Source organism: Mytilus edulis, chromosome 14 (assembly GCF_963676685.1).
Source record: "Mytilus edulis chromosome 14, xbMytEdul2.2, whole genome shotgun sequence".
In the NCBI taxonomy this organism is placed as follows: Eukaryota; Metazoa; Mollusca; class Bivalvia; order Mytilida; family Mytilidae; genus Mytilus; species Mytilus edulis.
In genome coordinates, this window is record NC_092357.1 from 63,867,811 (window position 1) to 64,011,989 (window position 144,179).

Below are 144,179 nucleotides of genomic sequence, written 5' to 3' on the forward strand. Positions count from 1 at the left end.
CTGTTGATTGCTAAATAAATTCTGTCTATCCATGTGTTCAATTATTCTCTTTCGGATAAGTTTCTCCATAATTTTACATAGAATGCTGGTGAGACTAACTGGACGGTAGTTTGAAGCTGATTTCTTATCTCCCTTCTTAAATAAAGCAGTTATTATAGCGATCTTCCAATCCTCAGGTACCTCCCCATTTACAAATGAGCTGTTGAAAATCATACATAACGGTTTGTCAACAACAGAAGCTAATTCAAATAGTAGTTTTGGATGGACTCTATCTGGTCCTGGTGATTTTGTTATATTCAGATTTAGTAACAATTTTCTCACTTCTTCTTTATTAAATAAATCATCACTTGACTGATGGCTATAATCTACCTTTTCCATTGCCGGCATATTATTGTCATTTTCATTAGTGAACACACTACTAAAAAAATCAGCAAGAACTTCTGCTTTGTCTGAGTCACTACTTGCCACTGTTAATGTGTTGTTCTCTGTTTTATGAAGTTCTGATACACCAGATTTGGATTTCCTTTTCGCGTTAACATATTTCCAAAAGTTTTTACTATTAGTTTTTGCTGTTTCTGCAACTTCTCTTTCCGTGTCCTTTCTCTCTTTTCTTGTTAATTTTTTAACCTTGTTTCTTGCTTTGCAAAATTCCCTATGGCTCTCTTCACTCTTTTTTTCCATATATCTTTCCCAAAGTCTATGTTTACGTCTAACACTACTAAAAGAGGGACGAAAGATACCAAAGGGACAGTCAAACTCATAAATCCAAAACAAACTGAGAGTCTCTTTACTAAGTGTTGTATTACCTTTGGAATTTTTAGGTCGGCTCTTTGGTACATGTTTACTCACAGCCTGGTTGAACTTATCCATGAAAGCTTTGAGCATATCATTTGTATTTTTATGTTCTAGTTCTTTTTCCCAATCTATATTTAGCTCTTGCCGCAAAGCAACGTAGTCTGCTTTATAGTAATTTAATCTTTCTATAGCACATTCTGTGTATTTAAAGTAACACATATAATCATATTTTAAAACGCAATGGTCACTAGCTCCTAAAGGGTCCAAGTGTTCGATATTTGCTATATTATTAAGGTCATTTACTATTATCAAATCTAGTATGGAAGGCTCTTGATTGATCCTAATTCTTGTTGGCTTAGCTACCAAAATTTTTATATATACATCCATATAATAAATTGTCATGTCCTAATAATGGAATCTTGATCCATACACTTTCTTCAAATTCAGAGTCAATATCTACCTCTGTTGCATTGATAGAATTTTTTATATAGACTATAATTCCTCTCTTTGCCTTGCCAGGAAAAAAATTGATGTATAATTCTTTGTTTTAAAACCATATTCATGATAGTACATGTATGGTATGAAAACATGTCAAACATTCTTGGTTTAGTATAGTGACATAACAAATTGCATTACATTTAATCAATAAATAAAAAATATTTGCAGTTTATTCTATTGTTACATGTACATGTATCTTGTCAATTAAGGAATAACAGTACTGTAGTTGAAGAGTTGCCGTGACCTTCAAATCAAAATTGATGGTGGCAACTCTTCAACTACAGTACTGTTCAAATGCTGTTACTCCGATTCTAATGCATTACAAAAAGAAAAAAAATGATAAAACTTGAAAAAATGTTTTAATTTGCCAAATAAAACAAAATCTGTGAAACTTCATGAATGATTTATCATTTTGGCACAAAGACATCATAGCTATACGTGACGTCATACAAATAAAAGCTTACAAACTTGAGGTTCTTACGTTACCTGTACGCTTCAAATTCCGATAAAATTACATTAAAACGGTGAATTCAATGTAGTTGTTGTTTCATTTACTATTATATAGTAGTAATTGAACATTTGTTGATTCATCAATTCAAAATGGCAGGTCCGTCCTTAGTTACGCCTGGTCAACTGTGGATTTGACGGCAACTTTTACATGTTTTAGCCAACGAAAAAAATTGTTACATCCAAATTGCATTAGATTGGCAAATTTACCAGTATTATCACCTGTTAATTGACTTTAATACTGTCTGCAGTCATGTGATTATGAGTACAAGGTTAGTTAAATCCACAGGTGAATGAAGCTGTACATTATCAAAAGTCAAGTAAGGTCAATATTACAACAGTAATAATACAATAGCATTCAGTAAATGCCACTAGGCTAAAAACAGAACAAAGGTGTAAAATGCAGTTTTTGGCTTATAACTCAAAAACCAAAGCATTTAGGGCAAATCTGGCTCAGGGAAATTGTTTATCAGGTGAAGATCTATCTGCCTTGAAATTTTCAGGTGGGTTGGACATTCTGTTGTCAGGTTGCTGCCCCTGAATTGGTAATTTTGAGGAAATTTTGCCGTTTTGGTTATTATTTTGAATACTATTATAGATAGAGATAAACTGTAAACAGCAATAATGTACAGCAAAGTGATACCTTAAAATTAGTCAACATGACCAAAATGGTCAATTGACCCCCTAAGGAGTTATTGTCCTTTATAGTCAACTTTTAACAATTTTCATAAAATTGTAAATTTTTACTACCATTTTCCACTAAAACTACTGGGACAAGTTCATTCTAGATAGAGATAGCAGCAAGAATGTACAGTAAAGTAAGATGTACAAACACATTACCATCACCAAAACACAAAGTTGTCATGAATCCATCTGCGTCCTTTGTTTAAAATTCACATAGACCAAGGTGAGCGACACAGGCTCTTTAGAGCCTCTAGTTTTAACATAAGATTTCTCTATATTTTTCTACAAATGAAATTTATCTTTAATCTTATCCTTGATAGAAAAATGAAATAAAAAAATGGGGTCACCATTCATTTACAATGTACGCTCACAATCTGCCGTTGAAAGAAGCATACATTTTTGTTAATGTACATCCTTTTTTTCTGTTGAACTAATAGGAGAAATAGCACTACATGTACATTTTTTGTAATATCGAAATTAAAAAAGAACTTAATTACAGAAATCACTTAAAGTTTACTATACATTTATTTCCCGTGCCTGAGGGAGATATGAAGATTTGTTCACCCAAGAATATTCATATTTCACGAGGGCTCTGCCCGAGGGAAATATGATTTTTTTAGGGTGAACAAATCTTCATATCTCCCGAGGCCAAGGGAAATGAATGTTTTATTCCACTGCCTAAGCTTTGTATACTATCTGAACTTCAAATATTAGTTTGCATACCGGCATTTTTTCAGACTTATTCGCTTGTTTTTATTACTGAACACAACATACATATATATTGATAAACAGTATGGATAAACATTAATTATTTAATTAGTCTTTTTGTTTTAACGTCTGAAATAAATTTGAACACGATAATGATATTTGCTATTGCTATTTAGAAAATAAGAAGTTCAAGACGTTATGTACATAAACCGCGCATAACGTCGCACGATTTTGTCCCGACATGTCAGAGGGGAATATGATACTCAGAGGTGAATATGAAGTTTTGTTCGACGTCACGTGTCAAAGTTTCAACCAATCAAATGTTGATTTCGCTATCAAAATCAACATGCAGTGGAATAAAATTATTTAGTTTATGTATGGCTTATTTGAAAACAACAATAAAAAATATAGGCACCGATGAGTTAAAAAAGATATTTCAATTTTAATGCCAAAAAATGGCATTATTGAACCAAAGGGAGATACTATAGAGCTTTTTCAATGATATCAACATTTTAAAAGTCACCTGGGGTCTACACAAATTGATTTTGCCACTTTTCCTTATAATTCTGAAGTGCACAAATGTGAGCCCTGATGCTTACATATATATGCATTGATATCAAAGGAATAAGGCTGTGATAACATATATTTTCTGTCTTTTTGTTTTACAATCACCTAAGTCTCTATTTCTTCCTTTCAGACACACTTTCATACACCCTGATGGAAAACAAAGATCTGTACATGTAGATAGTGAGCCAAAAGTTGTACACAAGGCTTGTAAAGGTCTCAAAATAAGGTAAGTATATTAAGTACAGAAAATTCACAAATGTATGTTGATCAATTAACATGCTAAAGACATACCTTTTGTACACTGATAAATAGGAGATTTGTTACCATGGTTACATGTATCATCATGATTATTGCAAAAGAAGTAAAAAATGGTTTCAAGAATTTAAAAGTTTTTTTTTGTCTTACACTTGGATTTATGAATTTCATCACAAAGTTTACAATAATAAAGAGAACAGTGGCAAAGATATAAGATGCTATAAGAATAAGATTGCAAATGAGACAACTATCAACTATGGACAAAAAAAACCAGCAACTATAGGCAGAACATTGTGATTTGTTTTAGTATTTATTTTTTACAGAGATGGAAACATTGTATCTGGAAAGAGAGGAAGAGGAACAAACTGGGCATTAGGTATATATCGCCATGACAGTGCAAGAGTTGTCTCCCACAATCCAATTCCTCTTTGAATAGCTGTACATGTATGTAAAATCTAAAAAATATTTGGTCACATTTATTTGTTTGATATTCGAATAATATCTGACTAAAAACTGCTGCACTGAATTGCACCAAATTTAATTTGCAGAAATTCCTCTGCAGGACATGAAAGCCCACATGTACATCTGCTATCTAATTTTTGGTCTGATTCTTCTCCGGTTGATTCCACTACAAACATGAACTTTGGGATATTTACTTTTATTGCTATTTTACAAAATTTTCCTTTCTCATCTGAGTCCAGTGATATGATGAATTATCACAAGAAACTAAGGAGGCACACAGCCATGCCAGCATGGCTAATGAAATTGACATTGTCATAGATAAAATAGCAATAAACAGATTGGTCATCTCAATTTGATTGTCTTTTTCACTTTTGCTGTACTGGCTCAAGCAAGAAAATAAATCTTGTTGAGATGATCAATGATTATCTATAAATACATGTATTATTTGGGGATGATCAGCAACCCACTTTTTGACTCACCTAGGTTTCCTTGCATGATTTATAGGTTACCATGGACTGAAGAAGAGTGGAGAGGATCACATTCTAGAGGATACTGCCAACCAAGTCAGGAAAGAAATTGAGAGGTAAAAAATATTTTTGTTTGCGGAGAATGTTTTAACATTAGTATTGATATAATTGTTATTTTTATCTTTTTATTCTCATATCTTTATCTGTTGTTAAGAAAACATTAACTTTTAATGATGAATAAATAAAAAGAAATGTAGGTCTTTTTAAAAATGACAGAACCCCAAATATATAGATAAGGATACAAGAATCGGGCCACTGTCCTTCTGAATTCTCCAATGGACAAATACTGAACTGTAACACAAGGTCTAAGTTCATGACTTGATTCAATTTTTAATTAAGGAAATATCCAAGTGTAACATATTTGAGACAATTTAAATTTGTGTTATTTTTCTTCTTGTAAAAGATAAATCCCTTGAGAAAATATGTTGGTTTATTGTATATCATTTTCTTTGCTAAATGATACTAATTCTTGTATTGGTCAAGCAAAATAATCAAAGTAATATTGGTTTACTCTAGAATAAAGAGATGAAGGTATGTGTAACATGTGTAACAAAGGGATACTTAGTACTATAAATTCAAAAACCAACTCATGGTCACCATGCCATTGAAATTACAAAAAAGCCACAAAATAGCAAAAACAATCGGCAAAACTCAACATCTAAAACCAATATCTTATCAACTATTTTCCAAACATCTCAACTTATATTTGCTTTGTATTGTTGATTTCTAAAGAATATTTGAATTAAAAGAATATGCACTAATTTAATGAGCCAACATTCCAATTACACAAACACTAAAATATACATTTGAATGATGAGGTCAGAGCAATGAATGACATATGTTTATAATGAAAGACATTTACGGAAAAGTACAAATACTTTCCTGTTATTTATTTTCTTATTTTTACGGAATGAGGAATAACTAGTGAAATTGCAAGATAAAGCTCACTGCATGCACTGATGATGCCCCCGCTCAAATATTTCGGTAAATAGAAAGTTGTTGAGTGATGAATTTCATTTTTTTTTTTAACAGATGTGACATGTACAGTGGTTGTATTATGATGCACAGTTTAACTGGCGGAACAGGGTCAGGTCAGTTTTAATATAGATATAGGAAGATGTGGTATGAGGGCCAATTAGACAATCCATCTAAGTCACAATTTATAAAAGTAAACAATTAAAGCTCAAGGTACAATCTTTAACCCAGAGCCTTGGCTCACATTGAACAGCAAGCTATAGCGCTAAGGGAGCCAAAAAAAATACTACTGTAAAGCCTTTCAAGTGGAAAAAAAACAACAGCCTAATCTATATAAAAACCAAGAACACTTATGATATACATTAACAAATGACAACTACTGAAATCAGATTCCTGACTAAGGGCAGGTGCAAATTAATTGTTTTAATAGTAAGTATGGGTCTGTACAATAAAAACTTATAGCTCATTTGAATGAAACAAAAAAATTGTTATGTCCCTTGGTCTTTGCATTTTTGTTGAGCCTGCAACTTTTGTTGCAGAAAGCTGGACATAGGGATAGTGATCCAGCGTCTACGGCAGCGGCGGTGTTAGCTCAATTCTTAAAAGGTTAATATTTTAGAAGGTGAAAGACCTGGATGCTTCATACTTTGTATATAGATGCCTCATGTTACGAAGTTTTCGTCGGTCACATGTCAAATGTCCTTGACCTCATTTTCATGGTTCAGTGACCACTTGAAAAAAAAGTTCAGAATTTTTAAAATATTGAATTCTCTCTTATTATAAGTAATAGGATAACTATATTTGGTATGTGCGTACCTTGGAAGGTCCTCATGCCTGTCAGACAGTTTTCACTTGACCTCGACCTCATTTCATGGATCAGTGAACAAGGTTAAGTTTTGGTGGTCAAGTCCATATCTCAGATACTATAAGCAATAGGGCTAGTATATTTGGTGTATGGAAGGACTGTAAGGTATACATGTCCAACTGGCAGGTGTCACCTGACCGTGACCTCATTTTCATGGTTCAGTGGTTATAGTTAAGATTTTGTGTTTTGGTCTGTTTTTTCTCATTTTTTATGCAATAGGTCTACTATATTTGTTGTATGGAATGATTGTAAGGTGAACATGTCTAGCGGGGCAGATATCATCTGACCTTAACCTCATTTTCATGGTTCAGTGGTCAAAGTTGTGTTTTTAAGTTTTGGTCTTTTTATCTAATATTATATTCTAAAGGTCAACTATATTTGGTGTACTATAATATATTATGATCTAAATGTCAGTCCCGCAGGTTTTATTTGACCATGACCTCAATTTCACGGTTCATTGCACAGTGTTAAATTTTTGTGTGTTCTTAAACTTTGAGTAATAGGTCAACTATATTTGTTGTATGGAAGCATTGTTAGCTGTACATGTCTGCCTTGCATGGTTCATCTGACCTTGACCTCATTTTCATGGTTCATTGGTATTTGTTTAGCTATCTTGGTTAATGTTAAGTTTATTTGACAGTTGTAATAAAGCTTCATACTTAGGACTATCAACATAATATCAATGATTAGTAAAGAAGGCGAGACATTTCAGTGTGTGCACTCTTGTTATATTTTTAAGTTTTATCTATGTTCAGATTTATTTTTGGCTGAAACTGGTTTGTAAATTTTCAATCTGCATAAAACATGTAATAAGTTCCTTACCGATGAAGTCCAAGGGGACTTTAGGTTTGCATTGAATACATCTGTCTGTCTTAGGGGACTTCATGTTTGCACAGAATCTGTCCTTCTGTCTGTTTTTCCATTCTTTAGTCTGTCAAATCAGTTTTCCACATTGTTTTCTTTGTGCTTGGGTATATTGATTTGATGTTTAGTATATTGCTTTTTTTGACAAGTTACATATCAAGTTCAGATTTTGATCCAGTCTGAAGGTTTTGTGCAGAGCTACATGTATGGTCCTTGTTATAAATCAGTTTTAAACAAAAATACTCTTGTTCTTAACATAATCTACATGGTCATATAATGAATTTTAGAGTCCAAACTTATAAAAATAAAACGCTTTAGCTACATAATTTCACAACTGTTTTTTTTAAATTTTCATCATTTATTCAATTGATATTTTGATGTTAAATAATTGAGACAAGAGAGACAACCCAAACATATCACAAGGCCTTATAATGTTCCATTTGCTTTGTTTTGGGGATTTGATGAAATTTTAAGCTCAACTGTTAAGAGATCTATATATTTTAGAAAAGAAATTTTCCAATTATTATTACTGTACCATTGGGATCAATATCAAATAGAACCTTACATACATTTGTATACTTTTAGGATTATTATCTTGTCTGTGTGAGGCCACGAACGAGGAATATCCCATGAACCACCTTATTTCCTGTACTGTGAGGATCAGTCCCAAACATAACCTTACATAGACTTTTATATTTTTAGGATAAGGATCTCGTCTTTGTGAGGCCATGAGGGAGGAATATCCCATGAATCATCCTATTTCCTGTACTGTGGAAATCACTTCCAAGTAGAACCTTACATATATTTTTATATTTTTAAGGATTATGATCTTGTCTGTGTGAGGCCATGACGGAGGAATATCACATGAACCATTTGATTTCCTGTATTGTTCAGCATCCTTCCCAAAAAAATCTTTACAAAGACTTTTATATTTTTAGGATTAGGATCTAGTCTGTGTGAGACTGTCAGGCCATGAAAGAGGAATATCCCATGAACCATCTTATTTCCTGTACTGTGCCGCATCATTCTAACAAAAAACATTAATATATTTGTATATTTTTAGGATTAGGATCTCGTCTGTGTCAGGCCATGAGAGAGGAATATCCCATGAACCATCTGATTTCCTGTACTGTTCCGCATCATTTTTACACAGAACCTTAATATATTTGTATATTTTTAGGATTAGGATCTCGTCTGTGTCAGGCCATGAGAGAGGAATATCCCATGAACCACCTGATTTCCTGTACTGTGGCGCCATGTTTGACAGGAGAAAGTCCGTTACAGAACTATAATGCTTTGCTAACACTGTCATACCTTCAAAGGTAAAATAACATGTAATATTTGGGACATTTTATGATAAGCTTAAAAACTTCTAACATAACATGTTTTTGATATGATATTAAAGAAAAATAAAAAACAAGAAAAAAAAGAAAACGAAATCTAGAAATAGATTTGATTTAAGAAATTTCAATTTGAATACACAAAAAAATTGAACAGTTTTTTTGTTTGTTTTTTTTTGGCAGTTTTTTTTTCTGCTACATTTTAATTTATATTTTTTCAAGCTATTCCTAAATATTTTATCAAATTTATAGCCAAAATATGGATATTTGTAATTTGAATGATCTTTTTCAAATACAGTTTTAATTTTGATAAAATATATTTAGAAAGACGATTCTATTTCAGGAATACTGACTGTGTTGTTTTGACTTATAACGATGATGTTCTTGGAAAACTGCAGAGAAAGATGGAGAGTGTTTCTTTTGATGCCATGAACACCTCTATAGCGTCTGCTCTAGGGGGAGTATTCCTGCCCACAGACACCATGACACCAAAAAGGTAAGATTATCTCCCCTTACATAAAGTAACCATGTTTCTTTTGATGACATGAACACCTCTATAGCTTCTGCTCTTGGGGAAGTGTTCCTGCCAACAGATACCATGACACCAAAAAGGTTAGATTATCTCCCCTTACAATTAAAAGTTTTTTTTTTAATATTACTCTTTTACGTAAGAATAATAAAAACAAAACTATAATTTCATGAAGTATACAAATACCTAATGTTAATTTGGTGGTGAACCAAAAACATTGGATTTGTCTGTTTTTAAATTAGAAAAGAATTTGTATAATACTGACATGAAAAATAGTTTGAATTGTCTCCCCTTACTCATAAAATGATTTTTTTATGATACCTTCTTTAAAGATTAAAAAAAAAAAATTTTATGCATAGAGATTTATTTTATTTCACTTTACTTAATACAGTAAAGGGGTCAATATTGCTGCAAGTTTTGTTAATCCAAAATCGATTTTACATATATCCCTTTTGGTCAATCAATTTTTCCCAAATTAAGTTGAAAAGGGGGGGAGGGGGTTCAGTGAAAAAACTATCCTACTTTTTACTTCTGATGTCGTCCCTGACATGATATAACATGTATTTCCTGTAGCATATGATAAAACTGGAAAGCAGAGTTTACAAGCTTAAGAGGAGTTAATCAATGTATGCATTACATTTTTGTATTCTTATTGAAAGTTCATATTTTTTTATTTTTTTAGTGGACCAAGTATTGGTATGGAACCTTGGGAGATGATAAGATCAGTTTGTCCTCTCCCAGCAAACATATTTGTACAGGTCCATCACATAGCTAAGAGGCAAGTTAATTATTACAGTCAAAAATTTACTGTAAATTCAGAAATTAATGAGTGTACTTATTGGTGTGATTCTTGAAGAAGGGAAACAAATACAAGATTATTTGTGTTATTTCAGGATAATCTGCATATAAATAGATATAGGAATATGTGGTGTGAGTGCCAACGAGACAACTCTCCATCCAAATAACAATTTTAAAAAAAGTAAACCATTATAGGTCAATGAAAGGTGTTCAATATGGAGCCTTGGCTTTCATCGAACAACAAGCTATAAAGGGCCTAAAAATTACTAGTGTAAAACCATTCAAACGGGAAAAACAACGGTCTAATCTATATAAAAAAAAAACGAGAAACGAGAAACACATATAAATTACATAAACAAACAACAACTACTGTACATCAGATTCCTGACTTAGGACATGTGCAAACATTTGCAGCGGGATTAAACGTTTTAATGGATCCAAACCTTCTCCCTTTTTCTGAAACAATAGCATCACATCACAGCATAGAAAAACACAGTATATGTATTTGATATCAAAATGTGAATTTTTATAATTACAAATCTCATGCAGTCACGTAATTTGCAGTTATAAATACCTCACAATTAACCCTCACAATATTTTTTGAATTTACAGTATGTACAAGCACCTTCTGGACCTGATAAAACTTATCTGAAAAAATATTAATTTTGAAAGGATGTATGAAATAATTTGCAAAATGGTCTTTATTTGGTACTATGAATTCAGAAATTATTGCATGCTTTTATTATGATTTTAATTTTGTGTTATTGAGAAAAATCATGATTAATTCATGTCAAATATTTCAAAATGCAAGTTTGAATGATTGCAATTATAACTTTGTCGCATTTTTCGCAAAAATAAAAACATCGCAATAATTTCTGAATTTACTTTAGTAGTTTTAGCTTCACATATAGTGGTGCTCCAATTTATAGGAGATGTACAGTACTAATCAAACATTTTTTATTTTTACTATTACAGTAAGCTGTCTTGGGCAGGACTACAGAAACAGATGAGTCAAGGCATTTGACGACATGATAGCAAAGGAAATGTAGTATCATTATATATAATGATTATCAGGGGCACAATTAGGTTTACAGAAAAGATAATAATAGAAAAAAAAGAGGGGAATACAGTAAAATAGGTAGAAAACTGAAAAAGCTGACTATTTGATTGATAGAGCTGCAATTTAAAGAATAGAGAACAAAATATAAAGTGGATGTGAAATGCCTAAGAAAATTACAGAAAAAAAAATGAAGGACATATAAAATAGAAGTTGTGGTATGATTGCTATAAGACAACTCTTCACTAGACCAAATAACACAAAAATTTACAACTTTATGTTACCGTACTGCCTTTTTAACAATGTGCAGGCCCATACCGCATTGTCAGCTTTAAAAGACCCCAAATTCACAAATTATGTGCTGTCTTATGAGACCACTTTTTATTATGTCCCATTTATTGGCATTATGTTTTGGGTCAGTGCGTCCAATCGTCCGTTTGTCAGGCTTCAGGTTAAAGTTTTTGGTCGAGGTAGTTTTTGATGAAGTTGAAGTTCAATCAACTTGAAACTTAGTAAACATGTTCCCTATGATATGATCTTTCTAATTTTAATGCCAAATAAGTGATTTTATCCCATTTTCATGGTCCACTGAACATAGAAAATAATAGTCGGATGGGGCATGCTTGTAGTGGGGACACATTCTTGTTTACTCTCCCTAATGGGAGGTCTCTTAAAACAGATTTAACTGTATATTATTTAATGGATTCAAGAAGAGAGAAATATTCACACATTTTCCTTATACAGTATCAGTTTGGTAGTATAGGGAATGTAGTGATTGCACGAGGCGACAGTACAGAGACATTTTACCCCCAGATGACACAGGGGCTGGAGAAAAAGTTCCGTAAATCTTTCAACACTGTCAGCTGGAATCCCTTCCCTATAGATATTTGGACTGGTATGTGTTAAGAAACATGTTTATATACCATTGACAATTACATTTCGAGAGATATGATTATTTAATTGGGTTGCTATGCCAAGCTCTGCATACTATCCCATAGAAAATATGTCATTCTTTGAACATTTAATTTCGTGGTTCCACTGTACCCACAAAATTAACAAAAATTGGTACCCAACGAATAATAATGAATCCACATTACACTGAAATTTAAGGGTGTCTTTAGAGAGAACACAAAAAGAATAAATGGCAATTCAGAAACTACAAATGTTCTTGTCTTTTTTAAGGGAACCATAAATCTATATGTTGATAAGGTATAATACAAAAACTAATAATTACCAACTGTTCAGGAAAACATAAGATCACAAAAATACTGAACTTAGAGGAAAATCAATTCATAAAGTCCATAATCACATGGCAAAATCAAATAAACTAAACGCATCAAAAATGAATGGACAAAAATTGTCATATTCCTGACTTGGTACAGGCATTTTCAAATGTAGAAAATGGTGGATTAAATCTGGTTTTATAGCGCTAACCCTCTCACTTTGTTGACAGTCTCATCAAATTCCGTTATATTTACATTGATGCGTAAACTAAACAGACACAATAAATATAATAGTCAAAATATGGGTACATCAGTCATCATCGTATAACAATTTTAAAAGGAACAAATTAACAGAACACAAAAACATCTATCTACAAACACATTTAAAAGTATTCAACAAAAATTGGTACCCAACGAATAATAATGAATCCACATTACACTGAAATTTAAGGGTGTCTTTTAAGAGAACACAAAAAGAATAAATGGCAATTCAGTAATTACAAATGTTGGTGACCTTCTGCTGTTGTCTGCTCTATGGTCGGATTGTTGTCTCTTTGGCACATTCCCCATTTCCATTCTCAATTTTATTGTCTTTTTATAGGAAAGCATAAATCTATATGTTGATAAGGTATAAAACAAAAAGTATTAACCAACTGTTCAGGGTTTTTAAGAATGAGAGAAGTACATACATGGAGAAGACGTTACTAAGTTGTAAAACTTGTGTCTAATCCATTTGTCATTTTGAACAATAAAATATGTTTAAACTATGTACATTATGTATCAGTAGAAATTTTATCATATACATGTATCTGCAATAATTTATTGTTTCAGCCAAAACCAACAGTATTGGACCAAAAGACACAGCTTCAATAACAGTAGCATCGAATTCAGAGTCAATAGTAGAATACCTTGAGACTGTCTATGAAAGGTCAAGGGTCAAATTTGCTGCTAAAGCATATCTCCATTGGTACAACAAGTATGGAGTTACCAATGTAAGTAGAATAGTGTTTATAATTTAATTTTCGATGTAGCGCAACATGTCTTCTGATTCTCTAACAGTGTTTTGTCTATCAGCTCATAGACATAATTTTGTCATGTGACCATGACATTGTCAAAGTTTTTTATGATTAACTCTAGATTGAAATAGAATTTAGAATTAAATAAGAAGGAATGTCTGTAACTACGTGGGTTATTCAGTGTGCACCACATTTTTGATAATATTTCTTCATAGACAGAAAAAATATTGCAGTCATTCTTTTAATACACTGCAGCCAGTGATTTTGCTAGCGCTCGTCACTTTCGTATTTTACGAAAGGGTTTTCTCATTGACGAAAGTATTTCAAATCAATTTCGTCACTTTAATTTTGAAAGTGTAAAAAAAAATTCGCAATAAAAACTATAAATCTACCTGTCTTCATGATTTTGACAAGTTTATGACCTCCAGGTAATTAACATTTTCAACAGGTGTTACAAGTTGTGATTACAACTAATCCGCTTATCGCCATCAGATGGGTCACTTATCCGTAATTTATTAATTAACCCCATAATTGAATAACCATCATAATTATTTCCCCAGGAAAATCAGTCAGTCGGCATTTCAACAACCAGGAGTATAATTTCGTCATTTAATAAAAAAATGTAACAACCCGGACAGTTCGCATTTGAATTTCAATATTTCCCAAACTATCACAATCTGAAGTTAGTTTGTCGTAGATTCGTCATTCGAAGGCATTTTCGTCATATTTGATTTAAATTTTCATCAAAAACTTTCAACAATTTCCATTTAAAATAAAGAACTTTCATGTGTTTATTTAAAAAGTTCAAGAGAAATGTTTTAAACAGGTGCTTCCTGTATTGTGTTCTACGCATGCGTGAAAGTATCCCTTTGACTATTTATAGACATTTTAAAAACGTAAAATACGAAATCATTTAGAATCAATTAAACGAGAGAGACAAATATATATCTCTTACTAAAGGAATTTAAATCGAAAAATAATAATTTCCTGATGAATCCGGACTCGTTTTGAATTTATTATCCACGTGTCACTTCCCGTTTTCGTTTCATTTTAAAACCGAAAGTAGTAAACGTGATCTATTGTTGATTTGTTTACAACCTTCTTTCAGTCATTATAATCGTTCCAAAAAGGATATAATACATTTCCAACTTGATAGAAATGATATCCAAATATCGACTTAGACGTTTTATAAGGATAATGATTATGCAGTGAAATAATCATTGCAAATTGATTTCTGCTGTGATTCCTTGTTTAAAAAAAATAGAATCCAACTTTTGTTGTTCAGGAATGACCCCTGGAATAAACTGAAGAGAAATTGTGATTCCATGTCAGAATCTTTCATAATAATAGCCAATACAGTCAAATCATACAATAACTGCCAATCATGCTGGTGCCTCAATCCCTTAAAATCTGACTAAGTCAAAAGATGAAGCTAGTAATATACATCATTGTTCTATTGCTTATACACAAAATAAGGTTGATTTTAATAGCCCGCAAAAGTGACTAAAGCCCTCAAAATCCTAGCTTAAACCCTGCTGCAGCTGTGCTATATTTTTTGTATTTGGGCTGTCAATTCGCATTGTCCGTTTATTCATTTGTCATAGACAATCACTCACCTTATATCAACTTGTTTATGACCTTGACACTGCCTTTTCATAGAGTTTTATTTATGAATTCATTAAAAGTACAGGTTAGCTGACTTTTCGACTTCATATGCTCAAAATTTTAAAAAGTTATGAATTTTTTATTTGGCACAGTTGTAGGATTGCAGCATATACAGAATAACCCGACAATGTCTTGAGCTAAATAAATAGAATAACTAATCAAAGAATTCAAATATAGAAAAAATTCAACCCGTGACCAAACAACATGGAATTTACTCTTGCGCATGAATTAATGTGTTACAGTTATTTGGTCACTCGTTGAATATTTTTCTCTGTTTTCTATGAATTTTTCAATTACTTATTCTATCAATAAAAGTTTATTAATTGTTTATTAATTGTTTCTGTTCAAAGTAAAACTGAGAATCGAAATGGGGAGTATGTCAAAGAGACAACAACCCGACCATACAGCAGACAACAGCCAAGGCCACCAATGGGTCTTCAACTCTGCGAGAAAGTGTTTTTATGATCTCACTTTCACCATGAATGCTTGAAGTCAAATATTTGAAACTCATGAATGATTTAGTATGGAAACAAGTGTTGAGCTATACATGTATAACATAAAGTGACAATAGTGGATTCACACATGTCTATGTATATGATGTTACTCTGTAATCACTAGCAAGTCAACACTAAGGTTGTGACTTGGAACTGGTGCACTAGACTCCAATCTTAATTGACTAGGATTGTTAGCTTCCCTATCGAAGGTCAGTGGTTTTCCCCAGACACTATGGCTTCCTCCGCCAATAAAAAACTGGCCATCACGAAATAGCCCAAAAGCAGTGCTAAAAACGCGTTAAAAATGCAAAAAAACAATTCAAATTCAAATCTTATGTCTAAATAATTAATCAATGGTAACAGATATGCAGCTGATCATTGCATGTCAAGAAAAACAAAGAATAATGATGTAGTTGCTTTTGAAATCATGGTCTGAAATAAAAAACAAAGTGTTTTTAAATTTAACATTCAAAGGTAAAAATATGATATAGCAGAACTGTGTAATTTTTTAATATCTAATTTCTGTCTTTTTCAGGAGGATTTTGAAGAAGCATTTGATGTTGTAGAGGACATTATACAGAATTATAAAAGTGCATTTTCATAAAATATAAAATATAAATGAAATTTATAATTTTTATTTTTTTATGATAATTTAATCAAAACAAATGTGTGTCTTATGTCTTAATGTTAGTTGTTGTTTTTGTTGAGCCTGTGACTTGTGTCGCAGAAAGCTCAACATAGGGAGCGATTCAGAGGCGGTGCCGTTTGCTAACCTCTTAAAAGCTTAATATTTCAGAAGGTAGAGGACCTTGATCCTGCATATTTTGTATATAGATGCCACAAGTTTCCGTCTGTCATGTGTCCATTGTCCCTGACCTAATTTTCATAGTTCAATGATTACTTGAAAAAAAAGGTAAGATTTTTAGTATTCTTAATTTCTCTCTTATTATGAGTAATAGGATAACTATATTTGGTATGTACATACCTTGCAAGGTCCCATGACCCATGCCCTTCAGACAGTTTTCACTTGACCTCAACCTCATTTATGGATCATTGAACAAGGTTAATTTTTCATGGTTATATGGAATAAGTCGGCTATATTTGGTGTATGAAATGATTGTAAGGTGTACATGTCGAACTGGCAGGTGTCATCTGACTTTGACCTCATTTTCATAGTTCAGTGGTTATAGTAATTTTTTTGTGTTTTGGGCTGTATTCCTAATACTGTATGCAATAGGTCTACTATATTTGGTTTATGGAATGATTGTAAGGTGTACATGTCCAACTGGCAGGTGTCATCTGACCTGACCTCATTTTAATGGTTCAATGGTTAAAGTTAAGCTTTTGTGTTTTGGTCTCTTTCTTATACTGTATGCAATAGGTTAACTATATCTGATGTATGAAAATATTTTACGATATACATGTATGTTTGGCATGTTTTATTTTACCTTGACCTAATATTTATGGTTTATTGCTCAATGTTTTTTTTTTTTTTTTTTTTTTTTCTGTTTTTCTAATTCTATTAGCAACAGGTCAACTATGTTTTGGTGTATGGAATGATTGTAAGGTGTATGTCTGTCAGGAAATTATCATCTGACCATGATCTCATTTTCATGGTTCATTGATCAATCTTTATTATATATAAGTCTTCCTGATTCATATAAAAAGTAGATGTGGTATGATTGCCAATGAGACAACTCTCCACAAGAGACTAAAATGACACAAAAATTAACAACTATAGGTCACTGTATGGCCTTCAACAATGAGCAAAGCCCATACCGCACAGTCAGATATAAAAGGCCCGAAGTGACAATGTAAAACAATTCAAAGGAGAAAACTAATGGCCTAACTTATGTACAAAAAATGAACGAAAAACAAATATGTAACACATAAACAAACGACAACCACTGAATTACAGGCTCCTGACTTGGGACAGGCACATACATACAGAATGTGGCAGGGTTAAACATGTTAGCGGGATCCCAACCCTCCCTCTAACCTGGGACAGTGGTGTAACAGTACAACATAAGAACGAACTATAAAAATCAGTTCAAAGAGGCTTAACTTATCAGATGGATAAAAATATTAATACTACAAATACAAGTAGACGTGGCCGGGTACATCCAAACAACAAAAAGACACTAAGTACAGATCTGAGAGTACTCGCAGTTACTGACAGCTAGTTCAAAGCCACTAACAACTAAAAAAAAAAATCATGCATCTAAGACTAAATTATCAATCCGTACACATCCAACATGCAATGGATTGAGTGTAAAGACGCCTTAAACTGTCGGAGAAAAACATGAACTTGTGCAATGCCAAGATACAGGTATCGACAGATTGTAGATCTATGAATGTGTATATGTATATAACAATAATATTTAGTTTGCTTTTAATTTACTGATAACAAAATTAATATTAGTACCAATGAAAATAATATTTAATGATCTAATTACAGTGTTGAATTGGTAACCTTTTCGAATAAGTTTATTTAAAGGATTGATAAGTTTACCAGGATCGTTTCTAAATTTTTGGGCACAGCAAACAGTATTGCTGTAAAAATGAGGAGGTGCAATCCCGTTTGAAATAAGTTTTCTACAGGTACAACCAAATCTGTATATATGTTGAAGAATTTAGTTAAGGTTTTAAGTAATTTGTGGTAACGAAATCCCTGGCTTAATAATTTACCAGTAATACATAGATTGTGTTTTTTTAAATCAAAAACGTCACAACAGACACAGGCATAGCGAACGAGTTGTGAAATATAAACACCATAAGATGGTGCCAAAGAAACATCACCATCCAAAAAGTGAAAATTAACAATAGGGAACGAAAAATCACCCCTTTTGTCGTAAATTTGTAAGTGGTGTTTCTCGTGTAAAACCGAAGTATCTAAAGCTAGGAAAGGACAGTTTTTACTGTTTAAATTTGATTTATTGAAAATAAGTTCCTTTGGATAAATTTCGGCAGTATATTTCAAGAAAATTCGTGATTATTTAACGATAAAATATCATCAAGATAACAGTAAGTGTTGTTGAATTTATCAACTAAATGCAATTTAGACGGGTCATTACTGAGTTTGGTGATAGACTGTGATTCATAACAGTACAAAAACAAGTCTGCTATTAAAGGGGCACAATCAGTGCCCATAGGAATACATACAACCTGTTGATAAACTTTGTTGCAGAAACGTACATAAATATTACCAAGGACAAAAAATTAACAGCTTCAATCATCTCATCACACCTCCAGTAAGTATATCTAGCATATTTACCTTTCTCATTAGAAAAGAAGACTTTAAATGAGTTGCAGCAAATATATTTGCATTCAGATTTACCAAACGACCATTTAATTAAATAGAAAATTTTTTTTTTGATAAGATAGCGTGGAAGTGTAGTGTTAAGAGTAAAAAAAATCAAAACTGTCAACAGAGTCAAAAGGACCATCAAAAGCAAGTAATTTATCTAAAACATCCAAAGATTTTTGTACAATCCAATCTACTATGTTCATATATTTAATTACAATAGTTTCTGATAAGCTTTTTAATAGAAGTTAAGGAACTGGTTCAAAGCACTGAAAGATAAGTTGTAGAACACTTACTAGAGGCCAAGATGAAACGATATTTAAATGTTTTTTGTGTAGTTGAGAAAGCCAATACATATTAAGGACCTTTAAATGTTCAGAAGAAGCCTTTAGCTTTGATGTATTAATGATATGTTTGTTTACTATCTGACTCTCTGTGGAACGCATGCACTTGAATGTATATGAATTTAAAATTTCATTCTTAAGAAAGTCCGTGTATTTACGGCATACCACTACCACATTGTTGGCTGCTTTGTCGGCCGGTACAAACACAAACCACTTTGAAAGTTGTTAAATATTATTCTTAATTTTGAAATAGGCGTTTTATGTACTATTTACTTCAAAATTATTTTCAAAATGTGATATTCTTTTATGTTCCACATTCATACAAGAATCAAGAGATTTATTATCAGATATTCCCCGTTTACACCACGTTTTACAAAACGAGGTAAGATAGTCTTTGGTGACTTGACGAAACTCTTTCAAATCAATTTTAGATGGAGGACAATATTTTGGTCCTTTTTTTTTACCTATCTGTCCTGGACGATCTTGAGGTCCCCTGTAATAACATGTCCATAGGGAACATATCTAAATTACGACGATTCACAGGTTCAAGTTAAGGAAGTGTTATTAAATACATTCATGTCTGATGTTACCGACGTATAATTAAAAATTAAATTTCTGCTGTTTGTTTTGTATGTGTAAGAAATTAAAGGTGGTTCTATGTTATCAAAATAGGGAAGTATAAAGTTTTGAACGGTAGAGTCATTAAATATACTAGATAAGTTGATAAAATCAATACCTCTGCTAATATATTTAATTTTCAGAAAATGACGTTGATGATCTTCAAGTTTATGATTCAGGTTTATAGATCCGCGGGAACAGCCTATAATGGCAAAAAGCTGTAAATATACGCGAATATATATATATTCATATAGTGGGCTAAAGGAAGAGATGGTATCACACTCTTTGATAATGTTGTGTAATGTACTAATGGGTATTTGACCAAGTTTAGATTACCATTGATTTTTAATATATAGATAGAAGATTGCCAAGTGTATACTTTATACGATGTTGATTTCGATTGATACGTTTGCCATGAGACCTATTATTTCGTTGTCTTTTATCAATAATATTTATGATATCAAAAGAAGAAGTAGAAGATAATGTTCCCTTGTCCAAGTATATTGTCATTTAGACCCGGGGATAAGCTGTTTGAATTCGTTTAATCGAAGACAGTTCGATAATTCTGCATAAATCTCCAAATTGTTTAGCGATTGCCCGTCTTGTTTCTGGATCGTTTCGAGCGGTTGAAATCTAATAAATGTTTTTGAAGGGCTCGTCTGAATTTTACCTTATATGATTATGGTTCAATAGTAAATCGCGTGATTTTTTGGTTACATATGTTTCTCCATTTCTCAAGTACTATGAAAATATGAACAAAGAGTTAGTTGTGTTTTGTTTATGGATAATTATATGGTGTACTAGGTTGTATTTATTTATAGGCTTCATCGAATTTAATTAGTTGAAGAGGAACTGACAATTCCATACACCGAAAGAAAGCTTACACATTTTACAGAGGAAACAATTTTAAAAACACTACAAAGACTAGCAAATGCTGAGCACCAAAATAATAAAAAAAAATGGGATGATCTCAGTTGCTAGGAAGGGTTAGGAGATCCTGATCCACAAATTGCACCTGTCACATTGATTTGGAAAGTACAAATTATACCACTAGTCGAACTTAGGTTAAACTTTACTTGATTCTTGACTTACCCAAAGCTTCAGTCGAAGCTCTGTGCTCTTTCCTCCCGTCATTTTGTTGTTGTTAAATTGCACATTTGTTATTCTTGTCTTTCAGTTTTGCTGAATTTGCTTTGTCTATATGTCTTTTGTACTTCTTTGCTACATCTTTGTTTGTTTTTACAGTGTTTAAGATTATATAGAACACTATGTTGACTGATGTTCCCAAATTTGTGACATGTCATACAAGTGAGAGGTTTAGCTAGCTTACCTTCTCTAAGATAAATTGTTGGTTCAAATTGGACAAATCATTACAAATGTGTTGTCTAAAAATACGAAGAGTGTTAGGGAAAATGCCCCTGTTAACTAATCATGACAAAAAGCATATTTTGTTAATTTCATAATGTTGGGTTTTTATTGCAATGGAAAGAAAAACAACGAAAATGCAGTCTGTTGTTATTTATGTTTATTTATATAGGGTTAACAAAAATACACTAGAAAAAAACCGACCGCACAAATGCCATATAGCCGGTCAATGTCGTTAAAACGTTCATTTGTTGTTTACAAATCAATTACACAGATATTATAATAACAAAACAACAACAATATCAAGATGATTGTTTATAACATACTTATCATAACGTGAAATGAAATATGCTTAAATGTTCAAAGCAAATCGACAAACACTCTACACATATGTATTCCAATTCTTAGATAAACATTACATACTAGTAACAATATGTTTGCTGATGACTGCACAATATCCTCTCACTTTAGTAGGAATTACAAATTGATTAGTTATCAACGAACAAATGTTCTATGATAAATATATATTTATAAACTCAAAATATCGAAAAATATTAAGAGCCATTCTCTGTAAGGACCAAAATTAGTGTTCACACCTATGTCACAGATTTTTACCATTCTTTGTACACATACTACATAACTAATATACTTAACAACTATCACTTTAGAAATTGATTTTGGCTTTGTTACTATGGAAATGGCGGCCATTTTGATTTTGGGCTTTTTTTCAATGAAAATTCTAAAAAAAATCCTAAATATAAATGCTTATTTTCCCGTAATCCTGACAATAAATGATGCAGACAATTATCACATCTAAAAGCTGTTACCTTTGCCTTTCTAAAAATACATCACCTATTTGGCTGACAATTGTGTACATATGCTTATTTTCTATTGGAGAAGGGGGTGATTCTGACATCTAAATGAAAACCAAATTTCACCAAAATTCATTGAAGCTTTGACAAAATTTCCGAGATAGTTTATAGAAAATATTGTCAAAATCATAAAGACAAACCCCCCATTTAAAAATTAAAAAAAATTCAGGGATGTGTTTTTTGATTTAAGAAAAAAAAATGTGGATTGAAAACTGAAAAAAATCAACTATGTGTCTATGAATTATCTCCCCTTATGGTTCTTCTTCATTGAAAACATAAAGAAACAACAGGAAGTACAAGGGTTAAGGTTCATCATAACCTTTTGGCTAAAATGGCCGTATTTACACCCCAAATTTTACTCTGAGTACAGCCTAACCAATACACCTGCAGCAGTTTTAAGGGATGGCAGGAACTAGATATATAAATTTTAAATGCATTTTATGTTTCAGAAAATTATAAACTTTTCTAGATTTTGCTATCCATTTTTTTTTCGTTCCTGCAGAAGGTGCAAAAATTAACTAAGTAGTGAAAACGATTGAGAAGCTCCCCTCGTATAATCAATGTTGTGAGTAGTATTGATTTAAATGGACAATAGATGGACAATAAGACACCTGTAAACAATAGGTGATTTAACAGGTTTAAACTGTGTAACTGAGTGGACCGTATCAAATGAAACTCGGGTGTTTGTTTATTTTGCTATCTTCTGCAGACTGGAAAAAAATGCACATCAAAATGCAGGTAAGTTTTTAATTTTCTGAAACGTAGACTTCATATAACTTTTATATATCTAGTTCCGTCCATGCCTTAAAACTTTCCTGGATGTACCAGTTTGTCTGTACTCATAGTAATTTTTGAGGTGTAAACACGGCCATATTTTTCAATTCCTTATGATGAACCTTATTGCCCAAAATAAAGTGCAGACGAAATGCAGACACTGATAAAACCATTATAATGTTGGTAAAAATAAGATATATCAAGGTAGATAGTACTATGGAGTGCATTTTCTCTTCAAAGTTTGTGTTTTGTGATGAACTCATTTGATGAATCTCTTGCCAAACACTGAAACAGTGAAACACAGGCAGTACATACCAAATGTTTGCTATTTTTTCTGAGAATGGTCTTAAACCATCAGTAGCTCTAGATCTATTTCAATTAAATGAAGAAGAAAAAACAATTCAAATTGTGCACGTCGCATGTTATGCCAAAAAAAGTTTTCATCCAGATATTGACCACATCAAGGATTCTGGACTCAAGTCGTTACCTTACAGAACTACCCTTAAACTAGCAAGAAGTGGACCAAAGGAAAAGGATTTTATTCATCTTATTAACTAGACAAGAATGTGAGTAATAAAAATAAAATGAAATTGACATGACATGACCCCCCCTTTAATAATTTGGATTAGTTTATGTAATATTTAGATTTTCATAATTATCATTCATCATTGATTATTTGTTAAACATTCTCAATTACTAAGACAATGCAAACATGTCTTTTAATGAAAAACAGGAGCACTTTCTATGTATTAAATTAGTTTCAAAACAGATATTTAATTTACAATGTACCTCCTTTCATGACTTTCATGAGTGTAAGAATTGGGGTCCTCTAATTTTTATGTATTATTTACTTTTACACATATTTCGATATTTTTAAAACAAATACTTATTCTGTACAATTCTAAAGAAAATGATTTTATAATTAAAATTTGATTTCTTTTTAATGTTTGCCCTTCATTCTGAGATTTATAATCCATATTGTCAGTGGTGGATCCAGAAATTTTCATAAGTGGGGGCCCACTGACTGACCTTAGAGGGGACCCGCTCCAGTCACGCTTCAGTGATTCCCTATATATAAGCAACCAAATTTTTCCCAAAAAGGGGGGGGGGGGCCGGGCCCCCCTTAATCCGCCTCTGATTGTATTACCTTATCATTTTGTTTTCCAGTTATTCTTCTTACTTTTGCATCCCATTATTCTCTATTTTAATTATGATCAATTATGTGTGCTTATTTATCTCCAATTACAAATGAATTATAATGTTCATAATTATTTTTAAATTCAATAAATTGCTTATATTAATTATTCTTTGTTTGGGAAACCCTATAAAGCTTCTTAAATGATGTGTTCATGGTTTAATCTATTATTTTTACAATTTAAGAATTATTTGAAATTGATTTCAAAACAGTACTTTAGCTGTAAAATCGTCAAGTTGTGAATATAAATATTTGATTTGCATTCAATATCAAGCTCCCCACCCCCTGACCCAAGATAAGATGTGAATTCAATATCCCTCCTCCCCATCTCTGAGATTTGATCAGGTTTTTAAAACATCATAAATAAGGAGTATCTTTTAACAATGGTTTGAAGCTGTAAATAACCAGCTTCCCCAAAAAAAATATATTAGAAAAAATATAATGATAGAAAATAGATGAGAACTCTGTTGCAAATCCGTGTATGGTTTAGTACCTTTCACTTTAACATATGAATAATTGGTATGCAATATTACAGCTAATTTCTTAATGCATGTAGAATAAAACTTTAATTAGCTTGCTTGCTTTGTTTGTATATTGTACAATCATAAGGATAACACACAATTAAAATTCAAATATGATATACAGGTCAAACTATGCAAATACTAATTGTTTAAAGATGTCATTCTTATTTATAAAGCTTGTATAAACAATTATACAAACAAAGCAAGCAAGAAAACCAAAGTTTTACTTTGCAAGCATTAGGAAATTAGCTGTAATAAATCTTGAACAGCAATACATGTATAGATTAACACAGAACTTGTTTCAATGTTCAACTGTAGTTTTATAAATAATTATCATTTTTTCCAGCATGTTGTACTTTGTTTCTGAAGAAAATAAGAATAGATGTCAATGATGCAGTACTTGAAGGGGAAATGAGGTAATAATAATATATTGTTTAAAAGTAATCCTTGTATCTTCACAAAAGGTTCATCATGTGTTTAGTAATAATACTATGATATACAGGTACATATTTGTCATACAAAGTCTTCACAAACAAGGATAGAGACTAATTGCTACATTCCCTGAGTCAGGTAGGCTAGAAAAATATATATTAGAGAGTCTTATCCTTTTCACAAATTGCACCTTATTTATTTAACAAATGATACTTAACTGTATCATAATAATGTTTTTTGTCTATGAAAAAATAATCATTTTAACAAAAATTACAAACCTTATTTGCTGTTTATATTGCTGATTCTTATTCTTATTCTCCATTTAAATAAGCTGATCAGAATCAATTTAATTGTTGTGTAAATAATTATTATTCTTACATAATCAAAATTACAAATTTACTTCCACTAAATAGAAAATATTTTGTTAAACTGCTAATGTCTTATATATTTAGAAAGATACAATGAAGGGAATTAATTGCTGTTTAAAATTATATTTTGCAATTTAAATTTTATTACGGGCAAATATTGCAGCTTATTATAGATGCTGTTAGTATTATAGATGCTGTTAGTATTATAGATCCTGTTTGTATTAATTAAAATTTATTTTACAGGTCAAACCAACAAGAAGGAAAGGGAATTTGCCAACATATCCAGAAAAGATGGAAACAGTAGAAGATGTATGTTATCAGATCACATCAACCCACTTTGGTAAGTTTGTTATTCTCCCAAAAAATTTTGGCAAATAATTTATCGCTGTATTTCCCCAAAACAATCCATTTAAGAAGATTCTATTTATACTATAAAATTGAGAAAGGAAATGGTGAATATGTCAAAGCGACAACCACCCGACCATAGAGCAAACAACAGCCGAAAGCAACCAATGGGTCTTCAATGTAGCGAGAATTCCAGCACCCGTAGGTGTCCTTCAGCTGGCCCCTAAAATATGCATAATAGTACAGTGATAAAAAGTAAAAACACAAAAATACTGAACTCCGAGGAAAAATCAAAAAGGAAAATCAAAAATCAAAAGGCAAAATCAAGAGTCCAAACACATCAAACGAATGGATAACAACTGTCATATTCCTGACTTGGTACAGGCATTTTCTAATGTAGAAAATGGTGGATTGAACCTGGTTTTATAGCTAGCTAAACCTCTCACTTGTATGACAGTCGCATCAAATTCCATTACATTGTCAACGATGCATGAACAAAACAAACATACTCAAAGAGTAAAAATGTCAAAAATAGGGGTACAACAGTCAATATTGTGTTATCATCTTAATATCACTACATAAACAACAAATGTAACAAAGAAGCACAAAAAGGCATACATCACATTTAACATTCTCATTTTGCTTTTCTTATACGGCTGAGTTTAACTATGTAATGTCTACCCATAAATGAAAGAAGGTTTTCATTACTGGTGTAAAATTGCGCGTTTGAAATTTGCACAGGTAGACATAAAAATAATTTTGTCGTATGACGGCATACATAAATGCAGACTCACGTAAAGTAGACATAACAAAAACAGACTTAACAGTAAAAAATAATACATAAAATAATGGTGTAGTTCAAAGTATGACGGGATACATAAGTACAGTTTCACGTCAAATACGGCTGAATTTATCTATGTAAAGTCTACCCATAAATGATAGAAGGTTTTCATTACTGGTGTAAAATTGCGCGTTTGAAATTCGCACAGGTAGACATAAAAATAATTTTGTAGTATGACGGCATACATAAATGCAGACTCACGTTAAGTAGATATAACAATAACCAGACTTACAGTAAGAGTAATAATAATAAATAAAAAAATGGTATCACATAATGGTTCAAAGTATGACGGGATACATAAGTACAGTTTCATGTCAAATGTGTATCATAAAAAACAGACTAAGCAGAAAAAGTACTATTATTGAATAAAATAGTTTTGTCATTCTTAGTATGTTAAGATCCTTAAGTAAAAGTAATATCAATAAATGAAATAATTTTGCCGTTCAAAGTATGTGGTTTTACATAACCACAGAGTCACTTCAAATGAATATCTAAAAAAGACATATAAAAGAATACTATAATACATAATTAAGATGATAACAAACGTCAGTACGCAAAATCTATACTTCAACCCCATCTTGTATTATTTGTGAAGTTGATACGGAATATTTATCAACAAGTTCTGGGTATCTTCCGATGAACTTTTTTGAAAAAGGACGAGACGTTCTTTGACATACCCCTGGTTCATCAACTTTCTGCTCAGACACTGGTGACGTTTTACAAAGTCTGAATAGGAGCTGCAAGCTCTTGAATACCTTATAAGTTGGTAATGGACGTCATTATAAACTCCGAATTATACACAAGAAACAAAAATTTAAAATCATACAAGACTAACAAAGGCCAGAGGCTCCTGACTTGGGACAGGCGCAAAATTGCGGCGGGGTTAAACATGTTTATGAGATCTCAACCCTCCCCCTATACCTCTAGCCAATGTAGAAAAGTAAAAGAATAACAATACGCACATTAAAATTCAGTTCAAGAGAAGTCCGAGTCCGATGTCAAAAGATGTAACAAAAGAAAATAAATAAAATGACAATAATACATAAATAACAACAGACTACTAGCAGTTAACTGACATGCCAGCTCCAGACCTCAATTAAACTGATTGAAAGATTATGTCTTCATCATATGAATATCAGGTACAATCCCTCCCGTTAGGGGTTTAGTATCATACTATCATAAAATATATGAGAAGAACATAACCCGTGTCATGCCAACAACTTTTTTTTTTTTAGAAATAAATGTGTTTAGTTCCGATGCAAAGACCCTATCAATGAATCAATGTTAAAGCCAAAATATGCAATCTTTAATGACCTGACAACAGTATCGTAACTATATCCCCTTTTAATAAGTCTATTTAAAGGTTTTGTTAGTTTCTGAAGAGAATACTGACATTTTTGTGCTTTATAAAGAATATTTCCATAAAATTTTGGATGTGAAATACCTGATTGTATCAGATGTCTGCATGTTGAGTTATCTTTACGAATTATTTCCTTATACCGGTGATAAAATTTAGTAAATGTTTTGACCAGTTTGTGATATCGAAAACCCTGGTGTAATAATTTTTCAGTAATACATAAATTTCTCTCGCTAAAATCTAATACGTTGTTACATACACGAGCAAATCGTACAAGTTGAGATATATAAACACCATAAGATGGTGACAAGGGAACGTCACCATCTAAAAATGGATAATTAACAATAGGAAATGAAAAATCGTCTCTTTTATCATAAATTTTTGTATTAACATGATTAAGCTTCCCGTTTATGATATAGATATCAAGATCGAGGAAAGGGCAGTGGTCATTGTTATCATTAGATTTATTTAAAGTAAGTTCTTCAGGATAAATTTCTTTAGTATACATACTGAAGTTGTCATTATTGAGAGCCAATATATCATCCAAATATCTAAAAGTATTGTTAAATTTTTGTATCAAATGTTGTTTTGATGGGTCTTTGCTAATTTTAGTCATAAATTGTATCTCATAACAATACAAAAACAGGTCCGCAATAAGTGGTGCACAGTTAGTACCCATTGGAATTCCAATATCTTGACGATATACGGAATCTCCAAAGCGAACACAAATGTTATCAAGTAAAAATTCAAGCGCATAAATAGTATCAAAGCATGTCCAATTGACATACTTCTTTTGTTTATTGCTACTAAAAAATGATCTAAAAGAATTTGAACATATGTACTCGCATTCCGACTTTTTAAATGCCCAGTAAATTAGGGATGTGAATTTTTTCTAAATAAGAATATGAGGCAAAGTGGTATATAGGGTAGAAAAATCAAAACTTTGAACAGATTCAAAATCACCAATATATGCATACTTCCAACGAGTTTTTGACACTCCAAAAGTAATTAATTCCACTATTTTCAAAGGCCTTATTTGAACAATTTATTATCAGGTTTTTTATTGTACCAAGTGTACTAGTAAGTAAAACAGACAATTTAGTAGTTGAACAATGGCTAGAAGATGAAATAAATCTATATTTGTAAGGTTTTTTGTGCAGCTTCGGAAGCCAGTACATAGTTGGAACTTTTATTGTGTTTGGTTCTGCTTGTAAAGAAGTAGCTAAAAGTTTATGTTTGTTACAGATGTCGTTTTCTGAAAATTAAAAATCAGTTGGAATGTTGGTGAATTCGTGATTTCCTTTTGCAGAACCTCTATATAAAATTTACGTAAAACAATAATGATATTATTAGCAGCTTTATCAGCCGGGACAAACACAAATTCCTTGGCTAGTTCTGTTAGTTTATTTTTGATACGCGAAATAAGGTTTTTATAGTTTTTGTTAAGAGTAAAATGTTCTTTAAAATGTTGTATTCGAATATCAACTATCTTCATTACTGAATTAAAAAAAGAGTCCAAAGATTTTTTGTCAGCTTTTTCCCGTTTTACCCATTTCAAACAGTAGGCACGGAGTGAGTCGTTGATGATAATACGACACTCATTCCAGTTAATAGTTGACGGGGGACGATGTTTAGGTCCTTTACTGAGATTATGAACTATAATTAACTTTGTATATATTTTATGCAATTACTGAGCAATGCTATCTAACATCAAGACAGATTCAGATTCAATATTTTATTTATAGTCTCACTACTTGAAATTCATATACAGTACATACAGAGTATATAAACAATATAAGACAGCCAATATACAAATATAAAACACAAATACCAAGACATCTAATATAAGGGATATTTAACAATTAACAAAATAGTTCAATAACTCATCAGTTGAAAGGTAAAATTTGTCACAATCAGAAGTGCTGACATCCATTATTCCTGAGGTTGTGTAATCATCATGATCTTTGTAATAAATCTTCGACTCTCAATTTTATTCGTTTAAAGAAATTTTATCAATGCAAACTGTTAATGAAAAGGTGTACAGAAAGCAAATGCAAAGTGATTGCATAGAATTGAACCCTGGCAAAAATAGAAATATATTTTTACTGTATTATTTCCAATGAAAATTATCTCTACTAGAGATCAAAGAACATAGAAGTAAACAGTATAGGCCAGCCATGATCACTCAGACATGTCAGAGTCAATATGTTATGTGCCCATAACTGAGTTTTATTGAAGTAAGTTACAAATGTTCCCAAGGTTTTTTTTATCTTTTCAAAACCAGATTTATTTGACAAATTCCTTAGAATTAACAAGGAGAAATAGCAATTCAACATGATCTCATCAGAAACCTTTTATTTTTCATAGTGATGTAACACAGGCAAGATTTTTAGCGAATGAGACAGCAACACTTCTAAAAGTAGCATGGAATTTTTATCACAGGTACTACTAGTATTTAGACAGACAGATTAAAAAGTGTTTTGCCTTGTAAATTAACAACAACAGTTTCTCAATCAATATTTTAAAATTATGTTTAAACGTTTTACTCAACCCTTACACATTTGCTATATATAGGATCGCCTTTTTTTTGGCAAAGAGGGGGGGGGGTATTTATCTAATAAACAATCTTTTGTCCAGTTCCAGTCAAAACATTTGGGAATCTATACTTAATACCAAAATGTTAATGCTTACAAGTGATTATAACACCAATTGGCCAAAATAAGAGCCAAATTTTTCTTTTAATTAGAAATATCTATGCAATAGGGAGAAACATGACTCAGAAACAATACTTTTCTATAACGTTTAATTAATTGCTTATTTCTTGACCCATTTCAATGCAATTTTATTCCTGAATTTCGGGCTTCTTTCATGTGCCGAATCTAAACATGTTTTAAGTTTGGGGCTCTTGGGTCCCTTTTTTAAAAGGGTCCATTGAGGGTCCAAAATTAAACTTTGTTTGATTTTATCAAAAATTGAATTATTGGGGTTCTTTGATATGTCAAATCTAACTGTCTATTTAGATTTTTAATTGTGGGTCACGTTTTCAAATTGATCAACACTAATATAAGGTCCCAAGTGTCTAAAAATAAACTTAGTTTGATTTTATCAAAAATTGAATTCTTGAGGTTAATTGATAAGCCCAATTTAACTGTATATTTCAATTTTTAATTTTGGGTCCCGTTTTCAAATAGGTCTACTTTAAGGTCCAAAGGGTCCAAAATTAAACTAAGTTTGATTTTTACAAACAAATAACTTAAGGGGTTCTTTTACATTCTGAATCTAACCATGTATTGTGATTTTTGGGCCCTGTAATCAAATTTGTCCATATTGAGGTTTAAAAGTTCCAAAACTAAACTTTGTTTAATTTCATCAAACAATTGAATTCCTGGGGTTCTTTGATATGCTTAATCAAACTGTGTATTTAGATTTTTGATTTCGGGTCCCATTTTCAAATTGGTCTACATTAAGTTTCAAAGGGTCCAAAATTAAACTTAGTTTGATTTTAACAAATATTGAATTCTTGGGGTTCTTTGATATGCTGAATCAAGCTGGTTCTAGCTATGCAAATTGGTTAACTTGAGAAGGACTTATCCAAATTTCGTGAAACATAAAATAGTTGTTACTTTTAATGGTCAAAATGATCTGTATACTTTTTGGTAAAAATATGATTAAAACTTTTTGAGTTACAGGACTTTGTAACTAAAACAGGGATGTGTTTTTTTCACATGTCGCACCGTATCTCAAAAATGATTTATGATGATTGCTTAAAACGTACTGTACACACTTCTTAGTTATTTTAATCTAAAGATCTGTTTACTTTTTGGTGATGATTCAAATTGTTTATATTTTAGAGTTATTGAGTTTTCTGGTATAAAAGGTTGTTTTTCCACATGTCGCTCTGTATCTCAGAAAATGTTCATAATTATAGCATAAAACTTACACTTAAGACGAAGGGCGTATCATACACTCATGGCACAGCAGTTTATCGAGTTCATGTCTGACATGTTGATGATCGATATACAAACGGACAACAGTATGCCAATAGTCCTGTAAATGATGTATATAAAGTGCATAAATAATGCACTCAAAAGTTTACCATGAAAGAAACAAAACTATCTTTTGAATTTTGGTAAGCATCAATCATTAGGAAAAAATTATTTAAACTAGTAAAAATTGCTTATATCTCATATATGATTAAGTTTGTAAAATAAAATACTTTCTTTTATTTAGAAATAATCCAGCAGTTTCGAGATTATGAATTTCACAATGTTAATGAGTTTTACAAGCAGTTAGGATGTGGTGTTTTTCAGAAGAAGAAAGGAGTTCCAAGAATATGTATTCTAAAAGTTCCAAATCTGTTTATTGTAATAGATAACTTGAAATAATGAAGAAAATTATTAAAACTGTTTTTCCACAAAATAAAGAAGATGTCCTGCATTCACTGACAGTGTAAATGAGTTCTAATAACCAGGAACAGAAACCTCCAGTATTACCAAAAAGTTCATTTGGTTCTTTTTTTTTGATTCATTGGAAAAGGCTGAATCTTAGCGCCACAAAAACAACTTTCATTCTAGACACAGACCATGTTGTATAATCAAGTTTATCAGATGCTTCCAGACATATCTGAGAATAAATATTATGTGACATCTAGCTGCAATTTCAAGTTTTCTGTTTATCTCTTTTGTTAATGTCAATTATTTTGATATAGTCGCATCTCAAGTTGCATGTTTTACCTGTAACCTCTAGAAATGTATCCAACTGTCATACAAGTGAGTGGTTTAGCTAGCTATAAAACCAGGTTTAATCCACCATTTTCTACATATGAAAATGTCTGTACCAACTCAGGAATATGAGAGCTGTTATTCATTCTTTTGACATGTTTTAGCTTTTGATTTTGCCATTTGATAAGGGATTTTCAATTGTGAATTTTACCTTACTTTCATTTTGACCAAATCACTACTTTCCCTTTAAACAATTTTTTTTTCAAATGTTTTTTTTTCAATATATATATGCAACTGATAGGACCAATTAAATAGAAAAACACTTCAAAGAAAACAGTAGCCAGAATACTTAGGAAGAAATATCCCATATAATAATTGGGAACTATATTCAAAGGCCATGGATCCCGGAAAAAGGGTATCAATTGTGATCTGAAGCCAACTGCAAAGTTCTTTGTAATGTGTTTTCATAGCAACTGTTATTGATATTTATTTTGAATAATATTAGTTGTGTATCAAACGATTCCTAATCAGTATGGTTTTACAAAGTTAAATAAGAAAAAATTTGAAATTAACGAATATAACCACTTACTTTCTTTTAATCTGCACAATGTAATTTCAAGTTTTGCCAAATTTCAGAAAAGTTTGAACAATTTTTTTTTAAACAACCAAAAACACACACCCAATTTTTTTCTTGGTAAAAGAGTGATATATGAAGACCATTTTGGAGACATAACAAATAAATCTGACCTGGTAAAAAAAATAAAATCATTTTGAAATTTACTAAAAAAATGCCTTTTTCAGCAGTTTGAAAAAATGCAAAATCAGCACTTTTCAGACACAAGTTTTAATGTTTTGAATGGGTTCAAGACAATGTCTGTTTACTTTAATGTGTTATTTCAGACCTTTATTTGTTCAGTATACCTATGATTTAGGCTAAAAATGTATATTTGTTAAAAATAATGAAAGTTGAAAAATGATGCATTTTAAGATTTTGCTACTCTGTTACTGGGCTTATATATATGAGACCTGTAACCATGGCAACAGAAACCCAAAAAACTAAAATGAAAGTTATTTTTGTTATCAGGGCATCATATGGGCTTAATATTGAAAAGATCTTGAAAATCTGTGACATTGGTGTGAACAGTCCCTTGAATTTCTTTGGTTTTTAAAGAGAATGACTCTTAAAATCTCAAAAAAATATATTCAACATCGCAACATTTTTGAGCCTGTCCCAAGTCAGGAGCCTCTGGCTTTTGTTAGTCTTGTATGATTTTTTAAAATTTCTTTTATATTTCGGAGAAAAGTCCATTATCACCGAACTAGTAAACATTTTTGTTAAGGGGCCAGCTGAAGCACGCCTCCGGGTGAAAATTTTCGCGCTGTATTGACGACCCATTGATGACCTTGAAAAAGCTCCAAATTATCTCCCTTGGTGCAAAAATGCCATTTCATTTTTCATTAAAATTGAAATGTCTTTTTTTTTTTAACTCATCGGTGACATATATTTGCTATAATTATTTTCGAATAAGCTGTACTTAAAATAAACATTTGTAAAATTTAAGTGATTACTGTAATTGCGTTCTTTTTTATTTCGATATTACCTATATTTCTCCTAATAGTTCAACAGAAAAAAAGTACCTTAACAAAAATGCATGCTTCTTTATTTTCGAAGGCAGATTATGACCTTTAATAAACGGTGACCCGAGTTTTTTTCCCAAGTATATGATGAGGTTCATTTATAGAAAAAATAGCAAAATCCTATATTTAAAAAAAATCGACTTAACACCCACGAGCCCCCTTAAGATGATATTCAAATTAAACCTTATGGCCTCAGTAACACTAGTACATAATGTCATACTTGGAAAATTATTAAAATTACGGAATAATAATATGGAGGTATATATTTATTGATAGCGGTTTCCGATAATATACATTTGAATTGTATACAAACAAAGTAAAAACAGGTTGTGGTACATGATTAAATATCTGTCAGTTAAAAAAATTATATTAATAAAAAAGAATCATGTGATGGCTGTTTTTATGCTTAAGTTGAAATTTTTTGAGATGTCATGTTCAAAGAAAGCATAATGTACAAATAGATTTAAAACATACACTGATTAGTTGTAGGTGGTTGTCTGCATATTGTCTCCGAGGTTAAATATGGAATATAAATTAATTAGTTTGTCATCATAAAACAAATGATTAATGCTATGTGTGTGTTTTCTAAAAAAAAAGGTAAAAAATAAAAAATTATAAAACAAAATCCGTATAAATAATCGAGTGATATTCAGTGTTCTGTCTCATTTTTTCTCAGTGTTGTGAATATCCTCTTATACTCTTGTTGACACCATGGAAGCTGAAATAAAAAAGTGTAGAATTGACTGATACATAAATTTTTCACATAATAAATATACAAAAACAAATTTGCCGTCGCCTCCCACATGTCTTTATGTTAATTCTTCACTTTTAAGCATTTTTTGTTTTATAATATTCTGTTTCTTATGATAATCAAGCATTTGTACGATTTATCCATATATGTTCTTATGTATAAGAGTTGTTTTATTATGTGATGGTTTATTTTGGGAGGGGATATAATCTCATTTATGATGCATGCCGTATACCGATGAAAGTTTTTGGCAGAACAACATTCCCTGCGTTCCAAGTGTAGTCTCTGAAATTCATTTGAATGCACAGAAAATATCCAATATAATTTGGAAAGATGTTATGCAATAATGTAAGCGTAGTCTACACAGCAAAACAAAATCAGAATGAGGAGAAAGTTGACAAATAGTTGTGCCCTTGGTAAGGACGAGTTAAATAATTTATATCCCGTTACAGTCTGACTAATGCAAAATGCGTAGTACCTACTAGGTTATACGAACGCGAGGAGATAGAAGGGATTGGGTTTAGTCTGACTTGTCCCGTTCAATATGTTTTTTTTAATTTCCATTCTGATTGTTTTTCTCTCTCGAAATTTATAAGCAAACGTTTTAAAAAAGAAATCTTCCGTGGCTCCACAATAAGTAATTTCCCAGTGAATCCATACAAGTTAACCCAGAATATAGCTTCAAAAGCAAACTTATTATGAAGTTCAACATAAAAAAGAGATAGTTTCATTAGAAAATATTATTTATACAGCAGATACAAAGTGATAAAAATCTCCATGAGATCTTAAAATCATCTATTTTTCTAAATTTCATACGTCTTTAAAAAATAAATTGAATGTTCCGTTTTATTATACTAAATTATTCATTACTTATAACAATGATTAAAATAATTGTAATCTTTAATCATATCCCCAGTTTTTGGTGCGGTTTCTATTGCTTAGTCTTTAGTTTTCTATGTTGTGTTTTGTACTGTTGTTTGTCTTTTGGTTTTGTTCATTTTTGTTTAGCCATGGCAATTTCTAAAATTAAGAGTGGAAATAGGGAGTGTGTCAAAGAGACAACAACCGACCATAGAACAGATAACAACAGAAGGTCACCTATAGGTCTTCAATGCTGCGATAAATTTCCGACTTTAGAGTTTGAATATCCCTCTGGGATTTTTCGCCTCTCTTTTAAGAGATATCATCTCCTAATCACTATATGAACAATTAATAGGTCATTTCATAATTATTTATATCATCTTTTGTATATGTCAATACATGTAAGCATGTACTTCAATTTTTTTTCTTGACTTACATGACTTATTATTCTTATGTAATCGGCTTTGATGTAATAAAATACAAATAAGATTTCATACCTTTGACTTTAGAATTCGTTGTATCATTCATCTTCTTGTTTTTGCAACTAAAACAACCGAGAAGAATATTTAAATGTTATACAAATGTAAATAAATTTAAACCGAATAGAATTAGTTGTAGTGTGAGGGTCATGCATCTGTTCGAGGTACTGCCAAATAGATCGTTATATTAATTGTTGCAATCAACACTTGCATTTTCTTTTATCCAAAGTGTATTTCTAAAATTTAAGCCAGGGTATCAGAAAGGGCCAATGAGTATAGGAAAATAAAGAATTCAGTTTTTCAAATAAAGATTACCAAGGACTGATTAATACTTTGATAGATAAATATAGTTTTAAATGGAAACACTAGATTGTAGGTTATTATGGGATGGTTCTTAAATCGCGGTACGGGAAGAACACATTTTTAAAAATAAAGCAAAGTTAACCGAGGGCGGAGATATACTTTTGAAAAAAACTAACAAGAAAAAAACTAAAATTAAGAGACGAGACAAGTATAGATGACAATGAAATAGAAATAGTAATAAATGGTATTGAAGAAGAGCTAAATAAGATATATGAAGGAAAAGCGAAAGGAGCTCAAAGAATGGGTAGAGGTCGGTGAACTCTTACTTCATGGTGTTAAAAAAAAACCAAGCAAAAATATCGATAAGTAAGCTAATTGGAAAATAATTTCGTATCAAGATAAACTTTCAAACAAAATAAAAGATTAATATGAACACTTTTTAATAAAAAAAAGTTTAAATACAGATTAAATTGAAGAATATATCAGCGATACAAAATTAGAAAATATAGTTTGATGAAAATGATAAGCTATTATGCGATGGGAAAATTACAGTTGAGGAATGCACAAATGGTATCTTTAAAACGAAATTAAATAAATCTCCAGGTCTTGATTGACTTTCGGTAGAATTAAAAAATAGTTTTGGAATATATTCAAATCACTACTGGTAAATGTCTTATATACCGCGGATACGATAAAAACAGTCTTCATATTCTAGTATATTAACTTTGATATTAAAAAAAGGGGATCCTTTACTTTTGGAAAACTATCGCCCAATATCATCCCTTCTTTATAATATAGATTTAATTTTTTTGTCATATGTTTTTGTGCAACGCTTACAAAAGGTACTTTCAAAAATTATAAATTATGATCAAACCGGTTATGTTAAAAATACATTCATTTGTATACTAAAACTGTGACTACTATCATGATGATAACACATATCAGTCTCATACTAAACATGCCAAAAGAAGAAGAAGAAGAAGAGAACCAATTTGATGTATATACAGGTCGATATATATCTTGCTTTCGTTCATCAAAATTATGGACATAGTAAAATCACAGATTTATATTTCAAAAAGATTGTTCTCAAATAAAGGAAGAAATTCGTCATCATCATAATTGTTCTGACATGCATGTAATATATATATATGCAACTAGACGTACACTTATTATTCCCAAGGGATGTGAATATTTTCCAGGAAAACTATTTAGTATCAAAGTTTCAAATCAATTTCGAGATTTATTTTCTTTCTTGATATTCAATAACAGAAATTTAAAGAATAAACTGTGTGTCCACTTTAGGGGTATTCTTGTAAGTTAATACAGACTTATAATTACATTCAAAAATAGGGAAAGATGACATTTAATTCGTTCTGTCTTTTTTGTTCAATGCGTTGGTAAAAAAAACTAAAGTAGGTACATTGTGAGACGAAGACATTCCCGATTATGTATACATTTTGTTGATTTTTTTCACACTTGAAAATATATCTGTTCTTAATTTTTCGATTCCTATACAAGAACCCTTAAATTTCCTGTCAAAGTATTTGTGCGTTGCGAGATTAACAATATTTTGATGAGAATATTTATTCCTGTATATGTAAAAAAAAGTTCGCTTTGGATGGACTCAATTATAAAACTGCAATTGGTAATGATCTATTTCAAATATTAAAGGTTATCGATTCTAATTTAAGTATAGAATAGTACTTTTTTCAGTTCATACACTCCTGTTGAGAACTATTTATAATCATTAATTAAAATTAATCAGAAGTCATATTTAATTTTAGATTTAGCTTATGCAAGATATTAAACTACACAACGGCTATCCAGTTATATGTGCTATCTTATCACTCCCCTAAATTAATTTTATTACTAAAATTCGTATCACAAATCCACACATAAATCCTACAATCAATTTTTAAAAGTTGTATGAATATCACTTGTTTTAGCTGGTTAATAGCTACACCAAAAGTCGTCGATGCGGTATCGCATTATTAGATGGTTAACGAACAAGACTTAAATGAGACTAATTCCACTTCTGGCATGCAAAAAACTTAAACTACGTCACATTAGTCAGGAAGTTTGAAGAAATAGAATTAATAATTCCCAATTTTTTTTTATGGTATTATGAATTACTATGCTTTTGCCAAGTATTTTTCTATTTGAAACAAGGATAAATTCTGTACAATTTTTGGAAAAGTGCAACGTTAACAGGGGAAAATCATTGGTGGTATTATATCTGTAGTCCTGTAATGTAATGTTGTCATTTTAATGTTATATTTAATATTGCCAATAGTGCGGGAGGTGTGGCATGCTTCTCTTATATTAGATGTGTTTCCCTCAGTATTAGTTTGTAACCCGATTTTTTGTTCTCAATCGATCTATGAATTTCGAACAGCGGTATACTACTGTTGCTTTTATATACATGTATGACACTCTAGTGAATAGTAAAAAAAATGTTTTACTTACAATTAAAAGAAACATATTCAATGAATAATTTTTCTCGTATTGTTGATATGGGGTTTTGTAAACAAAATGTATGTCAATTAATTTAATCAGCTGATTATTCAATGGATATTCCGTGGATTGTAACAGGGTACTTTGACAGAAGCTTGGAATCTTGATGGTTTATGTAACAGGCAATATGTGATGAATAAAATTATTATGCAGTTTTAAAAATATCTAATCGAATAAAAACTCTGTTTTTTAAATAAAAAAAAAAGATTCCCAGGGAATATAGGATACATATACTACAAGGTATAAGAGATTGACAAAATTTTTGATTTTCGGTGAATTTTGTATAACTGAGACACCATTTATATTTTGTAACGTGAAATTAAAAAAAATTACTAAACATACAGCTCACCATGCCATTTGCAGATAACAAATCGTGCAAAATTGTTCAGCTCTTTGAGTTAGAAATTTGCGAATTACCAATCAATACGTTCTTTAAAGTCATATGAGTAGAACGTGCACATATAACATACATTTACACACGAGTAACTTGTTGTACATACCTTAAGACTTGTACATTTATTCTCTGATTTGTCGAAATTCTTAACTTTTTGCTCTTTCGTGCATCTCCTTAAAATAGAACGTTTTTTATTAATTTGTTTGATTTTATTTGTTTCAACACGCATGGTGTTGTCACCGTTAAAAGAAATCTATAACATTCTTTTCCAAACCTGTAGTTGCTAAAAATATAGACTGATCTCCGCCAAGTTTATTGCAGTTAGCATTGTTTAAGTCAACAGATCTAGTTGCAATAATCTTAAGTTTTCGTCATGATATTCATGTAAACAAACCTAAACAGTTGTGTATGCATACGTGTAATCAGCTTGACTAAAAACCTTGAAAAGTTATCACTCAAACGATGTTGCATGCATACATTTATATATGTTTTTAACCGGCGACCACATCACATTTTCATCGAGTTTTCAATTCAATAATCACTTTGTTTGAATTCTTTGGGATGAACTTGTGAAAATGGAGTAGTTCGTAGAGACTATACTTATGATCATAAATAATTTGAATATGACCAAATAATCCCCTTTTACTGTACATATCCTTGCCTCCTATTTACTTAAACACCATTATCTTGACAGGGTTGAGGCACCTTTATACGTATTACACATTTTATTAATGAAATGTTAGAACAAATATGTACATTTTAATCAATTGCATGTACATTTTTTTTAAAAACAATAGAAATGAACTAATGAGGCAAAGAAATTGACTGGCGAAAGTTACCAGAAGGGCAGTCCAATTCATAGATCGAAAAGAAACTGACAACATCATGGCTAAAAAAGAAAAAGAAACAACAAACAAACAATAGTACATACGACACAATATAGAAAACTAAAGACTAATCAACACGAACCCCACCAAAACTGGGGTTGGTCTTAAGTGCTCCAGAAGGGTAAGCAGATTCTGCTGCATATGGTGAAACCATCGTGGTGTTCATGCTATAACAAACCCAATAAATAGTCTAATTTGGTAGATCACACTCGTGAAAAGAAAGGTGATTGTTATAAAAAGAGGCGGTATGATTGCCAAAAAGACGACTCTTCATAAGACACCACAATGACTCAGAAATAAACACTGCAAATGTAAAAGTCTTTGCACGGCTCTCAATTATAAGCAACAACAAAAAATCTCATAGTCAGCTATAAAAGGCCTAAAAATGACAAATGAAAAACAATGCAAACGAGAAAACTAACGGCCTAATTTTTGTAAAGTAACTAATTTAAATCAATATGTTACACAGCAAGAAACGGCAACTACTGAATTATAGGATCCCGGAGCAGGCTAGTACAGATTGTGGCAGGGTGACACTCATTTGAAGGTACAAACACTCCACTTTACACAGGAGAGTGGTTTTACATTTCATTGTAAGAACAAAGTATTAAATCATATGAAAATTGCTCAACTTATGGATACAAAAAGAAATAAATTGAACACAAACACAGTGTATGTGTCAATGTAATTATACAGCACAAGAACAAAAAGTCTTTTTAAAAATACAAATCTGAGAGTTCAAAAGTTATTGACCAGTTCAAAGCCAATAACAACTACTGATTCAATCATGCATCACAGAATAAAATATCAATCAGTAAACAGCAAACATCCAATTGATTTAGTGCGATGACGTAATCAGCAGTCATAGAATGACATGACTTTGTGCAATGCCAAGATACAGGTTAATAATATCCACTTTTAAACAAGATAAAATATTTGATACATGTATTAACATAAAATTGAGAATGGAAATAAGGAATGTGCCAAAGAGACAACAACCCGACCAAATAAAAAAACAACAGCAGAAGGTCACCAACAGGTCTTCAATGTAGCGAGAAATTCCCGCACCCGGAGGCGTCCTTCAGCTGGCCCCTAAACAAATATATACTAGTTCAGTGATAATGAACGCCATACTAATTTCCAAATTGTACACAAGAAACTAAAACTAAAATAATACAAGACTAACAAAGGCTCTGATGTCTGATGTCAGAAGATGTAACCAAAGAAAATGAACGAAATGACAATAATACATAAATAACAACAGACTACTAGCAGTTAACTGACATGCCAGCTCCAAACTTCAATTAAACTAACTGAAAGATTATGATTTCATCATATGAACATCAGGCACAATCCTTCCCGTTAGCATGGTTAGGGGTTTAGTATCATATCATCATAACATATATGAGAAGAACATAACCCGTGTCATGCCGACAACTGCTTTTAGAATAAATGTGTTTAGTTCCGACGCAAAGACCTTATCAGTGACTCAATATTAACACCAAAATATGCAATCTTTAATGACTTCAAAATTGGATGTGAAATACCTAAACGTTTAAGAAGTCTGCATGTTGAGCTATATTTACGAATGATGTCTTTATACCGATGATAAAATTTAGTAAATGTTTTGACCAGTTTGTGATATCGAAAACCCTGGTGTAATAATTTTTCAGTAATACATAAATTTCTCTCGTTAAAATCTAAAACATTGTTACATACACGAGCGAATCGTACATGTTGAGATATATTAACACCGAAAGATGGTGACAAGGGAACGTCACCATCTAAAAACGGATACTTAACGATAGGAAATGAAAAATCATCCCTTTTATCATAAATTTTAGTATTCAGCTTTCCGTTAGTGATATAGATATCAAGATCGAGGAAAGGGCAGTGGTCGTTGTTAGTATTAGCTTTATTTAAAGTAAGTTCAGCAGGATAAATTTCATTAATATATATACTGAAGTCGTCATTATTGAGAGCCAAAATATCATCCAAATATCTAAAAGTATTATTAAATTTGTTTATCAGATGTTGTTTTGATGGGTCTTTGCTTATTTTTGTCATAAATTGTAACTCATAACAATACAAAAAGAGGTCCGCAATAAGTGGTGCACAGTTAGTCCCCATTGGAATTCCGATAATCTGACGATATACTGAATCCCCAAAGCAAACAAAAATGTTATCTAGTTATAATAGAAATTATGACATTTCTTGAAAAATGTAAGGTTGTTTTACGTCTTATTTGGTGATTTTACAATCTAGGTAGATGATGGTTTGTATAGTACTAGTAATAAACATACATATTTGTGAAGAAACATTCCTTGAGTTTGAACCAATAACAATTTTGTTATTTAAAAAAATACTTATCCCGTTTTCAAATATCGCTAATAAGGATCTGACACCACTCTGTCGTTCTTCTTGTACGTGTTACACCAGCCGTTTACATTCTATCATGTATGTTTGTAGAGGTGTGTTTCATCAGTATAAAACAGACGGACCAAAAGTTGTCTTAAAAAAATAAAGTTCAACGATGCTTTGTCATATCCTTGTGATTAAAGATTGATAAACGATCGGTTTTACATCGCGACCAACCCCTTGGTCAAGGTCAATAACCCACCCAATATTTTATAACTTATGTCCGTTTGATTGTTCCAGCACGTTTTCTCATGCCAACTTACCAGTTTTTTGTGAATGCTTAAAAGCCCAGAATGCGATCACTAGTGATCCAACTCCAGCTAATGCAGCCACTGCGGCAATTATTCCATTTACTATTGTGTCAGCTGTTTAAGTAATAATTCATTATGAGTATGATAACGTAAACATAGTTATACATGATTTATTAGTAATCGATCAATACGTGATATCATTCATCTCTTAATCCAGTTTATTCATGTTTACATTATCGATGAGGCAAATCTCAATCTCAAAGAATTATGATTTTTGTGTGTGTCGGTAAACATGTATATTCCTAATTTTCAGATAAAAAAAAGTACAATCGTCTGGATCACAGGTAAATTAAGAAACACAAAAGAAAGACGATGTACGCAAAAACAGTTGCCATAGCAACATATGAATAATCATAATTAATTTATTTGAGTTTAATAAATCAATAATCAGATTTTTGTGAAAAAAGTTCTGGAATCGTAAAGTTCAATAATTTGATTACCACCTTTTAGACATAATACTTACTGTAGTCTTCCTCATCATTGAAAGCTTTAGGGTGTATGTCTGTTGTAACTGGTGTAACTCCCGCTTTAACTAAAAATAGCGTTGTATAATTTAGAAAACGTTTCATATCTTCATGTTAAATGCTATTTAATATACAATGAAAATAAAAAATAAAAAAATGTAATTCCAGATCGGTATACATAAAAGTATAACGTGAGAATTTGGAAATAAAATTCAAACAAAATTTTTACTACTACATGCACTAGTATTTCAAGATGTGATAGCATTGTATATCCTTTTTCTAGTTCAAAATAAAGTGATGTGAAAAATAAAACAATCTTTAGATGCGTAAATATCAAACATCTCTTGGAAAACTTCGGGATGTTGTAATGTGTATCTGATTGATTGGTAATTTTAACAGCGTAATGTTCTGTTTCAGTTATAGAAAAATCTAGCATGAGGATTATAACTTGTATCAAATGACACCTTAAGGGTTTAGAAAATAATGAAACAATGTCTATTTTGTTTGACTGCATATAGTTGATTGGTTTACTTTTTCTGTTTTTTTCGTTTAAGATAGTTTAAATATTGCAAATGGGTTGCTGTACGAATCTAAAAATGATGACATTATACTTTATATGCGAGAATGCGTTCAAACTTACAAAATGGTGAAAACTAAGAATGGACGAATACTTAAGATGAGATCTAAGAAAAGTTGTACCTCTGTAAAGCACACTGCTGAAATGTAATGTTTTATGTAGAAAATTGTAATAATTTAAAAAGATGATGATAATTATTAGTCATGTCGTATACAAAATTACTATTCTCAACATATATGTTTCCCTACCAATTACACACCATAAAAATGTTGTGTCATATTCAACTTTCACTACTCATATTAGATAAATATTGCACCTTCCTTGAGTAACACCAGACGAAACTTACGTAGCCCTATTGTGTACGTTGTTAAATATTTCTTTTTCTTTTTGAGTTCTGAAAATTGCTTTACAGGACATATAAAAATAAACAAAGTGTTGTTCCTACATTGGTATAGGGTATATAATATTTAGGGAAAATGTTGACATTTACAAATAAATATGTAAAACCCCTCCGCATTTTTGCGCCTGTCCCATTTCAAGAGACTCTGACCTTTGTTGTTCTGTCATGATTTTTAACTTCATTTTCTTTGATATAATTCTGAGTTAAGTATGACGTCCATGATCACTGAATCACTTACCTTAGCTGTATTTGGCAAAATTGTTTGGTCGAGTTCTTGTCTCTTTGATACATTTCCCTTTTCTATTCTCAATTTTATGACAACATTACAAAATTTCATACCTGTTAATGATGCTGGAAAGCTTCTACCAGTACCGACAGAATTAACACCAAAGCATGTATATTCACCAGTCATCGATTCCATTGCCGATGGAATAATAAGCGATGGGTTTTCAACAGTGATTCCGTGGATTCCTATCGAATCGGATTCAAGTCTTGTTATTGAGCCATGTATTAATCTTTCCCAATACACCTTTGAAATTGGTGGGAATGGATTTTTCACAGAACAACTAAGAGTTACTGTATAACCAATGCCCGTCAGGTGCGTTATAGATGGAACTGAAACTTCAGGAAGTCCTGCAAAATAAAGAATTTTACGATATTGTATGTTTTGAATTGTCTTAAATATTGGAGAAACATTCATATCTGTATGAATACTAATTGATACCATAGAATTGCCAAAAAAAATCTACAACATAACTTTCTTTAAAAAATTATATTGAAGTTCTTCATTAGTTTCGCTGCAAAGAATGTTTTCGTATATTATTATTGAATTTGCTTATCCGTAGCAAATTTTATGTGCAAATGAACTAACAGAGGGTTGTTTTTGTTGAGGCTTTTATAATTTCTTAAAAATCTCATTTTTCGTTTTATTATTGTGCTTAAAAAGTAAACTCACAAGATACCGAGCTCCGAGGAAAATTCAGAACGAGAATTGCAAAATCAAAAGTGTAAACACCTCAAACGCATGGATAATAACTGTCATATTCCTAAGCTGATATATGCATTTTATTATGTAGAAAATGGTGAATTAAACCTGGTTTTCTATCTGGAATAAAAATCGCACTTGTATGACAGTCGCAGAAAACTCCATTCTGTTAACAACAATGTGTGAAAAAATAGACAGCCATATAGTTTTCTCGTTTGAATTGTTTTACATTTGTCATTTCGTGGCTTTTTATAGCTGACTATGCAGTATGGGCTTTGCTCATTGTTGAAGGCCGTAATGTGACCTAAAGTTGTTAATTTCTGTGTCATGTAGTCTCTGTTTGAGAGTTTTTTCATTGACAATCATATCAAATCTTCTTTTTTATATACTAGTATAATAGGTTAATAAAAACTAAATAGGGGTACATTCAGTCAACATTGTATCATAATCTTTATCACTATAAAACAAACAAATATGTAACAAAGAAACACAAAAGGACTTGCAGACAAAGAACATATTAAGCAATCTAAAATTAACCAGTACAACTTATTACAAGTTTCGAATATCATACATGCAAAAGTCTTTTTTAATATTGATTAAAAGGAAATTACCTCCAATTACAGTAAGTTCAATTGTTAAACTATAGCCCATTCCAAATTCATTGACTGCAAAACATCTGTAAATTCCTGAATCCGAATCTGTGGTGTGAATCAATATAAGAGATGGATTTGCAACCGTTATACCATCAGTGCCAGTAGTTTCATTATTTATTACCTTGGTGCTACCATCTGACTGCTTTACCCAGTAAACTTCAGTTTGGCGTGGCATGGCGGTGACATTGCACAATATGTGTACTTTGTCACCATATTTTGCAGTTGGCAAATCAGCTGTGACGCTGACAGTTGGGAGCTCTGCAAAACAAAAATATTTAGCAATAAATGATGAATGTTAATTAAAACAAAGTAATTAATTATTGACTGTGTTCTCCAAAATCTCAACAAATCTAAAGGAAACTTACCACCAATGACGTCTAATCTTGTTATTTTGCTATATCCCGTTCCAATATCGTTGGTGGCCACACATCTGTATGTTGCAATATCTGATGTAGTTGTTTTCATTATAGTCAACGATGGTACATCTAACGAAACGCCCTTTATTCCAACTGTCCAATGATTTATAACTGTTTTTCTACCTTGAAATTCTTTCTCCCAATACACATTTGTCACAGCAAGATCTGAATCAATATTACATACCATTGTTACTGTTTCACCATATCCTCTTGAATACCTCGTATCTCTTACATGGACAATTGGCACACCTGCAATCCACATTTGGAATATAACGAATTTTATTCACATTATTTTACGAAGATAATTACTTTTTGACAGAAAGAAATTGACACAAAATGTTAAACAAAAGTGAATTCCTAAATCTTGACATAGAAGCATTTTACAGTATATGCATTACTTGAAACGACAATTTATTTTTTTCTACAAATATTCCTATTTAACGGGTTGTCTTATTCAACTGAACAATACTACTATCCCGATTTCAAATCTGTTAAACATGTTTAAAATATGAAGTGTCTGCTGAAAATTAAAGCTTTTGGTTGAAGATCAAAATGCTTAACACAAATTTTGAAACTAATCAATAAGGCCAACACGAAAAATTACTTAAAAATATAAAATATAATTACTTCCTGTCACAGTGACATTAATTGGTCTACTTTTTGCTGTTCCAAATTTATTTCTCGCGTAAATGTTGTAAGTTCCAGAATCTGACGATGTCATATTGAAAATAGTAAGCGAAGGTGATTCAATTGAACTTTCGGATATTCTCGTCGCCATACCATCAATAGGATATATAACTCCATTAATATTGGACGTCCAAAATATCTCAAGTACAGGTGTCTCACTGGATGGTAGAACCGAGCAATGAATGGTGAGAGAACTTCTGTATTGCACTACATACTGGTCTTTTTCAATATTTATTAAGGGTAATTTCAGGTCTACAATTAACAAAAGTTAAAAAATTAAATTTTGGCAAACTTATGTAAATCTTTCTGCACTGTAATTGTACCATAATGTGGGTAAAGAAGAATACACAACTTCAATTCTAACAGAAGTGTTTCCGCATGACAATGTTTAATAAGCGTGTTAAACACAGTGCATCTATAGTTTTCTTGTGTGAATTCACATTACTATAAGACGTGTCACGGTAATTATCTATCCCAAATTCATGTATTTGGTTTTGATGTTATATTTGTTATTCTCATACGATTTTGTCTAATGCTTAGTCCGTTTCTGTGTGCGATAAATTTTAATGTTGTGTCGTTGTTCTCCTCTTATACTTTATGCGTTTCCCTCAGTTTTAGTTTGTTTCCCCGATTTTGTTTTTTGTCCATGGATTTATGGGTTTTGAACAGCTGTATACTACTGTTGCCTTATCTATCCATTGCGATAATTTCAGATATGTGAGTTAATAAAAGTCTGTTAAGACTGTGTATTAGTTTATATTTACTTGACACATCAAGATAACTGAACAGCTCTGAATTTACTGCAAGCGTACTACCATGTGCCATAATGATTAATTCGAAAGAAATGGCTGACAAATATCTTGACTTATAAGTTTATTGTTCACACTTTACATACAGATAAAAATCATCGTTTTAGAATTAAATATCCTTTACTGAGGACTTCATCACAATACATAAATTGGTTGTGCCAATATTCGTCCTGTAAGGACAATCGGGATGCTTAGGGCATGTTCAACAATAAAACAAAAATGAATATCATATAGTCATCATTCATATGATATAGTGATTTCAATATGGACTATGGAACTACAAAGATCATTAAAGATAACAATTTATTCTTTTGTTTTTGTTGATTTAGCAAATTTCAAGGGCAATAAATAGAAGGAACCTTTATATCTAATCTATATCTAAACTATTTACTTGTGGAAAGAAAGTAAAAGCTAGCTGGTGTATTGCTGGACAGATAATATGACACATCTGAATAAACGTCAATAGTGTGCATTTTTTCATTTTCATTTATATATGTGTACACATTCTTCGATATCATGAAATAACAAATAAATAAACAGAAATCAACCTTTTCTCTGTCCAATAATGTTCCGTCACCGTGCCGAATATTTGATACTTTCGAGTCCGCACATTTTTTTTCCGGTGTGGTTTAGACACAGTGGACAAGCACATCATAAATATCATGACCCCTTATAAAAATCTTACCACCATAAACTAACAAAGTTACAGGTCCACTTTTACTACTTCCCAGGTCATTATCAGCAACACAGTAGTAATTTCCTGCATGATCATATGATACATTTGCAATAACTAGTAATGGTGAACAATGTTTTGATCCGTCTTCTGTATTAAAACTTGGAAAAAACATTTCAAATCCATAATAATCAACTCGAATCCAATGTACATGTATACACTTAGGAACGGAAGTGATATTACATAAGAGCATAGCAGTTTCACCATATTTTACACGGTACGGCCCAGGTTCAGCAAATACAGAAGGGACATCTATAAATATGTATTTTGAAGATCAAATTATACATATGTCATGTGTAAAGAATGAAAATAGATGTATCCAATATTTAGTATGTCATACAAAGCTACGATTGACTAGATAGTGATCCCATTGTCTTGACTAATTGACATTTTTTTGGTAATACTTTTTTGTAATAACTCTTACATTAACGTAAATAGCGATATATACTAGTATTGAAAACTGGTTATTGGTATGTTATTGTATTATGCATATGAAATAACACTTTATAAATGAATAAGTTCACTAAGTTTGTTAAGTTGATGTCACACTTTACAGGATAGTACACACGGACGCCTAACGGATAACAAGTTTTCCGTTGACAATATTGTTATCCATTGGAAGTCTGATGATGTACTGAACAAATGAAACGGACGCGTAACAAATGCATAACGGACAAACACAGGATATACAACGTACGAGAAACGGAAACGTAATGGACAGAACGGATGTCGAACGTACATCTAACGGACGAGTACCACATAAAACGGAAACCTAATGGAAGCGAACTGGATTATACGGATGAACAAGTCATGTGAATAAATTAAAGACGACAATAATACTTCATGTAAATAGCATGAATATTCAAAAAGTTTCTGTGTTATTGGTTTTGGCTTGTTCATCAAAATGCCACCAATGGTAATGTCTGGCCTGAAAAAGAGTTGCTTGATAGTGAAAACGTGCTTTTACTCTACGATCGATATGAATAATAAGCATGCATGACACTCAAAAATCTGACATATAAATAATTGGCATTTCTGACGCAAAATTTTCAATTGGTATTTATCCGTTTCATATCTGTTTATCATGCGTTGTATCCGTCCGGAAGAAGTCCGTTTCATATCCGTTCAAGATCCGTTTTATACATTATACGTCCGGTAAAAGTCCGTTGGTGAATTTGTCTACCGGACTTCTAACAGATGAAAAGCGGACAAGTAGCAGATACAAAACGGAAACATACAGGACTAGTACTGTAAAAAACGGACGCCTTTTTGATTTACCACGGACACTTCATTCGTTGAACGTCCGTTCAAAACAATGAACATGCTCAAAAACCGGACATGAAACGGAAATAAACGGACGTCTAACGGATAAAAACGGACGTCTAGCGGACATGAACGGAGTGAGAAAAAAATATCCGTTCGGCATCCGTTCGCGCTATCCGCTAAGGTGTGACCGAGACTTTTAGAGGCTGAGCCTGAAAAACTTATTTAACTTTATCAAATTTACCGACATACTATCATTTCTACATCAACGTTTCGCCAATAAGAAATTGAGTATCGCCTCAATACTCATTTCAATCTGATACTATGTCATTGATTTTACTTATATCATTCTTTTTTACATTAAAAAAGTCAAAATAAACCATAGCGCTTCACAACTCCATGATGGATGTAACATGTGGAACAGGGTCAACATTCCCTTCTGAAGCGTCGGAGAACAGGTTAGTGATCAGGTTTGTGTTGTACATGCAGTACTTAGTTTTTTTATGTTTTGTTTTCTATAATGTTTTTTTTTCATTTTTGGGTATGGCGTTGTCTGTTTTTTTTATTTCGATATTTCGATATGAGTTTGAATGTAACTTTGATATCTTTTGCCTCCCTTTATATATATATATATATATATCATTTTATTCTGGTATCACCTAAGTTGGACAAAGGTATACAGAAAAACACATTAGTTTACATTACATTACCTGAGGTATGGAAGAAAACCCTTTATAGATAGATTTGATACTTTTTTGAAAGTGTATGATTTAACACGAATGCAAAACTAAATCAATAATAACATTTATTGATAATTTTGGTTTGCTCTGGCGTTGTAAGCTATGTTGTTGGTGGTTGATGTCAAGGAATGCAAAACAATATTTGTTTTTTTTTATTCTGAATAGTGCAATGCTGTTTATAATTTGTCTACTAACTGATCAAGTTAAAACAGCTATTTATTAATAGTCCGATTTGGACAAAAATCCTGATTTTTTTTTATTGAAATATAAATTATCATTTTAATACACAATTTTACCTTGTTACTGTGGTCAATCATCATATAGAGATGTGGAATTTGTTAACTCATCTTAGTTTAAGATACCGAGTAGGCAATACAAATCAGGTAGTCAAATGTATGTCTTTAAAAATATTTGTTTTATTTAGTTAGGACACGTATTAATTGAAACTTACAAATATCTTCCACGCATGAAATCTCTTTCTTGTTTTTGCTTGGCCAAAAATAAGCTACGTTACATACACATTATAGGTAAACTTATTTGAAGCCTTGCATTATCTAAATATATTACTTATTCTGGATAATTTTTTAATATCAATAAATAAAAAATATTGAAGAATACATTGTATTAGTGCACAAATCTGCATCATTATGTTTTATTCAAAAACCCATTAATTAACATTTCTTAACACCATACCTCCTATTACTGTAACTGTTGTTGGTTCGCTTTTCCCAGTTCCTGCTATATTAACAGCAAAGCATGTGTATTGTCCTGAAGCTTCTAAAGTGACCCGGAATATAGTCAGAGACGGTTGTGTCATTGTTGCACCATGAACGCCAGGAATATCAGATGTAATATTTGTTATTGTACCATTGGATAACTTTTGCCAGTATACATTGAAGTGGTATGGAGTAGAAATAATGACGCATTCTAAAGTCAAATCGTTTCCATAATCTAGGTTATATGCTAAATTTGGGATCTTTACTCTCGGGACATCTGTAAAGATATCAAAACATAATAAACTAATATTTCTTTTATGCGATTCAATTATCTTGCATACTGATAAACCTGGTTATTTAATTCTAATTTACTGTCCACGAAAGTAATAGTATTTAAAAGATTACAAGAGAGGTTTGATCACTTATTATTGCATTAATGAAGTACAACATAACGTAACACAGCCAATGCAAATTCAAATGATGATGAATTCATGAAGAAAATATTTTATTTACAAATTATACACAATATAGGCTTATAAAGTTATTACTGCTTTTGTCAAATTTTGAATTCTTTATCAAGACATGCATTTTTTTTAAAATTAAACATGTTATATATTTATCTTTGATATGTCTAATAAAAACAAATATTAATCTATGTTATTGATGTCTTTAGATACAAAGCTGGATTTCTTATCATGATTTACTTGATAGTTGGTTGCTGTTTACACGATAAATAGTTTCAAGTGGTGAAGTTGGCGTCATCCTTTACAGGTTTTTACCAATCATTAGAAGTTTTACCGATGTCATCACCGTTTTTCTCGGTTTAACATTCGTGATATAATCTAATTGTCGTGTATAACACCTGTCCAGTACAGGCCAAATGATCTTATTGTCAGTGTCGAAGTATAGTAAAAATGGATAAGTCGGGTCATTATTAAAGCAAACACATTGCCACATTGTTTCATCAGTAAATAATTTAAAAATCATACCCCCTAATACTGTCAGAGTGGTTGGTTCGCTCTGTCCAGTTCCTACATTATTAACTGCAAAGCAGATGTACTGTCCTGAATCTTTTGTCGTTACCCGACGGATGGTCAACGACGGTACAGCGACCGATGCGCCATAAACACTAGGACTTGGGGAGGTTATATTTCTTGTTGTGCCATTAGATATGTGTTGCCAGTATACATCGTTATGGTAAGGAGTTGAAACGATAGTGCATTCTAAAGTTATATAGTTCCCATACGCTATTGCATATGCTAAATTGGAAAGAGTTACATTTGGAACACCTGTAAAATACACGAGAAAATACTATACATATCAACGAATGGAAACAATGTTTCAATTAGTCGAGCACCTCAATTGAAAAATTGCAGTATTTTCTGACATGAACACCGGTAGCGCCATGTTTATGTTAGTCCATCAATAGAAAATGCCTTCAATAAGTTATATTAGGCATTAAATTTAAATCCTAGGCATTAATTTATTGCCTGAAAATTTTCGGCTTTAAACTTATTTCCTGAAATCTAACTTTGAATATTGAAACTTTTGACAAAGATCATTTCAGCCATTAAGTTATTTTTTCTATTTTTATCACATTAACACGAAAGTTTTCGCAGTAACTGAAAGCAAGACGAAAGGCGAATACAATTAGAAATATAAATTAACAAAACATTATAAACTAAGATCAATTAAAACACATCACAGAGACTACGTGTTTTAACGCAATGAACAGTCAAAAAGACATAACTTTTGCAAAGTCAAAATTAAAGTATCGAAAAACAGTTTTTTTAAACTTATAATTAATAAGTTTCATGTTATACATTGATAAAACAATATCTATATAGAAAATAAACATTTGAAAGTAATACAAAGTCAGTTGCTTTAATTTGTTGATAATAAAATTGACATCTGTACCAAGCCTTACAACATTCAAATATCTTATTACAACATTAAGAAGAAAACATTTACAAATAGGTTTGTTTAAACATATTAAATGTTCGATGAATTTACATAATGCTTCCGATCTCTTAGGACAATTTTCCGTTAAAATTTAGGATGTAATATACAATTTTCAATAGGGTTAAATTTACCGTCTAAAATAATAATATGAACAATATTAAAAGATTAATCGTCTCTTATGTCGTGAATTGTTGCATATAGTTTCACGTTAGCTGATTTCCTAGGATTTAAGCTTCATTCTTAATTTACTTATTACCGCTAACATCTATCTATAAAACGTCATATAAACGTCAGAATAATAGTCAACGATTTTCCCCACGAGGGAATTGGATCGTAACAAGTAAATACAATAAATAAATTATATAAAGGCCTAAAAAAGTGACACAACAACACCAAAAACAATAAAAAAGGTAGCTATAAATGAAAATATTGTTAAATACTTCAAATAACAGATATTCATCCTCAGTAAGATTCTAATGTTATTAGAGTCAGAGAATTCATATGTGAATTTTATTGAGGGATGAGCATCGTTAACATGATGAATGAACAAATTTAGTTCTTGTTCAGTATTGTCCCACTGCATCCCAATATCGTCGATAAATCGGAACCAAGAGAGAGGTTGATGCAGATAAGAATTGAGAATTCTCTGTTCTAATTTCCCCCATTAAAATATGAGCATAAGACGGGGCCATCTTTGTTCCCATTGCTGTTCCGTTCACTTGGAGGAAGTGTTCACCATTGAATGTGAAGTTATTGCATTTTTTAATACCACAGTTAGAAGCTGGATGACACATGATACTAATAATCCTTCCGTAGCACCGATTAACCCCAGTTTTGGTAGGGTTCGTGTGGCTTAGGATTTAGTTTTTCTATGTTGTGTCTTGTGTACTATTATTTGTCTGTTTGTCTTTTTCATTTTTAGCCATGGTGTTGTCAGTTTATTTTCGATCTATAAGTTTGACTGTTCAACTGGTGTCTTTCGTCCATCTTTTAAGATTGGAGTCGAATGCATCCGCAGGAGAGAGTATTGATTGGCTGGATGTATAGACAATTTTGCCAACTTTGAAATAAATGATTATCATGTATATGTCATATGCAAAATCAAAGATAAACAAACCAATGTACACGCACAAGTATACACATGTATGTGCCTGTTCCTACTTAGTGTACAAAACCAACACAGTAAAACCCAGCATATCGTATTTAGAATATTTTTCAGCAGTATGATGCAAAATAAATGTAATCAGTTTATAAAAAAACTATAAAATAAAACACAAACCTTGCCTGTAAATTTCTTAAATGTATAAAAAAAAATCTATTTTCAAGCCAGATGAAGTGACAAGTTATATTTGCTGTGTGGTATCCTAGCAACAAAGTATAATGTGTTCAAATTTATTATTCTTATTATATTTAAGTTTAGTCCAACAAATATAAAATAAAAATAGATATTAGTGGCAATCAATATTCCATATCCTTACAGGAAATGTATTTACATATTTCCAAATTATTGACACATTGCCTGTTGACATGTTAAAGATATTGATATACTAATATGATGTACAATACTAACCATGCATATCGGAGAATACAACAAAAAAACTAAAGTATCTTCGATGTTTAAAGTGTAACATAAATAAAAACAATAATAATATACCGCTGTTCAAAAGTCATAAATCGATTGAGAGAAAATCATCCGGGTTACAAACTAAACCCGAGAGAAACACATCAACTATAGGGGAAAGAAGCTGATCGACATGAACACCGAAGTGAAACAAAAATAAACAAGAAGGCAACATACATAGAAACGAACGATTTTATAACAACAGCCTCATTCCTGGCTTGGAACAAGACATTTTAAGAAAATGTTATGTGTGGAAACTTGTTTAATTGCTAGCTTAACCTCCTTCTCAATTGAAATGTTATAAAAACCGATCAAATGACAAAATAACATAAAAGGAATACAGTACATATGAATACAAGAACAGTAAAAGCAAAATGTTCGCGCTTTGCAGGATTTTTTTTGACTCATTAAAAAAATCCATATATGTAACAATAACATATTGTAACTATAGAGACAAATAACAGTGGACTAACAGTCAATATAAAAACGAGCTATACAAAGGTATGAAGGCCCAACTCATTAGATGGATACAAATAGAAATTCATCTAACAAAAACAAGGAGTGGACGCGGGCGGGTACTTGTGCATCCCAACAACAAAAACGACACTACGTTCATATCTGAGATTACTCACAGTCACTAGCAGCTAGTTGAAAAACGCACGCACATAAGAATCAGTCAGAGAAAAAAAATGACATCGTGCAATGCCAAGATAAAAGTATCGAAAGATTGTAAATCCATGAAAGTGCATGTGTGTATAACAATACTATTTAGTTTGATTTAATTTACTGATAACAAAATGGGCCTTTTTACAATAGTTCTAATGCAACTTATGAATATCCTAACTGTCCCTTTCCAGCAACAATTTTTGTACAATATGTCTTGACATGATTATAATATATTCAATTACTTACCTCCGATAATTTTCATATAAAAACTTCTAGCAGCTTCATTAGAGAATTGATTAAAGGCAAAACACCAGTACCGACCGCTGTCGTTAAATGAGAGCGATTTCATTGTCAAAACATAATTTGCAACAACAAAACTGGTCATGGGGATTGTCATTGCATACCATGATAATTTAATGCGATCATTTCCATCATTTGTGTGTTCTACAGTAGTAACATGACCATGTCTGCTCTTATTCCAGGATACATGTACAGAATCATATGTATTGTCGTACTTTACGCTGCAATCGAGTGTAACCTCTGAACCATACAATATTGTTAGATTACCCTCAGAGGCAGTGATTATTATCTCTCCTACAAAATATGAAATACTCATTTGAAACTTAATGTGATTCACCTGATTTGAAAACCATGATCAAATAAAACATTTCTAGGCAATAAAATACTATTTTAGTCCACATAAGTAAGGTCTTCTAATTACGTTTGTCACGCATGTCACGCGAATTGAAAGTACCACTTTATTATTAATATCATTCTTGTTATATGCAAATAATTAGCTTTTTGTCAAAAACGAACTTAAAAAAATATAATGTAGCAAAGGAATTTCAAGTTTATAATTAAAAAAAAATATAAGACTACGACTCCATCTATAATGACTGTTTTTTAAGGAGCTACTATTTTTACAATGTTCCATTGGTTTTTAGACTTTCTTTTTTTGGGGAAAGAAATATAAAATTATGAGAAAGAAAAAAGTAAAATAACAAAACTACCGAATTTCATCGATAATTCAAAACGGAAAGTCAATAATCAAATAGAAAATTCAAAATCTCAAATCACTGCAAACGAACGAATAACAAACTTCATATTCTTACTTAGATTAAAGCTGTTGTTCTATTTAGCTAAACCTCTCACTTGTATGACGGGCGCATACGATTCAATTATATTGGCACCAATGTGTGATGAAGGGAAACTGGTGCAATAGGTTAAAATGTTAAAAATAAGGGTATAGCAGCCAACAGTGGTTCGGTATAAGCAAAGTATCATAGTTGAAGGCCATACTTTTATTTCAAATATTTTACGTTTTATACACATTGTGACTTGGAATGAGAGTTGTCTCATACCACATCTTATCGTATCTATATATAGACAAAACACATTAGCAAAAACAAGAGAACGTACACCAGATGTATTGAAGAAAGTGCATGGGGAAAACGAATTTGACAAAATTATTATTTTAGTGAGCAAAAATATTTTTCTATATTGCTTTGTTTTCAATAACTTATCATGATTAAGGCAGATATTTTACCCATAACTAGCATTACACATTATTTAGATACAGACGCTGCGAAAATCATTCATATTTAAATATAACATGCATATACAAATAGAACACACATTCTGTGCAACAGATTTAAAACGGTGGTTCTAAATCGTTTGCTCGGTCAAGGAATAATTATTATAAAACAAATAGTTTTAGCTTTCACATACTCGTATTACTAAGGAATTAAAAAAACAAACGTAAATTTTAACAGATTTCATGAAAACCGTTAAATGTTACTATTATAATTTAAAACAATAATATGTAGACGAAACGCGCGTCTGGCGTATATTCAAAATTTAGTCCTGGTATCTATGATGTGTTTATTTACAACCACTGGATCGATGCCACTGCCGGTGGAGATTTATTTCCCCGAGGGTATCACCAGCCTAGTAGTCAGCACTTTTGTGCTGATATGAATTATCTTTGATATGGTTATATATATGAATTAAGTGTTTACAAAATTTAGAATTTTTGAAATACTAAGGCTTTTCTTCCTCAGGCATAGATTACCTTAGCTGTATTTGGCAAAACTTTTAGGAATTTTGGTCCTCAATGCTCTTCAACTTCGTACATTATTTGGCCTTTTTAACTTTTTGGATTTGAGCGTCACTGATGAGTATTTTGTAGACGAAACGGGCGTCTGGCGTAAATTCAGAATTTAGTCCTGATATCTATGATGAGTTTAATTATATATAAGTCTTTACTTTTGTGAAAAACAAATGAAAATTGTTTGAGTCGTCTGTCTGTACGAAAACAAAAATCAAATTTAAACTAACAATATAAAATTAAGAGATGTGGTATGGTTGTCAATGAGACAACTATCCTCCAAGGTTTACAATCAGTGGATATTAGGGGACGACCATTTGATACTCTTGGGTGGGGGGTGGGGGGGGGGGGGTAGGAGGATTTGTTTGTTTTTGATCGGTAATTCATTTTTGTAAAAAAAAAGGACAGATTATTCATTTTTAGCACTATTGAAGCAAGATTTTTCATTTTCATTAAAGCATGGGACTGATTATTAATTTTCAGAACTATATTTATGATAATCAGAGGCGGATTTAGGAGGGGGCGAGGGCCCGGGACCCCCCTTTTTGGAAAAAAGGTGGTTGCTTATATAGGAAATCACTGAAGCTTGACTAAAGTGGGCCCCCTCTTAGGCAGTCAGTAGGCCCCCACTTATGAAAATTTCTAGATCCGCCACTGATATTCCAAAACTTACAATTTTTATATGATTTGTTTATTATAAATATTAAAATTGAGAATGGAAATGGGGAATGTGTCAAAGAGACAACAACCGACCAATTAAAAAAACAACAGCAGAAGGTCACCAACAGGTCTTCAATGTAGCGAGAAATTCCCGCACCCGGAGGTGTCCTTCAGCTGGCCCCTAAACAAATATATACTAGTACAGTGATAATGAACGCCATACTAATTTCCAAATTGTACACAAGAAACTTAAATTAAAAAAATACAAGCCTAACAAAGGCCAGAGGCTCCTGACTTGGGACAGGCGCAAAAATGCGGCGAGGTTAAACATGTTTGTGAGATCTCAACCCTCCCCCTATACATCTAACAAACGTAGAAAAGTAAACGCATAACAATACGCACATTAAAATTCAATTTAAGAGAAGTCCGCGTCTGATGTCAGAAAATGTAACCAAAGAAAATAAACAAAATGACAATAATACATAAATAACAACAGACTACTAGCAGTCAAATGACATGCCAGCTGCAGACTTTAATTAAACTGACTGAAAGATTATGATTTCATCATATGAACATCAGGCACAATCCTTCCCGTTAGGGGTTTAGTATCATACCATCATAGCATATATGAGAAGAACATAACCCGTGTCATGCTAACAACTGTTTTTAGAATAAATGTGTCTAGTTCCGACGCAAAGACCTTATCAGTGACTCAATATTAACGCCAACATATGCAATCTTTAATGACTTGACAACAGTATCGTAATTATATCCCTTCTTAATAAGTCTATTCAAAGGTTTTGTTAGTTTCTGGGGTGAATACTGACACCTTTGTGCTTTATAAAGAATATTTCCATAAAAAATTGGATGTGAAATACCTGAACGTATAAGAAGTCTGCATGTTGAGCTATATTTACGAATGATGTCTTTATACCGATGATAAAATTTAGTAAATATTTTGACTAGTTTGTCAGCAAAGGTTGCATTTATGAAAAATCTGGTGCCATCTCATACTTTCGATTAGACCTGCTGAGTTATTTATTTTCAATACATTGCAAGTCAGGTAACCTATTTTCAAACTATTTACTTTTTCATTTTCAAGGCTGAGTGATTTACTTTCAAAATACTCGCTCCCCCCCCCCCCCTAATATCAAATGGTCGTCCCCTGAGCAACAATAGGCAATTCCGTACAGGCTTCATAAACGAGCAACAACCAGAAAACCCATACCTGTAGTTGGCTATAAACGGCCTGGTAAGTAAAGTTCAAAAACATTAATTTGGAAATTTAACGGCGTATTTCAATTTAAACAAAAAGAATTTTTGAAAAACAAATATGACATACATAAACCACAAAACTGTTAACAATAATTGTATACTAATGTATTGGACTTTTAGTCATTCAATAAAAATAAGAAAATGACTGACTGTAAAATGAAAGGTATGAATATACGATACTTGTATATATGAACAAGGTTGAAATTTTGACCATGTATATGATCATGAGTTTATCATACTGTACACATCATCTGTTATTACTAATAATTAAGAAGGTTATTCTTATTCGAGAACATGATATGATTATCAGTTGTCATTAACTTTATACTGGCAAAAGTCTAATTTGTGTGTTTTATATCTAATTGTTAAATATAGTTGTTTTTGTGACTCGTACCAATTATTTTATTTAAGACAATTGTACAACTAGTGCTTTTACAGTTTTATTAGATGTTGTGCTGTAACCCAAATATCAGAGGCATATATATTCCACCTTTAAAAGTCAGGAGCTAGTAGTTCAGAAGCTGTCGTTTGTTCTCGTTTGTCAATCCATCTGTTGTTGATACATTTTTTTTTCATTTTGGTTTGTTTTTCAGTTCGATTATATCTTGTTTCAACTGAATGTATGCAGTGTACTTGCTTACGTTATATCAGCAGAAATAATTGATTTTTTGTTATTTGCTTCGTTATATATTGGGAATTCTTCTAACAATCATACCCCCTAATACTGTCAGATTGGTTGGTTCGCTCTGTCCGGATCCAATGATATTAACAGCAAAGCAAATGTACTGTCCAGTGTCCTCTGTAGTTACCCGTTTAAAAGTTAACCTCGGTTGTGAAGTCATTGCTCCTTCAATATTAGGACTAGTCGATGAGATATTTGAAACTGTACCATTAGAAAGTTTTTGCCAGTACACATCAGTATAGTTTGGAGTGGACACGATAATGCATTCTATAGTCAGTTGGTGTCCATATCCTATAGCGTATGCTAAATTTGGAATTGTAACATTTGGAACATCTGAAAATACTCATTAAATTCTTACGAGTATCCATGTAAAACTGATGAAAACAAAGGTTGCAATTGAAAAAATTCTGATATAATCGTTAACAAAGTTATGGTTAAGGGAAAAACAAACAAAAATATCAAATTGGGAAACACTATGAAAAATCAGAGCTTTGACAAAGATATAAGATGGACTGAAAAACATACACTGCCATATCATGACGTAGAATAGAATCATCGGAAAGGTTTCATATAAAAAAAAAACCAACAGATTGTGATAAATAGTTGTTTACAATTTGTACTCACAAATAATTTATGTATTTGAAGAAAACACTGGTTACACAGTTGTGGTATTTAAGTTATGATAACAAAAATGTTTAGCTCTCATGACATTTGCAGCCTTTAAGATAAGTCGTGTTATTTTATTTAAGTTAAATTTTGGGCCAGTCGTTCGTTTTTCTTGGTTCTAAATGCTTATAATTATTTCTGGATATGGCTTCTAACGTGTGGGCCCAAACTATGAAGGAGTTCCATGTCAGTCAGACATCTTTAATTTCAGTGATTTTTTTTATTTTATGTACGCATAATTGTTTTAATGATATCTGTAAAAAGGTATTCCCTAACTGTAAAAATTAAATACAGTAAATATCTAATGAAAACGACGTCTTACCAAATATCAGCTGTGATTTTGTTATCTCTATATTGCAACACGCTGAAATACAATCAGTATAGCATTATTTCTGTATTTGCATATTAAAAAACTTACGTTTACGACTTTTTGGAATCGAATCTGAATTTAAAATGAATATAGTACGTTAAAAGTAAAATAGAAATACGATCTGAAATTAAGCCAAGCCAGTCCAGACATTTTCCAATAGAGACCCTCTAGATTGAAATTAAAACATATTTAACATAAACATATACCGTATAAAACACATGCAATTGCAGCTGAACTAATAACATTAACATAATCTTTCCAATGAATTACTTTGAATATGAATACAAGATTTTCAAACAAAACAGTTTGCAAATAAAAAATAATTATGTCATGTTTTAATACAATCCTTTAACAGGCATTTGTATGTACTTGCAATCATAATTTTCTTAAAATAAAGATGTTTTAAACAACACCTTAGTCTGAAGTATGTTGTTCGTGTGTGCAGCATTAAAACGAGACCGAACTTGAAAAACAATCTAAACGGAAACCGTATGAACGTTCCGCGCTGTTGCCCTATTCTGATAATGATACAGGAAATCACAAAATCAAGATACTTTACTGATACGGCACAAAATATTCGAATAGTATGCAATGTAGGAAAATTTTAATCCTTTTTGGTCCTCAATGCTCTTCAACTTTGTACTTTATTTTGACTTTCTAACATTTTCAGATTCAAGCGTCACTGATGAGGTTTTTTTTGACAAATCGCGCGTCTGGCGTGAATATAAAATTCCAATCCTGATATCAATGATGAGTTTATTTGTAATTATTGTAAATCCTACCTGTCAACATAAACATAATATTCCATGGTGAACCACATCTCCCAGACATTATCTAAATTAAAATATATTTGCTTAACAATGATAAAGTAAAAGTTTATCGGATACGTTAAGTTCTCAAATAACTTTCTATCATTAACAATTTTTGTATAGTATACCTCTTTCTTGTAGTATCATTACTTACAGAAAATGTTGTTATTGGGAACATTGAGTTCCCTTCTCATTTTACTTTTATTTCAATACCCTTCATGGTTAGACTATTATATAAAAAGTAAATATATCCGGGGATATGTGCAGAAACAGATACCTATTTTACATTTGTTTCAAATTATATTACAATGAAACGTTTGTATAAATATTTCTTTTTGAAAGTTGGATACGTTAACAAATATAGATATAATTTTTAGTACATTCTTGTTATATAAATACAAAGGGTATTCAGCGAAAAATCACGATTCATTTTTTCTTGAAATATATGTAAGACTCAAATCGACGGCCGGTCTCTAATCGACGTCCGTTCCTCAGATCGACGTTCAAATGTGACGTCACAATAAAATAACATTCCAAATCGACGGCAAAATTTATGCCTATCTAATCGACGTCCATTCTTTTTTGGCATTTTCTATTCGACATCCGATTTTGAGATGCTCTAATCAACGTTCGTTTTGGACACAGAATACAAAACTTACCTGAACCGAAAGCAGCTGAAAAATTTAGACCTTTAAACATATCATATCATGTGAGAGTGGGACAAATACGATCTAGCAGAAAGATAAGTCCAGTTATAAGTAAAATATGGAATAACAAAGAAATGTGTTGGTTTTTTTTAATTATTATACTTGACTTAGAATGTAAACAGGTTGTGATTTAAGTTTTTCAAAGATTGGTATGACTTTCAAGGGGACAACTATACACCAGAGTTAAAAAAAACAAATATGACAGACATAAACCATGGAAACCAATGTACTGCAGGATCATACAGAATATGTCGAGGGTTACACATGTGTGTGAGCACTTAACCTAGAACAGTGGTGTAAAAGCATAACATAAAAACATAATGCCAATTATCTTGCGTTTACGTTTCATTCCAGGCGTAAAACTCAGGATAAAATGAAAACCCAAATTATAATACTCTGAAAACACTTGGCTGTGTTTCTTTCTTTTTTCAATTGATGAAGACTGAATAAAACTCCTACATGTCGTTTGGTTTTCTATGTCGTTGGGTTGCATTACTAATCGCCTACATTTACATGCATGTAATTTATTATTATGAATAGGAATGACACACTCTTCTTGATGTGGATCAATTGGATTAACTTTATATCAAGAAAAACGTTAATATGCATGATACCTATTTCGGATTGATATGTACATGTATAAGTGTAAACAATTGAAATAAAAAAAGAAGATGAGGTATAATTGCCAATGAGACAACTCTCCACAACCGTAGGTCACCATACGGCCTTCAACAATGCGCAAAGCCCATACCGCATAGTCAGCTATAAAAGGCTCCGAACAATTCAAACGAATAAACTAAAAGCCTTATTTGTGACCAATAATTCATTATTTATTGGACATTGATTTAAGACGACACCAATCAATCGGGTGTAGTTTTGGCAAGTAATTCCGTCACATTAGACGTAGATTAGATTATTACGAAATTGGACGTCGATTAGAGTATCAAACACTTGGACGTCGATTATAATATCAAACACTTGGACGTCGATTTGAAAATGTGACGTCAGATTTGGACGTCAATTTGAGGAACGGACGTCGATAAGAGACCGGACGTCGATCTGAGTCTGACATATAGTCTATTTTAGAAGCACCCACATTTTTCTATTCTCGAGTGGTGGAATTGTATTACTTTAGATTTGTTTTACTATGTGGATGCTGGTATCCGTTTTGACCGCATTACGCTGTATTCTTTCTTTAACTAGAAAAAAATCGAGTCGCATAGAATGTACGGGAATATTCTTTGTAATGCATGTATAGTTACAGAGAACACTTACGATAGTTGGCAAAAGGCAATGTATTAAATTCCTTTAAGGGTAAACGATTCAGTTACAGGGGAGGTAATGACGTTGCTAAAGTAAAATGTAGTAAATTCCTTTAAGGGTGAACGATACAGTTACAGGGGAGGTAATGACGTTGCTAAAGTAAAATGTTATTTTCATGACGCCAAACTATGACATATCGGGAAAAGATGCATTTTCGACTGATTGTTATCGTTCAAACGGTTTAATTTGAAAACGAGTGCATGGACCCCTATTTTTTAAAACGACATTTTGTTATATTCTGCAGGGAGATTATGTGTACCAAATGTTATAAAACTGTAAATATTGCATTTTTTTTTAATTTTGATAAATATACAGCCAAAAAATACGTTTTTTTTTTCAATTCATGACCATTTGATCAATATGACTTTTTTTGGAATAAAAAATGCATAAATTATGATACTTATAAAATACAGAAATTACAAATTATTTAACAAAAATCAATTCGTTTTTATCTTTTTAAACAAGAAAGTTATGGATTTCTTTTGAAAGGGAAAATACGGCCAGAAATCCGAATTTTCAGCAAATATACCAAATTTTGACCTCATTTCACTAAAAAAGTAGCACGTGAAGGTATATTTTTTATTACATATTTGATTTAATCAGGCAAAAAATAAGTCTATATAGAAATGTTCATCAAACTGAAAATACGGGTTCAAAACTCTATTGTATGCCCTTAAAGTAGAAAGCTAAGTATATCATGTATATCTGGTTTAATAAACGTTTTATATGAGTTGTACGTACCACGATCAAATGATTATAATAAAATACTGTAGAGTATGGTTCTACTCAATTTTCTCATATAAATTAAATCATAATCATGTTTACAACTTTATATATTTTTTTAATCTATGGACGTGGCCTTCTTCTGAATCATAACGATTACTATATCAAATCAAACGGTTGAAATTTGAAATGAAATGAAACCGAAATTATAAGAAAGGATTGCTTTAAAGATTAGCACCAGCTATTAATTTGTTACCCCAATCTACAAATAATACTTAATCATCAATATCAGTGACAGCCTAATAAAAAACAAGAAGGTTTAATCATGTGTACTGTATATTCAACAATTATAGCCAGGTTTTTATTATCGCGAAAAATACAACAGAATTGTAAACGCAATAACTCAAACTCGAATTATGAAATATCTTATATGAATTAAACAGTTTTTTTCTTCAATTGTAAAAATTAAAATCGCATTTAAATCTAAAATGATAAAATCGCAATAAAAAAATGCATGCAATCATTTGTGAATTAACAGCATTACTTATAAAACTTGCATTTATGAAATATAAATAATTATCGAAACAATCCGTTAGTTCCCCTTTTACTTTGTGTAAACCTGTTATGCAATTTGTACATGTTTTTAAAAGTGAACATGTTCAGACTACAAAAAAGACTTGATTCTGTGAATGCTATTTTTATGAGGAAAGACCTTACTGTATTTCTTCTGATTATTATTATTATTTCCGCAAAACTTTAGCGAAATTCCCCAAACAAAGTACGCGGCATGTTGAAATGATATTAGGTTGAAAATTTATCTTGTGGTGAGGGCACGACCCCGTAACATTTTACTTGTTTATAACGGTTATCTCCCCTAACACCGAAAGCCTTGTTATCATTCTAAATCCATAACCATAATAGGTAGAAAAAAAAGGGTGGAATTTGTTCAAGAACAGACCCTGGTTCTACGTTACATTTGGATCGAAAAGATTCAACCCTTCATTGACAGGGTTATGTCCCTTTGAAAATTAACCAATGTCAGTTGGCCACAAAAACTCAGAAAGCGTCTGTTGTAGCCACCTAGGATTATCACCAATGATCATCAACTCACGTGACCATGCAAATTGACCTAAAGTCAAAGGTCAAGATCATGACCTAAATTAAGACCTAAGCTTGTTATTGGATTTACTCAATAACCTTAAAAGATGGCTGATAAAATGTAACGGATGTAATGTATTGTTGAGATCTACATTTGTTATGTTGGGTTCAAAATTATTGGACCAACTTCTATGGAACTAGGACACCAAAACTGTTTTTAGGGTCCGAAATGATGATTGTTTTGGTTATAACCCAAAATGGTTAGAGATAGAAAGAAACTTTGAATTGCAAAAATGTTCAGCATAATACGAACTACAAAGTAAGGTCACGGTCAGAGGTCAAGTCCCCAGCAACGACCTAAAATACCTTAGCAACCCTATATTTTTTGTCCCTAGCAACGACTTACAAGTCCTTAGCAATCACCTATTTTTTCACTTTAAATACTATGAATAGTACATATGACATTTTTAATATTGGTAGTATATTTTTATCATAAGGAATGATTTGTGTCCTTAGCAACCACTTGTTATGAACATAAAAGTCCTTAGAAACCATATTTTTTTTAACTAAGAAGGCAATTAATAAAAGAAAAATAATAAGACCTTTCAGTTGTTCATGAACAATTGAATATTTAATTCATATATTTGTTTTTGGTCTATCCATATATCAAACGCATACAACCCCATCATTTACCAACACAGTTTTTTTACGTCTTACATCGACCTCGTGGTATTCATTTTGTTTCACTATATTGATACAAGTTTTGCATGATATTATAATTTAACTATTGTCCGTCAAAATGTAAACCTACTTTATCCAATCTGGAGAAGGTTATGTATAACTTATTTAAATGATTGAAGCGAGATATTTGAATATGATCGTGTTTGACATTTTATTCTTGAATTTATGTATTCTGTATATATTTTCTACCATGCACAGGTAGAACACATGTAGAACAAGCTCTTCGTGAGACTGTCTCCTATAAAATTAGATATCTAAGATTAAGCAATTAAAAATATTGATGCGTCCCTTATCTTTCATTAAAAGTGTTAAACATGCATTTTGAGAAGAGACATTTTGTGGGATCATGTTAATTTAACTATAATAAAAATGTAATTTAATCAGTGTGTTTGTTTTGCGACGTCTTTTAAATACCCTATCATTAAATATATATGTATTTATCGCTATTTTGTGCATTTTTCCGTTGATTTGTTTTTGTGACACTTTTTCATATCATACTACTCGCTTCAGATGGAAAATTATCGCTAGAAACTTAGGAGGCACGTGGCGTTGCTAAGGACATTGACATGAAATTGACATCGTCGTAAAACTAGCGATAAACATATTATGTGCATGGAGAGTTGTCTCATTGGCACTCACACCCAATCTTCCTCAATCTATCATTGGTCATCAAAACTCGATTGCTTTTCTCGCTTTCGCCGTACCGGCCCAAGCAAGAAAACCAATTTCGTTTAGATAATCAACGATCATCTATAAATATGTCAAATTTAATCATACTGTATATTCAGAAATGTGACAGGGTTATACTAGCTATAACTCAAACTCACATTTAAAAAAACATTTTAAAGGAATTTCCTCAATATTGCATAAATTTAAATCCCACTTTAATCAAAAATAAGAAAATGACAAAAATAAATGTTTGAATTTACAGTATGTGATTATGGTCCACTCAAGATAAATATTCGTACAGGCCAAATTCATAATTGGTAAGCAGCTTTAATTCAAGACTGTTAATATTTTGTTTTTATTGTTTGTTTTCTAATGTAAGTTGTTTTGCATTTAAATTGTCTGATGAAAAGAGGGACGGAAGATACACGATGGACAGTAAAACTCACAAATCGAAAATATTTTTAAAAATAAATCAGGCCGTTAGTTTTCACCTTTTAATTGTTTTACATTGTCTTTTCGGGGCCTTTTATAGCTGACTTTGCGGTGTAGGCTTTGCTCATTGTTGAAGGCCGTACGGTGACATATATTTGTTCATGTCTGTGTCATTTTAGTCTTTTATTGATCGTTGTCTCATTGGCAATCATACCACATGTTCTTTTTTATATTGACAATGGCTAAAAATATAAAGGACAAACAGACAAACAGTGGAACACTGACACAACAAATAAAACTAAAGAATAAAGTACATCAACCCCACCAAATACTAGGGGTGATCTCATGTGCTCTGGAAGGTAAGGAGATCCTGCTCCACATGTGACATTTGTCGTGTTACTTATGAGCTAACAAATCCGGTTAATAGTCTTATTATGTAGGTCACATTTATGAAAGGGAAGAGGATTGTAGTTACGACGTAAGGAACATATCCGATATCATTTGATAAACGGTTATTCCATAACGGTCAACCAACTCGTGATGGCGTCCGTAAAATTTACGTAGAGATGATTTCAACTTCACCATTTGGAACTCTTTATTTAATAGCTTCCTTGTGAGCAACAACCCTGTATCAAGAAAATTTTGATAGGCAAACACGGGAAGATGGTATCAATTGAGAGATATAAACATCTTATGCAGGTGCTGCTGGAATGTTGGTACTTTGAATTGGAAAGTTGAAATCATCTCTTTTGTCGTAAAGTTATTTTTCAATCGACCCACATTGTCAATTTCTGGATGCAAGTCAAGATATAAGGCCGACAGGTGTACTGTTTTACCAATAAGTTTGGATCTCGCTAAAATGTTTAACCCCGCCATATTATTTATGTATGTGCCTGTCCCAAGTCAGGAGCCTGTAATTCAGTGGTTGTCGTTTGTTTATATGTCCATTAAGGGACGACATCAAAAGATCGATGTATGATAAAAAAAACTTAAATCAAATAGTTTGGGGGTGGGGTCAACATTTCTGCAAGTTGGGTCAATTTTAAATCGATTTTGCATATATACCTATTGGTCAATCAATTGTTCTCGTTTATTATTATTAAATGCACATGACTGGAGAACAACATTACATGAAAATACTTTAGTTGTTGTAATCAATGTTATTCGGCGTCAGGTTTCTCATAAAATATATAATGACTTTCATATTTACGATATCATTTTAAATAGAGACCGGTTAGACAGTTAAAACTTTGTTATGTAAAATGATTGATTAAGAATGACTAGGATGACACTTGTGTGTACTTGATAAAAAACTTGACAGTAAACATAGTTTATAAATTTCATAACGTCTTTAAAGATGTAAAATCCATGATGATGTGTTTTAATGTAATCATGTTAATATATGCACCACTTGTGACATAACACCATATGAGTGTAGTAAGTACTGGTTTGCATGGTTTGCGTATTCAAATAATATTACGTGTCTATTTTCGTGAAATATAAGATAGACCTTGATTTACATCATTGAATCAATTTGTAAAGAAGTAGGTTAGACAGTCTCCTCGATTTTTAATTTAAACGATACATAGAATGATTAGCATATAGATGTGTGTGTGTTAATAGTACTTTTCAACTGGACAATAAAGTTAATCAAAAATTTAAGAATCCCCATTGCAGAAATGTACCGTATTACTCAACATTTATAATCCCCATTGCAGAAATGTACCGTATTCCGGTATAAAATTGTACTCTGTAGAACTGTTCTAATGTATTTAATACAACTAACTTTATAGATATATACTTTATTGAATATTTTCCCCTAGATATTCAATTACTAATTTAAGGGCTACTTAATTGAAACTGTAGATTGAGTAAATTGTTAACAGCAAAAGTGCAATAAAACTTTGAATAATTAAAAAAAAACATTGCATTAATGATAAAAGTTGTTATTTACCATTGCCTTATCTAAGACAAAAGAAGCAATGCGACATTTAAAAAATAACAAAATGACGAATAAGTCATGAAAACACTGCATATTAACCCCAGGTAAAGCGAATCAAAACACCCTTAATATCATGAATGAATCTATGTGCTTGGTTTGTTTTGTCATAATCATTCTCAAATAAACACCGAATTAGTAATGATACTACAAAAAATATAATAATGTAAAAATATATCATCAGTATTTAATCATACTTAATTTAATCCTGGTGCCTTTGGTGACTATTTAAGGAGGCTCGCAGGTACAAAAATTTCAGCAAAGAATTAAACCTTTATTTTTTTATTACAAATTTCATTTAATACACTATTAGTTATAACTTTATAATATGGTACAAAAATCAACCGGTTTGGCCCTACGTGACTTTTAAAATGTTTAAATCATTGAAAAAGCTCCAAATGATCTCCCTTTGGTGCAGAAATGCCAATTTTCGGCCTTTAATTTTAAATATCTTTTTTAACTCATCGGTAACCTATATTTTTTATTATTGTTTTCAAATAATTGTAAAATTTAAGCGATTTCTGTAATCAGTTATTTTTTTATTTCGATATTACCTCTTTTTCTCCTATTAGTTCAACAGAAAAAAAGAACATTAACAAAAATGTATACTTCTTCCAGAGGCAGACTGTGAGCTTAAATCAACGGTGATCCCATTTTTTGTATTTCATTTTTCTATTAAGTATAGGATAAAGTTCATTTATAAACAAATATAGCGAAATCCTATATGAGAAAAAAAATTGATGATGCTACTGCTGGTGGACGTTTCGTCCCCGAGGGTATCACCAGCTCAGTAGTCAGCACTTCAGTGTTTAACTTTTATAGCTGTTTTGATATGAGCGTCTGTGTAGACGAAATGCGTGTCTGGCGTATTGAATTATAATCATGGTGCCTTTGGTGACTATTTTAAAATTCTGAGTGATATATTGCGTGATAGTGGATGGAATTGTGTTCCACTGAAGCCGATATTGCAACACCTAGAATAGCAGATGCTTTTCATTAATGTTCAAATGTAATTAGAAATAGACACGCGCATCAGATAACTTCATATGTGGTTTGCATGAATTGATAATGCCAGCCGTCATGAAAGCGTTAACACAGAACATATAGTTCATGACTCTGTGACGTTCAAGAATGACTGTGATCAACGGGTGTAAGGAAAGAGAGTCATATCGACCACAGCTTAATTTCTGGCGTTCAATTATGAATAAAGAATTTCCTGTTCCTTCGGTAGTACGCTCATTGCACGAGTCAGATATTGTTATTTACAAACAGTCCATATCAAGCATGATACCAATGTTGGTCTTAATGGTGTTACCCATCCATCTCCAAGATATGGCTTCCCTTCAATAAAATCACCCACATGTGACAATGAAACTTGCAAATGGTAATGTTTACTATACGTAAGACCAGCAAGTTGATTTCTTATATTACAATTGATCAGACACAAACACAGAATAATAAGTCGCGAACGGCGATGTTGGTACCATACGTTTAATTGAAGATCCTTCGAGACGATAGCTGTTAGCTGGACCAGAAGTCAGTAGACTGTTAAATGAATTTGAAAGATTTAGTGGTTAGAGTCATTCTACAACAGAAGAACGACGTCATGAAGACTCTAAGAAAACACAAAAGTATTTCTTCGAAAAACTTTTAAGGCTTTCTAAAGTGATGAACAAGATTGATAATCCATTTCTAGAAGAGTTGTTTACTCTTTTAAGGAAATTTGTTGATTCAGAAGTAGGTAAGATATGTATAAAAACTCAAATATATTGGGTTCAAACAGCACGATCTTTTCAAGCAAATGCGAAACGAAAGAGAATCTGCTTTTTTTAACCAGATGAAAAAGAACATTTCCATTTAAGAGCTGTAATATGAAACTGGAAACTTCTTTGTCAAAAAACAAAGCTAGAGAACCTGAACACTGATTGCGATCTCTTTCTAGATTTGTTATTTCTTCTTTAGCCATTAAAATTAAACTGCTCCTCCGTCTATGTGTCAGAATATAGTACTTAATCGCAGCAAATTGGTATACTTGAAACATTCTGCGATTTGCAATCAACTGATCAAAATTCTGACGCATTTATCGTTGGTGGGGCAGCAATGCTTAATTTATTGTCACCAAGTGTATTAGTGTGATAAAAACATATTTGATGATTACTGCCTTACATAAATCTTCCTTCGATAAGTATACAAGAGTAGACATCGATTTGTTGTTTACTAAATTAATTACTTAAAGGCTGGGACGGAAACAAAAGGCAAAGTACTGGTACTAGACGGAAAGTTGTTGGTTCTGGTAGAACGTCAAGGGTTTGGAGTAGTTTTCTCTGTGAAGATGATAACAAAACGGAATTGTTTAAGTTTCTTGCCGACAGAATTGCTTTTTTAGAGACTAATGGAAATGCTTATGCTACTCAAGTTGAAAATGTACTTAGCAATTTTAATACGGATACTTCCCAGCTATCCCCTTGTAACCGTGAAAAAACAGGTACACAAAAAATTATCCATGATAAGCATGCTGCTGACAATGGTTGTAAAAAGTAATTTTAAGTAGTACTGACATAGATGTAGTAATATAGGAATTACAGTGCTCGCAAGATTAGGTGTAGACAAATTGTGGATAGGTTTTTGAAGAAATAAATACTTTTGACTGCTTCCTGTACATGTCATATCAAATGCGTTTGGTCCTCGTGTAGCAGCTTTTCCTTTCTGACATGCATTGAGTGGGTGCGACACTGTGTCGGCATTTCATCGGAAAATGAAAAGGTCAGCTTGGCAGACATTGAAAGTATTCCTAGATGTAACGGACATTTTGCCCGATTTTGTATGGAGACACAGACATGGACATCAAAGAAGTATTTGTTTGCATCATGTACGGAGACATCACCGTTTGCTCTTAAGGAGGAACGATTAAAATCGTTTGCAAGGAAGCAGCGGTCTTATTATGCTATTCCGCCTACCACAAAATCATTATGATAACCTGTGGTAGGCGGAATAGCATCATAAGGCCGCTGCTTCCCTGTAAACGATTTTAATCTTCTGGAGCACACCAAACGAGAAGCATATATCGTCTGGATTTATGCATTCGACAGGTTCATTTACCAAGTCATGACCACAGGAGTTGGGTTAAAGAAAAAAAAACAATGATAATTGGAAACCAAACTGGACTTTTGTGCTGGCCGCTGATCCTCGTGTCATGATTTTTTTAAATGCGGTTGCCAGAAATTCAGCTGTATTGATAATTGTAAATGCTACTGTTCAGGCCTTTGGTGTACATGTTTGTGTATTGGTTACTGTAAGATAATTATAAGATAAGCAACCTGTCTATCTGAACAATCTATATATGCATTTGAACTTTTAAAAAGTCAGTAATATCTCTTGTTAAGGCAATAGAAATGATAAAATTGACATTTTCCACATTTTGCTTCCATTTTGGGACCGAAAGTCACTCTGTTTCTTCATGTAGGTATTGTTTTTTCGTACTCTAGGAACTGTACTTTAAGTTTGATCAAATCTGACATTGGATTATACCTGTTACACAGGTTTCAAATGATTTACGAAATGTAACTAATTGGATATGACGCCATTTGCAAAATGAGCGGTGGCCATCTTGAGAAAAAATGAGAATTTTTTATGGCCAGCAGCTGATTTTTTTTAATTATCATTTTGTCCACCCATATACCAAATGTCATGCTTGTATCACGATTTGCACAATTATGTCCATAATATCTCCCATTTAGAACCTGTATCACTCATCTGTACTACATGTATTAACTGATGCTTTGGAAATCATTTAAAACAAGGTTAAAACATAGTTAATAGTATAAGATCAAATTAAGATACTAATGATATCTAAAATAAAAAACTGCAAAATTTCCGTTCAATTACTAACTGAAGGCAGCAACCCAACAACAGGTTGTCAGATTCGTCTGAACATTTCAGGGCAGATACATCTTAATCTGATGAACATTTTTGCCACTCGTCAGATTTGCTCTAAATGCTTTAGTTATAGAGATATACTAGTAAGCCAAAAACGGCATTTTACCCCTCTGTTCTATTTATAGCCATGACATCCATGTTGGTTGGCAAGCGGGGTCATAGGACACATTTTCTAAACTAAATACCCTAGTGACAATAATGGCCAAGTTTGGTTAAATTTCGTCCAGTTGTTTCAGAGGAGAAAACTTTTGTATAAGATTACAAAATTTACGAAATATTGTTAAACATTTACTATAAAGGGCAATAACTCCTTTAGGGTTCGACTGACAATTTTGATCATGTTAACTTATTTGTAAATCTTACTTTGCTGAACATTATTGCTGTTTTTAGTTTAACTCTATTTATAATAATATTCAAGTTAACAAAAAATGCAAACCAAATCTGCAAAATGTCCTTTAAATTACCAATTGAGGGGCAGCAACCGAACAACGGGTTGTCGGATTCGTCTGAAAATGTGTGGGCGGATAGATCTAAATCTGATGAATATTTTAACCCCCTGAAATTTGCTCTTAATGCTTTAGTGTTTTTAGATATAATCCAAAAACTGCGTTTGACCACTATGTTCTATTTTCAGCCATGTCGGCCATTTTGGTTGGCAGGCGAGGTCATCGGACTCATTTGTTAAACAAGATACCCTAGCAATGAGTGTGGCCAAAATTGGTTTTTGGTCCAGCAATTTCAGAGGAGAATTTCGAATATTAACAGACGACGACAACAACAACAACGACGACGACGGACGACGGACGACGGACGACAGGTGATGAGAAACACTCACTTCACCTTTCAGGTCAGGACAGCAAAAAAAAGACAAAACATGTGGAAATAACATCAATGCATAACCGAACGAGACTTGGTGCGTTGAAAAGGTAATGTGAATTCAGGGAAAAAATCTGAAATGTATAATGCAAACTAACACACGACATAAGCGTACTGGTAAAGTTCACTAGTATTTCAGTATTAACTTACAATCCCCTCCCCATTATTCAGTGCATGCATCGCTCTTCCTTTTAAATTTGGATAGATTTTATCATACATTTTTAATCATTTCATTAGAACTCAAAATTATTCCAGATTCAAATAATTCCTTGTAATTAATTCAAAAAGTGATGTACTCCTTTGTATATACATGAACAAAACCCTTGACTATTTGTTGTACGTTTTCCTCTTATAGCTGATGTGTTTCCCTTAGTTTTATTTTGTTAGCCGGATTTGTTTTCTCTCGATTGATTTATGACTTTCAAACAGCGGTATACTACTGAAACATTTATCTAAAAGCATTTCAACTGCTTTAAGTACCGAAAACCTAATCCAAACAACCGTTTGTGCGAATAAGATCGTTTTTAAAACATTTAAATTTTATTTCTAGACAAATGCTCTATCAATATTCGTATGCAGTATCATAAATCTTGGTGAACACGATTTTGGTTGCATGTATTGTATATTTTATTCTCGCTAGGTTCAGAACAAATTTATCCTGCTGATCAACAATGTTGGCCATCACAATTGTATGTGTACAAAATGATAACTTGTTCACAGCATATATACAAGATACATACTTTTTTTTCTATTAGAAATGAAAATAATTTTAATGAACTTACTTCACCAGCTATTTCTTGTTGATTCTACTATATATGATAATTCCTACGATAAAAATGTTGACGTTAAATCTTCTTAATTATGTTTTACATGTATGTGACTGTATTTTGGATTCTACGAAAATGAAATATTCTTCAAGGTAATAAAATAATTATGTAATGACAACAATGATTTTCCATAGTCATGTTTATATGCATTTGATAAATCCTGCCGAAACACGAGAACGTCTCTTACAAACCCATAAAATTAATATTTCATTGACACATTTAATTCTATTGATAGATATGTTGAGCACTGAGGATATTTAAACTGACATCGTTTAATAATATATTCAAACATGTAATTGTGCTAGAGTTGTAAATCATCAGCATTTCAGAAAGAAAATAGAGTTTAAAATTTCATGAAAATATTATAACGCAAATGATAATGATAAAGGTGTATTATGTATTGTAAAATAATGTTTATAATTTGAGATTGATAAATGCTTATGAAAATCAATGTTCTTCATTATAAATTTGCATTTATAAAAATAAAAAGTCTTGCATTCATAGTACAAAAATAAAAGTGTTAATAGCTCATTGGAAAGCTGAAATCGAGTACTTTTTTGAAAACATGCGTCGTAAATATAAAACTGGTACAATCTTGCAGTAAATCAAGGTCAAAGGTCATCACTTAAAAATTTCCTATTTTCATCTGAAGAAACCATTAATACTTTTCTAAATTGATAACCAATGAAATAAATTATATAAGGAGTCTTATGTATCAATACTAGATGTATTTCGATTTTTGTTAATGGCGACATAACAACATTTCATTTAATTATTTCGAAGGAAACACGTAAAATAAACCTATTAAATAAAAATAACAAAATACTTTGATAGTTGACCTCGACAAATAGCATTTCTTGAATACCTAATAGTATAAGTTTTTTTAAAACAGTCCCCGAAATGCATTGTTTGATAAAGAAAATAAAAGTAGTAGTCATGTTAAATTTCGTTTTTTAGTTTTCCAGGATTTAACATGTCACTGCATGAGTTTGCTTAAAATGAATTTCAACATCTCATTAAGTCCCGTTTAATATTTAGTTGACATGACTGCGATGAGTGAAAGCGTGTTATATAACAAGCATAAACAGTGAGACATGACAGTTTCCATACCAAAAAAAATCAAAATAAACTAAATATATAAAAAGGACAACAATGTCCATGATAATTTATCTGAGTCATCACCTATGTCGGCTGATACGGCCTGGATATTGTTGCAACTACCTACATTTTGACACAAAACAGTGCAAGGGAAACCCATACTACTAGCATGATTTTTATCCTAATACGAACGAACAGCATGTAGGATGCCTGAAACCATTTGTCTCTAAACAAAAATTGCTTCAACTTGTCACTTTCAAATTTTCTTTCAAAGGCACACGGTGAGCCATTACTTTGGTTGTTCAAATTTGCCGACCAAATCAATTGTTGTGCAATTTCTTAAATTTGTACTAAAAGTAGGTAACTTTTAATAATCAAAGTTAAAGATAGCTCTAAATTATCCGAAAGAATATTTAAACGTCCTCCAAATATATCTCTTCAGTTCTTCAGTTGTATTTAATATACATGATATATTTATTAATTTTGTTTTTAATTTAACCATGCATTTCCGAAAGAGAAGAACTAATAAAAGATCAATACAAAAGTGTACCTTTTAGCTCATCTAGCTATCAGCATCATGTCAGGCATTTTCAACTTATTACTACTGATGCTAAAGCAGAAACGAAGGATCCTTCACCTTTCTTCTTTTTGTGGACAAACCAAAGTAAGAAATCACTACCACTGTCAACAGAATGTAAATAAACCCATACAAATAGTACATGCATGCGTATTCTCAAATAACACCTCTCATATCAAAATCAAATCATGCAGAAATGCACATAATGTGTTCCTCTCCTAACTTTCAAAAATCAAAGATGTGGAACACATTTTATCATTATCATATGTTAGTCAATGAAATTAATGTCTCCATCATAGTCTTGGGCATTTAAACTAAATATCAATTAAACAAAACTGCTAAAGATTAGTGTTCGGTTCTGACAGTCATTGTGCAACACACTTAGATATAGAACCCCATTGTAAAAACAGACACCTCTCTACTGTCAGAAAACACTGCCAAACATCCAAACATATTAACCACACTGATCTGTGTCCACACTTGTTATTATTTGAAAGATGAACAGAAATTGTAATTAAAACTAGAACATAAGCTTAGATATTTTTTACAATCTTAAGAAAGGCAAACTGAATTACTAAGTGCAATTGCTAATTACATGCCCATATTTATAGAAAGAACGAAGTTCAGCCATATTGTAAATTCTGAAAAAAAACTGAGCATGTAAGTATCTGAATATCAGTGAGTCAAATAAAACGGATTTATTGTAAAGACGTTATAAACAATCAGAGAACAGCACAACCATTTTCTATGCCAACATATGTGACCTACCGAATTGGACTATTTACCGGATTTGTTATTACATGAACAACACGACGGGTGCCACATGTGGAGCAGAATCTGCTTACCATACCGGAGCACCTGAGACCACTCCCAGTTTTTGGTGGGGTTCGTGTTGCTTATTTTTTAGTTTTATATGTTGTGTCATGTGTACTATTGTTTTGTCTGTTTGCGTTTTCCATTTTTAGCCATGGCGTTGTTAGTTTATTTTCGATTTATGGGTTTGACTGTCCCTCTTGTATCTTTCGTCCCTCTTTCAGGTAAATAGTGTAGACAAGATGAAATACCATAAGTTTTTATATATTTGCATAGCAATACATATAAGTTATGTTTTAATAATTTAACAAGAACAACATTCAAAGATCTAACTACGGCGTTAAATGGATCATTATTTTATAAAAGGCCCAGACATAAAAATAAAAAGAAAACATTTCGATTGAGAAAACTAAGGGAACGACCCTTTAACTTCAAAAAGGGCAGGGGGTGTATATTTTCCCCCTAAAAAATATCCTGACACCAAATTTGATGGGAAAATATATATTGTAGTCAATCAGATGACAAAAACTAAAATATTCTGAATCCAGATTTCCACTATTTTATGTGGTGAAGTTTTGACGAAAAGATAGACTTAAACCCCTCAAAAAAACTCTGACTCGAACAAAAATAAACCAATACCCTTCCGTCTTTTGAAGTTTAATGGTTGCTCCCTTACGGTCTAACTTATAAAAAAACAATTATAAGTTTTGCAATAACAGCGTCTCACAAAATTACAATTAAACGTAGTTACTCAATGTACATGTATCACATCAAGATATTTTTAAGTGAGAGTGACTGAGGAGTTGACTATCATGCATCTCTATTCCGTAGAACTGAGTTATGTCCCTTGATAATTATGTTTATCAAATGACACTGAATAATGTGTTAGTTTTGTACATCTTGTAGGATTTTAATTTGTGAAATAGCATTGATTCTTACTTATAAATGCTGTCATATTTAAAAAGCATAATATTGTCAATTTGGAAGATGTATATTTGTTACATATTTAACTAGTACAACTGCAATTATAACAACATTAACGATTATGAATTTAGATGTTTGACAGAGACAGCAACAAACGACAAAAGTAACCAGAGAGCTTGTTATGAACATTTTACAACACAAACCTACTAGAAGTAGGTTATTTTAAGTTTTTTTTCAGTTGGAAATAGATATGCAGTATACAAGATATATTTCTTAATTGAAACAAAAACAAAAAAATCTAATCTGAACTAGAACATGGGCAAACTTTAATTGTCAAAACTTACAAACAACATCATAGCTTATGGCAACGCATCGATATCGTGGGCTTCCTAAAAAGAAACTCTAAAACATCATGTCAGAACATCAAAATACAGGTATATCTTGTGCTAGTTCGACTAAATCTGGAATATTCATATAAAAAATAAGATGTATTATGATTGCCAATGAGACAACTGTCCACAAGAGACCCCAATGGCATAGACATTAACAACTATAGGTCACCGTACGGCCTTCAACAATGAGCAAAGCCCATACCGCATATCATGTACAGTATGAAACCTTCACACAGTTAAATAAACCTTCAAAATCGAGATGGTCCAAAGACGAGCTGCCAGATATGTCTGTAACAGGTACCGTAACACTAGTAGTCCGACAGACATGATACACTCGTGAAACTTGCCTAAACTACAGGAAAGACTGCGCGTAAGATTAATAAAAAATAGTTCATGAAATCGTAGCAATCCCATATGGCCCGAGAACACAGTTATTTCGTAGTGCATTTCTTTTAGACCATACATTCAAATTTAAAAAATCGCACCAGCTCTTTTTCAAAAAGATTTTTACAGTGTAGTGTACTACCAGTGAGACAAATAATATCAAAATTATAGAAACTTCTACCAGCTCTAACTCAAAATATCGACAATTCTGTGTTAAGGGGGTGTAAAATTCAGTTTGACAGCTTCAGACGTGATAAAATTTGACCTTTTTGAACTGAACCAAATCACTACTTAACATAAAGATTCAGCACCCAAATTTTTTTAACATGTAATTACACCCCCCTACTTTATATTTCATGCATTTAATATCAAGAAATAGATTGGGAAAGTGTATTAAATAAAACATGCAAGTTATACACTGTTTACACTAGGGACAACGAAAACCAAAGGACGATAACTGTGTCCTTGGACCATATGTTTTCTCATACCATCAGACAGTGGAACCAGCTAAAATCATAATTTTACTTTTATACACACATTTCAAGCGAAGAACATACATATATATTTATTTTCCCATATACCATAACCAAGTGGAATTTAATGCCAATCCAAAAAGTCATTGTTACTCCAGTCATCACTAGCAGAAAACAACTCACGCCATCGTTCAAGTTGAGCCAACTGTACAGAAATCTTACATTTTTTTCTTATGTTATATATGCTGTTACACCACTGTATGTTACGCGCATGTTTTTCGCTTGCACATGCCTGTACATCCAAAAATGTGCATGCCTTAAGCCAGGAGCCTAATACATGGTTGTTGTTGGATCATGTTTGTCATATTTTCGTTCGTGAATTGTCAAATGACAAAACTTAGCCGTTTGGGATACTTTGCTAATGGTGCAGAGCGGCCATATTGCCTTATCATGTCGACAGCACTATCATTACAATAGGATTATGCATGTCCCATAAATACAAATGCAAAGTGTATGCCAATTCCTATGTCGAATCAACAATTTGTCCGCATATTGGTAAATTATACATGTTTTTACCTTCTGTTAGTGTACAAATGAACAATGAGTTTTGTTATAAATCATGCCGTTAGTCATATTAGTTTTTCAAACGTCACAGTTTGAATTTTTTCATATTATTCATGTGAAAGTCTTTTACCGTGCACCTATAGAGGGGGATAGGACCCTATATTATCGGGACTCCGGGATCGGGTATTTTTAAGCTCGGGATTTCTGGATTTACCCCTTCGGGATCCGGGAATTCTTTTTTTCAAATTTCGGGATCCGGGATTTAACTTTATTTACATTCGGGACCTCGGGATTTCGTGTTTTTAAGCCCGGGATTTCGGGATCAGGACCCCTCCTACCCCCCTCACTATACATATATACGGTTTTACTCTCATTCTTTAGGGCCATACGATGACCTATAATATACTTCAGTTGTACTCTTTAGCTAGACTGTCCCATTGTCTTATTGGCAATAATATCATGTCTTATTTTTTTAGCTCCCCAAGGGGTTTTTGATCATGTGAGATTAGTATAGTGATTATTTGATTAATACCAGACCAAATGTTTTATGATGAATTGATATCTAGGACTGTATTTTTGATTATTTGAGTTATTTTGTTTAAAAAAAAAATAATGATTATATGGTAATATTGACAGAAAAATTTTACGATTATTTGAATACTTGGACACCCCCACAAGGGGCCTCTATTTTCATATTGAAGATATTAAACGCGGAAACATTTTACCAAAGTTTTTTTTAGTTTTTTATTTTATTCATAACATCCGGTTCAAATTCAGATTTCGGTCTGTTAGTCATAAGCGATTATTACAGCAAATGGACTGAAAACATTCCAATGCCTAACATGCTTACGTCAACTGTAGCTAATATATTAGTAGCAGAGGTTATTACGCGTTTCGGCGTGCCTACTGCAGTTCACTCTGACCAAGGTGAGAAGTTTGAGATTGAATTATTTCAAGACATGTGTCATTTATTACAGATAGACAAAACTAGAATCACTCCCTATTATCCGCAGTGTGACGGAATGATAGAGAAATTTAATTGCACATAGGCAAAGATGTTGACTGCTTATGTAGATGAATACCATTCTAATTGGGATTGCTTACTGCCCTATGTTATGATGGCATATAGATCAGCTCAACATGAAAAAAAGGATGTACGCCTAATCGCATGATGTTAGGTCGCGAAGTTGCTTCACCTGTGGATCTTATGTACGAAGTACCTGATTATTTAAAGAAAATTTCACAAAACAAATGGACGTGGGAACTTCATAATGAATGGAAGAAGCTCCCTACTTTGTTAGAAAACATGTAGGGCAGGAAAGGTTGATTCAGAAAAATAATTATGACAAACAGTCAATCTGGAGCAAGTTTAAGAAAGACGACCACGTATATGTTTTCTTTCCAATTCGAAAAGCTGGTCATTCTCCCAAATTCACATCCTACTGGCGTGGTCCGTTTCTAAAACTCAAAGAATATTCCGATGTTAACTATCTCATTAACTGTGGTAGGCGTGGTCGACCACAAGTTATACATGTAGATAGAATGAGGTTTTGCAAGGGCCAACCTCTGAGAGGAGAAATAGAGATGAACGAAAACGAAAATCAAGGTGATGCTTTTAATCCGGCAAGTGTGGTGCCCGAAATTCCTAATGATGAGCCTGGTAGTACGGACAACATTGTTGATCAAAGGTATTGAGGGAGGAATCAGACTACACAGGGCGTCAACGCAGGGTTACCAAGCAGCCGACATGGCTGCATGATTTTGTTAGATAATGTGGATCTCATTATTGTTTATATATATTCTTATTATATACTAAGTATATAATAGTATAAAAAAAAATTATATGGACGCTAAAAGAAGTGTTTAAAAGTCTTGATGGACAGACAGTTTAATTTGCAACTAAAAGTGAGGGAATCACTACTAAAAATGTAACTTTGTTGTATGTTTTAATATGTATGTCCGTCGGATGGGGACGTTATATCCGAGGTCCCGTGTTCAAGGAGTACCACGCTTTGTGCACGACAAAGATCCCTCTCAACAAGCTCTTTGAGTGGTCCATAAGTGGCCGGTTGTTTTTATTTCAAACCGATTTTGGCTTTGTGATGTTTTCAGTGGTTTCAAATGTATCATTTGGCTTGTTAGTTTTCGAAGTTAAAGATTGGTCGCTCAAAAATCTGTCAGCATGCATATTTAAAATCAAGATGTAAAACGACTTAGGGATACTTAAGATAAAGTTGATATATTTAAGTTGATGGACATATTTAACGTTTCCTCAAATGTTAAGACAATAGTATACAGTTGAATGGGTATCGTGTCATGTCGGGTAGATAATAAATCTACAGGTTGTTCTACAGGTTAATTACTGAAAAAGTAACAGTTGTGGTTTTTGAATGACATGACTCGAGGCAATACTCTGATAGAGTTTGGGACTGAAAAAAGTCCACCTGATGTAGATGTGCTCAATTGATTTCGATAAATGCGGGGACACATTTCCTGGAGCGTGGGTAATGTGATGAATATAGTTCACCTGTTTTTATTTTACTAGGGTTCAACTTATTATTACTTTTATCAAGCTGGAACATTGTTGTACGAACTCATTTAGTTTGAAAATTGGACGGTTGTCTACTTTCGGTTTTGTTTTGTTTACATTGCTATTGAAATAATATAATATTTAGAATCAGGAACGGGTAGGTTGTGGTTTGCAAACGCGGAAATATCACGATCTGTAGTTGTAAAAATAAGGGCCGTCATTCAAACGTTAGAGCAATAAAGGTTAAGTATTCTACAAAAACTCATAAGAATAAGATATTTGGTATCGTCCATAGAAAATGGTATGGTCTAAAACTAGTATAAAACCTGATTCACTGTCAGAATAAGGGTCGCTTAATGACAAGTCAAGACGTCTAGAAGAAGCAAGAAGGTAATTATTTTCACTTTATAAAGATTAAATAGATTCTGAATAAGAATCTATCTGCGTACCTGAATAAGGCTGCAGGTCGATATTATAAATGAAACAAAAGTACCAAGTAAACGAGTGCACAAGTAAAGCATAAACCAGAGAGTACTGGTTAAACAGTGCACAGGTAGAACAGGATAGATAGTGCACAGGATAGTAGTGCACATGATAGCAGTGCAAAGGTAGAATACAACAAAGTTGTAATAGTGCATAGGTTAACACTGGTTGATGCTGGACACATAATTACTGTACAAAGACAACAACACGTCCCACACGTTGCTAGTGAGAGACAGAGGCCAAAGTAACAAGTTAAAGATAGATATATAAGAGACGAGGCATCTTCAAATATCCAGGGGTAAACTCTAGTACGTTACCCATACGTCACTACACCGAGTACATGACAACTTCTCTTACGTGATATTCAGTGAAAAAAACAAGAATGTCTTGATGCAAAACATTTAAAACTATACTGCTTATTGTGCATGGCGCCAGGTTTACTTATTGCAGTATTTGAATAACAGAGGTTTTACGATCTAACTGTTATTCATTCTTAGTTAATAACACATTGAATTTCAATAACATCCCACCAGTCTTGTTTAAAAATCGAATGTTTTTTTTTTCTTCATAAAAGTAGACCAAGAATATTTATTGTATATAACTTTTAATTTGTGTTTTAAAATTTAATTATTGATCTTGTTGTCAAAATGGTCATATATTATTTCTTTCAATACAGTAGAAACGTTCATTATGTATCATGCACTGTATCAAAGACCTTTGACAAGAAAAGTTAAACACCAAATTAAAACTTCCTTTTGCAATTGACGTCAATTTTACACAGATTATATTCAGTAAAACTTGGTATTTTAAATAGACCAAAAATATGCACTTTATATACGATTTAAGAAGAGATATTTAACAAGATTATTGTCTAGCTTGTTTACATATCTGAAGTGTATAATATTTCATTTGAAAGGCAAAATCATAATAATATATGGAAGTGTACATACTGATGTGTATTTTAGTTCAAACAGATAATTGTAGTTAGCATTGTATTGTATTAAAAAAAAATCTGTTTTTCGGGGTTAATGTTTGTTTTTTTTAATTTTTTTAATTCATTCTATTTACTATTTTTTTTACATGTAACAGATTGCCATGTTATTGAAATTGATGTTGCACTGATAGGACAAAACAATACAATTGAAATTACATATGAGACACATACATCCTATCGCTGTTAAGGTCAATTTGACACAAATAAAAAAAAAAAAAATCGGACAACAAATTTAAAAAATACATATCCAGTGATTTTTATCGTAGACGTACACAATTTTAATCCTGGCATATTTGATGAGTTTATTTACAGAATTGTTTGGATAGAGTTTTTTTTATCTATATAACATATAGATCTATTGTTTTAATTGAGACCGTGTATATTTACGCCAAACATTTGTCATTTTAAACTGACAGAATAGATTTTGAAAATTGCCCTACAAATTTTAAAGTTAATTGTTTTGAAACATGTCACAAAACTCTTTTGAAGTCATTTTGAGGAATCATTTTCTTAATGAGATTTGACATTTATTACATTAATGTGATTACAATTTTTGATTTCACAAGGATATTAAGAAAATGATAATAAGTTTGTGTTCAAAATGATTTACTTTATCAACAGTTTGAATAAATAAAATGATTTGCATTTGCTTGTTTTAGAAAAAAAAAACCAATACAAATATCATTCTAAATGATAATATTGAAATTGCTTAATTATTTAATTTGACTTCAAATATTGAAAAATGAAAATGCTCTAACGTGGAGCATTTTTCATTTTGACTTGAAATATTGAAAAATGAAAAATGCTCCAACGTGGAGAATTTTTCAATTTGACTTGCAATATTGAAAATTCAAAAATGCTCAAAAATGGAGTATTTTACATTTTGACATTATAAATTGGGAAAAAAAGGGAAAATGCTCTAACGAAGAGGATTTTTCATTTCACTTTGCAGTATTAAATTTTGAAAAAATGATCCAATGTGCACATTTTTTTTTAATTTTCAATGAGTAGAACGAAATGAAATCTGTCTCAATATTTGTGTTTTAAATTTTCAAATTGTCGACACTAGTTTTAAATGTTTTATGGTTTCTTCTTTCTTTTTCCTTGTTTAAATAAGATATCTCGAAGAACTTGTTAATGATGTATACATTGTACGTATGCACTCTGTGTGGTATCAACTAATTCCGAACATGAGTTATCATACTGAAAAGTACAGTAATGACCACAAAGATGTGAACTTTTATTAATTAGTTTATACGCAAAACATACACGACTTTATGCCTACATGTGTCTAGAACATGCTAAATATCCGTATACATGTATATATGATAACATTGAGAATTGAAATGGGGAACGTGTAACAGAGACAACAACCCGATCAAAGAGCAGAAAAGAGCGCAAAGCCACCGAATTTCCAGAACATTCCATTTATTTTATCCTAAAATATGGGTTTATAAAATTTCACCCCCATCCTTTAAAACTTAAATTTACTAGCTAGTATTCTATATAAGCCCCATCCATCAAAATTCATAAACACTATCCTTTCAGTCAACCCATATCCTTTAAAATGTTATAGGAAAGATATTGCCACTGATGGCTCCTGACTTTGTCATGGCTTATTAATATTTCATTTTTTACAGAGATGGAAACATTGTATCTGGGAAGAGAGGGCGAGGAACAAATTGGGCATTAGTTATATATATATATATATATATCGCCATGACCATGCAAGAGTTGTCTCCTTCTATTCAATACCTCTTTGAATAACTGTCCATGTATGTTAAATAAAAAAATATTTGCTTGCATTTATTTGTGTTATAGTTGAATAATGACTGACTAAAAACTGTTGAACTGAATTCCACAAAATTTGTACAAAATCCTTTGCAGAACATGAAAGTGTACATGTACATCAGCTATTTAATTTTTTGTCTGAATTTTCTCTTGTTTATTCCACTAGGTACTAACATGCATTTTGCAATATTTTCTTCTACATCATGCATTATTTGGGGATGCTCAGCAACACATTTTTGTCCCTGAGAGACTCACTAAGATTTCATTGCATGATTTATAGGTTACCTCGGACAGAAGACTGGAGAGGATCACATTCTAGAGGATACTGCCAACCAAGTAAGGAAAGAAATTGAGAGGTAACAATGTTTTTATTGCAGAAAACGTGATAATTTCATAAACATAATAATCTTTTTTTGTCATATAAACAAATTCAACATGTTTGTGACATACTGAACAAAAAACTAACATACACTCATACATGTATAATATATATGTACTATATTTTGTTACATGTATATAATATAGTGACAAATCAAAATACAAATTACAACATATTAATATACCACAACACTTTTAACCAATAGTCATGTTAGTATTGCTATAATTGTTATAATTACACCTTATGTAAGAATCCTAGGTTTTGATTGGTTGATAGACAGTGTATTTTTCATCAATTTACTGTTATCAAATGAATATCGTTCGTTTTTAACATCGCCAGGGTATATGCAAAAAGGATATGTTTTTTTAGACTCTCTGCCATGGTATTTGCCAAAAAATATTATATCCGACTGGACGCTAGTAAAGTTACGATCATCAATGCGTTTTTGGACATTAACATTCGGTGTAATTAAACAGATATAGCATGTTCTAGAGGGGTATTTGCGAAAAATACCAGTCTTGAGAATGAATTTCCTTCGCCTTACGGCTCGTGAAATTTAACATTCTCTCGACTGGTATTTTTCGCAAATACCCCTCCTTAACATGATATATCTGTTTAATATTATGATCTCATTTTTCTCATATTTTTATCTGTTAGTCAGAATATAGTAACTTTTAATGATGCATAGATTTTTTTATTTTGACAGAACCCTAACAATAAAACTAAATACATGATTTGTTTATACAGCCCTAAAGCCAAATGGACAAGTACTGCACTGTAAAACAAGTTTTTAAAAGTTACTGACTTCATGCTGGTTTTCAAACACAATTTTAATAGTAACATTAACAGTACCAATTTTTCTGCACCAGATGTACATTTCGACAATACATGTCGCTTCAGTGATGCTCGTGACCAAAATATGTAAAATCCAAAGCTTATATTCTAAAAACCATTTAATGACAATAGATTACAATACGATAAACCAACTTATTTTCTCGAATACTTTACTGTAAATTCAGAAATGATTAGGGGGAATTATTATTGTGATTTTCTCATTTTATTTTTTGCGATATTGAGAACAATCTTGTTTTATTTATATAAAAAATATATATCAAAATGTGTTTGAACATATTGAATGAGTTTAAATTATTGGGATTATAACCTTGACACATGTTTCGCTTTAATAAAAACATCGCAATAGTTTCTGAATTTACAGTATTTCACTTCTTACCCATACATGTATCTAGTCCACTTCCCAGCTATTCAATTTAGAAATTTAAAAAAAATTCTTGATGCAGTTTAATAAGGAAAGATCCAAGTGGTACATATTTATAGAACATTTATGAAAAAAAAAACAAATACTTTTTTATTTTCTTAAGTTTGTATTTTTGATAAATGAAGAAAAACAGGTGAAACTGCAAGCTACAGCTCACTGATGATACGCCCTGGGACGCTCAAATATTTCGGTAAACAGGAAGTTGTTGAGTGATGAAGTTCATTTTTGTTTTACAGATGTGACATGTACAGTGGTTGTATTATGATGCACAGTTTAGCTGGTGGTACAGGTTCAGGTAGGTAGTTAAATGTATGGGTCTGTCCATTAAGTACTGTGTATTCATTACTTATTGGGGGTACTGATTTTCGTGGATTGAGGAAAACTTACGTGTTCACGGATATTTATTTTTTTGTCTTTGCAGAAGTCTGCAAAGAAGCCTGTAGTAAATTTGTCCTTGGTTGAACATTTAAGTTAGTGGTTCACCTAAACCTATGGAATCCACGAAAGTTGGTATCCAACTAATAATAATGAATCGTCAGTAAGTACTATAGCTCATGTGAATGAAACAACAAATTTTTTATGTCACCGTGGTCTTCTAATTTTTATATTTCTAAGTTTTATCAATGTTGACATTTATTTTTGTCTGAAACTGGTTTGTAAATTTACAATCTGCACAAAAAAGTCCCCTACCAATGAAGTCTAAGGGGTTTGCACATAATCTGTGTGTCTGTCTGTCCATCTGTCAGTCTGTCAAATCAGTTTTCCACACTTTTTTCTTCATGTTTGTACATATTGATTTGATGTTTGGTATATTGGTTTATCCTGACAAGTTACAGATCAAGTTCAAATTTTGTTCCAGTCTGAAGATTTTGTGCAGTGTTATGGTCCTTGTCATAAATCAGCTTTAAAGAAAAAACACATTATCTATAGCTACATGGTCATATATTTAAACTTTTGAGTCCAAACAAAGTTCTGTTCACAAAGGTGAACATGCAACCTTTCAAACGTAGTCAGCATTCCCTAATAAATAGCTTATGAACATACCCAACACATTAACGCACTGTTCATATCAGTTATTTATTACAAATCACCCACCCAGAGTTTGCGAGAAATATATGTCTGTGTGTAGGAAAAAGATAACAGTCCATCTAAATAGAACAATATTGTATATCAAGGCTTTGTAACGTTAACCATGCTTTATCTGGCTTGACACATTTTACCCGTGCTAATACCAACACCGTCATATTGCTTCGGCCATACATAAAAAAAAAGTTGGACCCAAAGTTAACAAATCCTATAATAGGTTTGCTTGTAAAAAAAACTTTTAGATGTTTCTGGTATTCACATCGTGTCAAAAACACTATAGCATGATGCGGAATAAATACGCAGAAACCTGATTAATGCATATTAAGGCTTCAATTTCTCTTACTTGATAGTCATTAAAAAAATTAGAGGAAATTGACTAAACGCAAACCTTATAAAAATACCGTTAGTTATGATTATTGTACTTTTTTTTAAATGAAGTTTCGTGATCTTATTTAGATTAGTCTCAGTGAATAACATGTTTTATAAAGAATATAATTTCAATTTAATTTGCTTTCTTCGTACTTTATTTCTAAAGATTTCAAAAGTATACCAACCAAGGATATGCGTTGTATAGATTTGAATATCAGTGTTTACAAAGTCCTTGTCGAGATTAATCATTCTTGACATTTAAATGAAAATAATTATCGTTCAATCATTAAATAAAACGTACACACGTTTAACTTTAAATTAAAAGAAAACAGAATAGAAAAGAAAAAATCGTACGGTGGTAAAGGGTCAATTTGACACGAATTTTGTATAGTTAAAATGCCAAAAAAAACAGACCAAGGATTTGTATTGTAAGAAAATCATTCCCAAGCTTGTAGACTGAAAAGAATTATATTTGTTTAGTGCACCTTTCAAATAATACATTGAAGTGTAATGGTATGTTATTTGGGTCTTCTATTCAAGCAAAATAAGATTATATTGTTATACGGACATATATGTTTTGTAATTTTTTAAATATTGAATTGATCTTATTTAAAAGGTGTTTTTTTCTCTACAATTGCAGTATTCAACGTGTCCATTTGACATTGTTGTTATATTAAAAATGCACTGAGCATCAGATCTTCAATCAGAAAAAGTAAATTCAGGTTACATTTGCTATAATACAATGATATGTCCAAACGCAGTTAAAAAGTCAATTTGACATGATTCAATAAACAAAATCGATATATATAAGAAACTCCAGTTTCATTCATTGTTCACTACAGGAAAAGATGTCATCATAATTTTCATTCAAGATATATATTTTCAACAAACACACGTTATAAGTATATTTTGCGTTTCATTAGACCGTTTTTTTTTCCTGTTTTAAATGAATTACACTTATAACTTTGGGGTGTTTTATAGCCTATACTGCACGATATGAGTCCAAGTTACGTGTTGAAGGCCGTACTTTGACCTACAATTGTAACTGTTTATATATTGTGACTTGCATAGTGTTTTCGTTTGAATTTTTTTGCATCTGTCAGTTCTGGGCGTTCAAAAGCTGACTATGTGGTAAAGGTATTTCTCATTTATTTGGTAAAGGCATTACGCTAACCTATGATGTGTCATTAGGCATCTTGTGGATATATATAGTTGTCCCATCTTTTTTTATATTATGACCATGGTCTGTGATCTTCAAAACACCTTCGTCAGGTACATGTACAATGTAACACCTGTTTCTGTAATTGCTTTCACCTAAGATGACAAATATTCCTGAACTAGTTTTTATTCTGTATACTCTGCTCATGACATCTTTCTGTAAAAAAATCATTTAGGTGAAAAATACACCTCTTTTGAATTAAAGCACACTTTATGCAAGTCAATTCGGATATTTATTGATTGTCACTTGGTATAAATTTGATAGATATCAAAATTATCTCCCCTTGACCACTGGATCAGTGGACCTCATGCATTTGAATTATTATTTTATGTTTCTTTAATCACTCTGTAATGTTTATGTCATGTTGTAATTAATGTTATGCTCTTACTGGGCCCTTTAATTTGGAAAATAAAAATATTGTATTGTATTGTATTGTATTCTCTGTACAAATATTAGGACCCGTAAAAATACATGTATAAACTTAAATTTTAACCATACAATGAACCTGTACTCATACATGTACTGACCTACCGTTTTCCTATATGATGTACAAGTACACATACATGTACAGACTAATCAAAAGTATACCAAGACTTAAAGAAAATTAATAAAAAGCAGATAAAAACCTTCATATCTAGCAACATGAAGACATGTTAGAGTATCAATAGAGTATCGAAACACACACGGAATCGTTAGGCCTTCAACAATGAGAGAGAAAACAATACAGGACCAATGATTTCAGAGGGCACCTGCAGAAGTATCTTACATACATGTAACAACATAAATGCACGGAACACGTAATTGCATTACTTTCACCCGGTGCCTTTGGGACCAATGATTTTAGAGGAACACCTTCAGAAATATTTGACATACATGTTACAAAACAACATAAATGCACGGAACACGTAATTGCATTACTTTCACCAGGTGAGTTTGAGACCACTTTATTGTGTGTTATTAAAGACCCAAGTATGAAAAATATGAAAGGATTCAATGAAGAAAAATATCGGTCTAATTGATAACATACAAGTATTGCATTTTTCCCATAACATTTATACAGTAGAAATTAATTAGTCTGAGTAGGCTGTTATGCAACTCAAGTTACCTGAACTGAGTTATTTCCCTTGATACTTATGCTTATCAAATGACACTGAACAATTTCCTAGTCTTGTATATCCTGTAGGATTTTAATTTGTGGAATAGCATTGATTCTTACTTTTGAATGCTGTCATATTTGGAAAAAATTGTTATTGTCAATTGGAAGATGCATGATTTGTTAAACAGGTAACTAGGACAACAGTGTTGTGTGGCAATTATAGTTACATTAAAGATTATGAATTTACATGTTTCTGAAAGACAGCAACCAACGATACAACAAAACAGTAGTAAGCATGTCTGGAACATCTCAAATATACAAGGAGTAGGTTACTTATTAATGATAGGAATGGCTTGTATTGAATATATATTATTAATTAGTGATACATTGAAAATGGAAATGGCAAATGTGTCAAAGAAACAACAACCCATCAAAAGAGCTTAAAAACAGCCCAAGGCAACCAATTGTGGTCTTCAACACAGTGAGAAAACTTGCAACGGCAGGCGGTCTTCTTATAGCCTCCAAACAAAAATGTGTAATTCTCATTAGAAATGGACATTACACTAAACGAAACATATAAACGAACAGAAATTTAAACAAACACACCAGATTAACAAAGGCCAAAGGCTCCTGGCTTGACACATGCGCAAAAGTTAAGCGGAGTTTAACATGTTTCGTGAGATCTCAACCATCCCCTGTACCTCTAGCCTCTTGTAGAATAAACAAAAACACAACAATACCTACAATAAAACTCAGTTAAGACTAAATCTACATACATGTATTTATAAGTGAAATGTGTGAGAAAATCAGACGACTACAAAACAATATATGTTAGCTCCTCATTCATCTCCATTCTCTTTATTTTATGTTGTAGCACTCCGCTATATTATATTCTTTATATTTGACCTCCGGTCCCAATCTTCTCTACACGTTATATGTTGGCGCCCAGGGGTTGAAGACATAAAACTTGGCTCAGTGCTCGGAGCACAAAATTCATGCTCGAAATATGAAATCCAGCATTTTGATTGGTTGATTTTCGAGTATGAATACACAAAACTGACTCGAAAGTTTTATGACTTCAAGGCCAGTTTTCTCTATTCTTTATTTCCTATTTCCGAAACCCCATTCAGACCATCATAAATGATCGTACAATTTGGAAATTAGTATGGAGTTCATTATCACTGAACTAGCATATATTTGTTTAGGGGTCAGCTTAAGGACGCATCCGGGTGCGTGAATTTCTCGTTACATTGAAGACCTGTTGGTGACCTTCTGCTGTTGTTTTTTTTTCTATGGTCGGGTTGTTGTCTCTTTGGCATATTCCCCATTTCCATTCTCAATTTTTTCATGTAAAATACGGAAAGATTTTTTTTACTGTCAAATTCACTCTAAATTAAAAATGCATTCATATTTAAATATTTTATATATAACGCGAAAACCAGGGACTTTCTATAGTAAGTATAGAAAATCCCTGGCGAAAACATATAATAATAAAAGATAAAAACAATAAACTGAACTATCAGCAATAGTAAGACACGTTATAGTGTCGATCAAAAGAGTTTCGAAACACAGACGGAATTCCGTACGGCCTTCAACAACGAGAAAAAATCACATCCCGCTTAGTATATTATACATTTTGTAAAAGGCCCGAACACGAAATATATATATGAAAGAATTTAATTCAGGATTCCGAAACTTAATGCCTAAGGAAGCTACAATTTGATTTTAGGGGGTTTAGGATGAAGCTTCGAAAAAAGGCAGGCCAGGAGTTTTGATTTAAAAAATTTAGGATGTGACACTTGACAGTTTATGTAGAAACAAAAGTCAGGATAATCTCATAAAAAAGGTAGGATCGAATAGAATGAAAAATAAAAAGGCAGGACAGATTGAACAAAAAAATAAAAACACAATTTTACATTCTAGACCCCCCCTTTTTTTTCTTCACCGGCCTAAAAATCAAATAGTAATTTAATTAACGTATAACATCAATATTTGTTTTAATGAGAGTGGCTGAGAAGTGGGATGTCATGCATCTCAAATCTCAATAGGACTGAGTTATGTCCCTTGATAATTATGCTTACGAAATAGCATTGAATAATGTGTTAGTTGTGTACATCTTGTAGGATTTCAATTTATGGAATAGCATTGATTCTTACTTATATATGTTGGCATATCAGAAAATCAATGGTATTGTCAATTGGAAGATGTTTATTTGTTAAACAGGTAACTAGTACAACTGTTTTGTGTGGCAATTATTACAACATTAAAGATTATGAATTTACATGTACCTAAAAAACAGCAACAAACGACTTAACCAGAAAGCTTGTGATGATGATTTTAAAACACACACCTACTAGAAATAGGTTACCTTAAGTTTTTTCAGTTGAGGTTAACTATGAAGATATCTCTATAATTGCATGCAGTATACATGATAATTTCTTAATTGTAAGAAAAAACAAAAATTGTAATTTCGTTCTATTGTTGTACTATTATACCACTGCCCAGGTTATAGGAGGGTTGGGATCCCTCTAACATGTTAAACCCCTCCACATTATTTATGTATGTGCCTGTCCCAAGTCAGGAGCTAGTAATTCAGTGGTTGTTGTTTGTTTATGTGTTACATATTTGTTTGTTCGTTCATTTTTTGTACATAAATAAGGCCGTTAGTTTTCTCGTTTGCATGGTTTTACATTGTCATTTCGGGGCCTTTTATAGCTGACTATGCGATATGGACTTTGATCATTGTTGGAGGCCGTACGGTGACCTATAGTTGTTAATTTCTGTGTCATTTTGGTCTCTTGTGGTGAGTTGTCTCATTGGCAATCATGCCACATCTTCTTTTTTATATGAACTAGAACATAAGCAAACTTAAAATGATCAAAACAAACAGACAACGTCATAGCGTATGGCAACACATCGATCTTCGGGCTTTTTGGATAGAAACTTTAAAACATCATGTCAGAACAACAAAACTCAGACATATCTGGCGCTAGTTCGACAAAATCTGGAATATTCATGTTCAGTATGGAACCGTCACACACTTGAACAAACGTCTAAAATCGAGATGCCTTTTGTGTCTGTAACAGGTACCATAACATCAGTAGTCCGACAGACATGATATACTCATTAAACTGGCCCACACTACAAGAAAGAAGACCACGCACAAGATTAACAAAATATATGTTCTTTAAAATAGTACATCAAATCGTAGCAATCCCATCTGAAATTCTCATACCATCAGAAAGTAGAACCAGCTTAAATCATCATATGTAATTTCACTTTCAGACCCATTTCAACCAAAGTACTTACATTTAAAAAAAAAACATCCATATTCCATAACCCAGTGGAATTTAATGCCAATTCACACAGTCACTTTCAGAGAAAGCTCACACCAGCTGCTCTCCACAAATCTATAGCTATAAGTAGAACAATCCGATATATACATGTACAAGCAATGCTAGGCATTATAGAATTTCACACCAAAAGGAACAAGGAAAGAAAGAACAGCATCTGCAGCAGTATATATATACTCATAGGAGCTAAGCCCTTTGGGTCGGTTTTAGACAAAAACATGCTATCATTATTTCTCTCAATCTCTCGCCTGGATGGCTCGATAGAACGTAAAATACTGGGAATTGGAAATTAGTTCGAATTTTGACAACTCTTTTATTTGTCGTATAAATAAAATTTTACAAAAATATCAACTGCCAAAAGCAGAAGAAATTATTGAACATCCTCCATCAAAATATATGTGGAAAAAAACAATTGAAAACATCAATAAATGAATACTGGTCTTCAATTTGAACAAAAGAATGTAACACAAAATCTACGCTTAAATATTTATCTCTTCAAAAAGATAAGATCAATAATCCACATAACATTTGGAAATGTGTTAGAAATAACCAATATGACATAAAAAAAAAGCAGAATTGAAATGTTAGCTAGTACATGCTCCAAAGTACTAGGGCAACATTTAGTAAAAATACTATTCATCCAAATTGCAAGCTATGCAATGAATCTGAAGAAACATTGGAACATTTCCTACATTTCCTGCATTGTTAAAGCATAATTGATGTTAGGCAGCAATATATGGATAAATTATTCAAAATACTACGAGAGATAGAAAGGGGTAGTAAAACAAATGTTATGATAAATAATCAACAGTTACTATTACTTAAAATTGTATTAGACTGCTCAGCACTATACACAATGAGTAATCAGCCAATAGACAAATTGCTAGATATAGAAAGGAAAACACAAGACTTATGCTACCATTTACACATGAAGCGTACACAACTTTTTTAATGTGATATCAAGTGACATGAAAATATAACAGTAATATTAAATATAATAGTCTAAACAGCCTGCATGGGATGCCAAGCTAACTAGTTCAGTGTATGAATATCAATATACAAAATAATATGATACAATTTAACATTTGCCTTGGCAGGGCACCTATTGGCTAGAAATTACTAGGTTGTAAAATTTATTTATTCATATAGTGGTAAACCAAAGTGCCGCAATTTGTGATGTGTGCACTGATATTTTTTATTAATATCTTTTAATATATTATCAAAGACATTTTAAAAAATTATATTTTTCATATCGTAAATATAGAAATATCCACTTTTTCGGGTATTTAGAATTGTAATACTCAAACGACTTACCTCCCCCTTTTCTCATACCGTCACGGTGACGCAAAACTCAAGTTGAAATAGTGACAATAGTTATAGTACTATACTGTTTTGTGAAACCCAAAACTCTTTTTCATTCTTTTCTTTATAAATATATACTTCTACAGTTATGCATTTATTGCCTTCTAATAACGATTTTTTTTTTTATATAGGCCTACTATGAGTAAATAAGTTAACGTTGATTCAATGTTGAATAAATGTTCCAATTACAACGTTGAAATGATAAACGTTAATTCAACGTTGAATGTTGGTTTATTCCTGAACGTTGAAAATGTTACGTTGTTTCAACGTTGAATATACGTTGATCACATTTCAACCTCATTTCAACGTTTATTAAAACGTTGAGTGCCTGCTGGGCATTCAACAAGTGGAGTGCTCCGATAAAACGGAGGTATATACCAGAACAGAACAGAACAGAACAGAACCAGACCAAATGTTTCATAATGATGATTTGATTATTTGATATCTAGAACTTTTATTTTGTTATAATTTAATTTTGGATGTAACGCGTCTTCTGATTGGCTGACGTTATTTTGTTATCAGCCCATTGACATAATTTAGTCATGTGACCGTGACGTCATCAACGTTTTTTCATTGTTTTCTACGGTTTAAAATGGAATAAGTGTTATATTTTTTCTGTCTATTCGAAATAACATATATAAAAAATGTGGTGCACACTGTAAAATAACCCGCTACGCACGTTATTCAGTGTGCAGCAAATTTTTTATGTTATTTCTTCATAGACAGAAAAAATATTACAGTCATTCCTTAATTAAAAAAAATAATGATTATGTGATAATATTGACAGAAAATTTTTACGATTATGGACTCCCCTACGAGGGGCCTCTATTTTCATAGTGAAGATATTAAACGCGGAAACTTTTTACCGGAGTTGTTTTTTATTTTTTATTTTATTCATAACATCCGGTTAAAATTCAGATCTCGGTCTGTTTTCAATGGTTTTCAATTATACATTGTTTTGCAGGACAACGGCATTGTTATGAACAATGACTATTTTAACTGAAGATGTCAGCAGTATTTCTACATGTCGGTCAATGCGGAAACCAAATAGGAAAGGCTTTCTGGAAGAAAACATCACAAGACAAAGCTGTTCATGAAGGGTACACAAAATAAAAATCTAGTCACTTCGGCACCCACTGACCCAGTGACCTAGTCAAATTTGCACCCCATACAGTTATTTCGTCTCTGAGTATTAACAACTTTTTATGTTTTGCGGGTAAACTATTAATGACCTTTTAACTTATATTTTCTCCTCCATGATAGACCATGTAGACTGTCTGATTGAATTGGACCGACTTGTCTCCGGGCCAAGTTGTCCAGCATTCTTTTTGTCACCCCTAAAAGAAGTTCCAACTAAAACAGAAACTTTGTTATAAACATGATAAACAATGCCATACTATCCAGCTATCTGTTCCCCTATTTAAACTTACACAACCATAACAAAGGAACTTCTTTTTCATGACTACTGCACAATTGCTAGCAAAAAATTGGCTAGTAAACGTACAAAATTGGTGCAGGAAAAAAACCAAAACAATTTAGATTACAAAGAAGTCTTTTTTTTTATATTAATGGTCATGAATTATGAGATATTAATTAAACAATATAAAAGAAAATAAGAAACATAAGCCATAAGCATGATAGGGCCTCACCCTTTTATATTATAGTAAAATTTTAAAAACCAAACATTGAAGTGCTGCTAGCTATAATATCATTGTATGTATAGTGAATGAGTACTTCTTTTTAAAATTTCACGAATCTCGTTACTTCTCCATATCAACATGATCAATTTCAAAAAGAGAAGTCACTTCTCCCTATAATTCTGAAGTGCACAAATGTATGTGTGAGCCCTGATAGATAATATGAAGATGTGGTATGAGTGCCAATTAGACAACTCTCCATCCTGATGCATACCATGCATACATTGATATCAAAGGAGTAAGGCTGTGATAATATATATTTTCTGTCTTTTTGTTTTACCATCACCTAAGTCTCTATTTTTTCGATTTTAGACACACTTTCATACACCCTGATGGAAAACAAAGATCTGTACATGTAGATAGTGAGCCAAAAGTTGTACAAAAGGCGTGCAAAGGTCTTAAAATAAGGTAAAACAAGAATACAGACAATTCAGAAATGCATTTATTATTGTGATTGTTCAACAATATACTCATTATTACTGTCAAAGGGCATATTTATTATTACAATATATCAATTTCATAATTTTTATTAGAAAATGCTATCAACTTGATCTAGAATTGAAATGCATGTTGGTTTTTTTTGGACGCCTTGATCTCATCACAGTTTTGGCAATAATAAAAATTTGCAATGCTATTAAAAATAAGATGTGCTGTGATTGCAAATGAGACAAATGTCCACAAGACACGAATTGATATTCAATCAGCAATGATACTATAGGTCACCATACCATTTCTTGAGCAAAACCAATAACTGCATTATATAAGCCATGATAGCAAGCTATAATTTGCATTAACATGATAAAGGTAAAACAATTCAAATGAGATAACTAACATCTTTATGTATGTAGAAATGAAAACAAAAATAGTCTTCAGCGACAAACAAGTACAGTACTAAATATTTTACCAGTAGTATCTTCATGCATTTATTACATGTATTAGAATAAGGCCCGCTCCCTTTAACATGTTTAACACTTCAAAATCAGTATTACTGTATATGCTAGCGCTCCATTCAATGATTTATCAAAATACATGACCACCTAAGGCCTCCTTTCAGTCGTTTTCTGATAGGTCTTGACTCTGTCAAGGCTCTTTAATATATTTTTTTTCAGAGATGGAAACATTGTATCTGGAAAGAGAGGAAGAGGAACAAATTGGGCATTAGGTATATTGTCATAACAAAGCAAGAATTTTTTAAGCATAAAATCTAAGACGAAACAACATTATTTTCCTGTAAAAACGGAAAATGTATATTATTAAGTTTAACCTGTACACTGTTGTTCATGTAAGTTGTAACATTTTGAATAATTCTGGATGGGCTACTGTTATTACATGAATATCGTTGAACATGATGCACTAGTATATCATCTTAGCTATAGTTACCCAGGCCTATTACAAAAACATATATTTCAGCTAACATAAACCACTGAAAAAATCATTCATCCAGTATGTTTTCAACAGCAGGTCATCTTTATAAATTTACCTTGATTCAAATGGATTTCAATTTGAACTGGTCAATTGTCGAATTCAGAAAAGCAATTACAAAAGTTCATATACTTAATTGATAAGATATTTAAAGCATTGAACCAGTGTTCTTTAAAATTATTTGGATCATCTTCAAAACTTTTGAAATAGTTCCATAATGATGACATCGTATTTCATGATTGGTCTATCATCAACATTATTTTCAAAACACGCTCAAACTTTTATCTTTTGAGGAAATAATTTCTTTTACAAAACAAGTTTTCATCATATTATATAACCGGCTCTGCTGGGCGATCTGCTTTTACGAAATTGGCGCCCATTAAACTGAATCCATCAATGTTACCATATATCAAATTTGAATTTGCTCTCTGCCGAGGTCTGCTTTGACACCCATTTTTATCAACCTGATAGGCGATCTGCTTTTACCAGATTGAATATTCCCATAACAGATTAATCAATTGAATTCGGCTGCTAAAATCGTTTGCCACATGTTGTCATAGTTAAATCATAATAAAATGCGATCGTAAACAGCATTCTTATCCAGATTTCAAAATATTTTGACAACAAACTATGAAAAATTATAGTTGCCTTAATCGGTGACAGAAACTTTTCTGGAAATATCGATTTTTATTTTATTTTCCTGAATTGGGAATTCATTTTCATGTACATATTTTTGGGGCCGCTGAGCGGCCCTAAACTATATACTGGAATCATCCCTGCACATTTTTGGCAATAATAAAAGCCTCGCATTAATTTCTGAATTTACAGTATCTGACAATTCCAGTATAGACATGGACATGTTTTATATTATTTGGGGATGATTGGCAAACAATTTTTTCGTTGGGAGATTCACACATATTTTTGATTTTTTATAGGTTACCATGGACTAAAGAAAAGTGGAGAGGATCACATACTAGAGGATACTGCCAACCAAGTCAGGAAAGAAATTGAGAGGTAATAATATGTTTATTGCAGAAATCGTAATAACAATAGTCATGTTAGTATTGCTATAATTGTTATTTTGATTTTTATATTTATATATTTTTGTCTTTTGATCAGAATGCAGAACAATTTTTCAATTTGCTGTAATTTTTATGTTATAAAAGAAGTGGGGTGGGGTCATTTAAATTTGATAGCATCTACACAATACACCTAAATACATAAGTAGTTATCCTTCATAATTCTTTATACAGCCCTAAAGCCCAATTGACATGTATTGCACTGTGGAGCAAGGTTTTAATAACTGACTTTAATCTGATTTCCAAACACTAGGACAAAACTATATAAAAAAAGCAATTAAGGCTGATATGTTGCCACTTGCCAAAAGTAATTTTCTTTGCCAGATGCCACTAATTCTTGTATAGGTCAAAGGGAAATAATCAAAGTAGTATTGTTCATTCTAAAAGAAAGAGGTGGAAGATGCCCAAGGGATATTCAAATTACAAATCAAAGACAAAATACTGAGGCCATGGACAAAACAGTCAAGAAAAAACATCAGAAAACCAAAAATTGTTTTTTATTCCTTATCAACTCATCAAATAATTCTTCAAACAGAAACATAGGTTGTTCATCAGCAAAAATTACATATTGTGGGTAAAGGCGAACTAAGAATTAAAGTGTAGAATAATACATATTTTTATAGGCTTGGTTGCTTACTAACAAAATTGTGAAATCAATTTTCTGCTAACATTAAATTTTTTCCTCATTCCAAGAAAACAGGTGCTCACAAAAATGAATTAATCTACATTTTGTACAGTATTAACTGTTTGATATATTTCATCAATTATACAATATAAACTAACAACACTGTAAAAAGCAAAGACCTTTAGAGATCAACACAATCTGCCACAGTAAGTAATTAGGTGCAAAAGGTACAATATTTCAAAATTAGCCTGGTTCTCAAGAAGTCTTATTTTACAGATGTGACATGTACAATGGTTGTATTATGATGCACAGTTTGACCGGTGGAACTGGTTCAGGTCAGTATTTGTATGTATGTAGGTACTATATATATATATAGCTCATGTAAATGAAATGACAAAGTTTTGTTATCTCCCCTTTTTGTTATGTCCTTTGAATGTGATTTTTTTCACATTTCGAAGTTTCATCAATGCTGGGATTGATTTTTAGCTGAAACTGGTTTGTAAAATTATAATCTGCATAATGATACATCTAAAAGACTTGTTTTTATAAGCATAATCTACATGGTCATATACATAAACATTGAAGTCCATACTTAAAATAATGAAACGATTAAATTCAGCAACATATATTTCACAACTGTTTATTTATTCTCATTGTTTTGTGGATTCATTTATTTTTGTGGGTACCAGTTTCCATGGATAATGGGAAAGTAACATGTTCATAGATATCTAATTTCGTGGTTTTGCTGTGTCTGTGGTCTGCATACAAGCCTATAGAAAATTTGTCATTCGTTGAACATTTAATTTTGTGGTTTACCTATATCCACAAAAAATTTGTATCCAATGAACAATAATAAATCCACAGTATTCCATATATATCTTGATGTGAAGTAATTGAGAAAAGGGAGACAACCCAAACCAATCACAAAACGTTATAATGTTCCTTTTGTTGTCTTTTTATACGCCCGCCAAAATTTTGACTGGACGTATTATGGTATACAAATGCCTGTCCGTCTGTCTGTCCGGCGTAAACATGTCGCACCGTAACTTGAGAACGACTTATCCAAGTTTCATGAAACTAAATATAGTTGTTTCTTATGATGGTCAAGCTAATTGTATACTTTTTAGTGAATTTTTTTTTTGAGTTACCGGACTATGTAACTTAAACATGGGGTTGGTTTTTTTTCACATGTCGCACGTATCTTAAAAAGGATTTATGATTATTGCTTAAAACTTTACACACTTCTTAGTAATATTAATCTAAAGATCTGTTGACTTTTTGGTTTTGATTCAAAATTTTATTTTAGAGATATTGAGTTTTTTGTAAAAAAGAAAAGGGGGGGGGGGTCACAGGTTGCGCTGTATCTCAAAAACTGTTTATGGTTATTGCTTAAAACTTTACACACTTTTTAGTTATATATCTAAAGATCTGTATAATTTTTGGTGATGATTCAAAATTTTATTTTTGAGTTATTGAGTATTTTGTAAAAAAGTTTTTGTTTTACATGTCGCAGCATATGTCAGAAACCATTTATGATTATTGCATAATATTCACACACAAGACGACGGGCGTATCATGCACTCATGGGCCAGCTGTTTATTGTGATTTGTGGAAATATCAAGCACACTTTTTAATTTGCTTTATTAAGATCTATATATTCTTATAAAAAGGATTATTCAATTATTATTCCTGTATCATGGGGATCATTATCAAACAGAACCTGTACAACATACTGTGCAGCATCATTCCAGCACAGAACCTTTCATATATTTGTATATTTTTGGACTAGGATCTCGTCTGTGTGAGGCCATGAGGTAGAAATATCCCATGAACCACCTGATTTCCTGTAATGTGAGGATTTGTACCAAACATAACCTTACATAGACTTGTGTATTTTTAGGATTAGGATCTTGTCTGTGTGAGGCCATGAGAGAGGAATATCCCATGAACCATCTGATTTCCTGTACTGTGGCGCCATGTTTGACAGGAGAAAGTCCATTACAGAACTATAATGCTTTGCTAACACTGTCATACCTTCAAAGGTAAAATAACATGTAATATTTGGGACATTTTATGATTAGCTTAAAATCTTCTAACATAACATCATTTTAAAGGGGCACTAGCTGTCAAATTCATTGTAACCGATTTGACTCAAATTCTCATATTTGGTTTATAACAATGTAAAACATTTATCCAAACTATCAAAAGTCTAAAATAAACAGTTTACAGAGCATGGGGTAGATAATATATAGGTTCGTATCGTGTGTATTTTAGTCCAGACGCCATCTAATTAACTATCGATTTGACCTCAGATGACCATATAAGCGATGTAAACAAAAATAAAGATACAAATAGATTAAACCAACACGTGCAATCGCATTTTTATAGGTCTGTTTGGTTTTATTTTATAGATTAAAAATAGACGTTTCTCATTGTTTTTAACCATATAAGAATGATTTTATGTGCATCGAATTAGTAATCCAATGATTTACCGTAGTTTCACTTTCATTGTTGACATTCTTTTCTTTAAATAAACAGTACACGTACAATGCATGCGTTGTCAATCTCTACATAGGGGTTAACTTGAAGTTCACATGAATACCGGTTAGAATGATGATGACGTTTTCACTTGCAAGTGAATCAGTCAAAAATTATGTTTAATCGCTTATTTCAACAAAATTAAAGGAAATTGATTGCTAAAAGCAAATTATTATTTCATTATTCCAATTTGATTAATGATTGATCTAAAAAAAAATCATACTTTATTTTTTTATACATATCGTAGCTAGTGCCCCTTTAATATGATATTAAAGAAAAATAAGAAACAAGAAAAAAAAGAAAACGAAATCTAGGAATAGATTTGGTTTTAGAAATTTTAAAATTTAAATACGCAAAAATATTGAACAGTTTTTTTGTTTGTTTTTTATTGGCAGTTTCTTCGTTTTCTCTACATTTTTATTATATATTTTTAACTATTCCTAAATATTTTATCAAATTTATAGCCAAACTATGGATATTTTGAAATTGAAATAATCTTTTACAAATGGAGATTTTGTTTCAGAAATATATTTATAAAGACAAATATTATTCTTTTTCAGGAATACTGACTGTGTTGTTCTGACCTATAATGATGATGTTCTCGGAAAACTTCAGAGAAAGATGGAGAGTGTGTCTTTTGATGCCATGAACACTTCTATAGCCTCTGCTCTAGGTGGAGTATTCCTGCCCACAGATACCATGACACCAAAAAGGTTAGATTATCTCCCTTATATAAAGTGACCATGTTTCCTTTGATGCCATGAACACCTCTATAGCCTCTTCTCTAGGTGGAGTAGTCCTGCCCACAGATACCATGACACCAAAAAGGTTAGATTATCTCCACTTACAATTAAAAGATTTTTTTAATATTACTCTTTTACGTATGAATAAAAACAAAACTATAATTTCATGAAGTATACAAATACCTAATGTTAATTTGGTGGCGTACCAAAAATATTGGATTTGTCTGTTTATAAATTAGAAAAGAATTTGTATAATACTGACATGAAAAATAGTTTGAATTGTCTCCCCTTACTCATAAAATGTTTTTTTTTTATGGTTCTTTCTTTAAAGATTAAAAAATAAACAGTTTTTCAGCGTAGAGATTTAATTTATTTGACCTTACTTAATACAGTAAAAAAAAATCACACTATACACAAATTTTTAGAAATAGTACCCTCATGTATACTAAGGGGCATACATAGTCTCTTCCCCTAATCTATATGTCATAGTCATATGCTTACACTTTCAGGTTTGATGCAATCATTTGTTTTAGAAAAATGTGTAGGAAATAATAACCCCTTTAAACAAGCTAAATGATGTCCGTTATTTCACAAACAATGAATGGATTGCTTCCTCTTATGTTAAAGGGTGTAAATAGTCTCAAAACTGTAAAACATGTTCAACTGCTTACAATAAATAAAAAAAGGTTTGGTTGTCTCCCCTTGCATTAAAAATGAAAAAAAATGTTGTCCCCTCCTCGTAAAAGATTTGATTCCTGTTAAAAAAAGTTTTTAAAAAGTTTTGATTGACCCCTAGTAATTGAACCAAAATATGGTGTTTAAAGTTTTTTTCTCAAATCTACAATAAAACTGTAACATCTTTCCTAAACAATGTTGATTAACTATGGGAAACAAGTTTAAATTTATAAATTGATTTGCCTGGAGCTTACATGATATAAAATGTATTTCCTGTAGCATATGATAAAACTGGAAAGCAGACTTTACAAGCTTAAGAGGAGTTAATCAATGTATGCATTACATTTTTGTATTCTAATTGAAAGTTCATATTTTTTATTATTTTAGTGGACCAAGTATTGGTATGGAACCTTGGGAGATGATAAGATCAGTTTGTCCTCTTCCAGCAAATAAATTTGTACAGGTCCATCATATAGCTAAGAGGCAAGTTAATTATTAAAGTCAAACATTTAGGCTTAAATTAAAATATTGTTTGTTTGCCCTTTACCAACCGACTCTTTAAATTCATTCCGCCTGAAAATCTTTTATTTGTGTTTACCAGCAAGATTTTATTTTATTTAATTTTTTGTTCCTACCAAAAATCTTATATATGTATTTCCCGCTCAAAACTTTTTTACTGGAATTCTCGGGTTTTATCTTTAATAATAAGGTCTAGTCCGTTTGGTATCACATGAGCGTTTGACATGAATGGACACTTGCATTTGGAGTTTCAAAGCATTTGTTTGAAATCGATGTTCAAAGCTTTGAAATCATGATATATAAAAGAATGTTACTCTGTGTCTCTATACTTTAAGAGCAGGGTTCATTCAAAAAAAGTTTGTCCAATACTAAATTATCAACATGTGTACAAAATATTTTGTGAACAGACTTTGTATCCTATGTAGGGATGGTCTTTGGTGGTCCATAGATTAGGATGATTATGTTAACGATGCCTTCGACCAGCATTGATATATTCTGATTTATATCTGACATGAACCAAAGGTCTGTAAAGGGGAGAATATTTGGCAGTAAAATCGCCAAGTTTTTCCGTACACATCATTTATAAATGCGATGTAAAATATGTGACAATTGAGTTTCAAGTCTTGTAGCATTTTTATTGGAAACACAGGCACACACGAAAATTTAAACACTCTAGGGACTTTTTCTACTAGTAATGTACAATGTATTTCTGCCCGGACATATTTTACCAGGACAAAGTTATCTCTTACAGAAAAACTGTAGGTCTAGGTAAGCGTACAAGGTACATATTACAGAATATTAGTGCAAGTTAAAGTTCTTAAAAATTCCAGGTATGTAAACGCTTAAAATATGCCGCACAGCCCCATTTTTTATATTTGAAAAAAATTGTAGTGCATATGAATTAACTTCACATTCTACAGGATAATTTTTTTTCAAAACTTGGGACTAATATACTAATAGTCCTAGAAACTTATTAGCAAAAGCATACTTAAACAAAAGCAGTACAGACAAAAATGACATCATGCAGATTTTGTATCGATAAAATAAAATATTATACCTACCTGCCTACCCATGACAAAAAATGTACCGAGCTAAGTTATTTTTTGGGAAAGAAAAATAAAATATTTTACCTACCTACCTACCCTGTTTCAAAACATAGGGTCGGAAAAGGGCAAACAAACAATATTTTAATTTAGGCCTTTAATACTGTAAATTCAGAAATTAATGAGTGCATTTATTGGTTTGATTCTTGAAGTAGGGACACAAATACAAGATTGTTTGTGCTATTTCAGGATAATCTGCATACAAATACAATACATGTATATGTATTTTAATATCAAAAATGTGATTTCTTATAATTACAAATCTCATGCAGTCACGTTATTTGCAGTTATAAATACCTCACAATATTTTTTGAATTTACAGTATGTACAAGCACCTGCTGGACCTGATAAATCTTGAAAGGATGTCTAAAATAATTTGCAAAATGGTCTTCATTTAGTACTATAAATTCAGAAATTATTGCATGCATTTATTATTGCGATTTTAATTTTGTGTTATTGAGAAAAATCCTGTTTTAAGTCATATAAAATATTTCAAAATGCAAGTTTAAATGATTGCAATTATTACCTTGTCACATTTTTCGCAAAAAATAAAAACATCGCAATAATTTCTGAATTTACTTTAGTAGTTTTAGCTTCACATATAGTGGTGCTCCAATTTATAGGAGATGTAAAATACTAATCAAACATTTTTTATTTTTGCTATAACAGTAAGCTGTCTTGGGCAGGACTACAGAAACAGATGAGTCAAGGCATTAGACGACATGATAGCAAAGGAAATGTAGTATCCTTATATATAATGAGTATCAGGGTCATAAACATGTTTAACCCCGCGTTCATTATCACTGAACTATTATATATTTGTTTAGGGGCCAGCTGAAGGACGCCTCCAGGTGTGGGAATGTCTCGCTACATTGAAGACCTGTTGGTGACCTTCTGCTGTTGTTTTTTCTACGGTCGGGTTGTTGTCTCTTTGACACATTCCCCATTTCCATTCTCAATTTTATCACAATTAGGTTTACAGAAAAGATAATAATAGAAAAAAGAGGGGAATACAGTAATATAGACAGAAAACTAAAAAGGCTGACTATTTGATAGATAGAGCTGCAATTTAAAGAATAGAGAACAAAATATAAAGTGGAAGTGAAATGCCTAAAAAAATTAAAGAAAACAAAAATGAAGGACATATAAAATAGAAGATGTGGTATAATTGCCAATGAGGCAACTCTTCACTAGACCAAATAACACAAAAGTTTACAACTTTAGGTTACCGTACTGCCTTTCAACAATGTGCAGGCCCATACTGCATTGTCAGCTTTAAATGGCCCCAAATTCACAAACTATGTGCAGTTTTATGAGACCACATTTTATGATGTCCCATTTATTGGCATTATGTTTTCAGGTCAGTGCGTATAATTGTCCGTTCGTGCAGCTTCAGGTTAAAGTTTTTGGTTGAGGTAGTTTTTGATCAAGTCCAATCAACTTGAAACTTAGTTAACATGTTCCCTATGATATGATCTTTCTAATTTTAATGCCAAATTAGAGATTTTATCCCATTTTCACGGTCCACTGAACATAGAAAATAAAAGTCGGATGGGGCATGCGTGTACTGGGGACACATTCTTGTTTACTCTTCCTTGGGAGGTCTCTTAAAACAGATTTAACTGTATATTATTTAATGGATTCAAGAAGAGAGAAATATTCACACATTTTCCTTATACAGTATCAGTTTGGTAGTATAGGTAATGTAGTGATAGCACGAGGTGACAGTACAGAGACATTTTACTCCCAGATGACACAGGGGCTGGAGAAAAAGTTCCGTAAATCTTTCAACACTGTCAGCTGGAACCCCTTCCCTATAGATATTTGGACTGGTATGTGTAAAGGAACATGTTTATATAGCATTGACAATTACGTTTCGAGAGATATGATTATTTAATTGTGTGGTTATGCCGAGCTCTGCATACTATCCTATAGAAAATATGTTATTCTTTGAACATTTGATTTCCTGGTTCCACTGAACCCACAAAATCAACAAAAATTGGTACCCAACAAATAATAATGAATCCACATTACACTGAAATTTAAGGGTGTCTTTTGAGAGAACTCAAAAAGAATAAATGGCAATTCAGTAACTACAAATGTTGGTGACCTTCTGCTGTTGTCTGCTCTATGGTTGAGTTGTTGTCTCTTTGGCACATTCCCCATTTCCATTCTCAATTTTATTATCTTTTTATAGGAACCATAAATCTATATGTTGATAAGGTATAAAACAAAAACTAATAACCAACTGTTCAGGAAAACATAAGATCACAAAAATACTGAACTTAGAGGAAAATCAATTCTGAAAGTCCATAATCACATGGCAAAATCAAATAACAAAACGCATCAAAAACGAATGGACAAAAACTGTCATATTCCTGACTTGGTACAGGCATTTTCAAATGTAGAAAATGGTGGATTAAATCTGGTTTTATAGCGCTAACCCTCTCACTTTGATGACAGTCTCATCAAATTCCGTTATATTTACATTGATGTGTAAACTAAACAGACACAATAAATATAATAGTCAAAATATGGGTACATCAGTCATCATTGTATAACAATTTTAAAAGGAACAAATTAACAGAACACAAAAACATCTATCTACAAACACATTTAAAAGTATTTTTAAGAGTGAGAGAAGTACATACATAATGTACATTGGAGAAGACGTTACTAAGTTGTAAAACTTCTGTCTAATCCATTTGTCATTTTGAACAATAAAATATGTTTAAACTATGTACATTATGTATCAGTAGAAGTTTTATCATATACATGTATCTTCAATAATTTATTGTTTCAGCCAAACCCAACAGTATTGGACCAAAAGACACAGCTTCAATTACAGTAGCATCCAATTCAGAGTCAATAGTAGAATACCTTGAGACTGTCTATGAAAGGTCAAGGGTCAAATTTGCTGCCAAAGCATATCTCCTTTGGTACAACAAGTATGGAGTAACCAATGTAAGTAGAATAGTGTTTATAATTTAATTTTGGATGTAGCGCACAGACTTGGGGTCAATAACATTGGAATGTAATTAATTAAATTACACATTACATTGCAAAAATGAACAATTACATCAATTACACATTACACTGTTTTTGAAATGTAATTAATTAAATTACAATTACTTTACTAAAGTAATTAATTAAATTACACATTACATTTCATCATGGCATTTTTTAACAATATTATACATGTATAAATAATGCATGTGTAAAATATTCATGTAAGCATAGTTTAAAGCGTTGCATTTGATAATCATTAGCTATTTTAATGTTTTGTCTTTAGTCTGAATCTCTCTGGTCTGAACACTTTGACAGCAATTCTAAATAGCTTTTCGACAGGAGCTAATGTGGCAGATATTGCTTGATCAGAACATGGAAGTTCTATGATCAGAAGATCATCATATTGAAAGGAGGGGGAATTGGTTTCTATTAACTTGCCAATACATCAAGGGGTATTTTGACATTTGAAGTCATTTAAATTAAACATAATATGAATAAAGATATAATACATAAATCATAAATATTTTTTTTTTGCATTAAAAATATCAAAAAGTGTCCTTGTCACAATATTGAAAATAATTTTTAGTACAAATAATGTATGAATAAAGTCTTAATATTAGCAATATTTTGCTAATTAGATAAAAATACATGTAACAGTGGCATTGCCCCTGGACATTTTAATCTAATTAATTGCGGTTTGTTTTTACAGCTGTTAATTTTTATTTCTATAATCCTTTTGTGTATACTTATTTGACAAAATGATTGTGTGCAGTGGTTTTGAATACAAATGAACTGTCTAAGAAAGATTTTTCACAGTGACACTTTTTTTTTTGGTTTTTGTTAAACAAGGAGATTAATTACTTATCAATCTATTTAGTTAAACGATCTTTCTTAAAAACTGAACACTTATATATGATTCTCACATTTATTTAATTTATAATTAAATAATAATTATTAAAAAAAAACATCTGCAGGTCAAATATATATTAATATACATTGTAACTTCAGTATAAATTATAGACTTCATATAATGAAAAAGTATGTGATATCAATATTTGAAAAACAAGTATTATTTTACAATTTATATTATTAAACAAAAATCATTATCATTAACACCATAAAAGTATATGTAATTGAAATGTAATTCAAAAGTAATTGAGCATTACATGCTTTTTTCAATGTAATTAATTAAATTACCATTACATGTAATTAAAAAAATGCTCAATTACACATTACATTCTATTACATGGAAAACTGTAATGCATTACACTTAATTACCATTACATTTTCAATTACCCCATCCCTGGTAGCGCAACATGTCTTCTGATTCTCTAACAGTGTTTTGTCTATCAGCTCATAGACATAATTATGTCATGTGACCATGACATCAATAAAGTTTTTCATGATTTACTCTAGATTGAAATGGAATTTAGAATTAAATAAGAAGGAATGTCTGTAACTACGTGGGTTATTCAGTGTGCACCATATTTTTGATAATATTTCTTCATAGACAGAAAAATGTTGCAGTCATTCTTTTAATACACTACAGCTGTGCTATATTTTTTGTATTTGGACTGTCAAATCGCATTGTCCGTTTAATCATTTGTCATAGACAATCACTCACCTTATATCAACTTGTTTATGACCTTGACACTGCATTTTCGTAGAGTTTTATTTATGAATTCATTAAAAGTACAGGTTAGCTGACTTTTTGACCTCATATGCTCCAAATTTAAAAAAAGTTATGAATTTTTTAGTTGGAACAATTGTAGGATTGCAGTATATAAAGAATAACCCAACAATTTCTTGAGCTCAATAAATAGAATAACTAATCAAAGAATTCAAATATAGAAAAAATTCAACCTGTGACCAAACAACATGGATAATTAACTCATGCGCATGAATTAATGTGTTACAGTTATTTGGTCACTCGTTGAATATTTTTCTCTGTTCTGAATTTTTCAATTAGTTATTCTATCAATAAAAGTTTATTATAGCGAACCCTATGATAGTTTTCCATAGATTCACCTGCAAGTTACCTGTCGATTTAAACTTTTGGCAGTTCTATTGTCCCATCTAACAAATACAACAGGTATTGTTCTCTGTGTAGTTTATTCACTCAGACCTTTAAACTTCTTCCAAGAGAAATCTATCACTCATTGATTAATTTACCTGAACAAAAAATTGAACTGTCAATGATGAAAAAATACTTATACCAATACTAAGAAAGGACTCACAAAACTGCATGTGGTGTTGTGTTTATTCAATACTAAAAACTTGTTTTTAATGTGTTCAATATTAATACTGATTTAAAAATTAAAAGTTGATTTCTGATCAAATATTCAATAAATATTTTTGTGTGTTTGATAAATAAAAATTTGAATATTATTATTTTTCAATTAAGGTCTTCATAAACAGTCTATTAATTAACAACAAAAACATGCAAATTCATTGGAAAATACAAAAAAATGTGTCTAAAATAAACTTTTTATTATTAAATAAGATTTTATATTGAACAGATTGAAAATATATTAATGATATATTGAATAAATACAATATTGCATACAGTTTATGTGAGTTTATAGAAGTATTTCAATAAAAAAAAGATAATTTTTTGGTCAGGTAAATTAATGAATGAGTGATATATTTCTCCTAGAAGAAATTTAAAGGTCCTGGTGAATGAACTATACAGAGAACAATACCTGTTGTATTTGTTAAATGGGACAATAGAACTTACAAAAGTTTAAATCGACAGGTAACTTGCAGGTGAATCTATGGAAAACTATCATAGGGTTCGCAATAATTGTATCTGTTCAAAGTAAAACTGAGAATGGAAATGGGAAGTATGTCAAAGAGACAACAACCCGACCATACAGCAGAAAACAGCCAAGGCCACCAATGGGTCTTCAACTCAGCGAGAAAGTGTTTTTATAATCTCACTTTCACCATGAATGCTTGAAGTCAAATATTTAAAACTCCTGGATGTTTTAGTATGGAAACAAGTGTTGAGCTATATAACAAAAAGTGACAATAGTGGATTCACACATGTCTATGTATAAGTAGTTACTCTGTAATCACTAGCAAGTCAACACTAAGGTTGTGACTTGGAACTTGTGCACTAGACTCCAATCTTAATTGACTAGGATTGTTAGCTTCCGTATCGAAGGTCAGTGGTTTTCTCCAGACACTATGGCTTCCTCCGCCAATAAAAAACTGGCCATCACTAAATAGCCCAAAAGCAGTGCTAAAAACAGGCGTTAAAAATGCAAAAAAACAATTCAAATTCAAATCTTATGTCTAAATATTTAGTCAATGGTAACAGATATGCAGCTGATCATTGCATGTCAAAAAAAACAAAGAATAATGATGTAGTAGTTTCTTTTGAAATCCTGGTCTGAAATAAAAAACAGATTAAACATTCAAAGGTAAAAATATGATATAGCAGAACTGTGTAATTTTTTAATATCTAATTTCTGTCTTTTTCAGGAGGATTTTGAAGAAGCATTTGATGTTGTAGAGGACATTATACAGAATTATAAAAGTGCATTTTCATAAAATTTAAATGACATTTATGATTTAATTTTTTATGATCATGAAAACAAATGTGTGTCTAATGTCTTTATGTTAGTTGTTGTTTTTGTTGAGCCTGACTTGTAGAGCAGAAAGCTTAACATAGGGATAGTGATTCAGTGGCATTTGCTAACCTCTTAAAATTTTGATATTTCAGAAGGTAGAAGACCTTGATCCTGCATAATTTGTATATAGATGCCACAAGTTTCCGTCTGTCATGTGTCCATTGTCCTTGACCTAATTTTCATAGTTCAATGACTACTTTTTTGTTTTTGTTTTGTTTTTCTTATACTATTAGCAACAGGTCAACTATATTTGGTGTATGGAATTATTGTAAGGTGTATGTCTGTCAGGAAATTATCATCTGACCATGATCTCATTTTCATGGTTCATTGATCAATCTTTATTATATATAACTCTTCCTGATTCATATAAAAAAGAAGATGTGGTATGATTGCCAATGAGACAACTCTCCACACGAGACTAAATAACACAGAAATTAACAACAATAGGTCAACGTATGGCCTTCAACAATGAGCACAGCCCATATCGCACAGTCAGCTATAAAGGCCCGAAATGACAATGTTAAACAATTCAAAGGAGAAAACTAAAGGCCTAATTTATGTACAAAAAATGAACGAAAAACAAATATGTAACACATAAACAAACGACAACCACTGAATGCTCTTCAACTTTGTATTTTATTTGGCTTTTTTAACTTTTTTGGATTCGAGCGTCACTGATGAGTCTTTTGTAGACGAAACACACCTCTGGCATATATACAAAATTTAGTCCTGGTATCTATGATGAGTTTATTTACAGGCTCCTGACTTGGGACAGGCACATACATACAGAATGTGGCGGGGTTAAACATGTTAGCGGGATCCCAACCCTCCCCCTAACCTGGGACAGTGGTGTAACAGTACAACATAAGAACGAACTATAAAAATCAGTTCAAAGAGGCTTAACTTATCAGATGGATGAAAATACAAATACTACAAATACAAGTGGACGTGACCAGGTACATCCAAACAACAAAAAGACACTAAGTACAGATCTGAGAGTACTCGCAGTTACTGACAGCTAGTTCAAAACCACTAACAACTAATAAAAAAAATCATGCATCTAAGACTAAATAATCAGCCCGTACACATCCAACATGCAATGGATTGAGTGTAAAGACGCCATAAACAGTCAAGAGAAAAACATGACCTTGTGCAATGCCAAGATACAGGTATTGACAGATTGTAGATCTATGAATGTATATATGTATATAACAATAATATTTAATTTGCTTTTAATTTACTGATAACAAAATTAATATTAGTACCAATGAAAATAATATTTAATGATCTAATTACAGTGTTGAATTGGTAACCTTTTAGAATAAGTTTATTTAAAGGTTTGATAAATTGACCAGGATCGTTTCTAAATTTTCGGGCACATTAAACAGTACGGCTGTAAAAATGAGGAGGTGCAATCCCGTTTGAAATAAGTTTTCTACAGGTACAATCAAACTTCAAAACCAAATCTTTATATATGTGGAAGAATTTAGTAAAGGTTTTAAGTAATTTGTGGTAACGAAAACCATGGCTTAATTTACCAGTAATACATAGATTATGCTCTTTAAAATCAAAAACGTCACAACAGACACAGGCATAGCGAACGAGTTGTGAAATATAAACACCATAAGATGGTGTCAAAGAAACATCACCATCCAAAAAGGGAAAATTAACAATAGGGAAAAAAAAATCGTCCCTTTTGTCGTAAATTTGAGCGTGGTGTTTCTTGTGTAAAACCGAAATATCTAAAGCTAGGAAAGGACAGTTTTTAACCATTTAAATTTGATTTATTGAAAGTAAGTTCCTTTGGATAAATTTCGGCAGTATATTGAGAAAATTCGTGATTATTTAACGAAAAAATATCATCAAGATAACAGTAAGTGTTGTTGAATTTATCAACAAAATGCAATTTAGACAGGTCTTTACTGAGTTTGGTCATAAACTGTGATTCATTACAGTACAAAAACAAGTCTGCTTTTAAAGGGGCGCAATTAGTGCCCATAGGAATACCTAAAACCTGTCGATAAACTTGGTTGCGGAAACGTACATAAATATTATCAAGGAGAAAATTAACAGCTTCAATCTTCTCATCACACCTCTAGTAATTATATCTAGCATATTTACCTTTCTCATTAGAAAAGAAGATTTTATGAGTTGCAGCAAATATATTTGCATTCAGATTTACCAAACGACCATTTAATTAAATCGTCAAATTTTGATTGATAAGATTGTATGGAAGTGTAGTGTAAAGAGTAGAAAAGTCAAAACTGACAACAGAACCAAAAGGACCATCAAAAGCACGTAATAGTTCTAAAACATCCAGAGAATTTTTTTACACTCCAAAAATAGTAAATTCCACCTTTTTCATATATCTTATTACAATAGTTATGATAAGCTGTTTGATAGTAGTTAAGGAACTTGTTAAAAGCACTGAAAGATTAGTTGCCGAGATGAAACGATATTTTACTGTTTTTTTTGTGTAGTTTAGGTAACCAATACATAGTAGGGACCTTCAAATGTTCAGAAGAAGCCTTAAGCTGTGATGTGGTTATGATATGTTTGTTAACTATATGACTCTCTGTGGGGCGCATGGACTTGAATGTAGATGAATTTAAAATTTCACTTAAGAACGTCCGTGTAGTTTTTACGGCATACAACCACCACATTGTTGGCTGCTTTGTCGGCCGGTACGAATCCGGGTCCGTTCGCCCCGATTCATGTTCGCCCAAGTACCTGTTCGCCCTGATACCTATTCGCCCTGATTTTTATTATTTTTCTAATTCCAGTTTCAAGTTAAAGGAGTATTATTTTCTACATTGACGTCTGATGTTATAGTGAAAATATAAGCAAAAGGTTAGTTGTGTTTTGTATATGAAGTTATATGGTGTACTTGGTCGTCTTGCAGGGTTCATAGAACTTTATTAGTTGAAGAGGAAACTGAAACAGTCATACACTAAATGAAGACTTCCAGATAAAAGAAATTCACAAAACACTACAAAGACAGCAACAAAATAAAGGAAAAAAAAGAAAAAAAAAATATTATAAAAATGTGATGATCTCAGATGCTACGTATATACGGACAGATAAGGAGATAGTGATTCACTAATGGCACTTGTCACATTGCTCTGGAAAGTACAAATTATATTTTTAGTCGAACTATGAGTCCAATTTTAACTCTTGGCTTACTCAAGGCTTAACTCTTAACTATTAATTTGAATTTCAACTATCACTGTAACTCGATATGTAGTCGTTCTCATCTTGATGTATCGCGCAGTGTAGAAAGGTAGGATTTTACATATTCATTATACGTTCAGTTAATTAACATCAAAATTTGTAATCGTATGTCTTTGTTAACTTAAATTATTGGTCATTTTGAATTCTTAAATAGTGTTACCATTGAAACGGCGAACGGTGCATAAGGGAATGATGTAATGAGGAATACATTTTGTATGGATCGACAACAGTTTGCAACTGGACATGCTCTTTAATTGGTACAAATATTTTTACTCCTGCTGTTGTCCTGTTGTCCATACCATATTTTTCATTTGATAATATTTAAATGCATGCATATGTTGCATGCACACATTACAAATGTAACCGTATAACCTTGGCTTGTAATCTAGCAGAACAAATCAAATAGGTTATCAAAATCGTTAGAACAAGAGCAAAAGGTTATCAACATATACATGTACCACTTAAACTTAATCCTAACGTCCACAAACATGAGAGTTGAACTTCTGTTATGTTGTCTTACTGGTATGTACGTGCAAACTTTTTTGTCAATATTTGCATTGAGCATGCTGAGGAAGTCTTCTTAAGTTTTTAAATATTTGTATACCCCCGAAAAAAAAGTCTGGAGGTATAGGGGCGTTTTTCAATAAAAACGTACTTTCTTGTCCCAGCCACTTTAAAAAAAAATGTGTGATCTTTGCAAGTAATTTTTTGTGCAGTCAGTACATTGAATTAGATATATCATTTTTAAGCAACGAAACAGTTTATTTTTTTAAAGGGATTGATAAGATATTGATTCCTGAATGGTCCAAAAAAACCAAAATGGCATGTCCCTAGACCGCCTGTTCAACATTCATACTCTCAAATATCGTAAAAAAATGTAGAAATAAATATTAATTTTACTTAATATAAGTTCTTTAATAATTCAAAAGTATGTTTAGAGCCAACATATTTTAATAAACAGCTTTTAACATAGGATTTTTTTTTATTTTAGAAGGTGTGTCCCTAACACAATGTCCACTACAAAACGAAGTCATTAAAACTTGCGCATAAACAGTTTTATAAAATCAATGTAATTTTTTGTTTGCAAGAGATATAAACATTAGGGTCTTACAAAAGAAGTGATGCTTTTATAACGGCAATTGAACTGTTGGTAAGAAAAATTGAGCACATCAAATGGACCAGAGTGATACCGTTTTTTTGTAAATGTCCACTACGAAACGGGTCAAATCTCCTTCAGTAACTGGTTTTAAAATTATGAAAAAAATATCAGTGTACAGCTTAATAACGCTTTTATGAATACAGTCAGTCTTGTTACTATTGCAATATTGGGGTTGTGAGAAAAAAATAAAACATGTGAATACGTCCCCTACGAAACGGTCCCCTACGAAACAAGTTTGGGAGAAAAACGTTTCGTAGTGGACACTATATATCACTACCATGCAGTCTTTTTTTACTCTTTTTTCAATTATCTTCGTGCAAAGCAAATATTAAAGGTTAGTTTCATGTAATTTTTATTATGTTTTTATTAACATAGAATAGGGTTGATGTCAACTACGAAACTTTTTGTCCACTACGAAACGGTTTTGTCAACTACGAAACGCATCAAAATGTCCACTACGTAACATGAGTTGTACCTTCATATGTGAAGTACTGTCTAATCTTTATCGATAATAAAATGGTTCTCCAATTCAGAAAAAAAATGAGATTTTTCTAGTATATAAAGTAAACAAACTGGAATTTCTATAGGAAACATTTAAAATTGCAAAAATATGTGTGTTTAGAAGCAGTTTCGTAGGGGAAAAAAGTCCCCTACGAAACAGTACACAAATTATGAAAATAATATCATTTTAAAGAGTATTTAAGATTGCACTTTTTCTTTTTCTTTACAAACAGGTCTATAATAGAGGTATTCAAAATAACTCTTGAAAATAAATTTAAGACTAGTTGATTTTCCATTTTTTTTTGAAAAACGCCCATATATAAATCGCCATGTCCGATTCTCGATTTGGCAGTCCAATTGTAGAACACAACTTGTAACCGGGTCAACATTCTAAAGGTGGGATACTTGAAATTACGTCATCAACGGCGTCTGTGACATCAATATTTAGCATGTTTAGGTTCAGTCTGTTGTTACGGGACAATTTTTTTCAGAAATCATTACCTTTGTAAAATTTTCTTTCTTTTAAATTTGGATAAATGCTTATCTATAAATAACAAACAGTTTCAAGAGCAAAATTTGAAAATATATTTTGTCAAATTTTCCATAGTTAAAGGTACCGGTAAATTCAGAAAAGCGCTTCAGATGCATTGCATTGATAAATTATGGGTTTTTTTCCCTCATTTTACTGTTAGATAGACATTTTTTGTTAGTGCAAAGTTTAGCTAGCTATTTAGCAGATTTAATGCACCATGTTCTACATAAGGAAATGACTGTACCACATAAGAAATATGACAGATGTTTTTTTTAAATTAATTCGTTTTGTATATTTGAGCTTTTGATTTTGCCATTTGATAAAGGACTTTCCGATTTGAAGTTTTCCTTGGAGCTCGGTATTTTTGTTATTTAACTTTCTTTTACAGTCAACAGTAAGGATGTACTTAGGTGAGGTTTTTGGAATTTGTGTCAAATGTTCGGACTCCTTGGTGTTTTTCCATACAATAGAATGTAAAATATTTTGCCCCATAACACCCATTTATTTTTTCATATAAGACTTAATAGCTCATGAAAGGTCATTTACCAAAATTTTAGAAAATTCTTGATATTCTTTCTTTTGTTTTGACACCCAAATAATACCAATGCAAATATAAGGTAAAAGTCCGAGTCAGCCTTTTCACGCCATATTTTAAATCTCAAATATCTCGAAAATGAAGTCCATGACCTATCAGTACTTTTAGCTTATCTTTATCCTTTATTGATGCTCTACAGTGGCGGATGCAGGAATTTTCGAAAGGGGGGGGGTGCTAGCCCAGGGCAAAGGGGGGGGGGGGTGCAAAACATATGTCCCGATTCAAATGCATTGATCGGCCAAAATAAAGGGGGGGTGCGCACCCCCGGAACCCCCCCTCTGGATCCGCCACTGCTCTACCAACTTATAGTATCAATTTTAATTTCTTAATTTATTAATTTTTACCTAACCTCACCTAAGTACATCCTTAAGATCCAGTCTCAGTCATTTGATACTTCAAACTATAAAAAAAAACAAAAAACAATGTGTTGATATATACAATGTATAGTATACGGATGCCCCACTCGCGCTATCATTTTCTATGTTCAGAGGACCGAAGTTATTACATATGATTGATAAGCCTTAGGACAATTACAGAGGGACATGTAATATACATGCATATTTGTAATTAAATTGCGTTTGTTACAACATTGATAAGGAAGACAACTCTGAAATCACTAATGCTTTTCATTTGGGAGATCTAAGATCTTTTAGGTGGTTCCGGTTACAGTGTTGCCTGTACGGTGGAAGTAGAAAACTGGACCAAATACCCTTTGATTTACCCCGAATCATACATCAATGGTGGCATTATTCAAGCTCCACCGGTGGTAGTGAGACCAGGACAAAGGGAACAGTTCGTAAGTAGCAGACACTCATGACCGGTTTAAACGTTTCTAGTAATATAATGATTTACAATAACTTAGATAAAAGAATAGGTGGTATAAGTGCCCATTAGACAACTCTCTATCCCAGTCACAATTTGCAAAGTAAACCACCATAGCTCTAGTCAGGACCCCAAACGCGGAGCCCCGGTCTACACCAAATAACAAGCCATAAAACATGTTCCTTTGAACGACCAGCTCATAAACCAACGGTCAATCTATACAAAAAACGGTTTAATCTATACAAAAAACTGTCAATCTTTACAAAAAAATGAGAAACGAGAAATATCCACAAACAACACCAACAAACGACAACCACCGAACTCCAGGCCTCCGACCCAGGACATGCGTAAACAAACACAGCGAACGTCAAAAACAAGTGGAAAATACTATAAAGAAAATCAAATGTCATAAGTCAAAAAGAAACGAGCAAATATCATGGCAAAAAAACCGTAAACGACGAAAAGATAAACATCAGTCTTCAAAACAGTCAGACTGTAGTTTAAAAACGGACGAATTTGTTCTGATCAGTTTCTTATGTTCGCCTGAAAAAATCACTTGAAACTTCGCCAAAAAAAAAAAATGATAACAAAAATACACGGAACACAAGACCTGAAAAAATCCACAAAAACAACTTTTGTCTTCATCCACAAGTTACTAAAGACATCTTTTTCTTTGTAATGTCCTTGCATAATGGCGTATAGTGCACCATGTCATAATTTTAAATTGTAATGCCTAAGTTAGTATTAGCAGCATGTAAAATACAACTACGAGGTTGGAAAATGAAATGGTCATAACCTTTCGGAATTTTGGGTTTTAAATACTCTTCAATTTCGTACTTTATTTATCCTTTTAAAATTTTGATTAGAGCGTCACTGGTGAGTATTTTTTAAACAAGACGCGTACACAATATTAAGGTTGGCTTCTATATTTTTTTTATTGAAGAGTACAGAGCATGACGGTATGTAGTGATCTATAATATGAACATTTATTAGCATTCAGCTTTCACTGTTCCAACGTATATGGTATTTACACAACACAAGTTATTGTACAAAAGTGTGCACTAATCTATAGCGAAGTAGAAGTACATGAAACAATCATGTAATTTTCTAGAAAGAGAAGGGCAAAAGATACCAAAAACGATTTTCAAACTCATATGTCGAAAATAAACAGACAACGCTACGGCTAAAATAGAAAAAAAAATACAAACCCATAAAACAATAGTACATAAAACACAACATATAAAGCTAAAAGTGAGCAACACTTATCCCATAAACAACTGGGGTGATCTCAGGTTATTCGCATGAATGAAGCTTACAAATTTTTCTTTAATACACATCACCAGGAAATGAACATTGGTCGCTCGCACATTATCTGTTTTGGAAATATCGTTGATTTAAAAGCTACAAAGTTATGCACTGATTATTCCGGAGGTTATCCTCCTTTACACAAATTTCAAAGTGCATTTTATAGAATGACAAAAGTGTAATCGTCCATAGACAAAAATTATGCACACAATTTATAACTAATTTTACAGCTAAAAGTATACATTTGCAGTCTTTGTCAACACATCATGAGTCAAGCATGTAACTACATACTACTACACATATGGTTTAGTCTCAGCATATACTATGCTGATCTTTCTTGGATTTGAAAATAGTACAACATTTGTCAATCAATCTATGAAAATCTAGAAACACCAGTATACCAAATGTTGTCGACAGCATTACTATTCCGAAGTATCCAATACTAGCCGAGGATGGTCGAGAGTCTTTAGCAGATGTAAGTTTTCTAGTGTGAGATGACATTTTTCGTTTATCTACTTTAATATTGTTCACTATTTCCTGAATACTCTCCTCCAATGATAATGTGGTTGTTACATTCTGACAAGTACATGTACAATAAGGAGAAATGCCTGAAAATAGACGATATCATTAAAAAAAACTAAACATTTCCTGGACTGAATTTATGTATAGTATCTGATCTGATATTACGTACAACATATATATATATATATATAGTTTAGATTTTTGTTATTGATTTTCTGTGTTTTAAACGCCACTTTTAAGCACCGCTTTTGGGCTATATCATGGCGGCCAATTTTTATTGGTGGAGGAAGCTGGAGTGCCCGGAGAAAACCAACAACCTTCGATAGGAAAACTGACAATCCTATTCAATTAAGATTGGAGTCTAGTGCATCTGCAAGAGCAGGGATCGAACTCACAACCTCAGTGTTGACTGGCTAGTGATTACAGTAGTAATTACTTAGATCACTCGGCCACCGAGGCCCTTCATATAGTTTTGAAACTTAGGACTTTTATTTTTTATGCAATACACCAATTTCGAGTTTGTTTTTCAAGAATGAATTAGATCGGTTGACCCTAGGTCAATCGTCGTATACAACGTCATCGAAGAATAGGTTCTTATTTTTACGTTAAAACAAATGCATTGTCGAAATTCGGATTGTTTTCTATTTGGTATTAAATTTTAAAATGTTACATCTCGTGATCAATTTATTTGGTAATCGTCAATGGCAGTCAGCATGGTTTAAAAACATCAGTTGTTCGACCTGTTAGTAAAATGCGTTTTCTTAAATATACTTTTCACTTTTTTGTTCTTTTGGAAAATGTTGTTTCTGCTGTATTTAGACCCCTCTTCCAAGAAATTTGTTTTACATGCACACGTATAAAAATTGCAGTTTTTATCCAACGCAATCATAGGTTTGAACGTTGTTTTCAATTGAGACTTGTTTATAAATATATATTTACGAAAGCAAATTTACAGATCTAACACTGTTGGGTTGATGTTTAGACGAGTTATATATATATAGTGATATGTTTATACCTGGTAACAAGTCATTGTTTCCTGTCGGTCATTTTTAGCTGTACTGACTCAGAAGATACAAATTTAACCTAGCCCGCTCCATTTTTAACATACAGCATATTCTTTCTCTTTAACTTGATTGTGTTTCTCTTTACCGAAGACATTTTAATTATATAATCGTTAAATTAAAAAAAAATGGATTTAAATGAATGAATCTGAAATCCTAATTGGTACCTCCTCCAGGGCTTGCTGGATTGCCAATGATAGTTACAACTTCTATTGTTGTCTGTGTTGGTTTCTTTCCTGTAGACGTCTCATCTTTCATTGTTGTTGTTCCCTTTTCTGTTGTCATCGCATTTTCTTTTGTTGTTTCTGTTGTTAGGTCTTCAGTTGTCTTATCATCTCCCATAGCTGTTGCATGGTCTTCTGTTGTCATCTCATTTTTGAGAGTAGTCTCTGTTGTTCTGTATTCTGCTGTCGTATAATCTTTTTTTGTTGTTGTTCGGTCTTCTGTTGTCATCTCACCTACTTCTGTCATTGTGTGTACACCAGTGGAGTGGTGTTTTGTCGTTGTGTGTTCTTCAGTGGTGTGGTCTTCTGTCGTTGTTTGCACTTCAGTGGTGGGGTCTTCTGTGGTTGGAAAACACGCTGGACACTGACTACGTACGTGTACTGTAAAATTATTTGTGAGTTTTTATTTAAAAATACAGTATATCAGTTAACAAGTTAATTTGACGTGTCATTCAATTTTCGTAAACAACAATCGAGATTCAATTCGCCTTTTCAGTATCTGAAGGACTATGGGTAATCTCTTTGTTCGTACACCAAAATGAGAAAAGCGTACGCAATTTGTTGAATTCCTATTGTTTATAACGTTTGAAAACAATCACAACGTTTTGATGTACTCTTTTGAAGATATTACCCAAAATGCATTAAATTCAAAAACGACGAATTGCAAACTGTAATTTGAAGAACTAGAGGCACTAAAGAGCCTGTGTCGCTCAACTTGGTCTATGTGCATATCAAACAAAGGACAAAGATGGATTCATGACATAATTGTGTTTTGGTGATGGTGATGTGTTTGTAGATTTTACTTTACTGAACATTCTTGCTGCTTACAATTATCTCTATCTATAATGAACTATGCCCAGTAGTTTCAGAGGAAATATTTTGTAAAAATTTACAAATATTTACAAATTGATGAAAATTGTTAAAAATTGACTATAAAGGGAAATAACTCCTTAAGGGGGTTCGCGGGTCTAAATCATTTATAAAGGATTTCTCTATTTTTTTCTATAAATGAACTTTATCTTATAGTTAATACAAAAATACAATAAAAAAGTGGGGTCACCGTTCATTTGCGCTCACAATCTGCCTTCGAAAGAAGCATACATTTTTGTAAAGGTGTTTTTTTTCTGTTTAAGTAATAGGAGGAATAAAGATAATATTGAAAAAAAAAATAGAAATTTATTACAGAAATCGCTAAAATTTTACAGTAATTTAGTTTAAGTACAGTTTATATGGAAATTATATTAATAAATATAGGTCACCGATGAGTTTAAAAAGATATTTCAATTTTAAACCAAAAAAAATGGCCTTTTTCCACCAAAGGGAGATAATTCGGAACTTTTTAAATGATGTATACATTTTAAAAGTCATCTGGGGCCAACACGAATTGATAGTTTTGAATGATTTTTGTACCATATGATAAAGTAACAACAAAAAAAGGTAATAAATAAAATTTGTAATGAAAAACAAATGTTTATTTTTTTCTGAAATTTTTAGACCCTTGAGCCTCCTTAAGGGGTCAATTGACCATTTTGGTCATGTTGCATTATTTGTAGATCTTACTTTGCTGTAAATTATTGCTGTTTACAGTTTATCTCTATATATGATATTATTGAAGATGATAACCAAAAACGGCAAAATTTTCTAAAAATTACCAATTCAGGGATAGCAACCCAACAATGGGTTGCCTGATTGGTCTGAAATTTCAGGGCAGATAGATCTTGACCTAATGAACAATTTTACCTTCATCATATTTGCTCTAAATGCTCTGGTTTCAGAGATATGAGCCAAAACTGAAATTTACCCCTATGTTCTATGTTTAGCCATGTCGGCCATCTTGGTTCGCGAGCAGTGTCATCGGACATATTATTTTAACATAGATACCCTAATGATGATTGTGGCAAAGTTTGGTTAAATTTGTCTCAGTAGTTTCAGAGGACAAGATTTTTGTAAAAGATCACAACAATTTATGAAAAATTTACTATAAAGGGCAATTACTCCTTAAGTGGTCAACTGACAATTTTGGTCATTTGACTTATTTGTAGATCTTACTTTTGCTGTTTACAGTTTATCTCTATATATAATAATATTCAAGATAATAACCAAAAACGGCAAAATTTCCGTAGAATTACCAATTCAGGGGCACCAACCCAAGAACGGGTTGTCTGGTTCATCTGAAAAGATCTCAATCTGATTACCCCCTATGTTCTATTTTTAGCCATGGCGGCCATCTTGGTTGGTGGGCCGGGTCGTCGGACACATTTTTTAAACTAGATACCCCTATGATGATTGTGGCTAAGTTTGGTGAACTTTGGCCCCGTAGTTGAAGAGGAGAAGATTTTTGTAAAAGTTAACGACGGACGCCAAGTGATGAGAAGAAAGGTAACACCTCAACAATTAGAAAACGATAAAAAGAAACATGCATATGTCCATAGAGTATACAGAAAAACAAGACAGACCTTGCAATCTCGAGCTATCTATTAAAAATCGTGTAATTCTTGAGAGTTTGCTTCAAAAGCAGTAAAAGTTTTAATATGCATATTGAAACCAAGTGTATTTGTATGTTATAAAAAAGAGAACAAAATGACTACTGGGTTAACAGAATAGTCTGTGACACAGACATACTATGAAGGTCAACCAAAAAATTGCAATCATGAAACTTTCGGACCTTTGAAGACAGTTACATTTATTTAGAAGAATTATTTGGTTTAAATGTTTTTCAAAAGATAGAATGAAGCAAATAATTGCATGTCCAGGGATAAGGTCAATCAGGACAAATTAAAGCTACAGTTGTTTGCAGATTTTAAAATCATGCAAATCCATTAAGAAGGGACAGATCAAGGTAACATAACACATACTCAAAAAGGAACAAGACGGGATGCATCGAAAGGAAAATGTTTTCTGATTTGCATGCATCATGCGTCATGCAAATGGACGGGAAAAACCAACAATTATAGACCTAGTCAGTATTTATTGCCATGGCTGGTTTAGTCTTAGCTTTATCCTAGGTCACTTTTAAAGTTTTGAATGTAAAAATGCAACCACTATTTATTGATTGATTGTTGCTGTTTTAACGCCACTTTTAGGCACCACATTTTGGGCAGTTTTTATTGCTGGAGGAAGTCGGAGTGCCCGGAGAAAACGGCCGACCTTCGATAGAAAAATTGACAATCCTAGTCAATTAAGATTGGAATCGAGTGCACCCGCACGAGCGGGGTTCGAACTCACAACCTCGGTGTTGACTGGCTAGTAATTACAGTTTTAGAACTACTCAGACCACTTGGCCAACAAGGCCCCCTACAACACAATAAGATTCCATGTTAAGGTGATACCAAAAACCTTGACTCAAATTAATTAGGCTCGTTCCAATTTCATAAAATTATGACAAAATATTTACTTTGACTCTTTGACAAAAATATAAAAATTTTGAAAAGTTTTAACCAAGCCTTTTATCGGAAAAATTTGGTTAGATATATAGCAATTTGGTTAAATATATAGTAGCATATATAACAATAATTTTGATCATTGAGAAGCTTAATATTTCCTTAACAATACAACGTGCATGTGTAATTAAAACGTTTCGCTGATTTTACAGAGTTATATCCCTGTAGTGTTAGGTACCACCTTAAACTGAGGGAAAGACATATTTAATAATCGATGTCAATGTACTTGTTCATGTTATATCTTCTTTTATACATTGTGAACAGGACATGTTCTCCCTTCCGCGGAGCACCTGAGCTCACCCCCAATTTTGTTAAGGTTTCGTTTTCCCAGTCTTTAGTTTGCTACAGTGTGTTATATAGTTTATTGAAGTATATAGAGTGTTTATTGTCTTTTTTATTAATTTTTTTCTGTTGTCATGGAGTTACCAATTTGTCTTCGACTAACGAGTTTTGTACCACTCGCTTTTATATATATATATAAATCTAAATAAAAGGAAGAAGACGCAATCAATAAAGATGAATAAACAGAAAAGGAGGATTAAAAGGATAAAAAGAAATAAAAGAAATAGATTACATAAAGGTCAGGATGGGTTTTACAGACAAGAGGATACTTGGTAAAAAGTGCAGAATAAATGACCAAAATGATAATAGAAAAAAATAGCCACATAAAAAAAAAGAATAACGGGGAGATAAAATATAATGAATACAGAATAATGAGCCAGATTTATAAGGAATAGAGAAAAAAAGTTAAAAAAAATTCCAGAATACAGAATTACTGCAAATGCATAAAAAAATACTTAAGTTATATATAATTACTTGATAAGTTACAGTTGCGGATGTAGTTATAATGGTTTCCAGAAGCTTTTTGATTGATAATGTTGTAGTAAGGATCATCAGTGTCATCATAGGTACGACATACCATTGGATCTGACGTCACACGCAATACGAATCCCCAGCAAACACCATTATTTCCTATTATCGATTCGCAAGCGTTAGTACAGTCTTGCGCTGTTGCCGGTGAGATAAAACGATTACCGGTAAAACTCCCATAGTGCCATTTAGTAAAAGTATAGTAAACACCAGTAGTGCAAATACCTGAAACAGATTTGATACGAAATCAGCGAAATCGAGCTCAGTTGTCAGTGATCCGGTCCTAAATGATTTAGGGAGATACCATTTGATTTCTAGGGTGAAGGTGGGTGGTGCTTTAGGATGAAATTTAAAAAAAATTAGGTGTTTTGAGTTAAAAAAAAAGGCAGGATGAGTCGCATTGCAAAAAAAAAAGGCAGGATGACAATTTATGTAAAAAAAAGTCAGGATAAACTAATAAAATAGACAGGACCGAAAAGAGTGAAAAATAAAAAAGCAGGACAGAGATTACAACTTAAAAAAAGGATGGACAACATTTTTCATCCTAGCCCCCCCCCCCCCCCCCCCCAAAAAAAAAAAAACAACAACAAAAAAAAAAAACAAAACAAGAAACAAATGGTACCTCCCTTATAGCATACATGCAACTATGTTTATTTACTTTTCTGAAGATGTTTAGGAAGCATTAGGACACTAAGAATCTAACTCCGTGGGGCAAATATGAAATATGGCTTTGGTTTTACTTTTATGTCCTTATTGGCCAATATATAGCACTTGACATATTCACGTACTTGAACATCCTTTGTCTTCACATTGTTGGGTTTAATCGTTCATGTTGAAGGTGAATCTATAATTAGATATAGGAAGATGTGGTGTGAGTGCCAATGAGACAACTCTCCATCAAAATAACAATTTATAAAAGTATATCATTATAGGTCAATGTATGGCCTTCAACACGGAGCCTTGGCTCACACCGAACAACAAAATATAAAGGGCCCCAAAATTACTAGTGTAAAACCATTCAAACGGGAAAACCAACGGTCTAGTCTATATACAAAACTGTTTTCGACGCACCACGCTTATATTTTTAGTGTTATATATATTAACTGAATAAAATACGTTAAATAAAACCAACATTACTTCACTAATGCACAAATGTTAAACCTATGTATATTTCTTTAATAAATAGATATATTATATCATTTAAAAAATAAAGCTTATTGAAGAGAACTGTAAGAGGGGAACAATTTATCTAGGCTGGTCATTAACCTTGCAACATACGGGTATAGCAGAGCCAAACAGATAAAGGACCCAGAATCAGTCTTCTATCAACTAGAAAACCATTAGGGAACGACAATTTAACTTCAAAGGAGGGGGTGGGGAGAGGGTTATGGGTTTTTCCTAAAAAAATAATCTGATCCCCAATTTGATGGAAAAAAATCTTCTGGTCAAGCAGATGACAAAAAAAAATTTCTGAATGCAGATTTCCCCCATACCTTATAGTGTAAAATTTTGAAAAAAATAATTTGATAGCGTCCAAAAACTGAATGATTTTTTCGTACCCCCCCCCCCCCCCCATCCCCCATTTGAAGTTAAATGGTTGTTCCCTTACATATCATAAAATATCCATGACATATTGATAAATTTTGCAGTCATAATTTATGGTTTTACTAAGTGATGTTTATAGTGTCTCTGTGTTCTGTCTTTTGAAGGAAAAAAAATACAACCTACATTATTTCCAGTGTTTTTATAAGTTATGATTTAGAAATTTTCTAGAAAATAAGATCTTATAGAACAAATATATCAAATAGAGCTAGTGCAATACTGTTTAATAAATTACATTTACATAACATTATATGGTTCATTACAATACGCTGCTATTTAAATTGGGTAACAGCCATCTCGTGTCATTCTGAAATCAACCTTAATTTCAAATGAAATGTAACATTCATGATGACACGAGCTTCCACAATAAAGTGCACAGGTAAATTGAAGTATTTTAAAGGGTGGTGAAAGCGTTGATAGTGCGCACATTTTATGAATGAAGTGCTTCCACGCTTCATAAAAATGTACTTCGGTCAACGCTTTAACACCCCAAAAAATTTACAAAAAGAAGCATTTAATTCTTAAATAAAATAATACGTTTGTCTTCTTCGCACATAAACGACTTCTTCTCAGTATCACAATCTGCCAAATTCCATTCCAGTCCCGTATTCTGTACAACGGTATAAGTACATAGATACCCAGCACCTTCCGTTTTTGATGAGGACCAATTCTCATAAATTGGCGACGATCCGTCATCTGACCATATGCGATTAATATTATCACTTGGATTTGGAGCATACAGTCCTATCCAGATGTGCATTCCCCTGAAACAAAAGATCAAGATGAAGCTAGACAAGGGAACGATCCTTTAACTTCAAAAAGGGAAGGGGGTTATTGGTTTTTTTTTCTAAAAATATTAAAATAATAATGAATAAAAATATGTTGGTCAGGCAACCCAAGAAAATATTCTGAATCCAGATTTTCCCATATCGTATAATGCTTAATATTGAAAAACATAATTTGATTGATAGCGTTAAAAAAAATCGGACCCAGGAAAAACCAGTACCCTATCCCTTTGAAGTAAAGGGGTACTGCTCCCTAAACGAGTTTTCCCCTCCGGAGCCTCGGTCACTTTTACTCAATACTCGGCGTTCAAACTTTGTTATCGCTACACCGAATCCATCGTTTTGATTGGTTGATATCTGATTCTGAGTGTGATGGATTTGTTATCATGCGTAAATTATTAATGATATGACGACAAGGTCCAAGTGTTGCGACTTGTTCTGAATATTGGAAACATAAACTGAAGAATCGCAAAAACACCTATTTTAAAAAGTAAAATATTTAAATGTAGATTATTCATCCATTTCATGATTCAATTGCATAGATTTTTCCATTATACATTGTAGATAAGATGTACACGCAAGAATCATTGATTGATTGTTGGTTGCTTAATGTCCAATGAAAAATATTTCATGCATGTTTTGGACGAAATAGATATATGCAAGAATGTTCACAATTAGATAGTGGTGTAATACAGTAACTGTTATAAATACGGCAACTGTTGTAATACACAAAATATACTATTCAAGTTTAACTAAGTCATGTAAGTAATAAGTTGTAAATTGTATATGGAATTGAATCAAAATAGATTGCTATATTATAATGCAATCTTTGTAATAGAATACAGTAATGTTAGATACTATGCAAACATAAATGGACCGGAAGAAAACAGGCACACCTTTTTTTTTAAATCTTATTCTCAAAATGTATTTTATTTCATCGATATAATTATTTGTATATTACATATTTTTGATAATCTCATTTCCAATACGGGCCTAATTATCAGATCTGGACTCGTATTAAATAGCAATGGGTTGATTCAAGCAATAGTATCTTAAAAGTGGGAGGTATTGGTGATCCGTTCTCGACCATTCATATGCGTATTCCCTAATATGCAAATCATATAAAAATTATATAATAATGACAATAGTTACAAGTGGGACGATAGATGTTCTTTGAGAAGGTGATTCTTGGCTTCTCTATAAATCTGTACAAGATTTTGTCCTTGACTATTGCAGACGGTCAAAGCAGTTTCCCACGTCACAGGTGTCGTGTATAGTGTAATATCTCCCGCAATAACCTGATATCCTAAAACCATAAATATATTCTCATCATATTTCAAGTAATAGTTACCTCAAGTCACATTGTGAAAAATATCGAATTGGCTTTATATTCTAAAAGCAATGCAAAAAACTCCCGCAACAATTAATTTCATCCACAACATCAAACATGTTATCTAACAATTATTCAGGGTCTCTCTCTGATACCAAAGGAACTAAGTTGTTCATCTACTGTAATCACACCAACGCTGAGGTTGTCAGTTAAACCCCAATGTGGCAGGTGTGTTCGACTTCAATCTTAAAGTCAAATGAAACGAGGGAGTGGTGAAAAATACTGTTTATTTACAATATAATTCTTGAACCAATGCATGTATATATCATAAACTTAGTCTTATATACACGATTTTATCATTTTTTTACGTGAAAATATCGCATAATCGTAATTGTTTTCTCTCTCTGTCTGTTATGAAGTAAAAATATGGCAGTTCATTGATTGTCGTGTTTTGAAGCCGTAGTTTACCGATTGTCGCATGATAGTAAATAATCAATAAAGAAGCATGAATATTGAGAACGTGTGTAATATGTCAATCAGGTAAATCAGGTAATAGTTTATTTCAGTGACAGATCTTGAGTTTTACTACCGAAGGTCGATGATTCTCTCCAGGCACCCTGGCTTCCTCCATTAACAAACTAAGCGTCTGTAATAAAGCTTATGTTGTTGAAAGTTGAATTAAACACCAACAATCAATCAATTTTGTTTATCATTAAAAGGAAGTTTAGAGCGTTTAAAAAATATAAGAAAGAAGATGTTATATGTTTGCCAATAAGACCAACCTTTTACAAGAGACCAAATGACACATACATTAACAATCATATGTCACCGTAAGGCCTTTCAACAATGAGACTTCTGAATAAAAAAAGGGATAATCAATATCAAAATTGAAAAATAAACCCAAGAATGCCATAGCAAAGGTTAGGTGTTCTTTCGTGCTAATAATCTAATGTTCGTAGTGTTTCTCATGTAAGTACAAATTCGTCGTGATTTGATTTGACATTTGACAACTTGCATTTGAGCACCACTGATAAGTATTTATACTGCACTCGTTCTATTTGAGCAGTCAAAATGCGTTGACTGTATATTTCTGTGCCATATACGGTCACTGACCTGATATCACTTTTCCTCATGAATATTTAAATAGAAATTGTCGAAATTATATTTAATTATTCATACGACCTCTTCAACCTGTTCTTGTTTCCAATGTAAACAACGATGCGTTTAACGACTCAAACTTGTTTCTTTTGCAATTTTTGGGAAAACATATTTCACTTATTAATATTTTTTTGTTTGCAACCTATAAATCATTAAGTTTTATGTTTATTGATGATATTTTAGTCTGCAACGAATTCGTTCATCATTGATTGCGGTAATGATGTACATTTCATCGTGTTTTATATTTCTCCGTCTGTGTGATATGAGGCCTTTTTAAAGGGGGATTTTTCCCAATATTTAAATCAAATAAATAACATTAACACAATAAACAACAATTGAAAATGTTTTTTTAGATTGCAGTATAAAGACAATAATAGTGTATTGACTTGACATATCAACGATATAAGGATTCGGCCCGAAACGGGGAAAATGCTCGGCACAGCCTCGCATTTCCACGTTTCTAAGCCTCATCCTTATATCGTTGATATGTCAAGTCAATGCACTATTATTGTCTATGTTGATGCTTCAAGTTGTTTGTATTTGATATCAAAACATTTTAAGACAAGTTTGAATTGTGTTAAGCTACGTTGTGGCCACGATCCAATACCAGATCTTTCACAATCCTTTAGCTATATTTGACTGCCATCAGTTATTCTTATACTACGATAATTTATCTCCATACACTAAATAACGACCATGAACTAATCAATAAACGGGCTGTCAAATTGTGAATTGAAATGGGGAATGTTTCAAGAGACAATAACCCGACTAAACAGCAGAAACAGCCGAAGGCCACCAATGGGTCTTCATTACAGAAAATTGTGTCTTGACTATGAAATGTCTGTTTTTTGTTGTTGATTTGCTGATATTAATATAGATTATCTTAATTTGAGATATCTTCATTATAAATAAATTAAGAAATAACTTACCGTTTAACAAAATGAGATAGATGATTAAATTCATCATCATCTGAAAAGAAAAAAAAAGTCATAAATATTTTTATTCTTAGCATTATTACCAATATAGCCGAAATCGAAACGTGCTTTTCTATTAGTAAGTAAAATAAAATTATTAGTATTGTTTCGTAAAAATACAAGTACTATATACGATTGAAACAAAATAGAGGCCTTCTTTCGCTCATTTTGTAAGTATATCCAATATATGAAAAATGCAAACACTTAAAGGCATGTTCAACCATCTACAAACATGTATATTAATCGCGTGATAAGACCAGCTTCAGTTAAGAGAACAGGCGAAGGCGGCATCACAGATACCCCACAAAGGAGTTATCACGTACTAGACAAACTGAGTCGGAACCTTTTATTTTCTTAAAGAAATCAGTGGGATGGGCCCGTTATTTCCACCTGGACACAGGACTTATATAATATATATATTACGTAATAATAACGGATATAGTAATTTCAGTAGAATATAACCTGTATCAACGCACTAACTTGATAAATGTATTTTGAACCATGGAAGTATTATATTGTCAATATAATACTTCCATGGTCATATAATATGTGACAAGACTGATAATAAAATATTAATTCAATGTCATGCAATAAGGTTTAAATGCTAAAAGTTTTTAGAAGATAGAGTTTAATGTCTGCTTTTTTAGATTAATTCTGCGAATTGTTTTTGTTTGCAAAATCATCAAACAGAATTATAAAGAGAATCACTACTATTTGAATAAAATGGAGGATTGAATTGGAGAATGTGTCAAAAAGACAACAATCCAACCAAAGAGCAGAAAATGGTGCGTCTAAACACGGCTAAGGACTCCGAAGTGCACTAATGAGTTATATTATGCTACTACAAGGACTAAAAGAGGTGTTGTACAATGTAAACAAATTTCTTATCTAGATGAAAGTTGATATTGCATGCACATATTCAAATTTAATCAATAAAAGATCACCAATGATAATTGAACAATGCCTGTGCCGGTTTTCGTTAATTTTTCCGAAAATCACTAAACTATAAGACACGTGTCAAAATATGTAACTGATAACACTTTAACTTTAAAAAAATGAAAAAAAAAATTATTTGGATAAGAAAATTACCCTGACATTTAGATATATTTACCATAAAAATATGTTTTTAAATTTAATTTTTTTTAATATGCATCGGTTTATGATTAAATGAAAAATATAGAAAATTGTTTAGCTGGGTTTTTTTTCAGGAAGGAAAATAAGGTTTGCATCGAGAAAAATAACCCCTTCTCTATAAATGATCATTTATTGAGGCCCATTTATTTACCTAAGTGGGGGCTTAAATTTCCGTAGATTTATCGCAAAGGACCTCTTTAGTGCAACAAGAAGAAAAATGTGCACTAAGGGCCTGATGGAATGATACAACTGCTACAAAGGACATGAAATATAGAAATAGACTTGGTAAAAATACATGATTTTAAATTGTTTAATTATATCTTTTTTAATAAGAAAGTTATTCAATGTTTTCTCGGCACGCGCCTCAATCAGTTGATTGTCACTGTTAGTGTGTAATCGGTAGAAGTTCAAATGTTCTCTCAACCGTGAGCCGTTTATAATCCGCTTGTATACTGATTAAACGTGCCGGATTAAACATGTAGATTGTATTTCAAATTGTCTGCATGTTTTTAATATTTTTTACTTCTAATGTAATAGCGTATTTTCAACTCTCATTTGAGGATTTTTTTTACCTTTTTAATTTTAAAATGACAAATAATTGTGAACTCTTCACGGAAAGGTGAGGATTTGTATTTAATTGCTTAACGTCCAGTGGCCAATTTTTCATTCATTTAATTCTGATGTCCGGAACCATGCCTCACATCAAGGTTTTTTAATTGATAGAACATAGGCAAATACAAAAAGATTTTATTGACGATATTTGCTGCCTTGGTCTCTATATGATGATTTATTATGTTTTATGCAAGGGACACTAAACTCATGTTCAACAAAAACAAATTTACTCAGTTTTTTATGAAGCCACCATACTAACATCTCCTCTTTCGCTTTTTTTGTTGTTGTATATATTTTTTCTTCTTCGTTTTCCTTGTCTTTTAAAATTTTTAAATATATTTATTCCATCATAAATTTTATTTGGTGCTGAAAATAAGAGTACGAAGGTATTTGTTAAATTCTGTATATAACTAATCGAAGTGCCTGTCCCAAGTCAGGAGCCTGTAATTCAGTGGTTGTCGTTTGTGTATGTGTTACATATTTGTTTTTATATTTTTTTTATATATAAATAAGGCCGTTAGTTTTCCCATTTGAGTTGTTTTACATAGACAATAATAGTGCATTGACTTGACATATCAACGATACAAGGATGAGGCTTAGAAACGGGGAAATGCGAGGCTCTGCCGAGCTTTTTCCCCGTTTCGGGCCGAATCCTTATATCGTTGATATGTCAAGTCAATGCACTATTATTGTCTTTATACTGCAATCTAAAAAAAAACATTTTATATTGTTGTTTAATGTGTTAATGTCATCATTGATTTAAATATTGGGAAACTTCCACCCTTGTATAAAAAGGCCTCATATCATGCAGGCGGAGAATTATACAACACGATGAAATGTACATTTACCTGTTGAAACTCACAATCGATGGTGAACGAATTTGTTTGAGAATGAACTAAAATATCAACAATAAGCATAAATACTTTGATTTATAGTATGTAGACCAAACATATTAACAAGTGAAATATGTTTTTTTTAATAAAAATTGCAAAAGAAATAAGTTTGAGTCGTTGTATACATTGAAAACAAGAACAGGTTGAATAAGGTCGTATGAATAATTAATCATAATCTCGGCAATTTCTATTTAAATATTCATGAGGAAAGTGATATCATGACAGTGACTGTATATGACATAGAAATATACGGTCAACGCAATTTGACTGCTCAAATAGAACGAGTGCAGTATAAATTGTCATATCGGGGCCTTTTATAGCTGACTATGCGATATGGGCTTTGCTCATTGTTGAATCCGTGCGTTGACCTATAGTTGTTAATGTCTGTGTCATTTTTGGTCTCTTGTGGACAGTTGTCTCATTGGCAATCAAAGTTAACCATATCTTCTTTTTTTATTAGCGAAGTAAAACAACCATTAATAATTATACATATGAGCATTATATATATTTATATAATATTTGAAATAGAAGCAGACATACCATTTGTGACACCAATTTCATTTATTTCCACATCATTAAATCATATATTTCAACATTTGTCCAGTTCTTTAGCGTCTCTTAATAATGACAGAACGGGCTTTGGAGTCATATATATTATGATTAAGTTAACTAAATTATTTTAAAAGTTCTCCCACATTGTGAATTATATTTCTTACATCACTATGATTATTACATGGTATTCATCTTCAATTGTTGAAATAAAGATGAAAGGTTAAAAAAAAAAAGCATTGACATCACTAATAAAGTTATCGTTCATAGAAGACAGTTATGATTTAGGTTCTCTTTTTAAAACATAAAATAGTATCTACCTCTTGGAGTTTATCTATAATACTTCTGTAATCGGGCTTTGAAGAACCCCACGGACGCTACATACTCTAATATGTCTTTCAAGGTAAAATGATAGTATGTAAACTCTTGTGATGTAAATAGGAAATGAAATCTCAAAACATTTTTGTTTCTCAATTTGTATCTCAAAATTGGCTTCTTTAAAAAAGGAAGCTTTAATAACAATGTCCTTAAAAACAAAATAAAACAAAGGTTAAGTAAAAACACTATTCAATTTTTAATTTTTCTTACATCAACTTGAAACTATACCACGCTAAACCGTTAGGTTTATTCAACAACAACCATTAATTAATCAATTAGTAACGATCAAAAGACAATAGTTTATTGGATAAGGTTGATTGAACATGATGATTGGGAATTAGCAATAAGCCGTTGGTCACGTGCCGAGTGGCACGCGATGAGTAAAAAGTCATGTTACTTCAAATTATAATATCTATTGATACCAAACTTTATAAGTATGAGTTATATACTCATATCATTTTATATCCATGTTCTTTGGGGTCTTAAAACATCGTTTTAGTGTCCTTAGTGCAAAAACTTTCTTCTGAGTGCACTAAGAAGTCCTTTGCGGTATTTCTAAACACCGCTTAAATTTGGACACCGATCGCGAAGCCTGACTGCCATAAACAACCGATTACGAACAGCAAACAGTGGATATGTATGAAAGACAACGACGGACACAAAATGATTGCACTGAATAATTTCAACTACCATTGAGATCGATTTTTCAAATCTCCTTATCAAATTATCTTTGGATATCTATTACCGTTTGTTTCCAAATTGAAATTAAAATTTGCATCTTCCCAAAGAGTTTTAGTTAAAACCCCGAGAATCTCACCTAATAGAAATTTGAAGTGTCAGCATGTTTGAAAATATGTATGAATTTTCTTACATACTTGAAGTTGTATAAGGAATATAAACAAATTTAGTATGTTACTGTACAAGCAAACAACAGACACCAATTGTGTCTTATATGTTTTAAATAATTTTTACTGAGAGCAAAATTTGATTAATTGATTATTCGGTGGTTCTTTAAACGTGCAGTGGCAAAAATTTTATGCATACGCAGGACGAAAAGCCGTTTCAGAAGTATCTTATGAAGTATTTGGTATAACAAATGTTTAAATTTTCGAATCAAATTTTTCTAACAAAATAACATCTTTTGCTCTTAATTAACACATACGATTCTGATAACAATGGATAATATAAGGAACATTGTAACTTACATAAAAAAAAGAGATTAATATGATTGTTTAATCAGTTGTTTTGTCAGTTTGCTCGTGTCAGTCGGATCACTGATTTTCGGCAATATCAAGGAAAAACCGACACGTTCTAAATATTGTTCAACTACTCATTAATTGGTGAAATTAACCCATTAGTAATTAGTAATATGTCCTGTTGATAAGTATATATGTAAAGAACTACAAAAATTTGCAGTGCATGTTACATAAAAGAATCAAATAATTTCTGCTATGCTTGTAGTGAATACGAAAACAGCTTACAATATTTTAGATATATACATATATAATCGTTTATAAAATGTATCCGTCAAAGTGAAAAAATATATAACATGAAAATAAAAATACATAGCTCATTCATTTATTGCAATCAATTATATCAAACATGTAGTTGAAATGTTTTCTAGAACCAGTCACTGACTGTGGATAAAATGCGTCGGACATTGTATGCATAAAAATAAAATTTAGATTTTTAACTGTATGAAATAAAACTAGTATAAAGGGTTTCTCAGGCTGAGCAAAATCAAGACACTATAATTTTGATTGTTAGAAGCTTCTGTCCAAGTTCACAAATATTTCCGGTGCCTATAAAATAGCCGACTTTAATTAAGAATCTGAGCTGGCAAAATAAGATATTATATATTATGCTGGTATCGGCAAAACAGCTACAAGTATTGCCTTTAATTAAAATGCATATCAATTTTAAATACTATTCTAAATAAAATAGCTTTGAAAATCGTGTAAAAAGCGTTCGTTGTTCATTCGTCAATGAATCATTCAACGTGCGTGTATCGTGCGTGCGTGTATCGTGTATTTATCATTCATCGTGCATCGTGCGTGTATCGTGCGTTCATGATTCATCATTCATTTTGCGTTAATCCTCCGTGTAACGCTCATCGCTCATCGTGCGTGTATCGTGCATTCACCGTGCGTGAATCGTGCGTGTGGTCAGTTTTAGAATTTTAGAAGGTCTGTAACAACTCGAGTTGTTTCCTAATTTCAATATAATAATAAACGAGCCTTTGGCATCATTACAGTTAAAATCAAGCAATATCTAATATTCACAAGTTTTTAAACATTTATCTTTTACTTCAAACAGAGAAAGATTGTAAATATGTCAAAATACCTTTTGCATGTTTTCCACTGAAATGTTTTTTGTGCAATTAATAATCTTTAACAAGATTTAAGTCTTAATGAACATCGAGTTCATTGTCGAATTTACATATTGATTATGAACTAAGTGTTACAAATAGCCCATACAAATGATATAACTTAACAATTACTTATTTGTTCTTAAAAAACAAAGTTTAACAAGTAAAATATACATGAGAATAAATGAAGTGTGTTTAAACAATTTTGTGATAATTTTCATTGTCTCATCATTGATTTTTGTATTATTCGGAGAGATTTCATAATTATTATTGGTATATTTAATTGTAAAACTAGTTAGAAACCCGCTTATGAAAAACTTTTATTGAATTGATTAACTGTCAACCTCTCTTTGGTTTTAATAAAGTGATAGGTTTATTGTGAACCTTTAATTTGGATTCTGCATTCTGAATGACATTTTAGCGAAAAACAAAAATACAAGTGGATGTTTTAACGCAGACATTATAGCATCAAACTCATTCTCATTAGGCCATTTTTTTTAAATTAGCAAAAATTAACATTTAGTCTTAGATGGTGTTTTTAAAACTTGCTAGTGGCTTTGAACTAGCCGTCAGCAACTACGAGTAATCTAAGATCAGTATTGAGTACCCGTCCACGTCCAATCTGGGTTTTTGTTAGATTATTTATATTTGCATCCGTCTGATGAGTTTAGTCTATTTCAACTTATTTTTATATAGTTGGTTCTTTTGTTGTACTGCTACACCACTGTCCAAGGTTAGTGGGAGGGTTATGATCCCGCTAAGAATGTTTAACCCCGCAACATTTTGTATGTATGTGACTATCCCAAGTCAGGACTCTGTAATTCAGTAGTTGTCGTTTGTTGATGTGTAAAATATTTGTTTTTCGTTCGCTTTGTGTACATAAGTTAGGCCGTTAGTTTTCGATATATTATGTTCGATAAAATTTAAGTCCCTAAAACTATCACAGAAAACCGAATTCATGCTTGCATAATTTTTAAGTTGTTTGTATTTCCTATTTTGTTGAAAATGGATAAAAAAACTGTTGATGAAAAGAACAGGAAAAAAAGGTATAAAATATGTGATAGTTTCATATTTGAGACAAGCATCAATTTACAAACAACAACGTATATTAGATTTAGAAGTATTGACGAATCTTCATCTACCACAAAACAGACCATCTAATGACACGTCTTTGTCCTAAGTCGTGTTCTCGAAAATTATGATACGTTCGAGAATGTCAACAATCAGTACGTAATACAAAAAAATGTGTATCCCAGGGGCCGTGTCAATGAAAGTATCCTAGGATATGTCCTAAGATATGTCTTAGGTCATTATTAAGGATGTTCTTAGGATGTGTCTGAGACATGTCTTAGGATGTAAAACAAAGCTATCTTAGGACAGTTCTAACTGCGATGGTTCTAATACCGTCCTAACACATTTAACTTATTGAAAAAAGTATGAAGAGAGGTGAATGGCCTATATTTTACTGTATTTTAGTATATACGTGAAAGGATGGAGGATGACTCTTTTATGGAAAACAATTAACGCAAAATATCAGTTTTGATGTAATACGAATAGTCACGTTATTATATATGATAACAGATATACTGAATGAATTTCTTACGTCAAAAATAAAAGTAAATAGTCAAAAAAACTTGGTTGAATGCGATATTCGTGTTGAAATTTTAGTACATAAACTTGTTTAAAAATTGTCATTAGGTCCACTTGATTTTATTTCACGTATTGAATAAGGATAGTTACAAAAAAAAGAAGTATATATATGATCATAGTATTTTTTAAGCTTCCAAAAGGGCAGCACCATTTATTTAAGATGAGCGTAATACTGTGACATCGTAAAATATACTTTATAGAGAGTTACTATTGATGTACATTTCATACACATATGTATATAGAAAAGTGATTTCAGAAAAAAAAGCACTTCACCAAATGACTCTGCAATATCTCAATGTATTGATACATGTGCACCAAATAAGTTCCAGAAGACACACCGAAAGTTTTTTTTCTTCTATTATTTAGGTTATGCCATATTTGTTGTTTTTATTTCGTTTAAGTTCATCGCAACTATTAGGACTATCCTACAGAAAATGCACTAGATTGAGAAACGGCTAATTGTACACATTATATGCAGAAGATGATAAGGAAAATTGTCAATGCCATATATGTATCGGATCTTGTTAAAGGGAAAAAACTTTAAAGTTGGTTCGCGTAACTGCTTTTCTGAATCAAAGAGTGTATAATCACATGACTACGTTGGTAGCCATATTAAAAAAAAGAACATATAAGATAAAAACAAAATTTATCTGAAGTAAACTTTGCCTGACGGAGGAATATTTATCTTTCTCATACATAATTTATCAACGAATCAACAGAGTTTTAAGAATTTTAATGTAAAAAGAAGATATGATATGATTGCCGATGAGACAACTATACACCAAATGACATCAAAATTTACAATTAAAGATCATCGTACGGCCTTCAACAATGAGCAAAGCCCATAATCTTAGCCAGCCATACAATTTAACACCAAGTATATTTTTACAATAGTTCATTTGGACTCTCTCTATTTCCTGGGCTTTATGTGCACCCCATATTTGGTTTGCATAACTCAATAAAGAATTTATATAAGTATCAAAAAGTTATAACAAAGTGATGTAGTTTAAAAACGTATTTTTCACATTTCTCCTTTAAGCAAACATTGCTTTTGTACCTTATTTCGACAATTTCTGCTGTAATATATTATTTTTAAGAAATAATTCCTTCATGTCATGCTCTATGCTCATTTTAACATGGGTAGGCATTATATTATTTCAATATTTTACACTGAGTGTTAGCGAGGTTTAAAATGTGGTCACATATTATGCCTGCCCATATTAAAATGAGCATAGAGCATGACATGAAAAAATTATTTCGATTCTAATAGGACAAATACAGTATTTTTATAGGTCGAAGCGAACGAAAATACCGTAAAAATATTTGGCTTTTCCCGTTTCCTTCCCGAGGAGTCTGTGCATTACATTTCATATTTGATAAGTTTAAAAACTACGAGCAGGGTAAATATATGTTGTTTTATAAAAATATATAATAAAAGTTTATAGCTGCTTAAATGTATATATTTTAAATGATAACGATGGAAATAACGTAATATACACAGTAAGTTCATGCACATGTTTCAAACATATTTTGTGCTTTTTAGAACACGACTTTGTTTACAAATCGTAAGAAGGACGTCATATTAGAATTGCCATTAAAATTCAAAAGTACACCAAGGTAGTTAAAACTATCAACAACTTCAATTTCTTTATAATCATAATGAAATTTCTCCTCAATATGAACTCTACCACTTTTCCCAAATACTACAATTTTAGATTTATTGATATTAGGTCTAAAGCATATTTTATAACCCTTATACAGATTCTGAGAAAATAGCCATAATTATCATCAGCATACATAAGTGGAAATAAATTCGATTCTTTCATCTAATATGGTATGGCATTACTATTAATGAAAGCCATTTCACAATCGTAAAAAAAGAGGGATGATAGATACCAAAGGGACAGTCAAACTCATAAATCTAAAAACAAACTGACAACGCCATGGCTAGAAATGAAAAGGACAAACAAGCAACAGCACACACGACACAACATAGAAAACTAAAGAATAAACAACACGAACCCAACCAAAAAACTAGGGGTGATCTCAGGTGCTCCGGAAGGGTAAGCAGATCCTGCTCCACATGTGACACCCGTCCAGTTACTTATGTGATAACAAATCCTGTAAAAAGTCTAATTCGGTAGGTCACATTCATGAAAGGGAAGGGGATTGTAGTTACGACGTGAGGAACATATCCGACATCATTTGTGAAACGGTTATTCCATAACTGTCAACCAACTCGTGA

General features: G+C 31.9%; 3 protein-coding genes and 1 pseudogene across 3 annotated transcripts; 2 read left to right on the forward strand and 2 right to left on the reverse strand.

The window, feature by feature from the left end:
• Positions 1-16,453, forward strand: part of LOC139503833 (tubulin delta chain-like) — an 18,243-nt pseudogene extending 1,790 nt beyond the window's left edge.
• An 18,445-nt stretch (positions 16,454-34,898) lies between these two features.
• Positions 34,899-76,089, reverse strand: LOC139504400 (hemicentin-1-like). The gene is made up of 17 exons (XM_071294479.1): positions 75,987-76,089; positions 62,674-62,725; positions 61,844-61,885; positions 60,889-61,188; positions 56,378-56,725; positions 52,872-53,171; positions 51,860-52,159; positions 49,098-49,415; positions 47,562-47,873; positions 46,884-47,183; positions 46,477-46,776; positions 45,220-45,513; positions 43,903-43,971; positions 43,392-43,493; positions 39,930-39,996; positions 36,631-36,677; positions 34,899-35,242 (listed from the first exon to the last, which is right to left on the reverse strand). The coding sequence occupies exons 2-17, from the start codon at positions 62,720-62,722 to the stop codon at positions 35,217-35,219; spliced, it is 3,174 nt and encodes a 1,057-aa protein (XP_071150580.1). The 5' UTR covers positions 62,723-62,725; positions 75,987-76,089; the 3' UTR covers positions 34,899-35,216.
• A 22,002-nt stretch (positions 76,090-98,091) lies between these two features.
• LOC139503834 (tubulin delta chain-like) lies at positions 98,092-114,222 on the forward strand. The gene is made up of 12 exons (XM_071293774.1): positions 98,092-98,294; positions 99,204-99,299; positions 100,001-100,053; positions 101,249-101,327; positions 102,294-102,352; positions 103,918-104,059; positions 105,116-105,268; positions 106,361-106,456; positions 108,265-108,337; positions 109,283-109,427; positions 110,399-110,559; positions 114,091-114,222. The coding sequence occupies exons 1-12, from the start codon at positions 98,200-98,202 to the stop codon at positions 114,157-114,159; spliced, it is 1,221 nt and encodes a 406-aa protein (XP_071149875.1). The 5' UTR covers positions 98,092-98,199; the 3' UTR covers positions 114,160-114,222.
• A 7,892-nt stretch (positions 114,223-122,114) lies between these two features.
• Positions 122,115-134,414, reverse strand: LOC139502623 (uncharacterized). The gene is made up of 6 exons (XM_071292154.1): positions 134,306-134,414; positions 132,041-132,194; positions 130,641-130,867; positions 128,448-128,726; positions 124,135-124,572; positions 122,115-122,992 (listed from the first exon to the last, which is right to left on the reverse strand). The coding sequence occupies exons 1-6, from the start codon at positions 134,343-134,345 to the stop codon at positions 122,697-122,699; spliced, it is 1,434 nt and encodes a 477-aa protein (XP_071148255.1). The 5' UTR covers positions 134,346-134,414; the 3' UTR covers positions 122,115-122,696.
• Between the last annotated feature and the right edge of the window lie 9,765 nt (positions 134,415-144,179).

Excerpts from the sequence above, each read along its gene's own strand:
- LOC139504400 (XM_071294479.1), bottom strand. The coding sequence starts at position 62,722 with ATGTCTGGGAGATGTGGTTCACCATGGAATATTATGTTTATGTTGACA. Across the intron at positions 39,997-43,391 it reads TAAGCATTCACAAAAAACTG|GAGATGCACGAAAGAGCAAA; the intron begins GTAAGTTGGCAT and ends TTCTATTTTAAG. Across the intron at positions 36,678-39,929 it reads ATAAATGTACAAGTCTTAAG|TTGCAAAAACAAGAAGATGA; the intron begins GTATGTACAACA and ends CGGTTGTTTTAG.
- LOC139503834 (XM_071293774.1), top strand. The coding sequence starts at position 98,200 with ATGTCAGCAGTATTTCTACATGTCGGTCAATGCGGAAACCAAATAGGA. Across the intron at positions 98,295-99,203 it reads GACAAAGCTGTTCATGAAGG|ACACACTTTCATACACCCTG; the intron begins GTACACAAAATA and ends TTTCGATTTTAG. Across the intron at positions 100,054-101,248 it reads AGGAACAAATTGGGCATTAG|GTTACCATGGACTAAAGAAA; the intron begins GTATATTGTCAT and ends GATTTTTTATAG.
- LOC139502623 (XM_071292154.1), bottom strand. The coding sequence starts at position 134,345 with ATGATGATGAATTTAATCATCTATCTCATTTTGTTAAACG. Across the intron at positions 132,195-134,305 it reads CTATCTCATTTTGTTAAACG|GATATCAGGTTATTGCGGGA; the intron begins GTAAGTTATTTC and ends TTATGGTTTTAG. Across the intron at positions 122,993-124,134 it reads TCCAGCAAGCCCTGGAGGAG|GCATTTCTCCTTATTGTACA; the intron begins GTACCAATTAGG and ends GTCTATTTTCAG.